Raw genomic sequence first — 144,179 nt, 5'->3', positions numbered from 1 at the left:
GAGAGCACACTACCACTCGTATTAAAATATAGGTCTTCCTGGGGCGCCTGGGTGGCTCAGTCGGTTAAGCGGCCGACTTTGGCTCAGGTCATGATCTCGCGGTCCGTGAGTTCGAGCCCCGCATCGGGCTCTGTGCTGACAGCTCGGAGCCTGGAGCCTGTTTCAGATTCTGTGTCTCCCTCTCTCTGACCCTCCCCCATTCATGCTTTGTCTCTCTCTGTCTCAAAAATAAATAAACGTTTAAAAAAAAAATAAAAATAAAATAAAATAAAATATAGGTCTTCTTTTACATGCATACACTCTCTGAAGGATAGACAAGAAGCGGGAAAAATTACATCCACAGAGGGGAACTGGGTGAATTGGAAGCCAAGGCAGGAAGGAGATCTTCGTAGTTTACACCATGGGGATATAGTCCCCATTCAAAACTATGTAAATTTGAAACCTAAAAAATAGTACACATTAAGAGACCACTTAGGGGCGCCTGGGTGGCTCAGTTGGTTGGGCCGCTGACTTCGGCTCAAGTCACGATCTCGCGGTCCGTGAGTTCGAGCCCCGCGTCGGGCTCTGTGCTGACAGCTCAGAGCCTGGAGCCTGTTTCAGATTCTGTGTCTCCCTCTCTCTGACCCTCCCCCGTACATGCTCTGTCTCTCTCTGTCTCAAAAATAAATAAACGTTAAAAAAAAAAAATTTAAAAAAGACCACTTAAATAAATTTTAAACCTAAAAAATAAGTACCTGATTAATAGAAAGTATTTTACATGTGGCTTTTTTAAATCAATAAAACCATCTGTGAAATTTTTCATTTAAAGAAATACTTGTCACATTCAATGTGAATGTGAATTTCACGTAACTGTGACCAACACTGAAGTTTCAATTTTCTCCTGTAAAAGGAAATACTGCTGTAGTTCAGAGGGGAGAAGTTATTTGTAAAAGGCATAACATTAAAGTAATGAAATTCTAAAACCATTTCGCCCACAGTTTGACAAGGTCTGCAAACCCGAGTTGGGGCCTAGGCTTGCCAGAAGAGCCAGGATGTTTTGGGCCCTCACGCTCTGGGCTGAACTGCGTGGGTGGTTAGGAAGGCCCACTGGAGGAATACTAACTGCTCATCAGATGTCTAAAGGTAAACAAGTTGAGAAAAATTAGGGAGTGAAAAAAAGTAGGGAAGGTGTAGGAACTCTTGAATAGAGGTGAAATGAGACCAGGACCATTTGTACTCAGCTCAACCTTCACAAAGAACTATGCTGTTAGAGGTTAGCCATTTAGCTTCCCAGCGGCACGACACCCATAAGCCACAGGGAGAAATGGGTACAACTGACAGAGGAATTAGGTCCACTGTAAGGTGATGTGTTTAAACGTTCATTTGTTGAATATACACATTTTAGGGGAGCCTGGGTGACTCAGTTGGTTAAGCATCCAACTCTCGATTTCAGCTCAAGTCATAATCTCGGGTTCATGGCTTCGAGACGGATGTCAGACTCCATACTGACAGCACGTGGAGCCTGCTTGGGATTCTCTCTCTCCCTCTCCGTCTCTCCACATGCTCGCACACGTGCTTCCTCTGTCTCTCTCAAAATAAACTAAAAAAAAATGTTTAAACATACATATTTAACATACACCATTGTTTCTGTACTCCTGACTTGGCAGTACAGTTGCTTCGCTTTTGTTATGCTGGGAGTCTCGCAAAATGCAAATCTCTAAGAAGTCCTGGAAAAGATCCTGAGTATGCAGGAGAAGCTAGAAAATACGTTTAGAAAGGAAAAGACAACAGGTGTTGGGTGAGACCTGGGGAAAGTGAGGTCACAGGACTGAAGAAGAGCATATGAGAACAGCAAGGTAGGGAGGTCCGGCATGGGTGAACACAGACAAGGAAGTGCTTTCCCTGCCTGCTGCCCTAAGAGAAATGCACTGGAATGCCTGACTTTTCTTTCATGACCCGATAAAAACTTTCTCCTATTGATATGCCTCTTTTGATATTCATACCATTCACTCTATTTCAAAGGTCAATATAAGCTTAATTTTGCATGTCAACTTGACTGGGCCATGGGGTACCCAGATATTTGATTTAATATTATTCTCTGTAGGTCTGTGAGGGTGTTTCTGGATGACATTAATATCTGAATCTGAGGGGTGCCTGGGTGGCTCAGTTGGTTAAGCATGGGACTTTTGGTTTAGGCTCAGGTCATGATCTCATGGTTCATGAGTTCGAGCCCCACATCCAGCCCTGTGCTGACAGTATGGGCCATGCTTGGGATTCTCTCTCTCTCTCCTTTTCTCTCTGCCCCTCCCCCGCTCATGCCCAGGCCCCCTCAAAATAAATAAATAAACTTTAAAAAAATATATCTGAGGGGCACCTGGGTGGCTCAGTCAGTTAAGCGTCTGACTTCGGCTCAGGTCATGATCTCGTAGCCCTGTGAGATCGAGTCCTGCGTTGAGCCCTGTGAGCTGTTAGCTCAGAGCCTGGAACCTGCTTTGGGTTCTGTGTCTCCCCCCTCTCTCTGCCTCTCCCTTGCTCATGCTCTGTCTCTCTCTCTCAAAAATAAATAAACATTAAAAAAATTAAAAAATATATATATATCTGAATGTGTCGAATGAGTAAAGCAAATTACCCTTCTCAATCTGGGTGGTCCTCAACCAATCACTTGAAGGCCAGGTATAATAAAAGGCTGAGTAAGAAAGAATTCTGCCTTCTTTGAGCTGGGACATTAGCCTTGCCTTCACACCCAAGCTCAGACTGGAAGTTACTGAGAGAAATTTGGCATATCTGACTCCTTATTGCTTCTATTTCCCTTGCCGCTGTGACCCATAACTTAAAAACTACTGATTAGCCCTGCACATAAACATGTTACAGATGAGATTTGCAAAAAGCACTCTCTACCCAAAACCTACCCTGCTCAAGGAGATAAGGAAGTATGTACAGAGACAACTATGCTATGCTTAAGATTTACGGGAATGACACAACCAGATTCCTATACGCAAAGACCAAATGACAGAGGACAAAGTTGCATAACTTTCCTCAGATGTCTACAGACGTCAGTCACCTTTTCATTCCAACCCCCTCCTTCTCCTTCTGCTGACATAAAAGAAGCTTGGATTTCATGCAGAGGGCAGATGGTTCTTTGAGACAACAGTCAGCCATCCCCTCGGTTTGTTAGCTTTCCGAATAAAGTTGCTTCTTCCTTGTCTGTTGGCTCATTGGTTGGTTGTGTGGTGAGCAGAAGAAATCTGGCCTCAGTTATAGTTTCACCATCGGCATTCCTGGTGCACAGACCTTCAGATTCAGACTGGAAGTACACTTGGTCCTGGACATCTCAGCCTCCATAATCAAGTAAATTAATTCCCTATAACAAATAAACACCTATATACTTACCTACAAACATACATACACACACACTTCTTATTTCTGTGTCTCTGGAGAACCTGAGTACAGCTACTTTTCCAGGTGTTAAATTCTATAAAAAGTTCTTAAATAAGTAAATATGTAAAATACTTAGTCTTTAAACTACAAACAGATAGTTTCTGGAAAACTTGGCATCAAATCTGTACTACATCCTGATGAGGGTAAGAGATAGCTTACATCAATGCATGCTGTAAATAGAACATTTGAAAAACTGAAAAATATTATTGAATATTTTAGCATATTTAATTATCAGAAGTGACTAGGGTCTGTTTGGGCAAAGATATGGGGAAGAATATGTGTCCAAGAAGCAATATGAAAGAGCAAGATATTCTCTTTGGGACAGAAATGCGTGACCGCTCACTCATACGGGCGCTGACCCTTGAAAACAACATAATAAATATATTTCTACGTTAAATCTACATAGTCTCTTGAACTTAGTTTTTTAATTTATAAAAATTAAGCTTTTTATTTTGAGATTCTTGTACATCAAAATTCAGTTGTAAGAATACAGGAACTTCTGTACACCCTGTACCCAGGGTCCCCTAAGAGCAACATAGTGCAAAAGTATTGTGCAAAATCACAACCAAGACATTGACCTACACTCAAGATATAGAATATTTTCATCACCAAAAGCATCACTCATGTTGCCCTTTTAAAGCCACACCCAGTTCTCTCCAACCTCCACTGCCTTCTTAACCCCAACCACTACTTTATTTTCCATTTCTCTAATTTTATCATTTCAAGAATGTTGTATAAATGGAATTATGCACTATGTAACTTTGGGGGAATTGGTTCTTTTTCACTTGGCATAATTCTCTGGAGATTCATCCCAGTTTTGTCTCTATCACTAGTTCATTCCTTTTTATTGCCAAGTAATATCCCATCACACAGACACACCACAGGTTATTTAAACATTCACTTGTTGCAGAACATCTAGGTTGCTTCTCGTTTAAGGCTGTTACCAATAAGGTTGCTATAATTATTTGTGTACAGGTTTTCACACGATCAGAATTCTTCCTTTCTCTGGGACAAATGTCCAGGAGTCCAATTGCTCGGTCATATTGTAGTTGCATGTTTAGTTTGTTGTTATTAACAAAATGCAACTTGCTTCCCAGAGTGGCTGTACCATTTTACATTGCCCTCAGCAATGGAGGAGGAATTCAGTTTCCCAGTCTCCTTGAGTCATTTGATACGGTCACTGTTTTCTTTTAGCTGTTCCATTAGGTGTATATTGATAGCTCATTGTGGTCTTAGTTTGCATTTCTCAAATAGTTAGACAGTTGAACACCTTTCCCCTGCTAATTTGCCATCCCCTGCTTATATAGCCTCTTCGATGAAATGTTTCTTTGCATCTTCTGTTAATTTCCATACTGGATTTTTTCAAAGGTTGGCTTTTGAGAGTTTTTAATATATTCCACACATTAATTTTTTGTCAGATATATTTGTAAATACTTTCTCCCAGTCTGTCGTTTTCTTTCTTTTTTTTTAATTTTTTTTAATGTTTATTTATTTTTGAGACAGAGAGAGACAGAGCATGAGCGGGGGAGGGTCAGAGAGAGAGGGAGACACAGAATCTGAAGCAGGCTCCAGGCTCTGAGCTGTCAGCACAGAGCCCGATGCGGGGCTCGAACCCATGAACCGTGAGATCATGACCTGAGCCAAAGTCGGACACCCAACCGACTGAGCCACTCAGGCGCCCCTGTCATTTTCTTTTTAACCTCTTCACAGGGTCTTTCCCAGATCAAACGTTTTATTTTTGAATTTTGATGAAGTAGAATTCATTTTGGGGATTGTGATTTTGCTGCCAAGTTTAAGCACACTTTGCCTAGTTGTAGGTCCCAAAGATTTGCTAGTATTTATTTTTTACCTAAAAGTTTTAGAGTTGTATGGTTTACCTTTAAGTACATACTCCAATTTAGTTAATATTTGTATAAAGTGTAAAAAAGGTTTTGTATAAATAGTGAATTCAAATCTCAATTTTTGGCCTATAGATGTTGACTTGTTCTAGCACCATTTTTTAACAACATTGTCTTTCCTCCGTTGAACTGCTTTTGCACATTTGTCCAAAATTAGTTGTGCATATTTATGTGAATCTATTTCTAGGTTCTAGTCCTCTGTGACTACCCCACAGTCTTGATTACTGCAGCTATATGATGTCTTGAAATCGGCTACACGAATTTCTCTCATTTTATTCTTCTTTTTCAAAATGGTTTTAGCTACTTTAGCTCCTTCACTTTTCCATACATATTCGAAAACAACCTTTTCTCTATCTATAAATAATCTTACTGCAATTTTGATCATTGAGTTAAAACTCATATATCTATTTGGAGAGAATAGACCTTGTCTTGGTATACGAAGTCTGCCAATCTATTAAAATGGTATGTCTCTGCAGTGATCTAGATCTTTGATTTCTTTCATTGGTGTTGTAAGTTTTTAAGACCCAGGTCCCACATGTTTTGTTAGATTTAAGTGGGGTTTTTTTTTTGAGTAGTTTTAAATAATACTGTATTTTTAATTTCAATGTCCATGAGCTCATTATTAGTATATAGAAATGCTATTTATTTGTGTTTGCTGGTCTTCTATCTTGTGGCCGTACTAAACTCACTTATTAGTTCTAGAGGTTTTCTGGAGATTCCTTGGGATTTTTTACACAAACCAACGTGCCATCTGCAAATATGGACAGGTTTACTCCTTTCCAATTTGTATTCCTTTAATTTCCTTTTCTTGCCTTAATGCACAGACTGGACGTTCCAATGTCATGTTTAATAGGGATGGTGAATGTGGACATCTTTGCTTTACTCTTAGAGGGAAAGCATTCAGTGTTTCACCACTAAGAATGACAGTGAGTGGGGCGCCTGGGTGGCTCAGTCGGCTGAAGATCCAACTTCAGCTCAGGTCATGATCTCATGGTTCATGAGGTCGAGCCCCACCTGGGGCTTTGTGTTGACAGCTCAGAGCCTGGAGCCTATTTTGGATTCTGTGTCTCCCTCTCTCTCTGCTCCTCCCCCATTCACGATCTCTCTCTCTCTCTCTCTCTCTAAAATAAAATAAATATTAAAAAAATTTTTTAAATGATGTTAAGTGTAGGTATCTTATAGATTACCTTATCAGGCTAAGGAAGTTCTCCTGAATTTTTTTGAGATTTTTAATCATGAGTATTTGTTAAATTTTGTCCAGTGATTTTTCTGCATCAATGGATAGGATGTGACCTATTTTTTCTTTAGTCTATCAATATAGTGGGTTACATTGATTGATTTTCAGATATTGAAGCAGGCTTGTATACCTGGAATGAAATCCATTTGGTCATGTATCTTTTGCAGATACTGCTTAATTCCATTTCATAGTTTTTGTTAAGCATTTTGGGGTCCATATTCGTGAAGGATATTCATCTGTAGTTTTGTGGTTGTTGTTGTTCTGTCACTGGTTTTAGTATCAGGCTATTTCTAGCTTTATATAAATTGGAAACTTTTTATAAATAAAGTCCTCTTTACTGGAAGACATTGTGTAGAATTGGCATGAATTCTTTTTTAAACATTTAGTGGAATTTTCTTATGAAAATATCTGGGCCTAAAGATTTCTTTTTTGAGAATATGTTAATTACGGATTCAATTTTCTTAATAGTCATAGAACTATTAAAGTTATCTATTTCTCATTGGGTGAGTTGTAGTAGCTTGCTTTTTTAAAAAAAAAAATTGTACACTTCATGTAGTTTGGCGAATTTAGGTCTGTATGTAGTGTTATTGATAGTGTCCTCTTATTGTACTTTTGAGATCTGTAGGATGGATAGTGATACCTCTTGTTCCAGTCCTCCTAATATTGATCATTTGTGTCTTTATTTTTTTGGTCAGTCTTGCTAGAGGTTTGTAAATGCTACTGAACTTTTCTAGGGACCAGCTATTTTATTTGCATTGATTTTCTCTATTGTTTTCTCTTCTCAATACTATTGATTTCTGCTTTATTTCCTTTCTTCTTCCTTTGGGGTTATTTTGCTTTCATTTCATTTCAGTTTCTTGAGGTGGGCATTTATATAACTGATTTAATATTTTTCCTTTAATATAGTCTAATATAAATATTTAGTGCTATAAATTTTCCCTTCAGCATTGCTTCAGCTGTGTCCCAGAAGTTCTGATATATTGCATGTTTATTTTCACTCAGTTTAATATATTTTTTTAAATTTCTCCTAGGACTTCCTCTTTGATACATGGATTATTTAGAAGTATATTATTTCGTTTCTGAGTATTTGGAAATGTTCCTATCTCTCTTTTGTTGACCTCTAGTTCAATACTGTTGTGATTGTGGTCAAGAGAACACATGCTATATGATTTCAATTCGTTAAAAGTTGATTTCATTTTATGGCTCAGGATTTGCTTCATCGTGGTACATGTTCTATGAATACCTAAAAAGAATATGTGTCCTGTTATTATTGGATAGAGTGTTCTATAAATGTCAGTTAGACATTGTTTGATGGTGTTGTTTTTTCCCATATCCTTACTGATCTTTCTAGCTCTAACAATTGGTAAGAAAGGGGGAATAAAGTCTCCAACTATATTTGTGGATTTTTCTATTTTTCTTTTCAGTTCTACCAATTTTTGCTTCATATATTTTCCATCTCTATTGTTTAGTGGATATATATTTAGGATTACTATGTCTTTAGGGTAGATTGACATAACATTATAGAATGTCCCTCTCCAGGGGCTCCTGGGTGGCTAGGTCGGTTAAGCATCTGACTCTTGGTTTTGGCTCAGGTGACAGCTTCACAGTTCATGGGTTTGAGCTCCACATCAGGCTTCATGCTGACCGAGCAGAGCCTGCTTGGGATTCTTTCTCTCTCTTCTTCTTTCTGCCCCTCCCCTACTTGCTCTGTCAAAATAAATAAATAAAACTTTAAAAAAAAGTGCCTCTCTGTATCCTATAATGTTCTTTGCTCTGAAGTCTATCTGATATTAATATAGTCACTCCTGCTTTCCTCTGATGAAAGTTAGCATCATGTGTATTTTTCCGTCCTTTCACTTTCAACCTGCCTATATAATTACATTTTAAGGAGTTTCTTACAGGCTAAATAGTTGGGTCTTGTTTTTTTTCATCCATTCTGCCAATCTCGGTTTTTTAATTGGTATAGAGCTTTTATTTAGTGAGTTTATTAATATGTCAAGGCGTAAGTCTATCATTTTATTTTTCATTTTGTTTGTTCTGTTTTTAATTCTTGGTTTTCCTTTTCTTGCCGTACTAAACTCACTTATTAGTTCTAGAGGTTTTCTGGAGATTCCTTGGGATTTTTTACACAAACCAACGTGCCATCTGCAAATATGGACAGGTTTACTCCTTTCCAATTTGTATTCCTTTAATTTCCTTTTTCATCCATGTCTTACTTGGATGAGTTACTTGAACATTTTTTAATTTTATTTTTATTCATCAATTGTGCTTTTGAATTTATCTCTTTGTACATCATTCTAGTGATTGTTTTAGATATATGTTATCTACATCTAACATCACAGTTTACCAGTCCAAGTGAAGTATAAAAAAAGTTACCTCCCTATAACATTGCTCGCTCTTCCTGTTTATAATGGTCTTAAATATTTCCTCTATGTACACTTAAAAGCACACCGAGGAGTGTTATATTTTTTCCATTCACCATAAAACATAAATTAGAAAACTTAAGAGGAAAATTAAATTCTATTTCCCTATTTTTGTCGCCTCAGAACTGGAACCACCTGGTACCTCTGAAGGCAGGAGCGTGGGCATGGAGAACTGAGTGAAATTTAAGTTTGTCTAATTGGCAATTAGACACCTAGACTCCCAACCCCCACCCTGTAGAACCTTCCACTATTCTCACAGTATCAGTGCTTCCAGGACAGCAGACAGCTAAAGAAAGGGTGAGATATCTATGGGAAACAGGGATAATGAACCAAGTATCCACATAACAGCAGTAATAGTCCATTCCTCATCCCTTTGCAACATCACCTCACACCACTCCACTCAGATGCTGGCAAGCAAGATGATACTCTGAGACTGAAGACTGGAAGATTCCTTTTGTTAGTGAACTATACCTCCCCAACCCCCAAAACATCCTACGTAGACTGGCCCTTTAGTGTTTTTACCACTAAATCCTTATCATCCTCTGGTGAAACCCACACGGTGAGGAAGCACAACCATGCACATAGAACTTCCAACCCGCTTTGTAGAGACTGACTCTTACATGTGAACAATCAAGAATCACCTGGCATTTAAGGAAATCTTAGAAACCGAGGAAGATGGATAGGAACAGGAGAGTTTTGGAAGGATCAGGACAATGCAGTAAGCTGAAAAACAATTGAGAGAGAGAGAAGATATTGCATTCATAAAGAGGATACCAGAAAAAGGAACATTCACAGAATAAGAAAGAGCTCTCGAAAATAAAAAATATAACATATAAAAGATTCAACAATAGATTGGCAGGTAATGTTGAAGATACCCCTTAGAAAACAAAAACAAAAAAAAACAGAAAAACCCTGAAAATAAGAGAAGAAATAAGAAAACAGTAGAACCAAATGAGGAAGTCCCATAATCTAGTAATAAGCGCTCTGAAAAATGAGTTCAGATAAAATGAACAGGAAAGAAATTAATAAACAATAGTAGAGGCTTCAGATTGGAATGGAAGACAGTTCAGCAGTGCTGACTTTGAGGAAAAAATTGAAACTGATTAGTTAGCTATGTGTTAAATTATAGTAAGCATTTTAGAAATCTACAGAGAGTTTCAAAACAAGAACATAGAAAAGTAAGCCACATAAAATTAGGCAATTTTCTGGAGGGGGGAAGGGAAGGGAAGCAAAAATAATATAAAAACAAGGCGGGGGACAAAACATAAGAGACTCTTAAATACAAAGAACAAACTGAAGGTTGCTGGAGGGATTGTGGGTGGGGAGATGGGTTAAATGGGCAAGGGTTAAGGAGGACACTTGTTGGGATGAGCACTGGGTCTTATATGTAGGAGATGAATCACTGGAATCTACTCCTGAAATCATCATTGCACTATACGCTAACTTGTATGTATGTATGTATGTATGTATGTATGTATAAATAAATGAAATGAAATGAAATGAAATGAAATGAAATGAAATGAAATGAAATGAAATATTTTAGGAGGAGGCCATTCCTCCCTGGGTCTCCAGCCTGCCAGCGTACTTTACAGATTTTGCCTTTGCCAGCCTCCATAAAATCATGTGAGCCAATTCCTTAAAATAAACCTCTCTCCTTTTTTATCTATCAATCTGTGTATTTCCATACATCCTACCGGTTCTGTTTCTCTGGAGGACCTAATACTGTAGGGTTTTAAGGATATATTGAGAATGGATGTGAAAACAGAGAGGAAGGAGTCTGAACTACTTGAGTAATATAAGATATGCTCTAAAAGTCCTTAGGAAATGGAAAAACAAAGATAAACTGGTTAGGTGTTTTGCGTGCTTTCTGTACACAGAACTGCATAAAAAGGATGATTAATAGGCATGTTCAAAGATTTAAATTTTCATAGTAACTTAAGAGATGCCATGCTGGTGGTTGTGCTCACATTAACACAACTGCAATTCTTTTTTCACTCAAGCCGAAGACCCAGGAACAAATTGGGAGAGAAGCTGAAATAGTAGAAAGTAGTGAGGAACCAAACTAATTTACTTTCCAATCCCTGGAGATAAAGTCAGGTTCAAATCCTTACTTTGTCTTGAATTTGCTGTACAGTCTTAGAACAGTTAATTCATGAAAACACTGTTCTCATATATATACAAATGGGGATAATTATACTTCTCGTGTGATTATAGAGATAATTAAATAAGAGGATGCATGTGAATATAAAACCCACATCATGTTGGGCAAGAAGTCGTTAACAAGTAATGAATATTTGTTGCTGCCAGGGAGCACTGTAAAGGACACAAAGTCTTAAGTGACTCTTCCTGGCAGGGGACTTCCATAGCTCTCTTATCAGAACAGAGGAAAGGACAAAGGAAAGGAGGAGGGGAGAGGGAGGGAGGGGAGGAGGGAGGGGAGGAGGGAGGGGAGGAAGGAGGGAGGCAGGAGGGAGGGGGAACTCTGATCACCCTGAAATAAAATGACTGTATGTAGAAAGAGAAAGTAGGAAGAGTGTCCAAGTTAGTGGATGCAGAGAGCTTGAGGTTCAGGAGCAACTGAGGAGGAAACGGAGAAAATATTTCTTGCTTTATTTCTCATTTGTCACTGTAGGCATAGTGAGGTTAATTTTTTACTAGGACTTGAACAGCTGGCACCAGAAATCCTCCTAGGGAGAGACGGTCTTTGTTCAGTTAGAAGTCTTGCTTGTATGCTCCTTCCCCCCTTGGCTCGGAGCTTGGTGCCAGCAGGAAACATGATGTGAAGGAAGGGGAGCTGCTCTGCACTGGATGAAGGGAGAGATTTGTTTTCTCCCCTCTGGATGGAATGAGTAAAGGTCAGATTGAAGGAGGAAGGGGAAGCCAGCAATACCTGGGAGAAGCTGAGAGGCATCGGTGAACCCCTTGGGTGGTGGAATGGCCAAAGAAGAAATGCCTGATGTGACTGTGCTCTGTTAGGGTATTTACTTTGCTGTTGTAGACAGCAAGATGGAGTCACTCATGCCAAGCGGTGGCCCCTGTCAAGCAGCGATGCAAACAGCCAAGGACATTGCAGCTAAGACCAGATATGCCCAAAACCAGCCCAGGCTGAAGACACTCAGAACTGACAACCAGCAAAACCAGAGGCCTACAAAAGGCCAAGACTGATTAAACTCTTTTAACTTTTTAAGGGAGAACTTTTGCAGCAAACTATCAGACTCTCCAGATGCTGACCCTGTCAATTGTGACCATATCACAAAAGCAACTGCCACTGAAGGCCCTGCCCAAGTGATCTCTGACCACAACAGACCCTCCACTGCGTGAACATAAGAAGCGGTAAGTGCCAAGAGCTGACCCAGACCAAATAGAGGCCCCATTTCAATCGCACGCTCATGGACCGACTTCATATTTAGTTTGTTAACTTCCTATCCCTGGTTATATCTTGTTGGTTGTGTAACTTTGTATTGAGCTTTGCTTTGTACGACATGTATGAAGCCACTTTATTTATCTATTGATTTATTTTAAATGTTTAAGTTTATTTATTTATTTTGATAGAGAGAGCAAGCAAGCAAACACACAAGCAGGGAAGGAACAGAGAAAGAATCTCAAGCAGGCTCCACACTGTCAGTGCAGAGTATGATGTGGGGCTCGAACTTACCAATCCTGAGATCATGACCTGAGCCAAAATGAAGACTCGGACACTTAATATACCAAGCCACCCGGGCGTCCCTGAAGCCGATTTAAATGCATACTGAAATGTCATTGAGTTTGCAATCCTGAGCCTGCCTTACAATTATGATAACCTTGCTTTGTGATCGAATAAAGCTGACATTATGAAAAGACACAGCCCCTGTGTGCACCTTCATAGTATCCTGGAGACAGTTGCAATGCGAGTTCCCACTGCCATTGTCCCCAACACGGAACTTTTGTAGGAGGTGAGTAAGTTCACGGATGTTACAAGGGGCTTTTTTCGGTACATTGGTTCTTTTATTCTCAGAAACTTAGATTTTGAAGACCCCAGGGCAGAAGGTGTTAGATGGGTCTCCTAAGTCTCAAGGAACCTACTAGTTTTCAAGAACTCACTTTTCCAAACTCATTCTCATTCCTTCTCAATACAACTATTGTCCTAAAACTATTTCTCAGCACATCACCTACCAAATGCACTTTTTTATTGTCAGAGGTATTACCATTGTCCCCTCCCATCTTCTTCTCCCTGTTAAATCTCTTTCTCTTTTTTTTAATGTTTATGTATTATTTTTGAGAGAGACAGACAGAGACAGAGAGAGAGAGAGAGAGAGAGAGAAAGCAGAGAAGGGGCAGAGAGAGAGGAAGACAGAATTGAAGCAGGCTCCAGGCTCTGAGCTGTCAGCACAGAGCCCAGCGCAGGGCTCGAACTCACGCACTGCAAGATCATGACCTGAGCTGAAGTCGGACGCTGAACGGACTGAGCCACGCAGGCGCCCCTCCCTGTTTAATTTCTATACAAGATTCAGTTCAATAGCCTTTCTTCCCTTAAGCCTTCTTGATTAGTCTAACAGAGCTTTTCTCTCCACCTCCATCCCTCACTTGAATGTCTTCATCACTTCTGCGTGTCATTAATTTGCTCATGAATCCTTATCTTTTCATATCCATATACCTCAGTCTCTAGACCACTTCAGAGAAGGGGCAGTAAATTCAGCACAAGTAACCTGTAACAGAGTAACCCATGATGGTTTAATGTTGTAGACTCAAAGCCCAAGTTGTCCAAGTTTCTCAGATTTTCAGCGATATGTTTCCAGTAGAACCGTTCATAAAAATCAAATTGGATTCTCATTTCTTTGAGATTTTATGCCAATTCCATGTCACAATGCTTTGGCTAAGACTCCCAAGTTAACCATCATAATTACAAAGAACAACACATGCTATGTTGGGAGGGTAGGACTTGGTCTCCCCAGTGTGTAGAGCAGATCTGCTCTGTGTACTGCTCAGATAGATGATCAGTGAAGTATCCTTGCAAAGGACTCCCTATTAGTACTAAGTACAGTTTTTTGGGCACAACATGTTTTTGGCTGAGGGTCTTCAATCAACATCTCACGCCTTTAATAACATGGAGAGGTGCAGCAAATTATTTTTTGATCACTCTATAAATACAGAAATAATGGAATTTTGGAGCCACAAAGCTGTTCACAGAAACACTTTGCTTTTTCGTGGTCACTTTCGGTGTCAGATGACACTGTTCAAGAAATCAAGGTAATGATGACATACCATGTTCCCTACGGGACCCATTTTTGCTTCCAGCTTCATTGAGCATTACATTGGCGTAGCATTGCATAGCACTATCTTTGGCTAACTCCAACAACAACCACTGCAGATTACAACTACAGAAATTTAAAAAGAATAATGCCATGAGAATCGAACACAATATGAAATACTCCTCTCACTAAAGCACATAAACTCTTAACCATCAAGTGATACCTTTTTAGAAGTCCATTGTTATAATATACGTATCTTGACTGCAACGATGATCATAAGCAGATAAAAATGATGGCTTTTTGTGTCTCTATCTATCTCAGAATATCTATAAGAAAATGAACAATAGATGGTTGTAGAAAAACATTTAGAAGGGAATGCTCTTGCCAGTTATCCTGGGAGTAATCCCTCCACTGCCAATGACACTATATTGCAACAATGGCATGTCTACAAACGTCTTGACCAGTTATTTTGACTTGTGGGACCATACTTTAAGAAACACTGCTTTGGATCTCAGACAGCAAAGGTCTTATGCTCTCTACAATGAGAAATGGAAATAATGTTGCTGGGTCTGCCCCCTCTCCACCCCAGTATTGTTCCAGACCTGAGTCAATCTGGGCTCTAAGGCAGGTAATCATGTTGAGAGAAAGAGCATGCTGTACTATGTAAGGAAGGACTTCAGTGCTGTATTTTTAGTGATTCAATTGTGTGGATAAGTTTCTCTAACTAAAGAGTTAGCATTTGATGCAAATTGAGGAAGAATGATTGGTTTCCTGGCACTTCAATACATAGGATCATTTTTATTTTTTATTTATTTATTTTAACATTTATTTATTTTTGAGACAGAGAGAGAGCATGAACAGGGGAGGGTCAGAGAAAGAGGGAGACACAGAATCTGAAACAGGCTCCAGGCTCTGAGCTGTCAGCACAGAGCCCGATGCGGGGCTCGAACTCACGGACCGCGAGATCATGACCTGAGCCGAAGTCGGACACTTAACCAACTGAGCCACCCAGGTACCCCCATAGGATCATTTTTAGAATTGGGGCACAGTACTAGCAGCACAAGAAACATCCTTTCTAAGATAGGGTGGCTTGTGTTCCTATTTACTATGGTGTAACAAAAGGCCACGGGCTTTGCAGTTACAGCGTCCTGAGTTTGCATCCTGCTTCTGCCCCTTGAAGGTTCCCACCTTGGGCAAATTAGTCTCCATAAAATCTCTTACGCTGTGTGTGTCTGTGTGTTTTAAGCAATCAAAGAAATCTCATATGGAGACAACAAGGCACAGAAGTAGTGAGTTCTCACCCTCTCTTACTCCCTTTCTCAGTAGCATTTCCTGTCTTGATTAACCGTATGACTGTGTAGTAAGTCACACTAGAAGGTTCAGGGTGGTTTTTAAAACTTCACCCCCTTTTTCACGTGTCTTATCCAATTAGCCACCAAGTCTACCAGCTCTGCTCCTGAAAACCTTACCGACTCCCAACTGCTCTATCGCAGATGTTTATACTTGGTGCATCCTTTATCTAGAATGTCCTTCCCCTTCTACTCCTCTCTAGGAGAGGGATGTCTCATGCTCTCAGAATGTCACAAAGCCTTTGATCATTCAGTGCTGCCCAGACTTCCTGAGGATAACAAGGCAGCTATGTGCCCCACAGTGCTACAGGCAAAACTGTGACGCTGTACAGGTGGATTACTCCCTACAATGGAGTTCCTTCCTCATCTGGACCCTTTCTCTAGGGGTTAACGAGTGACCTTTTAACACAAGCTCTGGTGGAGTGCTGAAGATGGTTGTCATCTTTAATGTGTATCACCAATACCTGCCTCTGCCCTCTTGAGACTCCTAGGGCTGCCCATGTAAAACAGCCTACTCCCATCTCTCCCTGGGGCTAACCTCTTAGGAAAGACAAATGAATCTCCTGGGTCACAGATAAAGCCATGGTTTCAATTTGCGTGCGTAAAGGAGCTTCCCTTGAGTGTAGTTAACAAACGGAATTAAGATACAAAGACCATCTATGCTAATTAGAAATAGACCTAGAAAACAAAAAATCAAGAGACCTTTCCAGAGAAAAAAGATTTCTTTTCAAGAAGGAAAACCTGAATTACCTATTTAAGAATAACTATGTGGAATTTAAGAAACAAAGCAGATGAACAAAGGGGAAGGGAAGGAAAAATAAGATAAAAACAAAGAGGGAGGCAAACCATAAGAGACTCTTAAATACAGAGAACAGACTGAGGGTTGCTGGAAGGGAGGTGGATGAGGGATGGGCTAAATGGGTGATGGGCATTAAGGAGGGCACTTGTTGGGATGAGCATTGGGTGTTACATGTAAGTGATGAGTCACTAAATTCTATTCCTGAAATCATCGTTACATTATATGTTAACTGGCTTGGATTTAAATTAAAAAAAAAAAGAAAATTTTTAAATGAATGAATGAATGAATGAATGAAAAACATTTCAAATGACCTACCTTGGAACATAGCTACTCTATCTCCCTACCTTGGTTTCTCCAAATAGTTTCTGAAAGCTAAACACCACAAATTACATGTTAGGAAACCAATAAACATTTGTTAAACGATTTTCAGAAACCAATCAATTGGTTTTCAAAATTCATATACAGGTAGACCTAGATATAAAAAAGTACAATTACACAAAATATAAAGTGATGATTGGAACGAAATCCAAGAAGAATGTTGTTGCTTTCATCTCGCTGCTGCCCATTCCTGGAACCTAATTGTGAAGTCTTGAATGTCAATGACTGAGAGCACAGTTATAAACCCAGCGGTGGCTAGCTTAAAACTGGCAGGGAGAGAAAAGCGGCATGTGTGGGCCCCAGAGACTGGTCCATCATAAATGGACTTAACAATTATTAAGAGATTTATTCAAACATTTGCCAAATCAAAGACAGCTTCGTGAGGTTACTACAAGAATGTGTCCTGGGACTCTGGTAGAAGCATTGATGCTTCTGTAATATCATGATAAGGATATTATCATGTGTCCTATATTGTGTCCTAGGATTTTCTAGGACACAAATTCCCTACCGCTTTATTATTCTTCCATGGCATTTTTAAAAGGTCATTTATGGTTGGAAATGCTTATGCCAACTAAAGAAATAAGTCCCCTGTAAGAGGGTGAAGTAGGTACAGTTAATCACAAGATTAGAGCTAGAGAAAGAGCAAGGCTAGTCAGACTGTCTAGGCAATAGAGTTCCTTTGCTGGAAACAAAGATTATCGGGAGCTGTTTGATACTGTGTACATCCAAAAGCCATAACTGGCATTGACAGAGCACCTACTCTGTGCCAGGCTAATGCAGAGTTGTGCTACACTCTTTGCAGCCCTGGTCTCATCCGATCCTTACAGCAACCCTATGAAAGAAGCACTAGTTATTACGTTTTACAAATGAAATATTTAAGCCACAGAGAGGTTCAGTAATTTACCCAAGGTTAAAGAGCAAACATGAGGTAGAGAGCTCATGTTGTTAACTGCCACACTATCTGGCCAGTTTACTACGTAATACTGAAATTTGTTTTAGCTCATCAAATTTTGTTTACTTCTCATAAAGTGAAAAAACAAAACAAAATCTTGTTACCTTGTTTAAGGTAACTATCAACTCATTTTTTCTGTCTACTCAACATAAAACTAAAAGATTTAATCAATCCAGATAAGTGAATTAGACCGTGAAAAAGGTACCAGGGCACTCAGAGAAAGGGAAGGTGTTGTCTTCGTGAAAATGAGGTTGTGGAAAAGCCAGCAATGTTCCCAAGGTCTAAAAGTTGTCCCATTAAAAGCAAAAAGAAATCAAAACTGTACAAATGGCTCCAGACTGTATGAATGCAAGACCTAGTTAACATCTTTTTATTTTAAACTCATAAAACTCACAGCAATTTAGATCTACAACCCTCTCCCAAATAGCAACAATACTAAATGTAGAAATAAAATTACTACTAAAAAACTACTAAATGTAGAAATAAAATTAATGCAAAACATTTGCTTCTACTTCCTTCATGTCACATTTTAAGGTAAGAATGAGCACTTTTTTAGTCAAAAATCCCCACCCCCTCTCCCACAGGAAATTATGCCAGCGAGTGGGATACACATGGCTGGCTGGGCAGAGGATCTAGAACACAGTTAGGTAGGACACCGCCTGGTTGATGAGCACACACCTCCCTGAAAGAGGAAGGAGAAAATGCTGAGCCTGGGTTGGGCTGAGAATGGTAAGAAACAACTCCTAAAGCAGCTTCAGAAGCATCCGGAACAGTGTGCCTCATCAGCTAGCCCCTCTGATGATGGGCTGGCGGGGGGCAGGGGGGGAGGGTCAATTTTACCAGGAGAAGGAACAAAACCAAAACCTCAAGTTCCTAGCATTGAAGTCGAAAAACTAGCCCCTCAATTATGCTTCATCCACAAGAATGTATTAAAGGCACGAAAATGTGACAGTCATCAGGTTAGACACTGAATATAGAAAAATGACAACTCTGTTTCCAAGGAGCCTATTTGTAGTCTAGCATGAGACAAACAAGATTTTCAACAGTCCCCAGCTACAGGGAAGGGTGGGGGGCTGCTGAGTTAATCGGGAATAGAAAAGGAGAAGCATGGGTTCATGATATGGAGGAGAAATTGGGCTCTGCCAGCCTTGATAGCTCCTACCTCCACGGAGGACACAGCCTTTGTGTGAAGTGCTGGCACCCACCACACAGGGGTGGGGTGGCAGCGGCAGTAGCCACAGCCACGGCCAGTGGGTTCTCAGGCCTACACTGAGAAGTTCATCAGAAAAAGTCCAGGTAGCTGCATTTCAACAGAAGGAACTTTCCAAGAAACATCTCCTTTATTAACTAGAGAGACATTTGAGGGACCAAAGCACAAAATATCTGTTGACTCATCTTCTGATGGGCCCCCAAGGCCAATGACCTAGGGGAATCATGTCTGTTATGTATGAGTATAAGGCCATTTTTAACAGCAAGTAACTGGTAAGTATTTCTTGAGCTACTATCAGCATGCTAGACCCTGGGCATGCAATGAAGGAGTAAGAAGGCATGGTCCTTGTGGTCACCTGTTGAGATGCTCAGGTGGGGAGGACAGACAGTCAGCTAGCTAGATACCCAAATGAGAAAATATCCTAATTGCAGACTAAGCTGATTTTTCCTAAGAAAAGAGCCTGGTTTTATAAACCATATAAACCACAAATGAGGGGCACCTCGGTGGCTCAGTCGGTTGAGCATCCGACTTTGGCTCAGGTCACGATCTCATGGCTTGTGAGTTCGAGCCCCGCGTCGGGCTCTGGGCTGATAGCTCAGAGCCTGGAGCCTATTTCAGATTCTGTGTCTCCCTTTCTCTGCCCCTCCCCTGTTCGCACTCTGTCTCTCTCAAAAATAAATAAAACATTAAAAAATAAATTAAAAATAAATTTAAAAAACATATAACAAAGGAAACTGGCCTAAGTGGGTTGGTGAGGTGGAGACAGTTTCCCATGTGAAAATCTTTTATACTAATAGAACAGTATGTAACTGAACTGTTAGCGTTGAAAGTTATTGAAGAAATCCATTCACCATAGTAGATGACCTATAGGATTCTAGAAATATGTAGGGAAAAGAAATGTGCTCTGGATTGATTTGTTCAGATTAGCACTGCTAAGCAACCAGCCTCTAACAAGCAATATTTGATGGATCTTATTATTGCAGTTTCATATAGTAGTTGTTAGAAAATCAGCGTTTCTTAACTAGTTCCGCTTCTAACACGCAGGTGTGGCATGCACTGCTTTGTTATTAACAGTTCTCACCAATGCCCAATAAGGAAAGCTAACGTTCTTAAGTTCGTGCCCATGGAGAAATTCCACAAACCACAGCACACGGTAGCTCAAATTGAATGGCTGTACATTCATGAAAGGAATAAAATGAATTTGAAAATGAAAAAGGTATGATCTCCATACTGAACATGTTTTAAAATGTATTTTTAAACATTACGTTTACCATATTTAATCTTTGAGACAAATTAAATTGTGATAACGCTTAAGCAGAAGCAATTATTTTCAAATACTGCTCTGTGAAGAGTAAGGAGCTGTAACCACATTCCTCATAATGATGATGATAGCACATTCAGAGAGACTGAAGAGAGCCGATTTAAATGGAAAGGGAGCCGCTAGTTAGAAAACAAAAATCTGAGTAACAGTTCTGTACTTTAGGTTGTTGCAGTAATGATTACGACTGAAATTCCTTTCAAGGGAACTTAAGTTATAATACTTTTATATTTAGCCTATTTATCTTTTAACTTAACAAAAAATAGAATACGCATTGTTCTAAGGAGATACGAACTTTGAAAGTGAAAAAAATTTAAGAATTCTCAAGTTCTTAAAATATTTCTGTCGAAGTTTTGAAGAGGTTTTCCAAGACAAGCCTGTAACATTTAACATAGTATTGGGGACGCCTGGGTGGCTCAGTTGGTTAAGCATCCGGCTTCAGCTCAGGTCACGATCTTGCGTTAAGTTTGAGCTCTGTGTAGGGCTCTGTGCTGACAGCTCAGAGCCTGGAGCCTGCTTTGGATTCTGTGTCTCCTTCTCTCTCTGCCCCTCCCCCGCTCACACTCTGTCTCTGTCTCTCTCAAAAATAAACATTAAAAAAAAAAATTAAAACAGTATCATTCCTAATTCCCGTTGAATATCCTTAAGCAAGTTGGAGATTTTAAGAAATTCAACCCACCACGGCCAGGAATCTGTGACATAAATAATTTTGAGGTCTGTGCCTACTGAAATTATGTTGTTTATCCTCCTATAAATTAGTATGAAAGGCATCAATACAAAACCTTGATCTTACTGTGTGTGGCTAAGCTTACAAAGACAAAAAAACATCATGAGAGCTTAAATGACATCTCCTAGCGGATATTGTTTTGGCAAAAATAAGAATACTGGGCTCACCTTTGCAGCATGTCAGGAGGCGCCCACAACTCAGAATTTCAGCACATGCTGGGGTACCAGCTCGGCGAGAGTTGCAGACACGCCTTGTGAACATGTTGTCGAAAGCACCGCTACCCCAAGTCTGTTCTTGGCATCAGAAGTCAGAAAGACGAATCCGTGGTCCAAACTACTCAATTAGAATCTCTGTGGTGGGGCCCAGCAATCTCTCCACGTGATTCTTGGTTGCACTCAAGTGCAAGAACTTCTGGTCTAATGGACCCCCACAAGCTGCGTGAAAGGACTTGCTACAGACAAACAGGTGAAGGAGTTTAAGTTCCTCCACTGACAGCAGCATGGACATCACCTGGGAGCTTTTAGAAATGCAGAAACACTTGCCCCAACCCTACAAAATCAAGAATCTGCATTTTAGTTGGCAACCTCCTCTGTTCTCAGGAGGTTTTAATCAGCCCTGCCTGCTCTTAAGCAGTAGCCACGGGGCTCTGGGCTTCTTTCACTCTCTCCTCCATCAGGATCTCCAGTTACCCAACAACTTGCTTAGCCAAGGGTGGACAGGGATGAGGAGTGATTTTTCTAAGCCAATGAGCTTTATTGTATACTCACTGATAAAACTCAATGTGTTACGGATTCCTGTAAATATCAGTATTAAAAAGAAAAGATTTCTGGAGGTGACTATATTTTAAGCCAAAGAATGAATCTCTAATGGTAAGATTCTAGGCACAGCAAGAAACTGTAGAGAAAATAAAGATTTTGTGAAAAGTATAGTTTTGATACGCCACAGATCAGGCCAGAGATGAGCTGAGCTGGTCTCGGTCTTCACTTGGATTCCTTTATATTAAACAGAGAATTCACCCCCAAATGGGACTCCAGTCACCTCTACTAATCAATCACCTAGATTTGTTGCAACTAGACCGCAAGCCCAGTGTTCGCTGTGTTTTAGGCTTGTAACATTCTCGTGGCTCGAGCAGTCCAAGAATTAAACTGAGCACACACCTGGGGTGGGGTGACTTTGCATCAGTAAATAGTATCTGCACCGGTACTTTGCAGCACCCTGAGGAGTCCTGGAATCGCACATTTGCTTCCCCCATCCACCTACCCCATTGCCAAATCTGGAAATCCAGGTTTCCAAATATCACGGTTACAGGATGGAGACGGTGGCCGGGAAATACACACAGTTTAAAAAAACCTTTCTAGGCAATTCTGATACACATGCCCAACTTCTCCAACTGATAATCACTGATCAGCTGTGTAAGTTTTATTATTGCCCATGAATTTGATATATAACTCAGTGGTGGCTACTGTGTTATTACTTGAAATGATCCATATCACAAAAGTGCAAGTTTTTTTTTTCACACATGTGAAGTTATTTTATATCTCAGTTTGATCCACGCATGATTTGATATATAGAAGTTCTGAATCAAAACATTGGTTCACGTATGCAAAATCAATAGCTCTTAGGATTTTTAATTTTGAAAGTTTCTCTAACTTTACTGTAACTCTTTTAATCTTGAAGCTTTTAAAATGAAAACACAGACTTGAGGGGAGCTACAGTTAATAGACACTTCTGCATCAATATTTAGTTAACATTGACAATGCACTCAAAACTAGAGCAAACAGCCTCCTGGGGTTTGGACAATCATTTATTTTCAATTAAAATTCACAGTAAAGTTTGAAAATATGACCCTGTACTGCCAGTTTAAGCTTGGTTTCTGATTTAACTGACATATTTGAAGTAAATAAACCAAACCAAATCTTGAATTTCAATGGTTTACAACGTACCTCACTGATATGAAACAAGCCTTTATGAAATGGAGATTGTGGCCAATTTTTAAAAGATGGACAATAAAGGAGAAATCATTTTTTCTCTTTACTTATTATAAAAACAATATTACCACGTAAAGGGGAAGATTAAACTCACCCACAAATCCACCACCCTAACATCTTCTCTGTGTATTCTTTAAATCTTTATCTACAAACATAATATTTACATAGTTATAATCTGCCTATTTATGCAATTTGGGGAAAATCACTTTAAATACTAATATACAGGATTATATGTAGACTCCTCTTGAAGGATATTATACAGTGGAAAACCTACAATATGCCTCATGATCCCCAAATACCCAAGACGTTAAAACTTGAAAACTAAATTACAACCGCCTTTCTTTCCCTCTCCACTTGAGTACGTGAACTAAGACGACTCTCACATGAGGTGAGTTCATCATCTCTAAAACAGTATATGGAAAATATAGTTGTTATTGTCTTGGTTCAGCACATTGTCTTTGTATCATCCTGCTAAAATCTTAAAATTACATCTCTAACATCCCCATACTAACTTAACCGATAACCACAATGATTCTTTCCTATTTCACTCCTCTTGAACCTGTTTTATAGGCAAGGTAGTTAATACAAACGATAGACGAAGGGGAATCTGCACGTACGTACACTTCCATACCTGAACAGCACTATTTAGGTAGAGTAGGTTCTGTGTTTGCAGAAATACCAGCCTAGGTCCGCGAGACGCCGACTACGTGGTCTTGGGCCATTTTGTCCTCTTGCACTTCAAGTTACTCTACTGGAAAATGTAAAATGAATATTTGCAATCTGTCTCTTTGAGGCTATTATGGCAACATCAGAATACAAGTGAAGAATGCTGCAATCCTCAGACAAAAGGATTCATTTTTTATTAATATTGATTAGGACAAATATAACTTATTACTAACCTATATGCTAAAAGTTCTCTGTATCATTCTCATTGAAAATTAAAAATGAGTTCACCTACCCCGTATGTTTCAAGAATGGATCTAGAAAAGCACGCGGAACCAGTTTCGTGTAGTGACACACTGACATCTAGTGGAGATTTATGGTGCGCCATGGGACACTGCAGAGCCCCAAATAACTTCACAGTGCTGGTGGGACCCGAGAAATGCAAAAGCTCTTCTTTTGGTCTTTATGCAAAGCATCAAGAAAAAATATAAGTGAATTAAAAAATAAAGGTACACTTCTTGTATACTAAGATTTTTGTTGCCAAAGTAAAAACACTGACCGATTCTCAAGAAACTGAAAAGTTTACGGGATGATATGAGGGAGTGGCAAAGATCTGGTTGATGTTGCTGTTGTGAGATATCCCCCAAACCCTCCCTCTGACTCAGTTTAAAAGAGCGAGGATGTGTAACTGTGTATTCACCTGCTCTTTTCCTTCTACAGTGAAAGCAGGGAAGAGCTGGCAAGGAAGGGGAGAAGGTAAATGTGGGGGGAGTAGACTTTCTAGGTTTTTCATGATGTCCCTTGAATTAATTTCTGTACTTCTTTGCGGTGAGCATTTTATTAAATCCAGAGGAAAAGTTCCTTTAAGCAAATACACGTGTAAGCTTTTTGGCACATCACTAAGCATTTATCTAAACACGCTCATCTAAATATACTGCATTTACTTTGCAACAAAAATATAAAATAAAGTGTTTCTATTACCCTGAGCTTTCACAAATACGAAGCACCATCAGCAAATTATGGCTTTGCATTTCAGGTCTGTCCTTTCCAAAGGCTACAGGAAATACATGTTGAGTGGCCTTAGGAGAAAGCCAACTTGGCACCTACATACACTAACATGTATTTAAATTAAGATCACAAATATTCATTGGAAGGTTGTCACAATCACATTATGTCTGCTACAGTACTAGTTACATGTACATGTTGTCCCCTCCTCCCCCTTTAGTGAATGTGGAAAGGACGGTTTCATCTACACCAGCCCATTTCCTTGTTTTCTACAGAGCTCCAACCACTGGATGGGACTTCTTTACACCACTGTTTAAGGGCTTCATTATTCCAATGAACAGGAAAGGTTGAAGAGGAAGAGTTCTGAAAGCTGGAATAATTTTTTTTTTTTTTTTTTTTTAAACTGCTGTGTGCTTAGCCTCTGGTTCTGGGAGACACTTCACCACACCTCTTCTGAAAAGAAAAAAGAAAGAAAGAAAAGAAAGGAAAATGGGTGGAAACATCTTACTGTTGGTCTGGAGGAAATAGCATGGAACTAAAAGAAACCTCCAGGACCAGGAAATGTGTGATTTGTCTCTGGAGAAGAATGTGCATGAGTTTGTTCCCACCACACCCAGAATGCTTTTAAATTCTTTAACTTCTTCACTCTTTCGTGGATGTCTGGGAATCGGAAGAATCATCTAGAAATGATTAGACTAGACCAGATGTGACATGTAAAATCCTAGAAGAATCTTAAGGCAGCTTAAGATTCAATCTTAATTATAATCAAACATTCTTTAGTAAATATGTATCTGTTATTGGTGGTGTTAAATTTAAAAGAAGAAATATACTCACTTATGTCCCTCTTGGCTATTAATAGCAAACTTCCATCTTCAGAGCCCAGAGACAAAAACAAACAAAAAACAACAAAAAAAGATGCGACACAACCTATTAGCACAAGCAAAAACAATGTTCTAATAGTGAAGCTTCATGCTGCACTCAAACATGTAATTATTCATACAATTTGCAATTGTCTTGTTTTGCTGCTTTAAAAAAGTCTTTCCAGATTGCTTTTATGATGCCCAGTATTTTACCACTCATTTTTCCCCATCACTAAATGTTTCTGCATTGTTATTCATTGTCTTTTGTTCAATTATAGAATTAAGAAAATTCAGGCCCAGAGACATTAAAAAAAAAAAAAAAAAAAAAAGGAACACCTACAGAGCAAGACATTAAGAAATTTGAAAGCTTAGTTACTCTACCACAGGGTGGTGGTTAAACTTCTGGCTGCAGAGTTCAGTATCCCTAAGACCCACAGTATGAACTGAAATAATTATTGGGTGTTTTACCCACAAGCAAACTATTGTGATAAATCAGTGACTTCTAATTACACTAACTGGTAATACAACTTTAAAAGTTGTATTTAAAAGTTGTGACCTCCATATCCATTTCTTTCAAGAGAAAGTGTCAAAATGCCAGGCTACAACGCTTGGTAATTAGTTTTCATATATATGTAATACGGATTCCACTTGAGGATCCAGTTTTGTTTTGGAAAACGTGATTTTAAAGACTCCTGGGCAGGACCTCAACTTTGGAGCTAAGGTTTACAATCCCTACTGTGTTGAATAAGCAGAGTCCAGTGATTTTCAGAGAGGTCATCAGTCATTGTGGGGAGGGGGTGTGTGTGTGTCCTAAATCACTCTTCTAGTTCCGTGTTCCCAAACTATGCATACGCCACTCTGTGGTAGACAGGAAGGGGGTCTTCCAGACATCTGCAAAGTGTACATGATAAAGCAGAGGCAACTTACTATATAAGAGATTGGTCCATGGGTATGAGATGTGAAAAGACTGAGAGCTGTGGTCAGGGTAAGTGTACACAACACATTTAATGTCAGAAAAAGAATTCACAGTAACATTATAGACCCAATACTAATATCCCCACCACCAGAATCCACCAGCCTTTATGGTCTTGGCGTCCCAGGAAATGTAGAGAAAACAGAGACAAGTCTGATTTACAGATTCTGAAGAAACTTTTTATTGATCTCTTTATCCTTCCAGCATATGAGAGCAGGCAATACAATATTTTAACCCAAGCTCAGAAGAGTATACCTTTCCCCCAAAGTTTAAAATGGTCTGGACATTTTCTCCGCGGTATAGTAGCACCCTCTTCTAAATCAACCATCATTGTCCTCCATCAACACTGTAACCCATGACCGAGTGCAGAATAGGGTGCTTTGCTATTTTTCTTGAGATCCCCACTGGAGTGTTATCTTGTGAGCTTCTGGCATCCTATATTTAACACCCAGCATTCCCCAAATGATAACTACAGAGTTATGAAAGAGTTATGAAGAGAAAAAGTACATTTCTAGCTAATCACCAAGAAGGCTCTAACAAGCTGCACATCAGAAAGAATACAAAACGATTTCTAATTTTAAGTAACAAAATATAGGGCTTTAGAGATGTTTTTCAATGCAGTCTTCCAGCCAGGCCTTAAATAAGGAAATGCTGTGTTAGTGAGGTGCCTGAGAAGAGGTGTTAACCAGGGGGAATAAACGGAAACCGAGGACAGATGACCAATATGAGACTTAAAAAACCTCTGTTCCTTTAAACTCCCTTCAGCAACATTTGGAAAGCTTCCCTTTTGATCTTAACTAACATTAGCTTAGCTAACAGTTAACTTTAAATCTGCAAAGTTTTATATGCCTGTGTTTAAATGTGGCCAAATACTTGTTAATCTTAGTAGAAACATTATCACTGTAATGAAAATAAAAACAAGTTGGAGCCATATGCCAAACTGATACACGGTGCTTATCCACTGATTATGTACTTACTACACCTGTAATGTCATTTCATGAAGGTGCTTACAGTTAACATGTAAGCTAAAAAAACATTTCCAAATATTCAAATCCAGAAAAAAAAAAAAAGTACAAAGTTGCCCACTCATCACTGAATTATTCTGGACTGAACAGAAGGCTCAATTTCAGCACTGCCAAATGCTCTTAGGCACAGAAGCAATGCACCATCTGTCTTGAAGCACCAAGTATATCAATTCAGATTTCAAATACTGGTGTGCCTTGCGGTGTATCTGAAGCAATCCATTTGCTGATGCTTGAAACCTCACATGGCCAGCAACAAGGTTGCATGCGTCAATACTTTGAACCGCTACTTGGAAAAGAAATTATAAAAATGTCAGAGCATCAAACGAGTTGTGGTCCTAGGAGCAGAAAGCCTTGAAGAGTCAGAGGATTAAGGAAGTGTTCTCAATAAGTCACTATTGCTATTTCTCTGAGAAAATATTTTTAAGTGATAGATGGAACCGCTGCCATTGGCAAGAGCGACCCTGGGATTTCACTACAGAACGAGGGCATCTGAAGCTGCTATTGAAATAGATGCTGCTGGACTGATCACGGGAGCACATGGAGGTCATGATACAAAGCCAGGGTTCTAAGGGGTTTGGACTTTATTCTGTAAACAATGGGCAACCACTCAAACGTGTCTTATGAGCAAGGAGTATCCTGATAAAGAGCTTACTCTGGGAAGATTAATGTGATAGGGGTGTGAAGAAGAGACCAGAGTCCTTTGTATGGACAAGAGGTTAACTTAAAAGGCTCCTATAGATAAGGGATAACTGTGAGGGCCTGAATAAGACAAGGACTAGAACACGTGGCTAAATCTAAGCACTTAGAAATTAAAATTTAAAAAAAAGGAAAAAGAGGCTAGAACTGGAAAGGAGAACAGACCATGAAAACATGTTCTTCAGAAATAAGGGAAAAAGAAAAGGCAATTAGCCTGTAGAGTACATGTGAAATATTCTAAAGGATATGTTATGATGAACTTGAGAAAGAAGAGGCATACCCTATTTCTTTAATTTCAGATCATAAATACAGCTGGGTTTAAATGTACAATAATAATCACAGCAAAGGTAGTGTTCAGCAAGACTCAATCAGGAAAAAAAAAGTTAACTTGTAAGTATTTGTTAACTCTTGACTCTCTAGGCAAAATTAAGTGGTTGCATCGATCATGGATCAGGCCTGACTGGGTTTTCAGAGAAAATAAGCTATGTCCCCTTTCTTATGTATGAACCTTGGGGAGCAGAAAGTCAGGACTGTAGCAGGGAAAGGAAAGCCCACCAGGTGGGGGCCTTGGTCATGGCTCACTGCCCTATGGGTTCTCTGGAAATGAAACCTGCTCTTCAAATTCCCTACTTCCTGGGTAAGGTGGGGCCCAACAGGATGAAGGCCTGCAACTACTCAGGAACTGTTTACTGTGGGACTAGGGTGGAAGTCAGGGTAATGGGGATTGGTGTGACTATGTCTTTCTTTGACCATCACATCCACAAAGCAGACTTGGGGTAAAGAATGCTCAATTTTCTAGACTCATCTGAGTAAGCAAGAAAGGACCTTCAATAAGCCATTTTGCTCTGCCCAATGCAGAAAAGTCTTCTGCCACATCATCTAGAGGTGCTTCCAAAGCTCTCTGTACTTACCTAGGACATCCCTTTTCTCAACTAGACTATGATGAGCTCCCTAAGAGACCTAAATTTCTCCTGTTCCCATTTATAGCAGTTTAGCATTCAATGAATACTTAAAATTCCTCTAGTTAAAGTTGGTATCAAGGTAGATCCTTCAATGACAAGGAAGATCAAAGGAAAGAAAATATTAAGGTGCTTAAGACTGAAACCAACTAACAATTGCTGACCATATTTGGATAAAAAGAGCCATTCCAAATGCTACTGGAGTTAAAACTGCTTAATTATTAACATGTAACTATGAAATTGAAAGCCCACCTAGATAAAAAAAAAATCACTTAATCATACATGTATTCTCCAGGGCACAGAGGAGTCACACAAGCACATTAGCTCTGGTCCTCTCCCAGCTCAGTTTCAGCCAATAACCACCTCCTATTTCATGGAGGTATAAAAGCAACAAGAAAGCTTCCTCCTCCATCTACCCTCCAGCCTGGACCTATCCGCTTGTCCTTTGCCAATTTTCCTGCGAACTATGGATGGGATGACATTTTGCAGTTCCCAGCAAAGGACAACCACTTCCTTTGTGTGTTAGATCCCATTCCCTCCTGCCTACCTAGGAGAATTCAAGAATTTGGTGAAGACCTGGACTGCTGTAAGTGGGGGTACTATTTCCCAAAGAGTTCTCGAGTCTAGTCAGAGAGAAATGTCCAAGGCAAGTGCAGGGAACTTTGGAAACACCCTCAGCAAACAGCATAGTGGATGATCTTCTCCAGGACATTGCCCCTCTGCCCCACTCATTCGTTTCCCCCGGCTTCAATTTTCCCATGAACAGTTTTTCCTATGTTAAAAAAACAAACCCCAAAACTCCCAACTATTCCCTATTTCTCTACTTTACTGCAACATTGGGGTCTCCAATTTCTCTTTCATTACCTGTGGCACCCCCTCCAATTGAGCATTTGCCCTCACCACTCCAATAAAACTGTGCTAGTGAAAGTCACCAATGCCCACCACCCATTGACTGCTAAATAAAATGGGCATTTTTCAGTCCTCAGCTTATTTGACTTAGCAGTTGCCCTGTATCCAGTAGATCACTCCCACCTCCATGATACTCCTCACTTCCTTTCCAGGTACCCACACGTTCCTGGGATTTTCCTTTTCTTTCTTTCTTCTTCCTGCACTTTTGTTGATTCCTCCTCATCTCCTCAGCTTAATGTTTGGAGTGCCCAGACTTCTTTCTTCTCTAGCAGCACTGACTTCCTCAGTGATCTCATACAGTCTCACAGCTGTATCACCTATCCACTCTTGAGTCCCAAATGTACATGCCTGGCACAGAACTATTCCCGAATTCCAGACTGGTGTATCTGCTGCTCTGACACCTCCATATGCATACTGAAGAGGCATTTCAAACTTAACCTGTCAAAGAACAGCTCTCACTTTTCCCCAATCCTGCTCCACCTCCAGATTCCTTGTTTTAGTTGATTCCAACTCCAGCCTTCTTAATTTGCTTAGGTGCCAAATGTTGATTCCTTTTCCACACCACTTAGTTAAATGAATCACTAGCCAATCTTGTTAGCTCTACCTTCGATCAGAATCTGATCACTTCTTACCATGTATTATTAGCACCCACTAATGCTGTTCAGGTAGGAGTCATCACTAGCCCTTACCCTGCTCTCCCCCCTCCTACTCTCCTCCACCAAGGCCCTTCCCTAACAGTAATCAGAGATTCTACTAAAACACATCTTATCTTACCACTTTTTGGCTAAAAAAAAAACAAAAAACCTTCCAATGGCTTCCCATCTTATTTAGAATACTACCCAAACTCCTTACAACGGACTACAAGACCTTACGTGGTCGGTCCAGCTGTCATGGTCCTGACTTGCCTTCCACGCTTTTCCTAGTTGCTTCTTCTTTCTTCTCCACCTTCCCAACTCTTGCGGGCTTTGTGCATGCACTGGGCATGCTCTCAACACAGGGTTTTTCATTTGCTATTCCCTTTGCCTGAAATACTCTTCCACCATGTGGCTTATCCCCATCTTTAGCTCCTGATTCATCTTTTGGATCAGACCTTCTCTGACTACCCATTTTATGACTGCACTGCAACCTTCCCTTTCCCCTGCCCAACAACACCCTCCCTCTTTTACTGCCCTGCTCTCATTTTCTCCATAACACTTACCATCATGGTTTTTGTTTTTAAAACTTTGTTTCCTTGCAATGTCAAGTAAACACCATAAAGACAGGGATTTTCATGTGCTTTGTTCACTGCTAATCCTGAGCACCTAAAACAAATTTAGGAGAGTATACAACTAGTAACTTATTAACTAAGTGAACTGGATCCTTGATTTCTAGGGGCTCATGATCAAGTAAGACAGACCACATACAAACACAAATGAAACGTGTCATTAAAAAGAACATCATCTCACATGTATGTTTAAAAGGACTTTTACCATTTGGGAGCTGAGTGGCCACAGTTCAGCAGACGGCAAAAGTGCTCTGAAAACATGATTAAGGAATCAGAACAGGGGTACTCGACATGTAGCTTTATTCCCTCACTCCCTCGTGTTCTTCATAATTACTCTTCTTCCTCACTTTGTAGATGAAAACATGAAATGCTCATGTAAAGATTTGTCACAACACTCTGATTGTCGGGACATCTCTTGGTGCCCAATACCTCTCCGTAACCCATTTCTCCACAGTTTACCATTTTCCCCTCCTGGTCTGAGGTGGGCCTGGAGCAACAGGCAGCCTGCCTGAGTTCGCTCAGCCGATCCGTGAAATACTCATGTTACGGTGTGCGAGAAGTTGCTGGAATTACATTTCTGGAATTAGGGAGCTTCTACCCAGTCACCTTTCAAGTATATCTATTGATGCAGAAATAACGGGGCAATAAAGAAAAAAACTGAACCCTTTGATTCTTTATTCTATCCCCTTATCTCACAGAAGCTAGAAGTGAGGAAGAAAAAGAAACAAAAAGACAGAGACCGTATTTCAATAACCACCTTTCAATGCTCAAGGACTGCCCCCTCCATACTATATAGTATACTAATTCCTTTCCCCTGAAATATTTCTCTTAACAGAACTTTTCTCAAAGGCTCTAACTTTTCACTTTCCTCTTACAGTCTCCTCAAAGAATACTGTAAGCAGGTATTCCTTTGTATCTTTTTTCTTTTTACCAATAAAAGAGAATAGAAGAAATAGATCAGTTAAGAAGAGAGTTATGGCAATGGAAAATTATGTAAACTTTACAGGACAAAAAGCATTTTGGTATATTTAAGGTCTTTTAAAATTACAAGATTAATTCATTCTCCATTATAAACACGTTATGGGTTATGGCAACAACCCACTGAAACTTCTATTTCAAGTTGACAGGACTATGTCCAACATCTACTACATACTAAGCACTGAATCAGTATAAGGGGGAATTAAAGAAGACATGACTGATTTGCTTCACGTGGTCTTTGGATAACCTTCTGGAAAAGATTTATACCCATAATATTAATTCATCCAGCAAATATATATCATGTTAGATATTAGGCTGAGATAACAAAGAGTATAGCTATTATCTTCCAAAAGCTCGCTATCCAGAAATGTGTATAAGGTGTTAAACTGAATGTAATAAAATGCCAAAATGCATGCTGCAGACACTGGGTACTAAGAGTAGTTTGAAAGACAGTAATTCGTTTAAAAGCATCAAAAAGTATTAAGTATGTTTAATATCATATAGATTGGGTAAAACTTACCGATTATACTAATATTTTCATAACTAAATCAGCAGGGACATCTGTTCAATTTCTCATTCAACAGAAAATGGAAACACATTAGCAAAGATGTGTTCTCCTTTGCTAAGATGAGGCAAAAATCTTATCTGGGCAGGAAAATGATGAACTATTTAAGGATGTGACAAGGTATTCATCTCTGTATGCATCATACTGCCTGAAAGGATCTTCAATCAGTAAACAATCAAAATCTGTAGAATGAACTGGAGGTCAGTTAAGGGGTTGTACAGCATAACCAACCTCCACCTACCCACCCCCCCACCATTGGAAGAAAAAAAAAAAAAGGAAGAAAAAGAAGGATTCTTCCTGAGGAAGGCACCTGGCACTTGGAAATACACACATGCTTGACTTCCTTTTATTATATCTGAGGTCTATGCACATGGGCTCTCTGAAACAGACAGACTAAAAGTATATGATAGTAAAACAGAAAGGCTTCATGAAAGGATGTGGACTTGAGATAAACTTTAGGGATGGAGGACTTAGGGAAGGAAAAAGCCTGCTTTTCATGTTTTGTGCTGGGTAGGTTGGCATAATTGGCTTTAGCTTACTGGATTTCAACAAGGTAACCTATAGCTGTGGAATATTTAAATTGAATTTACACTTGATCATAGCCAAAAGGCCGAGAAGCAATAGATTTAAATTGAATTTAAATTTCTCCAAATATACTCATTGGTAATATCTAGATTTGTTGAACAATTCCGTTCCTATGTCACTGTGCTGCTTGTTTCTGAATATATCCAGGGCTAGGACGCAGAGCTCTGCTGCCTAATCATAGTCGAATCACTCTTTCTCACATACAACCAAATTAATGATAAGTAATGGCAAGGGATGTTTATACTGTCCTGTCCTTGTACCTGTATCTGAGTAATCTATTGCCTTTTTTTTCCCCCAAACTTAGCATCTGAATGGTCTAATATAACTTGAAAGACAGTAATTTATTTAGACATGAAACAAAACTATTTATATACTCTACTCATCTCAATAAGGAATGCTAACTTTCAATAAGTGGAAAATGTAATTATTATAGACTCATTATCTCAGCCTCAAAATAATCTGCAGTGGTTTTATAAAAATAATGTTTTCATATCATGCCATAATTCTGTCTAAAGATCACGATATAAATGTCAAGTGACAATGTGTTAATGTACTGCATTAACATAACACAGCTTAATATACAAAGTCATAGGACTACAACTGAATTAAATTTTACATTATAGTCATTCTTATATTGTTATAAGAATGTACTTGGACAAATTAGTGGGCAACACCTCAAAGTTCTTATTAGAAAGAGTAGCATATACACATGGGTCAATTCAAACCACAAGTGCCTAAAGAATTTTATCCCTGTGACGACTTAAGATTTCCTGCCTTTAAAAAAAAAAAAAAAAAAAAGGCAATGTCTAATGTCTAGACAAATAATACATCTTTGTTATTTTGAAACAGGTAATTATTAAATGTTTGACAGACTTATCAATATAAATTTCCTAATGTGGTTTTTTGTGATGAATGGTTAAAAAAAAAAAAATTAAGATAACATTATTTAGGGGCGGCTGGGTTGCTCAGTTGGTTAAGCGTTCTGATTTCAGCTCAGGTCATGACCCCAGGGTCCTGATATTGACCCTGATTCTCTCTCCCCCTATCACTTCTCAGACTTTTGGCTAAGATCAAGTGAAGATTCTCTCTCCCTCTGCCTCTCCCCCACTCGTGTGTACTCTTTTCAAAAAGGATAACTTTAGCTCGTGTTCCCAATTAAAAAAAATTTTTTTTAATGTTTATTCACTTTTTGAGAGACAGAGCATGAGCATGAGCAGTGAAGGGGCAAAAAGAGAAGTAGACACTGAATCCGAAGCAGCCTCAAACTCACGAACCGCGAGATCATGACCTGAGTTGAAGTCGCACGCTTAACTGACTAAGCCACCCAGGCACCCCTCGTGTTCCCAATTTAAAAAAGGGAAATTAGTAATGTTAAAAGTATTCCTATGACAAATGTCTAAAGTAGAAGATAAAAACATGCCTCATATTCACTGGAATCAATCAATAAAATCTTCTTTTGTAAGGTCACATTTGAAACTTTAAAATAGAGTATTAAAATAAGAATTTGATACAATGCAAATTTTACTTTATCCCATAGAGTCATTTTCAGAAGTTATCAACCTATGTATATCTAATTTTACATATATACATATATATAATCAATATGAGCTGTGATGTTATGCACTGAAACATGGTGAAGAATGGAGACTGTACTTCCTCATCATATTAGCTGTGTAATCTGGGCAAGTTATTTAACCAGTCTATGCATCAGTTTCACTCCGTCAACCAAAGATCACTGGAGTGTCTCCTGTCCTAAAGCTCTTTAGGGGATATTAAAGGAGATAAGATGCATCAGTAACTAAGCGGTGCTGGCCTGCAGTGGTATATACCACATGGCTCCTCTGAGGGCACATGACCATAATCAGAACACTCCAGGCTCAATGGGATGCTCAGTGCCTTGCCTACTCTTGAACACTTACAAAGTGACATTTGGACTTTTACTTGTAAAAACTGTTCTTAATGGATAAGAAAAAAATCTGGGTTCTAAAATATCACAGTTTACGTCTTAGAGCAAAGTTTCACGGGAATAAAACCTACCCTGTTTGTAGTATACATAGATGAATACTTATGTGACTAAAAAGCAGATCTACAGTTTTCCAGAAATAGAAAACAAGGTAAAAAATTCAGAATTTTAAGGGAACTTGATAGGAAGAAACCAAACGATAATTGTTATTTTTCAGTCCATTGGAAATTGTAGCCTGTTTCCTGAAAGAGAAAGCAGAACAAGTGTAACAATGTTACAGGATTAGAACTACTGAGTTTGAAGAAATAATCAAATTCAACTTGTTCATAGATGAACAAAATAAAACTCAAAAGAAGTTGGGAGTGTTTTATTCAAGGCCACAAAGGTAGCTTGTGAAAGAGCCACAAATATTTTTAGGGAACCAGTTCCCTCTTCTGTCCCCAGTGAGTATGGGGTAGAGCGTACAAATAGCAAAATAGGTTGGTGGGAGTAATCAGGGTGCTAACAAATAACGAAGTCCAATGACAGCATCCCAAACATCCTAATATTCAGTATGATGAAAGCCTTTCTAGCATCAAGACAGAAGTTCATTACTCTAGGATGCAGAATGTACATTACTGGAAGAGGGGAAAAAATAGCCTTCTGCAACACACCTACACAGAAAACCTTACAGCTTACATAAAAGGTCCCCAGCTCTCATCACATTGACTTGAACTCCATTATAGATTATTACCACCTAAAATAGTCAAGGCTCAGAGGTTTTCATAGATCCAAGCCTGAATCCTTCAAAACACTACCTATTTGCTTAGTGTTCCTTTGTAATATGGAGATATTTGGGGGGGGTTAGTGAAAAATAGGCATATACATGTACTTTTATTTTTATACTAATTTAAGACTTCTGTTGACCAGTACTCAAGTAGGAGGTCCACTATTCTTAGTAAGGGTGTATGCAACTATAAATGTTTTACTTTATGATCCTGAAGCAATGTATTTTTATGCTAATAACTCCATTCTGTAAGTTTTAAAATGGTACTCTAAGAGAGAGGCTCCATATTTAGGACTGGAAAAGACATCTGCTCCATATTGCACAACCTTGGCTACAAGACCAGAAAATTACCTCAACAACTATTGTAGTAAAAAAAAAAATAAAAAAAATAAAAAAGGCACATTTATAGTATTTACCAAACTTGAATACTGCAAAGTAATTAACTCCTATAAGAAATCTAACATTTAATAATTGTAACCAAAAACAAGGAATTTATATGATCTGTAAAACCCTTAAAATTGGTTTTGTTTTGTTTTTTCCAATTGAGAAATAATGCCGCATCTGCACACTAATCCAGAGTTCTAGTCCACGTTCAGGGCAGACAATGGTTTCTATGTTCAACTCTGCCTCTAGCTCTATCTGCTGGCTAAGTGCCACAAAAAGAATGGTAACGCACACCATACACCACAAAAAAGCTAGACAGGATTGGAAGTAAAGTAAAAAATACACAGACACAGAAGCAGTATCAGATTAAAGTTATTTGACAATATTGTCCAATGGTGGATGTTCATCACCAATTTGGAAACAAAATGTTCTATAAGATAATACCAGATTCCTGAGGCAGGATTTCATATTATCTTGTGCTCAAATATGGTCTTATCAAAGTAGAGCTTCATGTGTTTTGAGATCAATGGTTTAAAACCCAGTGCTGCATCTTTAAGCTCATTATATTCTCTCATCGGTACTTAAAGGGAAAAAAAAACTCTACACATTTAACAAGATTTCAAATGTTTTCAATTTAACAATTCATTTATTTGTACTGGTCCTTAGTAGTCAATCTTCATATCCGCATTTTTATTTCATCAACAATCATCTCAGACACACCTTCTAACAAGATTGACTTAAAATATTACGACAGGAAACTATGCCTTCAGGAGCATGTTTATTGTGTTTGAGATGATACATCAGGTGCTCTCTGAGCTACAAAGGGTAAAAGGAAATCCTCTCATTACAAACTGACAAAGGTAAAAGGTAAAACATTTTTCACAACAGCATGAACCACATACTCAGAAATAGATCTGGGTTTAATACAAATGACGTAATTCCTAGTCATCTACGGCTACTTTTATAACTTCATACAGATAATGAATTAGGCTAAAATGCACTATAATATTTGGTAGACTTCAGGACCAGTATCCTTAGTACATCACAAAATACATTTTGATATCCCAAAGAAGCAAGACTTGCAAGTAGGCGTTTTAAACATAACTAATCTACAGCTACAAAGTTCTACTCTTGATAGCATTTACCTTTTTGGGGAGGCTCCCAGTCTCCAAAGGATAAAAGCAGAGAGTAGAATCAGTATAACATATACACAGAAGTCCGTATTGTAAAGGCTATAAAGATTTGCAGCACAGTGAGAAGAGGCCCTCTGCTCCTTCACACTGCATACAAATTATGTGAATTATGTGGCGTATCTCTTGGTCCACTGTCTGGCTATCCTGTCATGTTCTGCTCTGTTGGTCAAATACTGAGTGGCTATGCTTCCAACCAGAGGATCCGCTGAAAAAGTAGAAAGAACATTAAAAGATATATTATGTGGAGTCTTAATGTCACAGTTTTAAGAGTCGATTAAATCGAAACACTAATTTTCAAGGCAGCACCTCGACAGATATATAATGGCTAAATTTTCAAAATTAAAATACTTAACATCACATAATCAGCTGTATATTTTAATATTCAATTTTAAAAAGCCCTTTTAACTAAAAACAATGCATGTTAAGTTAATAAATTTGATTTTAAATGTATGCCTTTAATAAAATATAAAAACTATTTTTCACTCTTGGCATTTTATTCAGTAATGCTAAGATGATTATATTTCTACCTTCTTATGGATATTTAAAAATGAAATTTATAGGGACGCCTGGGTGTCAGTTAAGCATCCAACTTCAGCTCAGGTCATGATCTCGTGGTTCGTAAATTCAAGCCCTGCATCAGGCTCTGTGCTGACAGCTTGAAACGTGGAGCCTGCTTTGGATTCTGTGTCTCCCTCTCTTTCTGCCCTTCCCCCACTCACTCACTCCCTCTCTCTCAAAAAATAAACATTAAAAAAATTTTTTTTCAATGCAATTCTTAAATAAAAACTCAAATCTTATAACACAGTGCTACTCAGAATGTTTCCTTCATTCTGCAATAGTAGGATTCAAATCCTTATCCTTATCTCCATTTAAAAACTTGTCATTTTGTTTTAAACAGAATTCTAAACTAAAAACTGAATCTGAGCTGTAAATTTCTACTCTGAATTTGTTTTTCAAAAAGGTAAATATGTACACACAGCATAATATCTGAAGTGCACCAAAAGAAAGCCAGTGAAAAGTAAAGCCCTCTTCCCTCCCGACTCCCAATTACTCAAGAAGCTTCTCTACCTAGCAAACGATGTCACCTGCTAACAGCATCTCTATCCAGGGACAGTATGCACACGTACACGCATTTAGAACAGGACTGTTATGCATACGTACTTTTCTTCGGTGCCTTGCTCTTCCACTTAATATATCTTAGAAAGCTTTCTCTATCAACTCATTTAGAGCTGCCTCACTCTTTTCAATCCTGTTTTTCTACCTTTGGCAGATGTATAACTGTTGGGTTTCAGACAACAGTAAAAGCCTTTGGTGATTAGCCCAATATTTAGAAAGAGTAATTCTACTTCTTTAAAAATGACCACTTAGTTAGACAGATAACATATGCAAGGTCTCAGGATTAAACGTCACTTTCTCAAGTCAACTACACATGTTAATGCATGGCAATTATGCATTTCCTTTTTTTTTTTTTTAATGTTTATTTATTTTTGAGACAGAGAAAGACAGAGCATGAACGGGGAGGGTCAGAGAGAGAGGGAGACACAGAATCTGAAGCAGGCTCCAGGATCTGAGTTGTCAGCACAGAGCCCGACGTGGGGCTCAAACTCACAGACCGTGAGATCATAACCTGAGCCGAAGTGGGACGCTCAATGGACTGAGCCACCCAGGCGCCCCTATGCATTTCTTAAAAATGTTATGGATTATATATTAATGACTTTGCATTTCTATAATCATAATCCTAGTCCAACTATCTCATCAACTATCATTTTAATATCCACTATTACTACACCTAAAACAACCAACTGTAAGCCAAGAAGGGAGAACAAGAAGCTCTTCATTACTCATTGGTAGCTTTTAAAGCACATGGCAGCATGGAAGGAGCAATGAAAGGATGCACAGGTGTCCGAGTCATTATTTTACTCCTGGCAAATATGATCTGTAGAGCTACATTAATTCAGAAAAAGTCCATCAAGGACAGAAAGAAAGTAACTATAGGTAGCACGCCATTAATAAACTCAAGAAAGTTATTGTGAAACTTCTGGTCTATCTAACTGAAATGGCATTGATCATTTCCTTGCAAAATGCTTTAGGCTGATCTTTCCACCAGTAGCACTTACTTTCTCAACTCAGTTAAGGTAACCAAGAAAACACGTTGGTTTTTGTAGCCTCACTGTATGTGTTAATAAAGATTTGCTTACCAGGGTTGCAATCTGTCAAAAGCGAACAAATCGACAGCAAAACCTTTGAAATAGTCAAAGCAGGACTCCAGTTGTCTTTAAGGATGTCCAGACAGATGACTCCCTGACTGTTGATGTTGCAGTGATAGATTCTGGTGCGGAAAGTAACCTAAGGACAGTTCCATTAAAAACAAAGAAAATGAATGCTTTATCACCAACTAAAACTCTCACCAACAAAAGTGAAGGGTAACACAGATACTAAATAGAAAATAATTTGACTGAAGAGCTAATTAAACACTAGGTGGAAGTAATATCAAAAGTAAATGGTTTCTATTTATTTAATTCAGTTGAAAGACATTTCTTTTACCCAGTAGAGCAGGAACTTTCTTGATTTCACACCAAAGTGAGTAGCTGATTTGGATGGTTTTCTCTAAATGAATGATACAATAATTATAGGTACCTATGACCATATATGTACCATATACACATACATGTACACACGTGCACATACAGCCCTCTGTTTAAACATGGCAAGTGAGAAGTGTTTTACTGCCAAAGGAAAGGAGGAACTGGTGAAGAATTTTTTTTCACCATAAGACAAAAGTTAAATCAGTTTCTTAGTAGAAAAGATCAGTATCAACTCTGCTAATATCCTGTCATGTATCAGAAAATACTGGACAAAGATTTAAAGGAAGGCTGATGAAATCACCAGTCTATTTTTCAGCTTTTCATTTCTCCAGCTAGTTCAATGTCTTATTAGACTAAGAGAATAAAATAAAACAAGCAAGGTACTTAAGGTACTGAATAAAGGAAACTAATATATCTCTGAGATATATGAAAAAAGAGACTAAATCATAGGAATAAATACTGGCAAGTTTCAAAAACAGTCACAAACATTAACAGGGTGGTTAATTCTTAATTTGGAGTTGCAGAGAAAAACAAAACAAAACAAAACAGTTCCTGATGTCTTAGAACTCGCAGCGTACTATGATCACCCACATGGAGTCTAGAAAGAAAATATTAAAAGCCCTCAAAAGTGTATTTCTGATAATGGTGCATAATTAATTAAAAACAAGAAAGACAGCAGTGGTCTAGTAAGGGAGAAGGAAGAGACTGTACTTCTAGAACCTGTCTAATAAAGTACACATACTAGTTATATGGATCTTAAAATGTGGGCTAGTTGAAGTGGGCTAAAAATGTACAATACATACCAGATCGGATTTCAAAGACAGTACCAAAAAGAGAATGTAAAACATCGCATTAACAATATTCTTACATTGATTTCATGTTCAAATGACAGTATCTTTGGTATACTGGGTTAAATGTTATTAAGATTAATTTCACTCTCTCTTTTTTTTTTTTTTTTTTTTAATTTTGGAGAGAGTGGGCGTGAGCAGGGAAGAGGGGCAGAGGGAGGGAGAGAGTATCTTAAGCAGGCTCCACAATGAGCATGGCTCAGCAGGGCCCAATCCCAGGACCCCAGGACCCCGGGACCCTGGGACTATGACCTGAGCCAAAACAAAGAGTCAGATGCTCAATCAACTGAGCAACCCAGGCGTCCCTCTATCTTTTTTAATGCAGCTTGTCGAGTATTTAAAACTACACATGTAGCTTGCATTGTATTTCTATCAGACAGTTCTGTTCTAGAATATGGGAATAATATGTTTAGATCATTGACAGCTGACTACTCAATAGATATGTGTAGTTTACAAACATGATGCAATAAATAACTTTGAATCCTTTCAGCTATTAATAATCAATGAACAGAAGATAATTAAACTTGTACTATTTCATAGAAGTTCAGTACTTTATCTGAACTTCAAAAATAATCAGAACTGTATAGAAATAATTGTACCTAACACCAAGATAAGAGCAGAGGTATTATTTCTTTTTCACTTGTCCAACTACAGATCCGAATAATGCTTCATAATACTGTGTAAGATATCTCAGGCAAGAAAAATGAATCAACATGGAAAGGTTAGAAAATTAAAATACTGAGACTTCAGCAAAAAAAAGTAACATGCTAAAATAAAACATAACCACTATATTAACCAAAACAATTGATAAATCATATACAGAACTATAGTTTGAAACCTGTTAGAAAAAGAAAAATAGAACTCCTTTCCTTTCCCTGATATACAAATATAGTTTTGTAGAAAATAAACCTTGCAAACTTTTTTCTGCTAATTTTGCTACCATATAAAAACCAATTTCAAGAAAAATGAGGCATGTAGAAGTATCACTATTTACAAATACAGCCATGAGCTATTTTGCTAAGGTTTTGTTTTCTGTAATACAGAAAACGTAACCACTGAATGCAAATTGAGCAGTTAATGATATACCAGCATTTAACATGTATCATTCTGAATGTGAATACAATTTGTAGTATTATTAACATGGGGGCTTTGTTCCTTTATTTGATCTAGCAAGACATACTCTACATACTTGGGAACATTAAATAAGACAATCATTTACAGATCTTAAATTCAGATGAGACAGTATAGTATTCAAAACACTGGTAATTCCAGTAGACAGCAAATAACCTCTAGGTGATAGGGAACCTTGGTGTCTGTACTTTGAGGTAGATATCACTAGGTGGAACTGTTGTTACATTATTAGATAATGGAGAAATAACCCTGGGTTTAAAAAAAAAAATCCTTAATTTTTACTCTCTCTCTTCTCCCACCCTCACCAAGCATGCATGTGCACACAAGCATTAAATTGCTACATGTGTTTTAAATAGTGTAGGGGACATAAGAAACTATGTTGAAAAGAAAAACATTTCATCATAGTTAAAGGCCTGATAACAATATACTTTTCCCTGACATGTCAGAAGTCTCTGTAACTAGACCATAATTATGTTCAGGCTTAATATTGGCAGTTTTCACCTGCTGGCTTGACCATTTTATAATGAGAAGAGGAGGAAACCATTCAGGTAACTTATATTTAAGACTTGAAAAATAATTGCCAAGGCACAACTCAACCCTTGTGTTACCCATCTAAATTCATACTGAGAGACAACTAAGGCTTAAGCCACCCAGCCCACCCTCATTCTCATTATTACATCCTATCTACAGAGGGCACAAAGCAAGCTTTTTGAGTAATCGTTTCCTTCTTCTTTGCTGCGGTTTTCTAGTTTTGCTGTGAAGAGATGGTATTGAGCACAAAATTCAACTTACTTAATTCTTATTTCTGCAAGTTGTCAAACAGCTTTACTTTTAATCCCGACAGGTATCTCCAGGAAGCTTCATAGGATATTTTCCCTTATAACATAAATCTAAAATTTATCTCCTTTATTGGTGTGCAAAGTGGCATATTTTTATTTACAATTAACAAACTCTTTCTGCTGACTATAAAGTTATCTGTATAAGGCAGAAAGCAATTTCTGTCAGTTTCAAAATTCTTGGTTATAAGAGAGTTTCCATATCAATTCATGAAAAGCAATGCCATGAAAATGATTACATCAGTACATATTTAACCTCTAGAATTTTAGAGAAGGCTGAAGATTAAAGAATGGACTTGTAGGTTCTTACCTTTGGTGGCTTAAATGGATAATCGGATGAAAAAGTGATATCCAGAAAAAACACACCACCTTCATATACAGAACCTGGTGGACCAAGTATAGTCGATCTCCATTCATAAATGTTATCTCCTTTAGGCCCAGCACTATTTAAAAGAAATTAAAAATCAATGTGTATATCTATAAGCAATAAATGTTAACATCTTAAACCAATTAAGTATTAAAGGTAAATTAGCAACCTAGAGCAATAAGCGATAAATATGAAAAGTAAAAGAACTAAGTCCCAATGTGTGTATACATGTATGTATAAACTTATTTGCAAACATTTCAAATTTCCAGAAAAACTGCAAAACCAAAGAACACCTGTATAACTTAACCCAGAAACTACCTGTTAGCATTGTGCCCCACTAGCTTTTTCATCTTCTCCCTCCCTCCCACACCCTCTCTCTTTCCCTCTCTCTGTATGTATGTATGTGCACATACACACTGACACCCAAGGCTTTTTTTTCTGAGCTATTTGAGAGTAAGCTGAATGCATCTGGCCCTTTCCCCATAAATACTTAAGTTTTCACATTTCCTATCCTCCAATATAATCAGAGTACAGCCACAATTTCTGTAAATTAAAAAAAAAAACAAAACACTTTAACCAATTACCTGCAAAATAATGTTGTCAACTGACCCAACAATAATGACTTTTAAAAAAATTTAATTCTCGTCCAGATACAGAATCTACTCTTAAGATCATCTATGGCCTGTGTCTTTAGTTTCCTTTAAGATGGAACTTTTTGGCCTTGACTTTTATAACATTAACATTTTTGTTAGTGAATACAGTCATCCTCCTTCCCCATCATCTCCTACTTCTTTCAATAGCATGCTCATCTTTTTGGAGTTATCTCATGTTTCATGGTTAGATGCAGACAGGGCATTCCTGGCCACAACAGTGCAGAAGTGATGTGTTCTCAGAGTACCAAGGTATTCATTCACCTGTCCCTAACCGGTGTTGTTAATTTTCATTACCTGGCTCAAGCGATATCTGATTTTCCTACTGCTTACTTACTATCTTTTTCCTACAATAAGCAACCTTTGCTCTTCAACCAAATTTCTCCCCTACATTTAACATCCATTTGTGATTCTTGACTGAACTAAACTTTACTATGATGGTGATAAAAATCATAATTTTCCAACTTTAACATTTACTCTACATTTACCAGCTGGCCCTTGATTCCTCTCTTCTCCCGTTTGTATGAATGTGTGTATTATTCACATGGTCTCATGGATTCTCTCTTTTTTTTTCTTAATGATTTATATAATTCATTACTGCCTTTAATTGTTTTGATGCTCAAATTATCCCAAATTTGGCTAGTGGGTGCCCCTTCAAAATGGCCCCTCTATTCTTGTGAGAAGTTGCTGTATTTTTATAAATACTTCCTTACTTTCACGGCATAACACGGCACAACAACTGTTCCAGGATCCCAGGCTTGGAATCAGCCATTTCCTCAAGGAGCCCTGGTTCCTTTTAGTCCCACATTTAGGGAATGTTAAAAAAGCAAAGTCTGAATGCTCGATGCTACTAATTCCCAGGTACACTGCATTATGCTCAACAACATCATTTCATTTATAAAATACAAACAAGAAAGATAATTCAAATAAAATCTAAACTCACAATTATTTGCTGGTAAGGCATACCCAATATTCCTTAAATTCTCTTCAAATTTACCTTACAGACTTCCATTTTTCCCTAACCTTTACATCATAAATTATCTTGACTTTGTGAACTAATGTACATCTAGAGCGTTTCTTCTTTTATTTTTTTTTTAATTTTTTTTTTTAACGTTTATTTATTTTTGAGACAGAGAGAGGACAGAGTATGAACAGGGGAGGGTCAGAGAGAGGGAGACACAGAATCCGAAGCAGGCTCCAGGCTCTGAGCTGTCAGCACAGAGCCCGACGCGGGGCTCGAACTCACGGACCGCGAGATCATGACCTGAGCCAAAGTCGGCCGCTTAACCGACTGAGCCACCCAGGCGCCCCGAGCATTTCTTCTTTTAAACTGACCTATTAGTTTACAAATGATCTGCATGTTTGATTTAAAATAAGGGTAAACCAGCATTGATAAATCAACCACTTGATAATCAACCTATTGTATTAATTATAATAGGACTTTCAGGTATAGTCAAAATAACTGTGTATTATTAATTCTGTAAAACAAACTGAACTGTAAACATCAGGTAAGTGATGCTATCAAATCAAACCTATGCTCTAAAAAATAGTCCATACAGAAAGGATGTAGAAAACTTGATGGTATAATCAAAATATTTGCAGCATGCTTTAAAAACCTATATTTAAGGCAGATGCATGAACAATAAAATCTCACTATTTTGGCCCATTTAGGGAAAAATATTTTTTAACATAAATACTGTTTTATACGTCTTCAGTGTACACAGCAACTGAAACTAATTACAGTAATGGCTCACTGTCCTGTCATCATTTGAGAATCAAGTATATTCCCTAAGTGAATTTTCATTGTAACTAAAAACATAATATTGAGCACTAATTTTGTAAACAAACAAAAAAGGGTTTAACCTGATTCAACAGCATTTCCTTTTCCAAGTTAATTTTTCCCTTGGTGGCTTAAGGTAATCATCATAAAATGAAATTATAGTGTCAGAAACTTTTATGGTAGAGCTGCTTCACTAAAATGATTCTAAACTATACATGTCACACACTGGTAATGTTAATAATAGTAGTAGTCATAATAATAATAATAATAATAATAATAATAACAACATTAGTTAAGATTTACTCCATCCATATTGCAAGCCAGGCATTGTTCAAAGCATCACGGCATAACTCATTTAATTCTCCTTACAAATCTATGAAGTAGGTACTATTAGTACATTACTATTTTTAGATGAGAAACAAAGGTTCTGAGAGTTAAACAACTTTCCATATGTCCCACAGTCACAAAATGACTCAGAAAGAACTTGGACAAAGTCTGTGAACTAGTCTGTATTGTCTTCAACAATGTGCTGTATTATATTTCTAATTTAATTTCCGGTCAAATTTTGCTAATATCTATTTGTGTAAGAACCCAAAGGGAGCTGTTATCCAAAAAACTAAAAAACAAAAACAATAATAAAAAAACAAACCATAATACAAAGTTCCTCAGTAATATTTCTTAGTTATTAGTAGAACTATGTTATGCTTCAGAGAATACAAAGAAGTTGGAGTGGGGTTACTATACTTTTTAATGAATCACAGAATTTCAGACTGAAAAGAATCTGGTTGCAGCCAATCCCATCTCTTTATACTTGAAAAAACCAAGACACAGAAAGTAAATGGTACATCTTAAACCCCCTCTGCCAGTTGGCAGTAAGAGCTGTGATTCCTACACCAAACTCGTATTGGTTCTTAAATTTGCTTTCTTCTCACTTATACTGTTTTGTCCCAGGGCAAAGGAAATGTTTATTACAGCAGAATATTAAATGTGACTTCCCTTGTTGTCTTAGAGAAGACTGGGCAAGGCCAAAGCTTATGGTAGTATGATTCCTTTAATGCTCCAAGAATACTGAACCTAAGGCAAGCAATGGCTAAAATCCAGCCCTAGTGCTGGCTGCCTTATTTGGAATAAGGACACCCTTTGCCTTCTTAGAAGGTGCCACCTGCAAATCAAGACATTCTTAGTGGGGGTCGGGGGGAGGAAGGTGTTGGATACAAGAACTGGCTCCACCCAAATTCAAGCAAAGTATTTTTTACAGGCTGCCTTCTGGTCTGCCACTGAGGCTTCACAGCTGAGGAGAAAATGAGTGATAAATGCTGACAATCTCAAGACAGGTGCTATTCATACCTTTTCATTAGTTAGTTTCATTCCCTCTGTTTTACACAAGGGTAACATTCCAGTAGTTCCACATGCCATTCTAGATCATTTGTGTTTCCCTCTCTGGGGAATGATGTTCACAAGAATATCACGATAACATTTCCCCAATCTTTATTAAAAAATAAACCTCTATTACTCTACCCCTCCCAGCTCCCATCTCAAAGATCTCTTAACAGGCTTTATACTCCTTATCACTACACTGAAACAGCACTTATCAAAGGTCACCAGTGACCTCATCACTAGACCTAATGCTCATTTCTCAATACTCATCTTATTTGACTGCCCCAGCAACATGTTGACACATTCGATCACTTTTTTCTACTGGATATAAACTTCTGTTTTGTTACTAGAATAACATACTGGTCTTCCTCCTAACTCTCCTGGTCCTTTCTTCTCAACTACTAGTGCTATTCCTTATCTCCCTAATCTATAAATAGAGTCAGTCCTTCAGAACTCAGTTCCTGGACCTCTTGTCTTTTCTTCTCATATCTATCCTTTTGTTGATCTCATGCAATTTTATGGCTTCCAAAAGCACCAGTAGGCTCTTAATTTCCAAATCTGTATCTCCAGCCTATGTTTTTATGCTGAATTTCAGAACTACACATTGAAATGTTTACTAAACAGTCTTTATAATATTTTGAATCTAATAATTTTGAAAACTGCCTCATATTTAACATGTCCCAAAATGAGTTCATGTTCTAACTCCTCCTACAATCCTCCCTATTTCAGTTAAATGCCAACTCCATTCTTCTAGTTCCTCATGGCGAAAGCAAAGACCTCTTCTTTAACAACACTTTACCTCGTATCCAGTGTATCAGCAAATTCTATTGATTTTATCTTCAAACAAACCCAAAATTCTACCTGACCCTGATTCAAAATACCAGAATCCCCTCCTGGCTAGTTACAATAGCCTCTCTGCTTCCACCTATGGCCCTACTCCCACCATGGTAGTCTATTTGCAAAAGACAAGCCGGCAAGGCAACAGGCAGAAAGTAAGTCAGATCATGTAATTCTAGTCAAAACTTTCCAAAGGCTTACCACCCTCCTGTTCTGTGTTAAGATCAAAGCCTTCTGACCTACAAGGCACAGTATAATTTGCTGCCACCATTATCACCATCATCCTTCTTATCTGTTTCTCTCTTCCCTGTTCAACTGGCTCTAACAACCTGTTTCTCCAACACACAATGTACAGTTCCACCTCAGGGCTTCTGCACAGATGTATCTCTGCCTAGAATGTTCTTCTTCAAGATGGCAACATGGTTTGGATTCATCACTTTCTGCAGGTCCTGATTGCAAAGTCACCTTCTCAGTGAGGCCTTTCCTGGCCACTCTATCTAAAAATGTCATACATCATCTCCACATATTTTATTATTCCTATTTTCTTCTCCATATAATTTATCACTCTCTAACATATAGTTTACTTATTTATCTTACTGTCTCTCTCACCAGAATGTAAGCTCCATGAGGTTATAAGATGTAGACTAGGCTTCTTTCAGTGGATGGTACTTTTATGCCTTAAAAGTTATAAGTATTTTGGCAACTCAAAGTGACTGAAGAGCTATGGGATCTGCCCAAGGTGAGAAGGGAGATCTCAGAGAGAAAGTTTAATAGCAGGGGGAAGGAGAAGGAGGAGAATGAAGGGAAAGGGAATGTTTTCTTACTTTACCTCCCTCCGTAAAGAAAGGTTCATTTATTTTACTTCACTGATACAGCAAAGTAAAATTTATTCCAGTTCTGAGTCAAATTACGAGAAAACAGAAACAAAATTGTTCACTGACACCTCACTATGCACAAATACCAAAAAAACAACAGAAAAGACTGTTAAATTCCATAATGAGAGCTCAATTTTTTGTTTAAATGTTATTACGAAAATGAGAAGTACCTTTATTCTATTGCTTTTTTTCCCCCTACATACATCCATCCCTCCTTTTAAATACCGTATTTCCCATAAGCTAGTATACGTTCTACACAAAACAACAAGAGTAAAAAGCATGGAGAAAGTTTAGATTGAGTGACAAACTTAGCCTAAAATTTTTGTTACTAGCTGCTCTTACTGTTAACAAGTGATATAATTTTAACCATTAGCAGCATGAGGACAGATATCTCAGCAAAATTCATTTTCTCACTGCTTGAATATTAATTCAACAATTACTGTTACTGCAAGGGTCATTAACACTGTCTTTTTCCAGCACTGGAATAATTCCCAATACAATGTTTCAAATGCTCAATTTAATAATAGACTCATTTTACAAAAATGCATTTTTTAACACAATGCTTCCCACACACACAACCTTTTAACCCCTACCAAACTAAATGCCAAGATTCCATATGCTTTCTATCCCGAAGGCAGGAAGTTCTACCTTGAGCTGAACTAAATTCAAAGAGAAAAGGACATAACAATGACTTAAGCCAAGACTTGACAGAACTATGAAAACTGTGGTGTAACGGTGAAATGTTCCATTTTAAATAATTAAAATGCTAAAATGAACATTTCTATGTGTGCAGGATGCATTTAAAATGAAAAAAAAAAATCTTACTAATACAAAGTTTCTACTGAAGCATGGGTTACATAATGAAAGACCTTGAATTAAAGATGCCATATTGGCATAACTTCAATAGGACTTATCCACCCTCACTGAAATCTATTAAAAATATAAATAAAACTAAAAAGGAACTAAATACAAGGAGAGATACTCTATGTTCATGCATAAGAAGACTCAAATGTCAAGATGTCAGTTCTTCCCAATTTGACCTATGTGGTCAATCCAATCCTACTCAAAATCCCCCTAAGTTATTTTGTGGATATCCACAAACCGATTTATAAAGTTTATATATGGAGAGGCAACAGAATAGCTGACACAATCCTGAAAGAGAACCATGTCAGACACTACCCAACTTCAAGACTTACTATAAAAGCAACAGTAATCAAGTCAATGTGGTATTGACAAAAGAACAGAAAAACAGATCAATAGAAGAGAAAAGAGAGCCCAGAAATAGACCCACATAGAGTCAAGTGACCTCTGACAAAGGAAATAGAATGGAGCTAAGATAAAGACAGTCTCCTCAAAAAAATGGTGCTAGAACAACTGGACATCCACAGGTAAAAAAATAAAATAAAATTTAGACACAGACCTTATATCCTTCACAAACATTAACTCAAAATGGATCAAAGAATTACTCTAAAATGCAAAACTATAAAAACTCCTAGAAAATAACATGGGAAAAAACCTTGGTGATGACTTTAGGTATGGCAATATCTTTTTAGAGACAACAGCAAAGGCACAATCCATGAAAGAAATAACTGAAAGTTGGACTTCATTAAAATTAAAACCTTCTGCACTGCAAAAGACAATGTCAAGAGAATGAAAAGAGAAGCCAAAAACTGGGGGAAAAATATATGCTAAAGACACATCTGATAAAAAGACCGTTATCCAAGATATACAAAGAACTCCTAAAACTCAACAATAAAAAAATGAACAACACAATTAAAAAATGGGCAAAAGACCTCCACAGACCCTTCACCAAAGCAGATATACAGATGGCAAATGAATTTATGAAAAGATGTTCAATATCATATGTTGTTATGGACTGAATGTTTGTGTATCCTCAAAAGTCAGGTTGAAATCCTAACCTTCAGTGTTGGTATTAGGAGGGAGGCTATCAAGAAGTTATTAGGTTATGAGCATGTGCCCTTCTTAAATGAAATTAGAACCCCAGAGCGCCCTTGCCCCTTATGCTATGGAAGGACACAACAAGAAGACGCTATCTATGCATCTGGAAGCAGGTACTCACCAGACACCAAATTTTGGACTTCCCAGCCTCCAGAACGTTAAGAAATAAATTTCTGTTGCTTATAATCCACCCAGTCTAGGAGCACCTGGGTGACTCAGTCAGTTAGGCATCTGACTCTTGATTTCGGCTCAGGTCGAAATTTTACAGTTTGTGACATGGATCTCCGTGTTGGGCTCTGCACTGAGCATGGAGTCTGCTTGGGATTGTCTCTCCCTCTCCCTCTGCCCCTACCCTGCTCTCTCTTTCAAAATAAATAACTTAAAAAAAAAAGCCACCTAATCTATGGTGTTAGATACATGTCATTAGAGAACTGCAAATTAAACCAACAATGAGGTAACACTATACACCTATTAGAATGGCCCAAATCTAAAACACTGACAACAATATATTCCTAGCAAGGATGTGGAACAACAGGAACTCTCATTCACTGATGGTAGAAATGCAAAATGGTACAGCCATTTTGGCAGACAGTTTGACAGTTTCTGAAAAACTAAACATATTCTTACTATACAATCCAGCAATTGTGTTCCTTGGTGTTTAATGAATTGAAAACTTAGGTCCACACAAACACTTGCACACAGATGTTTACAGTAGCTTTATTCATAACGACCCAACAAGGTGAATGGATAAACTGTGGTTCATCCAGATGATGGAGTATCATCCAAGGCTCCAAAGAAATGAACTATCAAGCCATAAAAAGACATGAAGAAAACTTAAATGCATATTACTAAGTGGAAGAAGCCAATGTGAAAACGACGTAATGTATGATTGCCAACTATATGACACCCTGGAAAAGGCAAAACTATAAAGACAGTAAAAAGATCAGTGCTTGCTAGGGCTTAGTGGGGAGGGAAGGATGAACAGGCAGAGAAGAGATCTTTAGGACAATATAACTATGATACCATGATACTACAATGGTCATTACACATTTGTCAAAACCCATAGAACGAAGAACACCAAGAAGTGAAACCTAACACAAACTATCAACTTTGATTAATGATGCAGCAAACATAGGTTCATCAACTGTAAGAAACATGTCACTGTGGAACGGTAGTGGGGAGGCTGTGCATGTGGGGACAGTGGGTATATGGGAACTCTGTACTTTCTGCTCAATTCTGCTATGAAACTGAAACTGCTAGTAAAAATAGTTTATTTTTTAAATGTTTGTTTATTGATTTTGAGAGAGATCAGGGGTGGGGCAGAGAGAGGGAAAGAGAATTCTAAGCAGGCTCTGCATGATCAACACAAAGACAGATGCGGGGTGCCATCTCATGACTGCAAGATCATGACCTAAGCTGAAACAAAAAGTCGGACGTTTGGAGAGCCTGGGTGGCCCAGTTGGTTACCTGTCCGACTTCGGGTCAGGTCATGATCTCGCGGTTTGTGAGTCAGAGCCCCACATCGGGCTCTGTGCTGACACAGTGAGGAACCTGCTTGGGATTCTCTCCCCGCCCCCCCCCCCCCTTTCCCTCGCAGGCTCTCTCTCAAAACTAAAGACAATTTAAAGAAAAAAAAGAGACGTTTAACTGACTGAGCCACACAGGAACCCCTAAAAATAAAGTTTATTAATTTAAAAAATACACATAAAGCTTAGATGAAGTAGATGTTTCTATATTAAAGCAAGAAGTAGAAAGTATTTAAGTGTTGGTCTATTAAAAAGTTTCCAACCTACAAAGGGATGCTTTCCAAAATTTTGTTTTAAAATCAGGTACTTAGGAACTTGAACACATTTTAACTGTGGTAATATAAATGGTGGTTTCAATGTTGGCTCACAAAAGTCAATTTAAACCACTTCCCCCATAACTTTTGAAGGCCACCAAGAATACCTATCCTCCACTACAAACTGCTAATTCAAACACCCATCATCCTTTTTCCCCCTCCCAGGTACTCTATTACCTTTCAGCTGCAGGAAGGGAAACAAAGATAATCTTAAATTATCAATGAGGAGTTCACTTTAACAAGATTATCAATAGTGGTCAGGGCTTTGGAGTATCTCTAGCATGAAGAAGAAATTTAACTACATTAAAGTACCTCAAATACTAAATGGACATGTGTGAACTAGACTGGAAATCGAAGCAACCTTTGTATTGGGAAAACATGTGCTGTGATAGCAGCTTCAGCAACAACAGCAACTACCCGCACTGACTGAACACTTGTATGCTGCCAGGAGTCACTATGTTAAATGCTATGTATCTCATTTATTCCTCACAGTAATACTATGAGATAGACACTGTAACTATCCCAGCTTCAAAAATGAGAAAGCCAAGGCTCAGAGCAGTTAAGAAGCTTCCCCTGAAGTCTCTGGGTTCGTAGGAAGGCAGACACAGCAAGTATATCTAGAGAACAAATGCAAGCTTAACCACATCTATTTCTTTCCAAACTTCGGGCAATTTGTTTTAAGTCAACAGGTGCTATTCCTGAGTGCTCTGGAAATAGCCCTATTTCTCTAGGTTGAGCGTAATTAGAAGTTCACAACATACTAGGGAGAGATACAAAACAATGGAAGAGGGGAGATGGCTTAGGAAACAATACAAGGAAATAATTCTACTAACTAAAAAGACTGGTCTAGCTTTCTGCTAAGCAGTTCACCATTATCTTATTATCTTCCTATCCTCTCCCCCAGAATGACCTCTTTCCAGTAAACATAAGACCTGTGAAGTCTGGTGAAAAATGATGGTACTTACTGCTTATTAACCCATACTGTGCCTTGTTGAGCATATGAATTCACTTTGAATCTGAAAAATGTCTCTGAGATTTTACAATATCAAATTACAGTACTTTGTATACTTTCTACAGAAGATTCAATGGAGAAAATAGAAATAAATTCATTCATTCACTAAAGATTTAAGTGTCTACTATTTTGTGCTGAGCACCTACACTGGAAACTAAAGACACAATGGCCAGTGCCTTCATGGAGATTACCATCTAGCTGGGGATAAAGATATTAATCAAATAAACGCGCGCACGCACACACACACACACACACACACACACACACAAATAAAATAGAAAATTTGCTACAAAGGAGAGTTATACCTTGCTCAGTGTCAGGGGAATGTGACCTAGTTAGGAAGATCAGGGAAGTCTCACAAAGGAAGCAATGCTTGAGATAATATTTGAAACACCTAATGGTGTTTACTAGAAGGCAAAAGGGAAGAGCTGGGGAAGACTGAATAGCAAATGCAAATGCCCTGAGGCAGTAAGGAGCAAGGTTGCGTAGCAGGGACTAGAAATAAACCCAAGATGGTTAGAAACAAAGAGAACAGGGGAGAGTGCAATAAAAGATGAACTAAAGAGGGAAGTAGTAAAAATGTCCATGCAGGACCTTGTCAGGCTATATGAAAGGTATTTGGCTTTATCCTAAAAGCAACAGAAAGCCAATAAACATTTTAAGCATGGGAGCGGGTCATACTAATATTCACATTTTGGAAAACTTCCTCAGATTGCTGTGTGGAGAATAGTCTGGAAGAGGGCCAGAGGGGCTGTGGGTGGACTACTGTGGTAATCCAGGTGAAGATGGCAGGCTGGACTAAATCAGTACTAGATACAAACAGAAAAGGATGGATTTGAGGGGGGATTTCGGAGTTAAAAATCAACTGAAGTTATGTTTTTGAAATATGGGACATGAGAAGGGGATATCAAGAATAGCTCATAGTTTTTTGGAGGGTACAACTGAGATGGATATAGATACCATTTACTAAGATAGGGACCCTGGAAACAAAGCTCATTTTGGACATACTGGGATTAAGACATCTTAAAGATATACAAGAAATAGCTATCTCAAGGAGATATATGTATCTAAGACTCAGAGGTAAGGCCTGGGCTGTACATACACATTTATGAAACCTTGGTATTTAGGTGGGAATTCAGGTCTTGCAGGTAGGGTGGACCAAACTGAGATAAGGGACACATGAGATGAGATCATGTGTCACAAAAGGCAGACCTGTAGTAAATGTATATAAGAGAAGGAGAAAGAAAGTAAATGGAAGCAAAGCAAAGGAGAGATTAATTACCTGAAGAGATGTAAGAACAAACTGGGTTTGAAAAAGGATATCAAAAGGTAAGGAAGACTTCATCTGGTAAGGACAGGATGTGGGGATCATACCAACTCACAGTGAGGAAAATAAAAAAGTAATCTAGAAATATCTCCAAGATATAGGTTAAATTAAAAAAAAAAAAAAAAGAAGGTGCAGAGCATAGGTATAAACTACAAAAGCCTTCTGCCATGTGTATGCTGGCAATAAGAACAGACTCCTAGAAAGATGCACAAAATGCTAATAGTGGTTTCCTCTAAGAAGGATCTGATGCTGTGGAATAAAAAGGAACCTACTTTTCATTGTATATTCTTTTCTATTCTTAATTATTTACTTGTTCAAAAAGCATTTAATTTAAAAAAATAAGGGGAAAAATCCCAGTGAGTTTTGTATCACTGAACATCTAAACCAAAAAGGATTTTAAATATGCAGAGTGAATTTATATGATAGGTTTTGTTATCCTCACACTTAAAACTGGAGAATTGTGGTGCCAGAGATCCCCTAATCCTGAAATAACATAGATTTATTAAAAAAAATTTTTGTTTTATGTTTATTTATTCTGTGTGAGAGAGAGAGAGAGAGAGAGAGAGAGAGAGAAACACGTAAGTGTGAGCAGGAGAGGGGCAGAGAAAGTGAGAGACACACAATCTGAAGCAGGCTCCAGACTCTGAGCTGTCAGCACAGAGCCCGACGTGGGACTCGAACCCACGAAATGCAAAATTATGACCTGGGCTGAAGGTGGACACTTAACCGACTGAGCCACGCAGGCGCCCCTGAAATAACATAGATTTAATAAGAGCTTTTAGATATCTTAGCTAGTATTACTTACACTTTCTCAAGTACCTTCCTTCTTTGTACATTGTAAAATTAAGGGCTCATCCAAAACTTAAGCTACTTTGCCAATATACTGTGAATTCGCATCACAATCAATCACATTTGATTGGATCATCTCATTTTTATTTTCCACCTTATACTTTAAGACAGACTATGACTGGGTAAGATACAACTAACAAGATGATAAATGTGCCAAGCTCTAGTCTAGTTTACTGTGAAGTTTAAACGCAGACTCTAAACGTACCTGTTTGTTCACTAGTTTTTCTCTATGTTTTTGCTTTGACACTTGATATGAAGGCCAGGTATGCAAATGCATACTTCTACCAGGAAATGTTTGTGTTGTGAGCTGCATCTTTGTTCAAAACTTATGTCCACACAGAATCCCTAACCTGAAAAAGACTTTCAAAATTCAATAAAGCTTATTTTCCTACTTATGTTCGGCTTTACATAAGATCTTTTTCCTCAGTGGATAATGTAATTATAAAGCTTAAGAATACAGGTAGTGCACATAGATATAAAACAGTGAGGTATTCCCAAAACTCAGTGTTAATGATTCATTCTTGTAACACTTACGGAGTACCCATTATGTGTTGGGCACGGACAGGTACTAAAAACAGAGTGATGAACAGAACAGATATGACATCTGCCTCATAGAGAATATGCAAATAGTGAACAAACAACATAAAATTATCAATATGAAATAACACCAGAAAAATGCAAAGTCACTTATGTAAGCAAAGTATCTACCAAAAAGAGTACAAGGAAACAGTACTTAACATATTGATCCTTTGGGTTTTTTGTCCTAACACATCTAAGGCATGGGCTATACTCCCATCAGTTAACACTGGTTCACTCAAGTAGTAAGGGGAAAAGGAAGGAATAAGGTGGAGAAATCTTCCAGGTGATTTTAATAAGCAACCCCTTAAGAGCTACTAAGTTCACCAATGGCATTACCACATCTAAAACCATGGATCACAACTCTGGCTGCGCACAGAGCTTTAAAAATTACTGATTCCTAGGCCCTACCTAGGAGGTTCTGATTTAATCAACACAGCTGTAATCCAAGCTTAGAGAAGTTTAAAAACTTACCAGGTGATATAATGTGCAGCTGAGATTCAAAACAACTGGGGGAAAGAGATCTGATACGCAGGAAGAATGGGAAATGAAAGCATGGAAACATAAGAACATATTCCAATTCTCAGGTATGATATAACTATCTGGGCTCTGTAACTGTTACTCCTACTGGGCAGACAGATGTAAGAGACTTTAACAATTTTTGCCAAACTCATTACAGTTTTTGGATTATAGTGAATTTACTAAGGTAATGCTACTCTGGTGGGCTCAGCCAGGTACATGCCAACCTCCCTGGACAACTTCCCTAATCACCACACCTTAAAAAGCTGCAGTGATAACCAGGAGAACGCAACTTTTTTCCAAACATTGGTCATATAAGGGAAGGTCTCAAAAATATTCTTACTCATATAATGCACAAGTAGTTTTGCCTATGATATATTTGCCATTAAAAAGTAAGATCCTTGCTCTTTCTGCTCTATGCTGTCTCGCCATTTCCCTTTCGGCTTATAAAGCAGAAGCAGACTTAAAAGCATAAACACGAAGCAAAGCTATCAAAATAGGTAAAATCTTATTTCAAAATCCTACTTAAAAATATCTATTAAATTCTCTCTCATTACATTCAACATTTAGAAATTTCTACATAATGGGAAAATATATTATTAATGATATACAATATATAATTATTAAGTCTACAACATTCACCAGTAACATCACTAGTTACTATAGGATCGTTGTGCTATAAAATACTTTTAAAACAGAACTGAACAATTTGAGACCTGTACTTGCCATACAAGGACTTTAGTAATACCTTATCACCTAAAAAAGCAAAGATTCACTAGGAAGATCAAGACCACATTAATCTAGGGGAGCCTGGGTGGCTCAGTCAGTTAAGCGTTTAACTTCAGCTCAGGTCATGATCTCATGGCTTGGCTCATGAGTTCAAGCCCCATACTGTCCTCTGTGCTGACAGCTCGGAGCCTGGAGCCTGGAGCCTGCTTCGGATTCTGTGTCTCCCTCTCTCTGCCCCTCCCTCTCTCTTTCTCGAAAATTAAACATTAAAGTATTTTTTAAGAAAAGAATACATTAATCTATGTGACACAGAATAGTTTTATTGGTATAATAGTGGAATACTGAGACTGGGTCAGAAATTTGGTATTACAAAAGCGGCCGCTACCCAATAAGCAAAAAACAAATACTCTTTAGTATATGCCTTACAGAAAATTTAACCTGCTACTAATGTAAATCCACATTGTCTATCATCTCCAGCATTCCCTCTCACCTTGAAAGATTCTTTTCTCTACTTCCATCCCACATTATCTGGGCTTTCCCTGAATGCAGTTCAGCCTTTGGCTTCCTACTTTTTGCTATATGTAATGCCACAGATACCATCACCCATCCTATGTATATTTATTGCTTAGACATATCCTCTTTCATAGTTTCTGAATCTTCAATTGTAGCATTATAGATTTGCATTTATCATTCTGCTTCCTCAAGTACTAGACACTGTACTTGTCTGTCCTATTGTCACCTGAAACTCAACGAAGTTAAAAAAATTTTCAAAACAAACCTGGGCCTTCTAAAGTCCAAAAATTATATAGCACTTGACAAAAGTGCAGGAGGGACAGTCATGCTTATCCACAACTGGTGGGAGGAGAAAGGAGTACAACTTCCCTAAAAACTATCCTAAGAGAATGAACACAGATGTGGATGAAGATTTTTGCATAAGGAGGCTGAAAGCAATATAACAGTAGTGAGACTCAAAATAACTTCAATGTCCAACAAAAAGGTATTAGGTTAAATCATTTGTGGTTTTCAAAGAACAATGATAACTAATAATCAAGTGTTGAAGGTTATTTAGTGGCATGGAAAAATACGATAGATTAAGGTGAGAAAGGTCACAAAACTGTATACCAGTAGTAACCTAACTATGTAAAATATGTATATGAATAAAAACATTAACAGTGGTTATATCTACAGTAAACTCATAGCTGATTGTGTACTGTTTTGCCTTTGTGTCTTAGCAAATATTCTATAATAATTATACTTTTATAATCAGAGAAAATGTTTGTTTTTTGTAACGGCACTTTATCACCATCTATGTAGGCATAAAACTAACTGTATCCGAAGGTCATGGAAGTCCTTTAGAATCCTTGCAAAAATTCCTCAAGTCTCTGCTCAAACCATTTCTTCTCCCTCCCTAATCACTCCTACTTCCTTCAATACTCTTTACCTGAATTCATTAATAAACAGAAGGCCTTCTGTAATGCTAAAAGGGACTCCTCCTTCTTTTTGAACTTATCCAGTACACACTGCTATTTGGCTTTTTGGTTAGGGCACACTGACAGAAGACCAACTAGAAGAAGTGCACAGCAGCTTGAGGTCAAGGCAAAAAACAAGAAACGTGTAAACAACCCCTGAAGGCACAGAATAGTAACATGTTTCAAAATAACAGCCTTGTGTTAATAGGAAAAGACTGAGTGATGTCCAGCACATAATCTGTTTCCTCAGCATATATTCTGTAAAACTTAAAAAGTGCTTAAAATGAACATGTTAGACCAAAAGACAGGACAACTAAATTCAATGTGGTATCCTCGCATGGACCCTGGAATCAAAAAAAAAGGATATTTGTGAAAAACTGATAAAATATGAATAAAGCCTGGAGTTTACTTACTAGTAAACTAATGTTAATTTTCTAATTATCTAATATTAACCCAATATTAATTTCTAATTACTAACATTACTTAGTTTTGACCAATGTAGCAGAAGGCTTCATAAATACTCCTCATTTGCAACTGCTTTCTACTGCCTAAGGGACAGTCACCAGTACAGTACTAAGGCAACAGTAGTGCAAAGGAAAGCCGGTATGACCCTCCACTCTGTGGTGGTAGGGATGAAGTCTCCGCCTGGCACACCACGGCTCCCATGGACCACAATGCCTCAGGTCCAAGGCTTGGTTTCCATTCAGTTCACGGAATGAAAGCATCAGCCATTACCGTATTAAGAATCTTTGTATTTCCCAGCATTCACAGAAAACTCTGGCATCCATTTTTAACAAATAGTATGGAGCTATACTGACCATTTATATAAAAAATATTTCACACTAAGCTTCTATTTCCTGTTCAATGCTCCTATAAGGAGAGGTAAAGGTTTTGTCTCACATTTGACACCCTGTATGAGGACCAAAACCTACTCGAAGGGTAAAAAACAGACAAAAAATGCCACTGAATCTTCATTGTACTTCTTTAGAGAAAAGGAAATGTGCTGAAGCATCAGAAGGAACCGCCAAGAGCCTACTTATGAAAATTCAAGTCTTCCGCTCCCCTAAGGTAAAGAGTATTTCATTTACTGCACAGTCCAACTCTTCTGATCAACTTAACAATATGACAGTAAGGAGAATGGTTTTATAAAAATCCCAGGAAATGTTTTCTTAAATGACATTTAAACTATGATTATTTTGAATAATAGCTGCTGAAGTGATTTCCTTTGTCATCAGACTAAACAGTTTTTCTAGTATTTTTTTAAGCTGCGATCCACCTAAAAGCTCTAGTGAGATTACCTATCCTCATCCTTTGTATCACACCTTACGCTAAACACAGATTACATTTTATTCTAACCTTAAAAGTTTAGATGTTACAACATTTATGTATGTCCCAAAGCAGCTAGTATAATGCTTTCCACATAACACTCAGTGGATGCTTGCTGAACAGATGTCAAACGTTATAAAAGGCATCATGGCACAAAATTCTTTATAAAAATTGTTTTGTCCTATCCACCAATTTTTTACTTTATGTACACCAGAAGCCAGGTACTGTAGACTGGGGTAAGGATAAATAAGATGCCACCTAAGTTTACAGATATGAAAATGGTTAAATGCAATGGAGTATAACAGGTGCAGAACTAGAGACAGTTCAATGACCCATGGAAGGAGAAGAGGATGTATCAATTGTGTTCAACTGGGTAGAACAGGAAGCTGTATGCATGCCTAAATATACTGCATGCCATTTTCCCAGTAAAAGGAGAAAAAAAGTTTTTCCCAACTTAAGTGTATCAATTTTTGTAATGCCAAGAAAACTGTCATATGGCCACTTAAATTATTTACTAGTTTAGCAACAGATATTTTAAATCACCCAATATAATAATAAATTAACTTGCAAATAATGCTTTCTTCCACTGTTTCATTAAAATTTTATTCAACTCCTTGGGGTGCCTGGGTGGCTCAGTTGGTTAAGCATCTCTTGGTTTTGGCTCAGGTCATAATCTCACAGTCATGAGTTCGAGCCCTGTGTCAGGCTCTGTGCTGTCACTGTGGAGTCTGCTTGAGATTCTCTCTCTCCCTCTCTTTGCCCCTCCCCTGCTCTTTCTCTCAAAATTAATAAATACTAAAAAGTTACTTTTATTCAACTCCTTGACGTTAGTGTTATGATCGTCACTAGAAGGTTTTCTAGAGTACATTATCTTCACTTCTAAGTTACTGAGATGCAGCACTTTTGATTCTGCACTTGATGCTGTTAAATTTTATCAGCCAAAAGTAGTTTGTAAATGTTAAGACCAATGTTTTTTCATTCAGCCTAAAAGGGTGTTCATTATATGCTCAATATAACCATTTATTATACTCTTGTTTTAATCAGCTTGGCTGAGGTATAATTTATTTATAATAAAATTCACCATTTTGAAGTAAACAATTTGATGAGTTTTGACAAATGTATACAATCTTATAACATCGCCACAATCTCGATAGGAAACATTTCTACTACCTCAGAAGAGTTCTGTGGTGTTCCTTCTCAGTTAATCTCTTCTGCCCACCCCTTGGCTCCTAGGAACTACTGATCTACTTTCTGCCATTTCAGTTTTGTCTTTTTCTAGAACGTCCTATCACTGGTAGCATGCAGCATGTAGAATTCTGTAACTGAGTTCATTCATTTAGCATAATCCCTTTATACTCATCCATGTTGTGGTGTGTATCAGCAGTTCATACACTCACACAGATACATCACAATTTATTTATTCGTTCAACAAACTAGTAGACACTGGACTGTTTTCAGCTTTGGGCAATTAGGACCACACAACTGTTATAAATATTCAAGTACATCTCTGTGGAAGTATGCTTTCATTTCTCTTAAGTAAAAGCCCGTAAGTGATATTACTGAGTGTATTAGCTTCCTAAGGCTACTACAACAAAGTATCACAATACGGGTGGCTTAAAACAACAGAAATGTACTCCCTTACAATTGTGTGGGCAAGAAGTGTTTCAAGGTGTAGGTAGAGCCACACTGTCTTGAAGTCTCTAGTACTAAATCTGGTCTTTCCTCGTCTCCTGGTCCTGTCAGTAATCCTTGGCAGCCCTTGGTTTACAACTGCATAATTCTAACCACTACCTTCCATCATCATATGGCATTCTCCCTTTTTGTCTTTATGTGGCCATCTCTCCCTTCTTTGTCTCCTGTGGCTCTCTCCTCTTATGAACACAAGTCACACTAGATTAAGAACTCCCTACTCCAATATAAGCTTCTCTTCAGCTGCAATGATCCTACTTTTTTTTTTTTTTTTTGAGAGAGAGAGAAGATGGAGTGGCTCGCATTTGGGAGAGGGATGGGGGGGGGAGAGGAGAGGGAGGGAGGGAGGGAGAGGGAGGGAGAGAGAGGGAGAGAGAGAGAGAGAGAGAGAGAGAGAGAGAGAGGGAGAGAGAGAGAGAGAGAGGGAGAGAGGGAGAGAGGGAGAGGGAGAGAGGGAGAGGGAGGGAGGGAGGGAGGGAGGGAGGGAGGGAGGGAGGGAGGGAGAGAGAGAGAGAGAGAGAGAGAGAGAGAGAGAGAGAGAGAGAGAAATATGAATTTCTTAAGCCAGCTCCACAGCTCAGCTGGAGCCCAATGTGGGGCTTGAGCTCAAGGCCGTGAGATCATGACCTGAGTTGAAATCAAGAGTCAGATGCTTAACTGAGCCACCCAGGTGTCCCCATTGGTCACATTCTGAGGTACTTAAGGGTAGGACTTAAATATACACTTTTGAGGAACACAATTCAATTCACCGTACTGGGTCATATGGCAACTGTGTGTTGATAACAACAAAATGCAAACCTATTATTCAAAGTGACTGTAACATTTTGCCTTGTACCTCAACAGCAATGTAGGTCAGCTCCACATCCTTCCCAACATTTGGTGTGATCTGTTCTTGTTTTAAAGTCCATGTGTCGTTGTATCTCACTGTGGTTTTAATTTGCATTTCCTTCACAACTAATGATGTTAAGCATCACTGTAATTTATAAAGCTTTGTAGGTGACACTCCTATTCAATCTTTTGCCCATTTTGAATTTGCTTTTCTCACAATTAAGATGTAAGAGTTCTTTGAGTGTTCTAGATACAAGTCTTTTAACAGATACAGGTTTTGCAAATATTTTGTCTATAACTTGACTTTTAATTTTCTCGACAAAATCATTTTGATGAAGTCCAACTTACCCATTTTCTTTTATTTCATGCTTTTTGTGTCCTAAGAAATCTTTGCTTAATCTAAGGACATAAAAACTGTTTTATTCTTGAAGTTTTATCACATTAAACTTTTACATCTAGACCTATTACCCATCTTGCATTAATTTTTATGTATGATGAGTGGCAAAGGTCAAAGCTTGTTATTTTACAAATAGGTATTCAGTTATTCTAGCATCATCTGTTGAAATCTTTCCCCACAAGAATATTTTGGCACTTTTGTGAAAAGTCAGCAGATCAGTTATGTGTAGATTTATTTGGGGACTCTCTATTCTGTTCCACTGATCTACGTTTATCCATCTGCCAATACCATACTACTGTGATTCCTGTAGCTTTATATGGCATGTGTCAGAATCAGGTAGTGTGAATCCCCTCATTTTTTCCACTTCCAAAAATCAGAATGTCCAAAATGATGCCAGACACAATCCAGTCCCTCCATTCTATCCATTTCAATTTACAAAATGTGACATTTCAAAGATATCATCCAAAAAAATGACAATTATGTCTCTGCTGTTTAATGAATATACTATGTTAATATCAGCTACAACACCGGAGGCTTACTTTATCACATACCAAGAGTTCAATTTCATATAAAATCAATCTTGAACTCTACGACAGCTGACTACTGAAAGATCAAAAGAATTCATTACCAGCTTATATGGCTATTATGTAAGCCTCCTCCTGCCCCCATGTCCCCAGTGCAAGAACCCTGAAAATGTACGGAGATTTGTATTAGCAATAACAATTATCTAAAACTTAATTCATACTCTTTAAAAACATATAAAAAATTCAATAAAATGACAACTGTTGCATATAAAGAAAAATAAGTCATTATAAGGACTGTATAATGACTAAAATACCTCAGAAAAAGAGATAATATATATAGATCACTATATATACTCTTAAATTATCTCTTAAATTTTATATACTCTTAAATTATCTGTATCTATCTACATACCTACCTGCATACATTTCCATGTACATATTGCATTATACAAATCACAGAATAGGTACCTTAGGAATTTTTTACTTATAGGTTTCACTAAAAACTACTGAAAATGGTGTTGTTCCTTAAAGAGAATACATACAAATACTGAAACAAAACAGTTTTCTGTAATATACACAAATTAAAAATTATGAATACTAATTCTAAAGTACTTAAGTTACTTAGCTTATGAATGGTTTTTATATTATAGATATTATGTAATTTTTCCAAATGAGATTTTGCCATTTACCTAAATAGAATTTATCTATTAGTCAGTTAAGTATCCAACTCTTGATTTTGGCCCAGGTCATGATCTCACACTTTGTGGGATCGAGCCCCACATCAGGCTCTGCACTGTCAGTGAAAAGCCTGCTTGGGATTCTCTCTGACCCTCTCCACTTGTGCTTTCTCAAAATGAACTTAAAAAAATAAATAAATAACCCAGAATTTATCTACCTAAAATTATCTAAATACTAGCACTTTTCTTTTTTCTCTACATTTCATAAATTGTAAGTATCAAAATTTCTTCTGTGAAAATGTTATCACATATCCTTTAAATGTGTTTAGAAAAATCTCCATGACAATGACAAAATTGTGTTTAGGTTCAAATTCTGATTTTTTTCTATTACTCAAAGCATTTCACCTGTTGAAAGCCATATTTTGTTCTTCTCAATACCTCTTATGAAACATCAATACAAACAGAATTGAAGTACAATGGAGTGTATATACTATAACTTGAGTGGGGCATAAAATAATATTATGACATGCTAGTTCCAGGAAGTTTCAGATAGAGTTTGATAAGCCTAAAATTATGCTTGCCCATAAATTTCAATGGTTCTGAATTATAGTTGGGATAAGGAAGTAAATTTAAAAATTTTATGTTTTCAATCTCATTTTCTTTGTAGGTTCAAATTATAATGATACACTTAAAACTTTCTTTTATTTTTCAGACTGAATTTTTCTTGAGAAAAATATTAGCTTTAAAAAAACGCTTTTCAGTTAAAAAAATGTATACAAATGAGAAAGTGCTAAGATACAAAGAACATATTCAAAAGCACAGCATGTTTCACTCTGATATTTTTTTGAAACTTCATTATTTTATCTACATCATCTACACTAGAGAGATTCCCTATTACAGGAGCCATTTGAATAAATTAGCCAAAAGGTTTTTCTGTAGTCTATTTATATGCAAGAATAATATACATTTTTATAAGATAGCAGAAGCTGACTCTCCAGAAAAATAAATGTTACCACTTAAATATTAATGTTGAATATGTGTTATTTCACGCAATTGCTACCAGATGAATAAGTAAGGCCAAGTTCTGTTTTCCTTTTCTTTTAAAATAATGATGTTCACTTTAGCTTTCATCAGATACTACTTCAACACAAAGCTTCATATTGTCAGAGACATCTCCTAAGGAAAGCTGGGCATAGAATGCGCTCCAAGTAGCACTGGAAGCTTCTGCTTCCTCAAAAGAATAAAAACCTCAGAAGAGTGATCATCAGCAGTTTTTGGTTTCCAGGTCTGGCTAATGGGGTACCCGCCTAATACAGGTTGCCCAAAGCAGAAAATAACTTCTGGACGATAAGAACAGGTTACATGGCATTTCCAAGTCGGCTTTTGCTTTAGACAGAAACAACAGCATTTAAAAACTCATTAGTCTGGAACCATTTAAATCAGGGAAGAAGCTGACCAAGTTAAACTGTTCCGTAGTCCTGTATTATAGGAGAAGGCACTAACCTATTAACTTAGGACTCCTTTCAGTAGGCATGGTAAAATTTCAAAAGAACTATAATAAAACTGAAATAGTGTATATCTTCCAAAATGGATATAGAAAAAAAATGTAAAAAAACCTAATAAACAAGTAAAAAGTCTTCAATAAATTTACAAAGGGAGAAAGAAAAAGGGGAGGAAGTAGTAAGACAGGGACAGAAAAAGAAAAACAGGAAGCACTAAGTAGATGGCAGAAACATACCCTACAACACAATAAATATAAACAGATCACTTTTCAGAGATTGTCAAACTGAATTCACAGGCATACACACACTTACATATACATACAGTAATATGGTATTTTTAAAAGACAAAAAAACAAAAGCTATGAAGATAAATGTTTCAATTTATTGAGGCGTATCATTTAAAAAAATTTTTTTTAATGTTTATTCAATTTTGAAAGACAGAGAGCAAGCAGGTGTGGGGCAGAGAGAGAGGGAGACACAGAATCCGAAGCAGACTCCAGGCTCTGAGCTGTTAGCAAAGAGCTTGACGCAGGGCTCGAACTCATGAACCGTGAGATACTGACCTGAGCCGAAGTCAGACACCTAACCGACTGAGCCACCCAGGCGCCCGTGAGGCATATCATTTTTAACTTGCTTTTACCTAATAAAATATTGTCAAGATACACCGCTAACAGGAAAGATGAGACAAATGCATACCTTCCTATACTTCTTGTTTTGTTTTTGATAAGTCAAGCAGGGAAAATAAATGAAAATATAGAGTATCTGCACCACACAATTAATGCAGACATACAGAACTTTCTATAATGGAGACATATAGAACCTTACACCTAACAATTAGAGAAGACACATTTTTCCCAAAGTACTGAAAATACTTACAAAATCTAACCATGTGTTAAGCCAAAAAGCAAATTTCATCAAACATTTAAAATCACAGTATCAGAGGAACCAGTAATTACAGGTAAAGTTACAGTGTGGGGGCTTAAAGTAAAAAAGCTGAAGATCAGCAAGCTAAACACCCTACAACTACAAAAAGAACTACAGTATAAAGCTACAATAAATAAGAAAGGAAGTTACAAAGGTAAAAGTATAAATTAGTGAAACAGAACACAAACACAAAACACACAATCAACAAAAACACAAAATGAAAACCTTATGCACAGCGAAGGAAACAATCAGGAAAACTAGAAGGCAACGGACAGAATGGGAAAAGATATTTGCAAACGACATATCAGATAAAGGGTTAGTATCCAAAATCTATAAAGAACTTACCAAACTTTTTTTTTTTTTTTTTTTTTTTGGCTAAAACTCATAAAATAGATAAAGCTAATACTGAATAAGAGACGGCACAAAACAACAGACATGCATAAATCTTAGACAAATGATCCTACTCTTAGAAAAATGTAAGTTACCAAAAGGAAGCTACTATGAGAATACTGCTATAATCAATGAAGTAATTGATTGGTAGTAATCCTCTACCTTTTTCTCCACCACAAACCACCACAAACGCAAAACTTCCAGTTCCAAGTATTATTTTACAGAGTTCTAACAAATTTTAACAGATCATTCAAATTTCCAAAAAACTCTTCTGAGGCCAATATAACTTTGATATTTAAAAAGGCTTTAAAAAGACTTAAAAGCTAATCTCATTAATGAACACCGATGCAAAACTCCTAATAACAGACCATATACAAGAGTGTTTTGATTAAAAAGGAAAATATACCATAACCAAACTGTGATGTAAGTTATTTTGCCATCATAAAAATATACAAATTTAATTTCTCATATTAACAGATTAAAGGAAAACCATGATTATTTCTTGATAGCAGATAAACATTTGAAAAATTTAATAACCAATAAATATTTTACATAGGAACACCACTAACAAAAAAAAATATTTTCTTAGAAAATTAGAAAAAAAGGGGGACAGGACTTTCATTAACTTATATAAAGACTCACAAGAAACCTCACATTCAAAGATGAAAATTTGTATCATTCTTTTTTAAAATCTGGAACAAGACAGGAGGCACACCTATGACCTTGTAGACCTGAAAAGTACAGTAAGAAAAAGAACAGAATGGAAAAGGGTTTCAGAAAATAAGGAAAACGGTCATTCAGATATAACAGGATTGTCTACACAGAAAGCTCAAAAAGTACATAAGCAAATTATTGGATCTGATAAGACTGTAAGTAAGGGTGCTAGATATAGATACAAAGACAACAGAAAAAAAAAATCAACTTAATTTCTATATAGCAGGACAGGAACTGAAATTTTTAGATGATGTAATTTATAATACCATCAAAAGTATTAAACACCTAGCAATAAATCTAACAGAAATGCAGTATTTATAGAGAACAAATTGTAACTGTAATCAAAGAAATCCTAAATTAGTGTGTTATGTTCATGTACAGTGAAGAGTCAACATTTTTAAAAATTTTACTTCTCCCTAATTTGATAAACATATTTAATAAATTTTCAATCAAAACTGCAAAAAGAAATTTTCAAGGAGTTGATAAAATGATTCTCAAATTATATGCATGAGTTAAGCAGTTCTTGGTAGAGATGTGGATTCTTGCCCTACCAGGCATGAAGACTCATGAGAACTATGGTAATTAACACAGTATAATGTAGTATTTGTGCAGGGACAGACAACTTGATCAATAAAACAGAAGAGCTCAACATAGAAGCACACATGTGGCACAAAAACAGACACACAGATCAATGGAATAGAATAGAGAACCCAGAAATGGACCCATAAACCTATGGCCAACTAACTTTTGACAAAGCAGGAAAGAATATCCAATGGAATAAAGACAGTTTCTTCAACAAGTGGTGCTGGGAAAACTGGACAGCGACATGCAGAAAAATGAACCTGGACCACTTTCACCATATACAAAAATAAACGGGATGAAAGACCTAAAACAAGACAGGAAGCCATCAAAATCCTTGAGGAGAAAGCAGGCAAAAACCTCTTTGACCTCAGCCACAACAACTTCTTACTCAACACGTCTCCGGAGGCAAGGGAAACAAAAGCAAAAATGAATTACTGGGACCTCATCAAAATAAAAAAGCTCTGCACAGCAAAGGAAACAATCAGCAAAACTAAAAGGCAACCGACGGAATAGGAAAAGATACTTGCAAACGACATTATCAGATAAAGGGTTAGTATCCAAAATCTATAAAGAAATTAACCAAACTCAACACCAAAAAAAAGAAATAATCCAGTGAAGAAATGGGACAAAAGACATGAATAGACACTTCTCCAAAGAAGATATCTAGATGCCTAACAGACACGTGAAAAAATGCTCCACATCACTCATCATCAGGGAAATACAAATCAAAACCACACACCTGTGATACCACACCTCACACCTGTCAGAATGGCTAACATTAACAACTCAGGCAATGACAGATGTTGGCGAGGATGGGGAGAAAGAGGAACCCTTTTGCACTGCTGGTGGGAATGCAAACTGGTGCAGCCACTCTGGAAAACAGTATGGAGGTTCCTCAAAAAATTAAAAATAGAACTACCCTACGACCCAGCAGTTGCACTACTAGGTATTTACCCAAGGGATACAGGGATGCTGTTTCGAAGGGTCACATGCATGCCAATGTTTATAGCAGCACTACTGACAATAGCCTATATAGACAGACACAGACACAGACACAGACACACACACACACACACACACACACACACACTCACAAATACAATGGAGTATTTCTCGGCAATCAAAAAGAATGAAATCTGCTGTTTGCAACTACGTGCGAGGAACTACAGGGTATTATGCTAAGTGAAATTAGTCAGAGAAAAACAAGTATCATATGACTTCACTCATATGAGGACTTTAAGATACAAAACAGATGAACATAAGGGGTAGGAAGCAAAAATAATGTAAAAACAAGGAGGGGGACAAAATGTAAGAGACTCTTAAATATAGAGAACAAACAGAGGGTTGCTGGAGTGGGGGCGGAAGGGCTAAATGGAGGGGCATTAAGGAATCTACTCCTGAAATCACTGTTGCATTATATGCTAACTAACTTGGTTGTAAGTTAAAAAATAAATAAATTATTAAAAATTAAAAGAGGGAAAAAATAAAATAAATGAAAATAAAAAACAATTTTAAAAAGTAACACACATATACAGAACCATGAAATGACACAGGTGGCACTGCAGACACTGGAAAGAGAATTCAATAAACAGTATTAGAATACTAGAACAGTCACTCAGATGGAGAAATACAATTGGACCACTAACTTACACTGTCCAAAGAATCAATTCTTGACAGATATAAAATAATATCCTCAAGTCCTTAGAGCAGGTAAACAGTTCTTAACCATGACATTTAAAAAGGGGTTAACTAAAAAAATAAAATAAAATAAAACAAAAAAAAAGGACTAACTATACAAGAGACTGGCAGAAACAAAGTTCATTACACAGAAATAAAAGTTGGAATGGAAGATAAACATAAAAAATGTTCAACCTCATTATCACCCAGGAAAATGCAAAATTAAGCTATGACAAGATACCCTTTTTACACACATGAATTAGGAAAAAGTCAAAAGCTCTGAAAATTGTCAGTGTTAAAAAGCATACAGAGCAAAGGGAATTACTACACTCTGCTGATGGGATCGCACAATGGTGCATCATCTACTTAGCATTAGCTTGTATGGATGAACATAATACATACTCTGTGCCCCTCCCCCACGCACCCCCATTCCACTCCTAGATATACAACTAAAGAATCTACTCACATATACTGGAACACATGTTAAATAATCTTCACATTAAAATTCCTCATGACAAAATATTGAACACCCAATATTCCCTACTACAGTAGACTATATCACGGTATATTCACATAATAAAATGGTATACAGCAGTGAAATTTACTGAACTATATATCTACATACCATGACTCAAACCATGAAACAAGATTTAAGAAAAAAGGGAGTTTCTCCTCAAGGTAGCAATGTAGGAGGATCCTGAACTCCCCTCCTCCCATGGGCACACTGAAACTACAGCTACATATGGACCAGTTCTCTCTGAAACAAACCTAAAATCTAGCGGAGTTACGCCTATACATTGGGTGAACAAGAAAAAACCCACAATGAAATGGGTAGAAGAGGCTAAGACATGATCTTGCTATTGCTACCCCCCTGGTATGGAAATTCACATCAGGAGAAACCTCACAACTGAGTTTCTCCCTGAGAAACAAAGGGCTGCTTCTCCCTTAAGATCAAAGGTTTGAACCCCACATCTGGCACCACAACATTTAAAACCTGCACCTAAGAGGGGCACCTGGGTGGCTCAGTCGGTTAAGCGTCCGACTTCAGCTCAGGTCATGATCTCACAGACCGTGAGTTCGAGCCCCACGTCAGACTCTGGGCTGATGGCTCAGAGCCTGGAGCCTGCTTCCGATTCTGTGTCTCCCTCTCTGTCTGCCCCTCCCCCGTTCATGCTCTGTCTCTCTCTGTCTCAAAAATAAAAAACATAAAAAAAAAAAAAAAAAAAAATTTTAAAACCTGCACCTAAGAGATGGGCCCACAAAACATCAGCTCTGAAAGCCAACAGGACATATATCCACAATACCCCCAAGGTTACTGCAAACTAAGAATCAGGTCTTAAGAGGCTCACACATATTCATGGAGGCTACACCACAGGACCCAGAGAAGCAGCTGATTGAAATACCCAGTCTTTCCATGAAAGAGGCCTAAGTGCTTATATTGAAAGCTTCTAAGGGGCAGGCATCTAATTTAACACCTATCTACCAAAATATTCTCCAAAAAACTGCAAAGGCCAGTGGGCACCATCTTCACTTTCTCCCTTTACCTCACTCCAGGTCATGGTATCTCCTAGAAAGGAGCTTACGCACATGTCTGGTACCCCCTTGACAGCCCAGCTATGATGGCCAGCAGGGCTTGTGTTGACAGGTTCAACAGATGTCAGTAAACAAACAAGTTCTTATTTGGCTATCACCACAGAGCTCAGTATAGAGAGAGCAGAGAGAACATCTATCTCCCAGTGGTTCATGAAAAGAGGTATAACTGCATACTTTAAAAGATACTACCTAAAAGCCCAGCTTCTAATCAACCTGAATCCATGTGCTGGCTGAGATCCTCCCCCTTGGAACACTGACAAATGTTAACACACCCTGAATTACTGAAAGCAACTAAGAACAAAGCAGGCTGAATGGACAATCAGAAGATTTGAAAGACAACTAAGAGCTGGGGCAAGGTTTAACAATGGGGTTCATCTAAACTAGGCCATTCCTTTAAAACTGGGGGGGGGGGGGGGGGGGGGGCGGTAGCTGTTTTATCTAATGCATAAAAACCAACCCAGAAAGTCAAGGAGAATAAAGAAACAGAGGAATATCTTCCAAATGAGGGAAGATAAAAACCTTAGAAAGAGACCTTAATGAAACAGAAGTGATAAAAAGTTCAAAACAGCAGTCATAAAGATACTCACTGAGGTCAAGAGAACAATACATAAGACAGTGAGGCTTCCAAGGGAGAATATACAAGAAAATGCCAAACAGAGGTTGAGTGTCCAACTCTGGATTTGGGCTCAGGCAATGATCCCAGGGTTATGGCATCAAGCCCTATGTTGGGCTCTGTGCTGACCATGGAGCCTGCTTGGGATTCTCTCTCTCTTTCAAATAAAAAAACAAGAAAGGAAAATACCAAACAAATCATACAGCTCAAGAATATAGTAACTGAACTGAAAATTACAATGGTGGGTATTCAGCTGACCTTAGGATCAGCCACCTTAAAGACAAAGCAGTAGGACTCATCCAATCAGAGCAACCACAACCGTTTAAAAAAAAAAAAAAAAGACAAAGAAAGAAAAAAGAGTGGAGATAGCTTGAGGAACTTATTGGACAACATCAAGTGTACTAACATTTGCATTATGGAGTCTCAGAAAGAGAAGAGAGAAATACAGAGGCTGAAAACTTTTGTGAAGAAATAAAGACTGAAAACCTCACTAACCTGGAGAAGGAAACAGATATCCAGATCCAGGAAGCCCAAAAAGGTCCAAATAAGATGACTCCAAAAAGACCCACATCAAGACACATCATAATTAAAAGGTCAAAAGTAAAAGACAAAGAGAAAATCTTAAAAGCAGTCTGAGAAAAACAGTTTGTAACATACAAGGATAGGTAACCCCTAGGACCATAAGTGGATTTTTTAGCAGATATTTTGCAGGCCACAAGGGACTGGAAAGATATAATTCAAAGTGCTCACAGAAAAAAAGAAAAGAAAAAAGAGCCAAACAAGAATACTCTACCAGAAAAACTGTCTTCAGAATTCAATAAGAGAGTTTTCCAGACATGTCAAAGCTAAAGGAGTCATCACCACTAGACTGGCCTTACAAAAAAACGTTACAGGGACTTCTTTTTTAACCTGAAACTAGAGGGTGCTAATTAGTAACAGAAACACATATGAAAGTAAAAATCTTTCCTGTAAAGCAAATATAAAATGAAATTCAGAAAATTCCACTGTTGTAAAGGTGGTCAGTTGATCATTTGGGAATCTAGTTTGAAGGTTTAAAAGATAAAAGTAGTGGCAAGTATAATACTTTGTTAATGGATACACAAGACAAAAAGGTGTTAAGTAGTGGTAACATAAACATAAAACATGGGGAAAGAGAGTAAAAATGTAGACACTTAGAATGAGTTCATTCAAAGTTAAGTTGCTATTAAAATGAACTGTTAGAGAAGTCATTTAATGTAAGCTTCATGGTAACCACACAGCATATCACTACAGGAAATAAATCACAGGAGGCGAGCAAGAGAAGAACAAAGGAATTTACAAAACATCCAGAAAACAATTAACAAAATGGCAGTAAGTCCAAACCTATCAATAATTACTTTAAATGTATATGGACCGAATTCTCCAATCAAAAAGCAAAGACTTTTTGCACTAAAAAACCCACAGCTCCCTATACATTCACTCTCAAGATTCACTTTAAATATAATGACAGAGACTGAAAGTAAAAGGATGGAAAAAGAATCCATGCAAATGGAAAGCAATCAGACAAAATAGACTTTAAAGACAAAGAATGCACTAAGAGACAAAGGTCATTAGATGATAAAAGAAAACCCAACAAGAAGATACAACATTTGTAAATATTTATAAACCAAACATAAGCAGCTAAATATGTAAAGCAAATATTAACAGGTACAAAGGGAGAAATAGACAGAAATAAAACAACAGTAGAGGACTTTAATACTCCCTTTTAATCAATGGGCAGTTCATCCAGACCAAAAATCAACAAGGAAACAGCAGCCTTAAAGGACAGATTAGACCAGATGGGCTTAGACATACACAGAACATTTCATCCAAAAGCAACAAAATATATCTTTTCAAGCACACATGGAACATTTCTAAGATAAATCATGTTAGGCCATAAAACCACTCTTAATAAACTTAAGACTGAAATCCTATCAAGCATCTTTTCCAACTACAATGACACCAGAAATCAATTATAAAAAGAAATATGTGAAGATTAAACAATATGCTACTGAACAACCACTGGGTCAAAGAATAAATTTTTAAAAATTTAAAAATACCTTGACACAAATAAAAATGAAAATACAATATACCAAAGCTTATGGAATGCAGCAACACCAGTTCTAAGAAAGAGGTTCATAGCAATAAGTGCCTACATTAAGAAGAAAGAGGTCAGGGGCACCTGGGTGGCTCAGTCGGTTAAGCGTCTGACTTCAGCTCAGGTCATGATCTCACAGCTTGTGAGTTCGAGCCCTGTGATGGGCTCTGTGCTGACAGCTCGGAGCCTCGAGCCTGCTTCCGATTCTGTGTCTCCCCCTCTCTCTGCCCCTCCCCTGCTCACGCTCTGTGTCTGTCTCTCAATAATAAATAAATGTTAAAAAAAAAAAAAAAAAAACTTAAAAAAAAAAAAAAGAAAGAGGTCAATTAAACAAAGCTAACTATACCTCAAAAAACTAGAAAAAGAACAAACTAAACCAAAAGTTGAAGGAAGAAAATAACAATGATCAGAGCAAAAATAAATGACACAGAAGTTAAAAGATAAAGCAAAAGTCACTGAAACTAAGAGCTGGTTTTTTGAAAAGATAAAAAATAGACAAACCATTAGCCAGACTCACCAAGAAAAAGTGAGAAGACTCAAAGTTAGAAATGAAACAGCAGATATAACAATGGATGCCAGAGAAACACAAAGGATCATGGGCTAATATTAACAATTATGCACCAACAGACTGGACAAAAAGAAGAAGTGCATAAATATCTAGAAACACACAACCTACCCAAGATGTAATCATGAAGAAATAAAAAATGTGAACAGACCAATTACCAGTGAATTAGTAATCAAAACCTCCCAACAAACACAAGTCCAGGACCAGATGACTTCACTGGTGAATTGTACCAAACATTTAAGAAGAATTCATACCAATCCTTATCAAATTCTTCCAAAAAATAGAAGAGATGGTAACACTTCCAAAGTCATTTTATAAGATCAGCATACTCTGATATCAAAACCAGACAAGGACACTACGATAAAAGAAAATTACAGGCCAATAACCCTGATAAATATAGATGTAAAAATCCTCAACAAAACATGAAGAAATCAAATTCAACAATACATTAAAAGAATCACATACCATGATCACATTAGACTTATTGCAAGAATGCAAGGATGGTTCGATCAGTCAATGTTATACACTACATTAACAAAATGAAGGATAAAAATCATTATCACCTCGGGGCGCCTGGGTGGCTCGGTTGGTTAACCATCTGACTACTGGGCTGACTGTTGGGTTTCAGCTCAGGTAATGAGCTCACAGTTGGTGAGTTTGAGCCCCACATCAGGCTCTGTGCTATTAGCTCTGCTTCAGATTCTGTGGTCTCTCTGACCCTCCCCCACTTGCGCTCTGACTCACTCTCTCTCTGGAAAAAATAAACACTAAAATTTAAAAAAAAAAATCATTATCATCTCAATGGTTGAAGAAAAAGAATCTGATAAAATTCAACATCCATTTATGATTAAAAACTCTCAAGAAAGTGGGTATAGAGATTGTACCTCAACATAATAAAGCCAATAATCTCAAGCACATCATACTCAATGAAGAAAAGGTTAAAACTTTTCCTTTATGATAATAAGATGGTAACTACTCCCACCACTTTTATTTGATACAGAATTGAAAATTCTAGCTAGAACAATTAGGCAAGATTAAGACATAAAAGGGATCCAAACCAGAAAGGAAGAAGTTAAATTGCCTCTGTGCAGATGGCATGATATCATATAAATACAACCCAAAAGATTACACCAAAACACTGTTAGAACTAGTAAGTAAATTCATTTGCGGGATACAAAAAAAAATCAAATACACAAAAGTCAGTTGAGTTTCTATACACTAACAATGATGTAGCAGAGAAATGAAGAAAATAATTCCCATTTACAATTGCCATCAAAAAGAGTATCTAGGAATAAATTTAACCAGGAGGGTGAAAGACCTTTAAAATAAAAACATTAAGATGCGATGAAAGAAATAGAACAAATAGAAAGATAATCCATGCTCATGGATTACAAGACTCAAAATTATGAAAATGTCCAAACTGCCCAAAGCAATCCTCAGAGTCAGTGCAATCTCTATCAAAATTCCAATGACATTTTTCACAGAAACAAAACAATTCCAAAGTTTGTATGGAGTAACTTCAAAAGACTCCAAATAGCCAAACCAATCTTGAGAAAAAAGATTAAAGCTGGAGGCATCACACTTCCTAACTGTGAACTTTATTACAAAGCTATAGTGATCAAAACAGTACAGTATTGGCATAAAAATACACACATGAAATGAACAGAACAGAACAGAGTCTAGAAATAAACCCATCCATGTTTAGTCAATTGATTTACAACACAGGAGGCAAGAATACACAGTGGGAAAAGGACAGTCTCTTCAATAAATGGTGCTTGGGGAAACTGGACAAACACTTGCAGAAGAGTGAAACCATACCGTTATCTCACACAATATACAAAAATCAACTCAAATGGATAAAGACAAGAAGGTAAGACCAGAGACCATAAAACTCCTAAAAGAAAACATACACAGTTAAGTTCCTTGACATCAGTCACCAATAGCAAAAGCAATGATAGAAAAAAATAAACAAGTGGGACTAAATCAAATTTAAAAGCTTCTACCCAGCAAAGGAAACCATCAGCAAAATGAAAAGGCAAACCACTGAATGGGAGAAAATATCTGCAAATCACCTATCTAATGAAGAAGTCAATATTCAAAATATATAAAGAATTCATACAACTCAAAAGCAAAAGAACTATCTGATTAAAAATGGGCAGAGGATCTGAATTCAGTTTCCCAAAGACAGATGGCCAACAGGTACATGTAAAGAAACTCAATATACTAATCAGGAAAAAGCAAATCAAAACAACAGTGAGGGAGTACCTTACACCTGTTAGAATGGTTATTATCAAAAAGACAAAAAATAACAAGTGTTGGGGTTGTGGAGAAAAGAGAATCCTTGTGCACCATTGGAGGAAATATAAATTGTTGCATCCACTACAGAAAATAGTACAGAACTTACTCAAAAAAATAAAAATACAACTCCCATATGATCCAGCAATTCTACTTCTGGGTATTTATCTGAAGGAAACGAAAACACTAACTTCAGTAGATATATCCAATCTCATGTTCATTGCAGCATTACTTACAACAGCCAAAACATGGAAGCAAACGAAGTGTCCACTGATGGATGAATAAAGAAAATGTGGTTTATATATGGAAGGGAATATTAATCACCAATAAAAAAGAATGAAATCTTATTCTGTGCAACAACATGGATGGCCTGTCAGGGCATTACACTAAGTAAAATAAGACAGACACAGAAGGACAAATAGCATATGATCTCACTTACATGTAGCATCTTAAAACCAAAACACCAAATTCATAAATATACAAGTGTATAAATATAGAGAAGACACTGGTGGTTTCCAGAGACAAGGGGAACAGGGAATGATCTAAATGGGTGAAGGTGGTCAACAGGTACAAACGTCCAGTTGCAAAACAAGTAAGCCCTGGGTATGTAATACACAGCATGGTGACTACAGTTAACAATACTATATTTCAAATTGAACGTTGCTGAGACTTAAAGGTTTTCATCAGAAAAAAAGATGTTTGATTATCAATTATCAATGTTAACTAGATTTACTGTGGTGTCATTTTGTAATATGTACATATATCAAATCATTTTTATAAACCTGACTAATATGTTATATATCAACATATCTCATTAAAAAACCTTTTAAAAAAACAATGATAAAGATAAGAAGATTGCAGAAAGTCTACTTCAATCCCATGAATCATGAGATGATGACCTGAGCCAAAATCAAGACTCAGATGCTTAACCAACTGAGCCACCCAGGTGCCCAAGAACCTGTATTTTTAAAAGAGTAAAGGAAGTAATTTTTAAAGCTCTCATCTGGATGAGGGGAAGCACAGGACTGGATAAAGATGAACATTATAGATAGATTCAATGATTTGTTCTGGTTCAAAAGTGAAGAAGTTATCAATGTTTATTATTATGTTCATAACCTGTGACACTTATTCTTTTCTATACATTATGTGCTGCATAAATACTTAAAAGTGTACTGACACACAAAATAAAAGAGTATACTCTTTCTGTAGAATGAAATGACTAAGAAAGTAAAGCTATAGTGATGCTGGAGTGAAAGATAGAAAATAAAAGTCAGCTGAACTACATTCAGCTTCAACAGCGTATTTAAAAATAGTAATAGGAACTGGGGCTTTTCTGTCAATCTACAAGACTTGTAAAAGATACAATATTCTCTAGTACTCCTGCTTCTCATAATTATATGAGTTTTTTTTCCTCAGACCTTCAAATAAAAAAAAATTTCTAGCCTCAGTGATATATGAGCAACAAAAACTTTTTAAAGTCTACAAACAAATGAATTCTTGTATTTTTTTTTTTTAAGTTAGAGTTCAGAATTAAATGACTTGACATCTAGGAATTCCTGGTGAAATCTTCTCATTTAATAGGTCAAATAGCTCTCCTTTCAAATTTATTTGGCATTTTTAATTATGGTTAACCATGCCTCTCAATTTTAAACAAGAGGTTTGGCTGATCATGATAGTTACTAGTATCTTATCCAGAAAAACCAAAAGCAGGGCATTAGGACTATAAAACTTGTCCACACTTTTTGTTACAATCGATCTTTCATTTTAAGATCTAATTTATACATACATGCACACACACAAATTATTTGCTACCAATCTGAAATTCATATACATTGCAAAATATATAACCTTTAACTTTAAAAGTTACAGATAACATTTTATTATTTTTTTAAAGTGTATTCATTTATTTTGAGAGAGAGTGCACATGTGGGTGGGGGAGGGGCGGAGAGAGGGAAGGAGAGAATCCTAGACAGGCTGTGTGCTGTCAGTGCAGAGCAGAGCCTGATGTGCAGCAGGATCCCACAAAGGATGAGATCATGACCTGAGCCAAAATCAAGAACTGGATGTTCAACTGACTGAGCCACCCAGGTGCCCCACAGATACTGATTACAAAAAAAATTTCCAAATAAATATTTAACAGACATATTAAGAACATTCCTAAATGAAGTGTAAATTAGAAAGACTAGATAAAATTAGAAGTTTGAATATTGTGCAAAATTCTCATTCACAAATCTTACAAATAAATAATTAGCTTCATGGACAGAGACTGATTAGTAAAATTCAAATTGAAACATTTAAAATAACAATTGCCTGGGTAACTGGTTATCAATTTTACCTACCCAGTAACCATAAAAATTCTACAAAATGCCATATGGTCAACAGACTCAAATTAGACATGGATTTCAATCAATATCAAACTAATAGAAGTTTACGGACAATATATGTACAATACATCAGTAATGCCATTACCACAGGTTTAATTAAACACAGTCAACAGTGCTTGACGCAAAAGACATATGTGTCTCAACTACAAAGAGGCCAGAGACAAACATTTACATTAATGGCATTATTGCAACTTGAAGAACACTAATTAATCCCATCTAGTCCTCATTAGATGCAGCTTTTCCATCCTCTTGTTTCTCCATGGAGGGCATTTCCATGGATTATCAAAAAATGGCTGAAAGATCTAATAACTGACTGACAGAAAACACACACACACCCCTCTTCCCTACCTTCGAACAAAAGACATACAGAAATCAGCAGAAATCCAAATGCTCCATGACAGAGTATAGTTGTCTTTTCAGGGAAATTAACTGAAGCAGTTACCTATGGTTTATTCAGTGTCTTCTTAAAATTAAAAAAAAAAAAAAAAAAAAAAAAATTTCAGATTACCAAAAAAAATGCCGAAACAATTTTTTTAATGCTTATTTATTTTTGAGAGGGAGGGGGGTGCGGGGGGGAGTGAGCAGGGGAGGAGCAGAGAGAGAGGGAGACAGAATCCAAAGCAGATTCCAGGCTCTGAGCTGTCAGCACAGAGCCCAATGGAGAGCTCGAACTCACAGACTGCAAGGTCATGACCTAGGCCAAGTCGGACACTTAACTAAGCCACCCAAGCACCCACCAGAACAATTTATAGAATATGTACTTTATATCTGGAATACTCAAAAACTTGTTTTTCTGTTTCCATGAAAATGTCTACAAATATTAGCCTCAAATCATTATATTCCAAATATCTGACTAATCTTTCAAAGGGTTTGAGTTTGCTTTTTCAGTTTTTCCTGATGTTTTAATTAGAACTATTTATGTATTCATTATCCCAACACACTTGATCTTACAAGATCTTCAGTTGTCTCTTCAGTTCTTTTTTTGAACAATAGTAAGTTATTTATTTACTTTGAGAGAGAGAGAGAGAGAGAGAGCGAGCAGGAGAGGGGCAGAGAGTGTGAAAGACAGTGTGAATCCCGAGCAGGCTTGCACTGTCAGTGCAAAGCTGGACATGGGGCTCAATCACATGAACCGTGAGGTGATGACCTGAGCTGAAACCGAGTCAGACGCTTAACCTACTGAGCCACCCAGGCGCCCCAAGTCTCTTCAGTTCTATCACCATTTTATTAACTATTCTATGGACTCTTTAAATGAAATAAAATTGCTTCTTGGTATTATTCAAATTTTAACATTTTTGTGAACGCTAAAAATAATCTGTACACATTTCAGACAAAATGTTGAGTGCAAGTTTATGTGAAAATTTCCATAAATCCATTTCCTGCTCCTTTGAAAACTGTTTCCATATAAAACTGAACTTAGAGTGTCTTAAAAACAAAAAAGAGGGGCGCCTGGGTGGCGCAGTCGGTTAAGCGTCCGACTTCAGCCAGGTCACGATCTCGCGGTCCGTGAGTTCGAGCCCCGCGTCAGGCTCTGGGCTGATGGCTCGGAGCCTGGAGCCTGTTTCCGATTCTGTGTCTCCCTCTCTCTCTGCCCCTCCCCCGTTCATGCTCTGTCTCTCTCTGTCCCAAATATAAATAAAAAACGTTGAAAAAAAATTAAAAAAAAAAAAAAAAAAAAAAAAAAGAAAGGGCTATACATTGACATTAGACTTGTTCTCGCAGAAGTTAAGGTGTGAATTTAAATTTTTTTTTCTTTTTTATTAACTCTAACAGATTGTCAATAAAATGCATCTCTACTGCTAATGTATGTAGATGTGATTCTCAAATATTAATAGCCAATAATAGGATTCAAATCCAGAATTAATTTAATATAATGACCATGTATTTCCATAATTTCTGAGACAAGTTCAATAACACGGCATGGTAGTCGCTTAAATCCAGAAAGTGATGTGGTATTTAACAACCATAATTAACAGTACCTCTAAGATAACTGTTCAAAAAGTGTACCATAAGACGCATACATTCCAGGCAATTATACCTGTTTTCACAATAAATCAGGTAGAAAAATATTCAAGTTATTTTGCCTAACAAGGCTAAACACATTTTAACACCAAATACCAAGGAAAAAAATAGTTAACATCTTCAATGACAAAATCAACATAATGACACCATGAAGTCTATTCATTTGTAAATAAAATGCTGGTAATAAAAATGAAAACATGTTCAGAAAACAAACTCACTTCACTGACTATATGTTATTAAGAACAGGATTTCTGCTCTATTTAGGAGAGTGTCTAGGCTAGTGAATATGGTGAGGAATTCAAGTACCTTGGGCAAAGTGGTCTGGTTGTGTACCTCTAAACAGTGTTGTCCCTAAAAATTATTTGCTATTTTTTATTCTCCAAGATTACTTCCACATTCGGTCCCAAGAACCCTGACCATGTGTGAATGACTGAAGCCACATAAAATGGTTATGCAGGATTCTAAAACTCTAGTTAATAAAACTATTTTTTCTAAATTGGCTATCCTGCCAATGGGAATATGAGAATTATTCTGCTACTGTTCTACTTCTATTGATAGAGCTAATGTGAAATAATATTATATTATCACAAAAACCTATTTTTGAAATTGTATTTGAATTACTACATACAGGTGATCACTGTAAAATTTTTAGTTTTGTGGTAGGTTTTTAACATTTTCATAATAAAATGCTGAGAGAAAAACAGATTTCTAGAACACTGACTCATATCTACCCAGCAGCATGTTGCAATTACTCTTTACAAAATCATTATATATAAAATATAAAGTTTGAAAATAAATTGAAAAAAATGCAAAGTGTAATTTATAGTTCTATAATTCTATTTTACTGTAGCTTTACCTATCTTGGTTACTGCTCATTCACTCCATGATGACTGAAACTCAGTTTCTAAAATACTAAATATTAAATCTTCTTTTTTGAACACTTTTCTGTATTATTTTTCATAGAAGACAAGTGGATGACAGGATGGCAGGATGGAAGGATAGTCTCACTTTTTCCCTAAACGAAGTCTTAATCCATAATTCACTTTAAGAACCAATCTTATATATACACTGTCAACCATTTTCTGAGAACAAGTCAGTCAAAAGACTAATCTTAGAAGAAGATAGAAGAAGATATTAAAACAAGTATGTTTTGGGGAATGAAAGCTGGTACAGCCATTCTGGAAAACAGTATGGAGGTTCCTCAAAAAACTAAAAATAGAACGACCCTACAACCCAGCAATTGCACTACTAGGTATTTATCCAAGGGACACAGGTGTGCTGTTTCGAAGAAACATATGCACGCCCATGTTTATAGCAGCACTATCAACAATACTCAAAATATGGAAAGAGCCCAAATGTCCATCGATGGGTGAATAGATAAAGAAGATGTGGTGTTGTGTGTGTGTGTGTGTGTGTGTGTGTGTGTACATACACACACAATATAGTGTGTGTATATGTATTCATATGTATGCATACATACACACACGTATGTATACATATGTATGCATACATACACACACACTACATAGTATTACTCAGCAATCAAAAAGAATGAAATCTTGCCATTTGCAACTACGTGGATGGAACTGAAAGGTATTATGCTAAGTGAAATTAGAGAAAGACAAAAATCATATGACTTCACTCATATGAGGACTTTAAGAGACAAAACAGATGAACATAAGGGAGCGGAAGCAAAAATAATATAAAAAGAGGGAGGGAGACAAAACAGAAGAGACTCATAAATATGGAGAACTGAGGGTTACTGGATGGGTTGTGGGAGGGGGGATGGGCTAAATGGGTAAGGGGCACTAAGGAATCTACTCCTGAAATCATTGTTGCACTATATGCTAACTAATTTGGATGTAAATTTAAAAAAATAAAAAATAAAATAAGTTAAAAAATAAAAAATAAATAAATAAAACAAAGAGAGGATTAGGACTTTGCTTTTGTAAATAGGCACAAACACCAAAATTGAAAACTTCTTCAAAAGATACTATTAAGAGAATGAAAAATAGCCCACAGAATGGGAGAAAATATTTGCAAATTATATGTCTGATAAGGGACTTGTATCCAGAACATATAAATAACTCCTACAACTCAACAATAAAAAGACAACCTAATTTAAAAAAATAAATAAAACAAGTATGTTTTAAAAAAAATCCTTTGGGGGGTGCCTGGGTGGCTCAGTCGGTTGAACATCTAACTTTTGATTTCGGCTCAGGTCATGATCTCAACGGTTTGTGAGATCAAACCCCATGTCAGGCTCTGCACTGGCAACACAGGGAGCCTGCTTGGGATTTTCTCCTCTCTCCCTTCCCCTCCCTGACCTGTGCTCTTTCTCTTTCAAAATAAATACATATGGGGCACCTGGGTGGCTCAGTCGGTTGAGCATCCAACTTCAGCTCAGGTCATGATCTCACTGTCTGAGTTCAGACCCCACGATGGGCTCTGTGCTGACAGCTCAGAGCCTGGAGCCTGCTTAGGATTCTGTGTCTCCTGCTCTCTCTCTCTCTCTCTGCCCCTCCCCGGCTTGCCCTCTGTCCCTCTCTCTCTCTCAAAAATAAACATCAAAAAAATTTTTTTTAGAAAAAAAGAAATAAATTGAAGCACAAAGAACTTAATAGACCTAAATGCACACATCAAGTAAGAGATAATACTAACATACAGCCCATGTTCTTAACCCCTTTACTATACTGAATGTCCCTGATTTTTACATCCAGAAATACCTGGAGGTTGGGAGAGTGGGGTTACTTAAAGAGCATGACTATAACTGAGTAAAGTAGTGTAAGGCATGCTGCATGCTCACTACAATGATCAAAGTCCTCTGTCTTCCTTCTCATACCATACAGTAATTCATGATTAAGTTCCAGATTCCTCATCATCAAAGAAAAGGGCAAGGCATTAAATTGTTCATTACAAATATCACTGATAATAGAGATTTTGTTGCTACACTGAGAAATCGGAAGACAAGGAGGATGTACTATTTACCATAAACATAAATTTAGGAAATTAAGATAAAAATTATCTGAATCCAACCATAACAACTTAATAACTTAACTCATCATTCTTTCACTGTTCCGTATATAGTTGATCCTCATTCATTCATGGATTTTGAAATTGAATTCACCGACTCCCCAAAATGTATTTATATACTCCAAATAAACACTAGCGGTGTTTTTTTCGGTCATTCAAGGCATATGTAGAGTGGCAGAAAACTTGAGTCCCAGCTGAGGTAGAATAAGGCAATACTCTGCCTTCTTGTTTCAGCTCTCATACTGTAAGCTGGTATTCTTTTCAAGGTCTACTCAGTACCACATTTTCGCATTTTTGTGCTTTTCACTGTTTGAAATGGCCCCTAAGCACAGTGCTGAAGTGCTGCCTAGTGTACCTACGTGGAAGAAAGCTCTGGTGCACCTTAAGAGAAAATACACATGGTTCTATCAATAGGCTTCATTGAGGCATGAGTTATATAGTGCTACTGGCCGTGGGTTCAATATTAATGAATTAATAATATGTATTAAATATGGTGTCTTTAAACAAAAACATAGGGTGCCTGGATGGCTTGGCTGGTTGAGCGTCCTACTCTTGATTTTGGCAGAGGCCATGATTTCATGGGTCATGAGATTGAGCCCACATTAGGCTCCACGCTTAAAATTCTCTCTCTCCCTCTTGTTGTCACTGTCTCTAAACAAAACAAAACAAAACAAAACAAAACAAAACAAAACAAAACAACCTTAAAAAAAAAAGAGAGAGAGAGAAAAAACCCAGGAATATACGTCATATACTGACATGTTAATGAAATGTAACCAGAGGCTCACAGGAACCTAACCCTGTATTTTTTCTAGGAGGGATGGTTCAGTGTTCACCAATTCAATGTTCATGGCAACATAACCACTGCAAATAATGATGATCAAATGGATCTCCTTTTGTAACCATCTGATAAATCTTCCTGAAATGAAAAGAGCTAGCAAAATTAATCTTATTTTCAAGTCTTACCGAAATGCTTAAATTTCCCAACTATCAGATAACAAACATTCTTTTTAAAAAAGGTGGTCCATGGGGCGCCTGGGTGGCTCAGTTGGTTGAGCGTCCGGCTTCGGCTCAGGTCATGATCTCACAGTTTGTGGGTTCGAGCCCCACATTGGGCTCTGTGCTGACAGCTTAGAGCCTGGAACCTGCTTCAAATTCTGTGTCTCCCTCTCTGTTCCTCCCCCGCTCATGCTCTGTCTCTCTCTCTCTCTCTCTCTCTCTCCTTCAAAAATAAAATACATTTAAAAAATAAAACATTTAAAATAAAAATAAAAACATTTAAAAAAACTAAAAAAAAAAAAAGGTGGTCCATGATTCCTAGACTTAAAGTATTACCATAACAAACGTTAATTGAAAGCTTTCAATACACATTCCCACTTAAGTTCTAATGTCATTGTTAATGCTATATTACCCCATCTGTACTGCGTCCTAATGATTTCCAAAATGATACACACATTATCTTATCTTTGTAAAAGTTGTAAGTGAGGTAAGGTAGCTTTTACTCTTAATAAAACAACTGATCAAAAGAGAAAAATTGGTGGTTTCACATACAAGCAACACTAATGTCATGGATTCTCAGGACTGTTACTCTGAATCTGAAGATGCACTTGGAAATCATTTAAGTAAAAAAATTTCAAAAACATTTTCCAACCTACATATGGTTCCTGAAAAAGATGAAATATAAACCAATAGAAATAATTAGTCTAAAAGAATATTAAGGAATCTATCAGTTCAAATATCACTAATCACTTTACTCAATTCCATGACCACAGATATTAATACATTACATACACAACTAGTTTCAGAGAGAGCACAGCCCTGCCCATACCTTGCTTTTGAGAACTTTGGGCCCCCAGAACCGTGAGACAATAAATTTATGTTTAAACCCATCCAGTTTGGGGTATGTTGTTCAGGAGCCCAAAGAAAGTAATACATCAACTTCCCAAAAAAAACAAAAGAAAACAACAACAACAAAAAAAACCCCAACACCTAATAGCAATTAAGTAGACCAAAAAAAATTACTGGTGCGTTATGCCCTGCAATGAAAATGAGTTTTGCTATAATTACAAATGAAGTTCCCAACTCCTCGGAGTTCTGTGGTTGCCATTGTTTCTTCAAAATGCAAAATTAAAATAAAATCTATGCTGTGTTTTCTGAAGTAACAACCTGAAACAATAAGTTAAGAATGCCACTGCACACTGTATTTTCAAAGTTTGAAAGTTTATACTGGTAGGAGGGAAAGAGATTAATGCAAAGTTAATATGCTTCTGAGTGACATTTATGGGCAGAAAATTTTGAGCACTGGCTGAACATGCTCCATGATTTAATGTCTGTCAACTAAGAATTTCACAGACCCATATTCTCATCAATTTTAGAGCAGCAAGGGAACTTCAGAATTTTAGTTTCCAACTTCCTCATTTTATAATGAAAAATCCGAGACCAGGAAACCTAGATCTCTTCTGCTTCTAGCCTAGACAACTGATTCAGGAAAATAATTCTCCCCTATACAAAAGCCATGAGCTCTTCTAGATCCTCCAGATACTGAGGGAAAACAAACAAACAGACAAACACTATGATCATTTATTGAAATATTACCACTGTATCAAATCAAAGATGAAGAATCCTGGTTGAATGACAAACAAGAATGAGAAAACCTAAACTAACTCCTGGGATTAAAATAACTTCCTTATTCAAGCTCTTCAGAACCTGCTTATATTAAAAGGTCTAGTAAAATAATGAACATTAGAAACTGAAACAAAGGGTGCCGGGGTGGGTCAACTAGTTAAGTGGACTAAGGCTCAGGTTCATGAGTTCGAGTCCCACATCAGGCTCTCTGTTGTCAGTACAGAGCCCTCTTTGGATCTGCTGTCCCCCTCTCTGCCTCTCACACATACACACTCTCTCTCTCTCTCTCACTCTCTCTCAAAAAAAAAAGAAAAAGAAAAGAAAAAGAAAATGAAAGAAAGGAGAAAGAAAGAAAGAGAAAGAAAGAAAAAGGGAGAAAGGGAGAAATTGAAACAAAATGTAAAGGTGTCAGCAATAAGAAAGGCACACAGTTTTAACTACCTACACTTTTTGGGTCCTTAGGCCCAAAAGCTAATAATGAATTAAACATCTACATTGAAATACATGTATATACACACATATATGTACACATGTATATAAATACACAACACTCCTGTAGATGTACAGTACACACTACATCTTCCTATAGGTCAAATATATTATGTATACAGATGAACACATTTTTTAAATGCTTATTTTTGAGAGACAGGAATAGACAGAGCACGAGCAGGGGAGGGACGGAGAAAGGAAGACAGAGAATCCAAAGCAGGCTCCAGGCTCTGAGCTGTCAGCACAAAACCCAACGTAGGGCTTGAACTCACGAACCATGAAATCCTGACCTGAGGCAAAGTTGGATGCTTAACCAACCGAGTCACCCAGGTGCCTATACAGATGAAAATATTAACCACATTTGTAAACATGGGTGCTTACATGTGATATGTATTTATGTATGTATGCATATACAACGCCAGAATACATTCTTCCCAGAGAGGCAGAATCTTTAAATATAAACGGTATTCTTCATATTTTAGTGTCATAAAGTACTACTGTAATATAATCTTTTTATTAGTTATTCAAGAATAGCCATTTTAGAAAATATGGCCAATGAAATACCAAAAGCAAAGCAAAAGGAAGTCCAATAGGCACCAATGAACCCAAAGCACAGTCAACTTGGCAGTCTCCTTACACAGAACTAGGTAAAAATAAAAGGACAGAAACAAAAACTAAGGTGAACTTCCATGTAGAAAGAGAAGGCAGAAAGTCAATACTGTAGAAAGAAAATGGAGAAAAAAGTAAACCAAACTGAGAGGGAACTGGAAGATGACTGTTGACAACATGAGAGGGGGGATTCCTGTGACCCAGAAAACCTGAAGCAGTGGGACACTCAGTGTCTCAGGTCAGTCACTCTCTTTATAGAGGCAGACTATCCCCCCTCCCCCTGCTCCTATCCTCTGATTATGAAAGCCTCCCTTTTTAGCTGGGAGTTGAAAACCAAGGCAAGCTACAGGAAAGTATTATTAAATTAAAGAAAGTTTTAAGCCTTTTTTTTACTTAGCACTGTTTATAAATAAAAACATGTTAACACAAGAGACTAGGAACCTCTACACAAAACCGGTCAAGGGAGAAAGCCAGAGCTACAAGGGACAGATGAATCAACTCTACAAGTAACCATATTTACCAAAAGGGTGGTGTACATATGACTACCACATTGAAAAAAGATGATTTCAGACAGTATACAAATGGTCTTCTGAAGAAAATTTCCTAGAACTGTACTACTCATGGTCCAGTCTTAGGAGAAAAACAGTTGGTTTAATACTGGAGAGAATCATACTTGGTTCTCCACCCCTGTGCTCCCAACTCAGCCTCTAGGGTCCCAACCTCAGATGTACCCACACCTAAGCTTTCATTTTGGAACCTCTCCAACTGGCCCTGCCCTTCCCTTCCCTGTCCCACTGATCCCCCCCGGGGCCTCAGCCTTCACCTGAGCAGTCCTTCGATCTCTGGAGAGCTCTGGCCACCGCCTAGCTTTAATCTGAGCTCCCAGCCCAATGTTTCTTCCCTACTTCCCAATCCCTGTGTCCCCTCTTCAGGCTCTACCATCCTTCCCTCTCCCAGAAAGTGTTCCATCCCCTCCGTTCCAGATTCTGATAATCCAGGTGCCACTCCTGGCCCAACTCTGTCTCCTACACCCCACCCCACCACCACCCCATCGCCGTACCCCGCCCACCGCACTCTTTTAAATCAAATGCAGGTGCTCCTGACTCTATTCCCATCTTCTTGTATGTGATACAGTTCTCAAATGGGATCCAAATTGCCAGTCCCAAACCTGCTTCTCTGAAACGTTCTGACATTTCCAGGCTCTGGCCTCCAACTCAGAGAGATTTTTCTCTCTCCAGTCCCTTGGTCCTTCCTATCTTTCAAATAACTTTTTCTTCTTTATTTTTTTCTAGGGAAGGAAGGAGAGCTCCTTCCCTTTTCAGTCTTTCATACCAGTTGTTTAGTTTTATCAGGCAGTTTCCTTCTGAAATAAATTTAAGTAAAATATATATAAAGAAAAATACCAAATAACAGTAATAGTGACACATTGATAAGACAACAGTTGTTAAAATGGTACAAAATGCATGAAGTTTGTGACACACTACTGCCATATCAAAACCACCAGTCTGGGGGTCAACAGCCTTGAGTTCTAGCTTTATCACTTGTCAACTCACCCAGCTTCATCTGTAAAATGGAGCTGACATGGGCAGCCTCATGGGGCGCTTGTAAGGATTAAATGAGAAAGTACTAAGAAAATGACACTGCCTGTCACACAGTTGCTGCTTATTAATAAAGCTGAGTTTTGTCATAGCTCTGACTGAGAAGGTAAAGGTTTGTGCAGCTAAACGAGTAGCAAATTTAGGATTAAAATTCAGTCCTTCGAACACGAAACACGTTACAGTGTTCACTACCACTCATTTCAAAGCCTGCATATGAATGCCAGTGACAGCATGTAGATATTTTATCTTCCTACGAATTTCTGTAACTTGATAAAACTAGATTAACTGGACAAATTTTAATCTTCACTGGCAATTACTCCAATCTAGTTTTCATAGCTCTAACATGCTCCCTGGTATTTTACAACATTCTCCACAGGGCAAGAAGAGGACCCAACTTCTACTTTGGGCTCTTACAGTATAGTTAGCTGCAATCTCTGTGAATCTTATCTCTAATAAGTGGGCAAGGACCAAGTGACTGCTTACTGATTATACCCATTTCAGACTACTTTGCATTCTTTTAAGTAATTGCCAATTTTTTGTTACCATTCACTTTTGACGGAATCTGTAGCATCTGTTTTTTAAATGTCTATTATTTCTTGGGGACTTTCTAAGCCAATTAGCTTGTTTTTACCAATTCTTAACTGTTGAAATGATAAATGCAAAGTAAAACATAGTCTTGCCTTTATCATTTAATGGAAATTGTTCATTTTTCCAAGAATGTGGACATTGTCTTTTAACACTGCCACAAGCTTGTTTCTACAAGATTACACTTTACCATTTGTTTCACCACTTTTTTGTTTTGTTTTGTTTTAAATAAAATCCTTTAGGGGCACCTGGGTGGCTCAGTGGGTTGAGCGTCTGACTTTAACTCAGGTCATGATCTCGCGGTTTGTAAGTCTGAACCTCACATGAGGCTCTGTGCTGACAGATCGGAGCCTGGAGCCTGCTTTGGATTCTGTGTCTCTCTCTCTCTGCCTCTCCCCTGCTTGCTCTCTCTCAAGAATAAATAAACATTAAAAAAATTAAAAAATAATAATAGTAACATAATGTTTTACATTTGTACATCTTTATTGCAAAAATCCATCAAGTACTATCTATTCCTGATCTTTTTCAACAAATACTGCAGTTATTGACAAATGCTCCAGATTTACTGGAACCAAAAAAAAAAAAAAAAACAAAAAAAACCCAAGAATTTAGTTTGGGAAGAACACATACAAGCTTACAAACTACATGATAAAGTGAAGCTAGGTAAAAATCTGATTTTGAAAACTGCCTAATGTAGCCACAGGTAGGAGTGGCTTTAAATATTGGGCCATAAACACCTTATTCCAATTTTTAAGTATCCTTCTGCATGCCCCTTTAAACTAAATTGACAAGATATATACAGTTCTGCCGTCATCTTTCTCTCTCTATTGATCCTTAAAAAGGTGTCGAGCCCCTTCCATTTTAAAAAGGGATAAATTGCATATAAAAAAAAATCTCTTTACTTCATATTCCTCTACAGCTACTGGCCTCGGTCCCTCTCCTCCCACACTGACTAAACTTCTTAAGAGCTGCCTCACCAGGCATCTCCACTGCCTCTCTTTCCACTCATTTTTCACGCTACTCCCATTTGTCTTTACCACCAACTCTTCAAAAACATTTTTGCTAAAGTCACCTCCAAGAAGCCAAATCCATCGAGCAACTCACTTGACTTTGATACACCCTTGAAACACTGTCTTCCTTAGGTTTCCTTGACTTCTATCCTTCTGGTTTTTCCTCCTACCTCTCAGGCCATTCTGTCACTCTTACTGCTGATGTAGCCTCCTCCAATCAACCATTAGAAGATGTTATTCCTCAGAGCTCTTTTCTAAAATTTATCTTCTCTGTCTACATTCACCTAAGTGAACTTTACTGATACCTCTACATCTAAAATTGCCATCTATATACCCAACTTTTTGAAACAATTATTTGCAGCCCAGACTGCCAGACTAGCAACATTCCATTTTCAGTCAATGTCTCTCATGTAACTCAAACTCAATTCATTCAAAAACGAACTTAGAATCTTCCCCCTAACTTAGCCCACCACAACCACAACCACAATCACTGAAAACATAAACAAAACAAAACCTCTTTCCCCACTTTGGCCTTTATTCAGGCTTCCCTATCCCAAATACAGCACTACCTTCCCCTGACTGCTTGTGTCAGACCCGCGGGAGCCATACCTAACATACCTCCTTCACCATCTCCTTCACCATCCACATCTTTCCAATCACAATCTTTCCAATCCAATCTTCTGCCACATCTCTCACAGGTATCTGCTTCTTTCCATCCCCACTGCCACCACCATCATCTTTTCCTGAACTACTGGAAGCATATTAACGGGTCTGCCAGCACCTCCTCTTGCTATCTTCCGCAGCAGATTATATTTTTCAAAAATGACCACATCAATAGTTGTGGTGCAAAGGTTTCCTAGAACCTTGTCCCTATTAAGAGGCATGGTCCATCTCTCCTCTCTGGAATTTGGGTGGGACTTTGGAATGAACTTGATGAAGAGAATACAGCAGAAGTGATGCTGTATGACTTCCAAGACTAGATCGCAAATGACAATCAGGCTTCCGTTTAGTTCTCTCTCTTACTCTCTCTCAGAATGCTTGCCTCAGTGCTTACTCTGGAGGCAGTTAGTTCTATATTATGAGGACATTTAAGCAGCCTATGAAGAGGCCTATGTGGCGAAAAAATAAGGCCTCCTGCCAACAGACAGTGAGGAACTGAGACCTCCTGCCAATAGCTATGTGAGTGAGCCATTGAGAAAATGGATTCTCTAATCTAATCAAGTCTGTGGATAACTACAGCCTGCTGATACCATGACTGCAACTTGATGGAAGATCTTGAACCACAACCACTCAGCTAATCCTCTCCCAAATTCTGGACTCATAGAAAGTGTAAGATAATGATGTTTCCTATTTTAGCCTGCTACGTTGTGGGGTAACTAATTAAGTAGCAGTAGATAACTAATACAACCCCTATGGTACACTATCATAACACTTAGTGTTTTTTCTTTGTTACATTTAACATCTTTGCAATTAAAAAAAAAAAATTAACGCGTATGTCTTCCTAAATAAAGAAGAGAATGTGCAAAGAGACAAAGCCTCACTTGTTCAATGTTACATGTCTGACACCAAGTAATGACAGCAAGTTTTGTCTGATGCATAGTAGGGACTTCAGAAATATTCAATGAAAAATGTCAACATTTACCAACATCTCTAAATTCATAACTACAAATGTGTTATAAGGATTAAACTTTAGTTTAATGTGTGATGCATCAAATGGCTTAATACCTCAATTTAAAACATAGGGGTTTACTTACAAATAAATAACATAGAAATAGAAGTGGAGGGGGGGGATGTGTGTAAAACAAAATATTCGTATATATAAAACATACTGCACTCATTTTACTAGTTATATCTTCCAAACTGGCTTCAGGCATAACAAAGAGATTACTTTGTGGCATTAAGTGTTAAATCTCTGATAATGTGTGGGTGTCACATAAATGACTTAGAATCAATTACACACACAAACATGAATCCATGAAAATGTGTGTACAGTGCATGTGTGTATATACACATACACACAGACACACACAAACCCCTTGACCATATGTTCGTTTTTTAAGGGCTAGCAAGGTACCTAACACACACCTAGGACATAATGTAAATCATAAGACAATACTGATTCCAATGACAACTGTAACTAACAACCATCTTGATTTTTAATCAACTGAATAAAACAAAATAGAATACCTAAGTTATATTAGGTATTTACAGCAGACACTATTATATATAACAGATTTGCTAAAACTAATCTAACTGGTGTTGCTAACAGCACTGCTGCATAAAAAAGGAATATGCATATTATTCAAAAATGTCATGCTTGGCAGGGGGTAAAACAAATCTGTAGCCAGTGACCAATCACATTGCATTTTCTCAAAAGAAAATAATTAATTTTTCCACCTCCCACCTAGTAACTGAGTTCTCTACCTAACAGTGAAGCAAAACAGAGCTGCCCTTCCACATAAAATGATAGTTTAGTTCTGAAAACACTGAAGTGACAGGAAAACATGATAGAGTCTATGGAGTCCACTTTGCCTACCAAACCATACTCAGCGAATTTAAAAACAAATAAAAATAATTGTCCATAAAGTGTAATTAAATAATCAGAAAAAATGTTGGTCAATCTTTATCATATGTTCTTCCTAAAAGCAGTTAAAAGGAGGACATATGGTATGTTCATTTCAAAAGCTAAAATAAGAACAATAAATAATGGTATGATCCAATTTTTATAACACTACTTACCAGAGGATCTCAGTGATTAAACTGTTATAGCTCACACAATGCTGACATTAAGATGAAAGTTGAAAAATGGAAGAACATTAAGTGGCAACTAATATAGTTATAAATGACACTTCTATATCATGGTTCCTTTGCAGTCCTTGGGTTATCTTTCTAAAAGAAAATTTTGTTTGAGGAGAACTAGAAATAACACTGGACTGGAGCCTAGAGATCTGGACTTTTGTTCTGGCTCTGATCAAAAATGAGTCAGGATCTTGTGGCCAAGTCACTAAATCACTCTTTGATTTTACTAACAAAGTGAGGGGCTTATAGTGGATAAGTCCATAATGGCCCTACCTGTCATTTGATGTGCAGCTAAAGCCAGTAGTAAGTCTTCAGTAGGAAATTTTAACTCACAACACTAACAAGGAAATGAGTAGGTTCATTTTTGCAGAGGTGCTCCAAACATACATAAAAGTCTGAGACATTATTTGAATATTGCCAATAAGCACATCCATGTAAGAGTAAAATAAAAAAAAAAAAAAAAAAAAAAAAGGATGCAACAGAAACTGCCAGCAGGAGGTATATATATTCAATACTATAAAACATCGTACTTTTTTTTTATCAAAAAGGATTTTTTTTTCCTAACATCAAAGACTGTTTTATTCTGAAGTCCCACTAGAAAACACTGTTTATCCAAACACAGAAAAGAGAAAGTATAATATGATATTGAGAAAAACTCTACTAGTCACTGTTTCCCTTCTATATCTAACTGTAAAACCAACTTCACATATAACTTCTGAGTCCTTTTTTGGCAGCTACAAAACAATTGCCAAAATGTAACTAAAACAGTGCCAATCCTACTAGAATTTTTACACCAGAGCAAGGAGAATTTCCAATCTCATAGAAATATTAAAAACTTGCATAGTTTCTGCAAATAATCTGCTTTCCTATTAACAAAAAGCACACAGAAAGATTAAGGCACATAGGCAAAACTGAAATATATCACTATCCCTTTGACTTCTACAGCTAAGAAAATCAACCACTAGTCTTATTTTAAAAAGGAATCAACTAAAAGCAACTACCTCGAAAAATAACCCTTCAATATTATAAATGATAGAACAAATCAGAAATAGTAGTACAGTAACATGTTAACAACCAGTTCTAACACACCTGAAATTGTACCTTCTACTTACTGTTTTCTTTGAATGAACACAAGAACTATATAGGGAAGCAGAACTAAAAAGAATACAGCCTACCTACCACAAATCGGTATCTTCTAATTATTATACCAGAGATACAGTAGACATAATTCTTTGGCAGGCTTTCATCTTATTCTGTTTCTAGTTCATAAAACGTTACCATGATCTAGCTAGGGTTTAAAAACAAAAATGGATGGGGCTGGAATCACATTACAACCACGTATCTGGCTAGAACAGAATAGAAAACAGTAACCACATGTACAAGATCAAAATGCAAGTACATGAGAGGACAACTAAAGAGTAAACAAATGTAGTAAACTGGAATAGTTTATCAAGAAAAATAATTGATTGTACTTTTATGATAAAAAAAAGGCTTATAAAGTAGCTAAGCACCAATGTGCTTCAATACCACCTTGCAATTCTAGATATTAACAAATTCTTAAAAAGAATGCTCTGTACACTTCTTGGAGAGATTAGTATTAGCATGTACTTTAGAGTACAGGAGCCATATGAAATTTTCACAATCAACACTTTAGTAGAAGAAAATAAACACTGAAGGAAGAAAATTATATTTGTTCACTGACTCCAAACAGTTCTATACACTACAAATACAATATGATAATTTAATAATTCATAGATAGCTTTACAGATAAGTAATAAAAAAGATCATTTACTTTTCAGTTACTTGTTTTGTAATGTGCCCAATCTGTCAATATCAAAAATATTACATGCCTAGAAAAAACATCACACTAAGCATTAAATTAACAATTACTGAAGAAACTCACGGATTAAATAGGATATTCTTTCAAAAGGAGCCGGTAGGTGACACAGTGTCAGAGTTGGCTTACAGAAATAACTACTTCCTTTGCCTTTTTACCATTTTACACAAATCGTATAAAAATGCTGATTTTGAATAACCATCTTTAGCATTACTATAGTATCTAGTGCATCAAGACCCAATCTTATTCCATTAAAAATTATAGCCTAGGCTGATGAGGAAAGAAAAACACGAGACTGACAGACTTTGTCAAAGACTACCAGGGTGAAACACGATCATAATCTAACAATTATTTCAAATAATTATTTCAAGCTCTCAAGAAATTAAACCATCACCTCTCAGTAACTGATGTCTGCTTGTAAGAGCTGACCTGCCTTAAGCATGCCCACTGCTCCCTGACCCACTTAAAGTGTGCCCTTTTTCCCAGCCCAAAGCCACTGAGGAATTCCCTTCCCTCTCCACTACCCTCCTTTACCCCCATACACTGTTGTCAGAGCCAGGTCCACCTCTCACTGCTAGAACCCAGAGCTGCCTGTAGAACTGCCCTCAACGGCTTGGAACTGGGAAACCTTTCCTGACACAATCAGGGCTGTAATATATATACCCTTGGACCTCAGCTGGAACAAAGAATGCATTTTTCTACCAGAAGTCAATTTCTATGCATGCAAACAAAATGTCTGTGGCCACTTTAACAACTTGCTAGACCAGTGCAATGTAGCAGTTAAACACATAAACTCGGGAATCTGAGTTCAAATCTTGGTTCCACCTTTTACCAATTACATGATACTAGGCAATTACCTTAATTCTCTGTGCCTCAGTTTTCTCATCTCAAAGTGAAAAGAACTTTCCTAACATTCCTGCTATAGACTTGGAACAATGCCTGGCACATAGTAATTATTCAATAAATATTAGCAGAATCATTTGCAAAGCATCCAGCCAAACCTCAGGTAGAAAAATAAAACCCTTATGCAAAATAACTGCCTGTTTGGCATAGCAGTCACATTCGTTTATACTGTAGAGACCCCATGATGTCACAACCAGTAATATTATCACTAAAGCCAAAGCTTTAATGGATTACCTCGGTATTTGTCAAGTCCTACTTTAAAAAGCCAGACTACAGACTATTCAGAATACAAAATACTGTATTTGTATGGTTTTACTTTCAGTGTATGCTTGGGGTATAAGCACAAAATAACTTTTTCATTCCTGTAAGGAGTTTGGATAAAAGTTCAAGACTCCATTCACAATATGGCAGCCATTAGCCACATGTGGCTATTAAACGTTTAAGTGAGTAAAATTAAATTACAAGGTCAGTTTCTGAATCATACTAGTGACATCTAAAGCGCTCACTCCCCACATGTGGCAGATATCAAACTTTGCTATCACTGTACAAACTTCTTTTGGACAATGCTGGTGTAGACCAAGCCCTGAAGCGCTACCACCTGCTCTACCGGCCTCCATTCCTGCTCCTGCCTACCACTGAGTGGTGGCGCAAAGAATAGGTTGATGCAGTGCTGCTCCTGAAGAAGGAGTAAAGTTGGAGACCAAAACTGATCCAATGGAAGGTCCAGTGGCCTACCTAATTCTAGCTCCAATTTCCATCTCCTCACTAGAGAACAATGTTCTACACCTATCAGCCCAGGTGTTTCCAAGCACAAAGGAAAAAGAGATGATCAATTTTTATTTCGTTCAGTTTTACTTAGTTCCACTTCCTCTTCTTTTCCCAGTTCAGTCTATTTGCTTTATAAAACAAAACAGAAGTACTAATCAGGTTTGTTTACCAATGGAGAGCTAACAGCTGGAATTGACTAAGCAGTTGTGTGGGAAACAGGTCGGCCATGTTTCTCCCCATGCCATACCACCCACTGTCCAGATGAAGGAAAAGGGCAAGGAAGTAAGCTGCTCCCATTTGACTCAAGAACTCTGAAAAACTGAAGGATCACTTCATTTTCTCATCTTACTGAAAGGGGTGGTGGGCATATAGGATCTGATTTAATCAAATTATAATTCCACAGTTTGATATCACCACAAACTGCAGGAAAAGATAGGATTGCCAAATCTGGGTCAAGAGAGTTAGAACAATTCTGAAACACTGAGGGATGAAAAGAGACCTGAGACTACCTGACTCAAAATATTACATGCTCAGAGATGCCACAAGCTAAGTTAGTTCATTGTTTCATAATACTTTCCTATGTATTATCTTTAGAAAGGAGACTAAATATAAAATACTCTAAACTCTGCATAGCTTTTAAAAGTAATTTTATTCTGAAATTTAGAAATGTTTAAGTACTTTCCGTAGTACTTTCTTCAAAGATTATGATCTTTCCTCAAAGATTATTCTTTCAAAAATCAGTCTCCTATGAAGTGTTACAGCGTCCCCAAAGGGTTTCTAATTAGTATTATTTGTGAAATACAAATGTTTGGAGGTTGGGTTGCCTTATGATGAAAAGACCCAGAGAGGGCTGCCCGATTTAGCAAATAAAAATACAGGATGATCTCCCTGAATCACTTCTTATAACTGGACACAAATCTATAATTATCTCAAAATAAAAACTTTAATTCAAGGAAAACATAGAATAACTGGCTAAATTTGAAATTTAAGATAAACAAGGAATATTTAGTATAAGTATATCCTGTGTATATTTGGGACATACTTATACTAACAAGTTGTTATTTACTTGAAATTCAGATTAAATTAGGTATACTGTATTTTACCTGCCCTTTCTAGACCCAAAGGTATTAGCCTTCATGGAACCTGCAAAGGCAGAGTGGAAGCTGATAAAATCTGAAATCACAATCAATATGTATATAGTAAATACAGATACTACAGAGAGGTGTGCTTTTAAAACAAGTGAAAACATGCCTCTGAGCAAACCCTAAGTCTTTGAATCTAATGCCAGTTCAAGAGAATCTTGTTAGAGAAATTTTTTCTACATTAGTTGTGCTCAATTCTAGCTCCCACTCCAGCTCCCACTCTGTTAATTTCATCCTGTTGACATAAATCCCAAATAGTGTCACAGACTTGTGCCTCTCTACCCTCTTCAGTTCAGGCTTGAGCTCAGAGTGAAGGACTCTGGAAATGTCTCCTGATTTTATTCCTAAAGAAGAACTAGGCTTAGACCCTCTCCATTCCAGCTATGCCAGACACCTACCCCTCAGCCCATCCATTGGATATTTAGATCAAGAGCTCTTGGTTTAGTTGTAACTATATACACAGGCCGAAATTTTGGCCACAGGCTCTTCTAAAAACCTGTCAGACACAGTTCAAGACATCTAGTTCAGGTTTAACCAACAAGCAAACTTGTTTTGGTAAAGTCATTCCCAAAACCTAATGAATTCAATTCTCTATACAGGCATACCTCATTTTATTATGCTTTGCTTTATTGTACTTCACTTTACTGTGCTTCACAGATGCTGTGTGTTTTGTGTGTGTGTGTGTGTTTTTTTTTTTTTTTTTTTTACAAACTGAAGGTTTGTAGCAACCCTGCTTCAAGCAAGTCTATCAGTGCCATTTTTCCAACAGCCATTTCCTTACTTTGTGTCTTTGTGCCACAGTTTGATAATTCTTGCAATATTTCAGACTTTTTCATTATTATTATATTTATTATAGTAATGTGTAATCAGAGATCTTTGATGTTACTACTGTAATTGTTCTGGGATCCCATGAACTGCAACCATAATATGAGGAACTTAATAAATGTTGTGTGTTCTAACTGCTCCACTGACCAGCTGTTCCCCTGTCTCTCTCCCACTCCTCCAGACTCCCTATTTCCTGAGACACAACAATATTGAAATTAGGCCAATTAATAATCTTACAATGGTCTCTAAGTGTTAAGTGAAAGGAAGAGTCACAGGTCTCTCACTACTCCAGTAAACACACTAATGATAAGAAAGCGAAACAGCCTTATTGCTGATATGGAGAAAGATTTAGTGGTCTGGACAGAAGATCAAACCAGCCACAACATTCCCTTAAGTCAAAGCTTAATTCAGAGCAAAGCCCTAACACTCTTCAATTCTATGAAGGCTGAGAGAGGTGGGAAGCTGCAGAAGAAAAACTGGAAGCTAGCAGAGGTCGGCTCGTGAGGTTTAAGGAAAGAAGCTGTCTCTGTAACATAAAAGTGGAAAATTAATCACCAAGTCTTGATGTAGAAGCTGCAGCCTGTTACCCAGAAGACGCAGCTAAGATAATTAATGAAAATGAGATCTAGCTAAAATAATTAATGACAGTGGCTACATGAAAGAACAGATTTTCAACGTTGTACGAAACAACCTTTTATTGGAAAAAGATGTGATCTAGGACTTTCATAGCTGGAGAGGAGAAGTCAATGCCTGGCTTCAAAATGTCAAAGGACAGACTGACTCTCTTGTTAGGAGCTAATGCAGCTAGCAACCTTAAGGTGAAGCCATTGCTCATTTATCATTCTGAAAATCCTAGAACCCTTAAGAATTATGCTAAATATATTCTGTCTGTGGCCTGGTAAATGAAACATCAAAGCCTAGATAACAGTACATCTGTTTGTAACATGGCTTACTTACTAAATATTTTAAACCCACTGTTGAGACCTACTGCTCAGAAAAAAAAAGATTCCTTCTTTTTTTTTTTTTTTAATTTTTTTTTTGTTAACGTTTTATTTATTTTTGAGACAGAGACAGACAGAGCATGAACGGGGGAGGGTCAGAGTGAGGGAGACACAGAATCTGAAACAGGCTCCAGGCTCTGAGCTGTCAGCACAGAGCCTGACGCAGGGCTCGAACTCACGGACCGCGAGATCATGACCCGAGCCGAAGTCGGCCGCTTAACCGACTGAGCCACCCAGGCGCCCCAAAAAAGATTCCTTTCAAAATACTTCTGCTCACTGACAATACATGTAGTCACTCCAGAGTTCTGATGGATATGTACAATGAGATTAATATTGTTTTCATGCCTGCTAACACAATATCCACTCTGCAGCCCATGGGTCAAGGAGTCATTTCAACTTCCAGGTCTTACTATTTAAGAAATACATTTTGGAATGCTATAGCTGCCATAAATAGTGATTCCTCTGATAGATATGGTCAAAGTAACTTGGAAACCTCCTGGAGAGGGCTGACCATTGTAGAGGTCATCAAGAACATTTGTGATTCATGGGAAGAGGTCAAAATATCAACATTAGCAGGAGTTTGGAAGTTGATTCCAACCCTCATGGATGACTCTGAAGGGTTTCAAGATTTCATTGAAGGAAGTAACTGCAGATGTGCTAAAAACAGCAAAAGAAGAAGTGGAGCCCGAAGATGTGACTGAATTGCTGCAATCTCATGATAAAACTTTAATGGATAAAATGCTGCTTCCTATGGATGAGCAAAGAGAGTGGTTTCTTAAGATGGAATCTATTCCTGGTGAAGATGATGTGAAGACTGCTGAAATGACAGCAAAGGATTTAGAATATTACATGAACTTAGTTGATAAAGTAGATGCTGGGTTTGAGAAAATGGACTCCAACTTTGAAAGAGGTTCTACTGTGGTACAATGCTATCAAATCAAACAGCATCACATACCACACAGAAATCACTTGTGAAAGAGTCGATCAATGCAGCAAACTTCACTGTTGTCTTATTTTAAGAAACTACAATGGGGGCACCTGGGTAGCTTAGTTGGTTAAGCATCCAACTCCTGATTTTGGCTCAGGTCATGATCTCATGGTTCATGAAGCCCCAAGTCGGGCTCCACCCTGGGTGTGGAGCCTGCTTGAGATTCTCTCTCTTTCTCCCTCTGCCCCACCCCTGCACACATGCTCTCTCTAAAAAAAGAAAGAAAGAAGAAAAAAAAAGAAACTACCATGGCTACCCCTACCCTCATCAACCACCATCCTGATCAGTCAGTAACCATGAACATGGAGGCAAGACCCTCCACCAGCAAAAAAATTAGGACTCTCTGAAAGTTTAGATGATGATCAGCGTTCATAACCCATAAAGTATTTTTAAATTAAGGTATGACATTTTTAATACAGTGCTATTGTACACTTAAGAGATTGCAGAATAGTGCAAACAGAACTTTTATACACACTGGGAAACCAAGAAATTCATTTGACTCACTTTATTGTGATATTTACTTTATTACAATAGTCTGGAACCAAATCCCCAAAATCTCAGAGGTATTGCCTATAAGCATCTTTGCTGCTCCACAACTCAAATATATTTATAAGAACATCTAAGACACAGATATCCACAGATTGAAACTATAAAAATAAATCTGTTAAATTGAGAGAAATAGACATTTATATAACCACAACAAGTTCTTCAATAGTTCTTATACCAGGAAGCTATAAATCAGGGGAATCAAATTCAAATGCTCTAAAGTGCCAAGCAAGTAATGTAAATTAGTTAAGTAAGCCAGCGTACTGGGAAAAGTGAGGACTACAGTGAAACAGAAAATGCCTGCCACCCCAAAAGAGATGCATATTGCATTTGCTACTCAGCTCTATTCACTTGACTTGTAACCCATTCCACACTTGCAGCCCTTCTCATAACCTATATATGGAGTTATACAGGTGGAGTTAATGTGACAGAGTCTCGGGGCCAGAGCAGTCACCTAGGCATGAACCATATGTACATAACATTTCACTCCACTCCACTCACCCCATTGTGACTGATTCAATGATGAATCCAATTAGTGTTAATGAGATGCAATTAGAGTTGTGATGAAAACACTGGAGCCAGGACTCACACTATTTCACACTGCATATGAGCCTGAAGGATGTAACTGGGTGATACCAGCAGTTACCTTGTGACTCCAACAAGAAAATCTGTCTCATAATGGAGTCAACCAAATGGAAGAGGTAAGTCAGATGCCGGGGACATGCTTAAAGGCCAATTCTATCTTGAACTTTTCAGTAATGGGAAACAACTTATTCAGTTGTGCCATTATTCAGTTATACCTACAAACAGGTTTTTCTTAAGCCAGTTTGGTTTGAGTTTTCTACTACTGCAACCAAATGAGTCTTGATACAGGCATTCAAAGTCAATCTTTAAAAATAACACACACAAACACACAGTGCTGAGTTTGGCTTACAGGCTGCCAATATGCAAGTATATGCAAATATAAGCCTTTGGGTTTTATTTAAAATTCTTTCAAAACATTTTCTATACAGTAAGATATAGACTACCTTAAGGTGTAACATACAAACACTAGCCTTCAAAGCTACAGTTGGCAAAAGGCCAAGAAGCAAAGGCGGTGGTTGTCACTTACTACATAATATATATTACTTTTTTTCACAACAGACTATAATGCCTTCACCTCTTTAAAAAGAAACAAGCCCTAAGTATGTGCATTCAACACAAACATAAAATGACAAGTATTCCTTGTCACAGAGTACCGTCTAAACCAATTATCCTTACTCTTTCACCCCTACCCACACACACCTGATGCCATCAGAACATCTAAGGCAGTGTGATGAACAGCATGACCTCTGGGATCAGACACACTTGAGTTTGAATCTTGTTGCCATCATTAATTAGTATGTCTTTAGACAAGCTGCATAAGATTTGAGATTAATAAATCTCAAAGATTTATTCTTATTTTTTTTAATGTTTTTTTATTTTTGAGAAAGAAAGAGAGAGAGCACGAGCAGGGGAGAGGCAGAGAGAGAGGGAGACACAGAATCCAAAGCAGGCTCCATCCAGGCTCCGAGCTGAGCACAGAGCCCAACGCGGGGCTAGACCTCACGAACCGTGAGATCATGACCTGAGCCGAAGTCTGACGCTTAACCGACTGAGCCACCCAGGCGCCCCTATTCTGATTTCTAAAAAGATGGTAATAATATCTCCCTGAGAGAAGTGAAAATAATACCTGTAAATTACCTAACAAAGTACCTAACATAGTAAGTAATAGCTATTGTTTCAAATGGGCATGCACACCTGCAACTAGGTGACACTTGTCATAATTCATGTAAAAAGTAAATGGCAATAAAAATGTAGAAGACCAGAAGTCTTGGAAAATACAGTCTGGTTTTATCATGCACTATGTGCAAACAAATAAATTTTGTTTTAGAAAGTTTTTTAACATTAAAATTTAGTGTTCAAAAACAACAATTGCCTTATGGCATTAGAGTAGTGAATAAAAATCACAACCGGGGCGCCTGGGTGGCGCAGTCGGTTAAGCGTCCGACTTCAGCCAGGTCACGATCTCGCGGTCCGTGAGTTCGAGCCCCGCGTCAGGCTCTGGGCTGATGGCTCGGAGCCTGGAGCCTGTTTCCGATTCTGTGTCTCCCTCTCTCTCTGCCCCTCCCCCGTTCATGCTCTGTCTCTCTCTGTCCCAAAAATAAATAAAAAAAAAAAAAAAAAAAAAAAAAAAAAAAATCACAACCGAAAAATGGAACTAACGCTATCTTATTTATAGTTTATATCAAATAAAGTCCAACTATAATGAGATTAAGTCAACTTTAAATCCTGAGACAATGTCATCCCTCCTAGAAGTTCTTAGAAAGACATAAATAATTAGAATTAAAGTTATTTACAAAGTACTTCTATAAATGTCCAGAGAACATCACATCTGTTCTTTAAAGGTTGTCTGAAACATGAGTACTGCTAAAGGCAAGATTATCTACAACAAGATCAAACATTTATAAATATGTTAGCTCATGTTTGCTTAGAAGGTCTTAATATAAAAAAGTCATACTCATAACAAATGACATTTCAGCTTAGAAAACCAATGAAGCCAATGAAAAAAGAACAGAGAGACTCCCATTCAATCATGCATATACTACCATAAGATACCAATAATGAAGAATCATGGGCAGAGAGATTTGGGTTTCAAAACAAAATCCTCTGGAAAACAGCTTGCATTTCTGTACTGACTGCTGAACTTTTGGACCTTTCACATCTACCTGCAGCCAAAAAGGGTTATTAATCTTCCTTTTATAAACAGGGGTGTGCCCCAGTTCTTGAAATCTATGTACAGTAACAAGAGGTAAAAGGGAGTAAAAGACAAGTTTATCCATAATATGTGGATGGACACAGGACAAACAATTCTAAATACAGGCTATCCGATACAGTAGCCACTAGTTACCTGTGGCTATTAGGAAACACTTCCAGAGTGACTAGTGTAAACTGAAATACACCACGTGTAAAATGTACACCAGATTTCAAAGATATTGTACCAAAAAAAGTTAAAATAGTTCCTTAATAATTTTATCTTGGTTATATGCTGAAATAATAATTTTGGATATACGAGTTAATGAAAATATATTAAAATTAACTTCACATATTTCTTAATTTTTAATATGGTTACTAGAAAATAAAAAAAAATTATATACGTGGCTTATATTATGTTTTTATTAGACAGCACTGTTTTAAGTCATGGCACCTAAACTTAACAGAAAATTTTCTTCATTTGTAGTTGTCTCTAAACTCGTTTTTAACACAAAGAAATGTACGTGCCACTTTATATAATCTATGTTTCCTGCCCCTGTTCCACACATTTTCATACAACCTGTCAGGATGCCTTCCTAACAGCAGCAAACGATATGAAATAAATGTTAATTAATATGATATAGATTACTCTTGAAAACAGATCAGAAAACATTATGCTGTTACTAATGTACTAGTGGTTTTTATCATGTAGCCAACAACTGATACACATTTTCATTAAAAGAAATTCATGGAAACATCCATTCCAAGAGGTAGTTAGAGAACCCAACCATTAAGTCAACCCAATTCCTAAAATTCCATCTACCAGCTAGGTGTGGAAGGCCACATATACTTCCAGCTAATGCCAACTGGGTTTCTACTGTATTGCCTGTTATGATATTTAAACCCTGGAATCTCCATGTGCAGCAGCTAGAAAAGTACAAACAACTTCCTTGTAAACTTCCAATATTGAAACATAGAGACATGGACAAACATCACAGTTTTATTCTTTAGTAACTAAATATCTCATAGCGAGGAGAGCATCATCTTACTGAAAGATTACAAAAATAAAACTGTCAAATCTCCTCATCCCCATCTGAAAATATATTAACAGATTTGAAGTTGAAGTGCATCCAGATCATCCCCCTCCCCCCCCCCCCCCCCCCCCCCCCCCCCCCCCCCCCCCCCCCCGCTAATCATCTATTTGTCAATTAGTTACCCAAGTCTGTTTTATCACAACTCAAGCTGCAGGCTAATCCATTACTTCTAAATCTCAACTCCTCTTTCAATACCCTGCAAAGACTTCTCATGGCCCTTACATATCAGGATCCTTCAGGCATGATCTCTACTTTTTTTTCTACTTTTCTGCCTATTCTTTCCATTGTGTTTGAGGTGCTCTTTCAACCCACCCCTTCTCCAAATCCTCTTTTTTATTATATTTCTACTTCTTGTTCCCTTACACATTCAGAGCTGGCAGGTGGACTTCCAGGACTCAAAGCAAAATATAATTTTATTTTTCTTTTCCCCAGCTATTTAAGAAGCTCTTTAAATTCTACTTTCAACATGCAAGCTCTCAATTTTCTGGAGGCTATACAGTTAATTCTCTCCCACATATCTTTCTTGGAAAAGTGTCATCTTTTACTTTGTTTCTTTGTACTAATTGACATCAAATGTAATAATTTGTTTATAAAACTCCAGAGCTTAGAAAGAACTCCGTGGTCCCCTAAACTTCCTGTAATATCACGCGTAAATATTTTTCTGAATAGCTGCTTCACAGCTTTCAATAGGTTTTTGAAGTAGTCCAAGTAGTGCAACCCCTCCAATGTCGCTTCCAGTTTTTGCCTCTTTTAGAGCTTCTGTGAATTCCTATCTTTCACCTGATCGTTACGAATGGTATCTTTATCATAGACATGAGCTCCTTGTAATACCTATTCTTTACAATGCTGATGCAAGTATTTTTCCTGTGTGTTTAAAGTTTTGTTCTTTTTCACAGCACAAGAACTCTTACTTTACGTATTAGAATTTCAATCATGTCCTTAATTTTGCTTATGGATTCAAAACTAAAGTTAACCTTTGGGGTCTAATCATGACCACCACACTGCACAACTCCAAGGGTATGACTTAGACTCTGTGCTGTGGTGTGTTGAACAGAATACAGTATAAATGACACCCCCTGGAGTTGCATAATGCGGATGTTCTGGAACAACCAACAATATATATGCCCGGTTTCCAAAGTTTTCCAACAGTTTGACTTTTTACAATATACTTAAGATTTTCATCCACCTGGAGCATATATTATATTGAAAAGTTGTGATCAACAATTTTTTAAAACATTATTTGCTTATTCCAATTTCACTTAATAAGTAATCTTAACTCCATGTTTTGGAAAGTTACTTTAACAGAGTATTTTTAAAGGTATTTGTTTAATACACTAAGTCTCAATCTGAACTTCTATTCAACAGAACTTTAAAAGATACATAACGCCAGGAACTGTACTAAATGCTGACAATAAAAAATGTAAAAGATGGTTACAGAACACAAAAATCTTAGTCTTACCACAGAAGTCAATGACTAGAGTGTGTCATTTTTTTTAATTTGGTCCCACTCATCGTTGCTACGTGTGGACTAGAAATATTTTTTAAATCTTTGTACATAACTGGGGCGCCTGGGTGGCTCAGTCAGTCGAGCATCTGACTTCAGCTCGGGTCACGATCTCAAGGTTCATGAGTTTGAGCCCCACGTCGGGCTCTGTGCTGACAGCTCAGAGCCTGGAGCCTGCTTCTGATTCTGTGTCTCCCTCTCTCTCTGCCCCTCCCCTGTGCTCTGTCCTTGTGTCAAAAATAAACAAACATTAAAAAAAAAAAATTAAAAAAAAAATCTTTGTACATAATTGACTCTAAATATCTCATTTTTCAAAGTCCTTTCATAAACATGCTGGTTTACTTTTCCATGTAACAACTGCCATTTACCATTACATGCAACATACACCAGGTACGTAATATCTAATACTAAAAAACAGATGAAATAGGATTATTACCCACATTGACAAGAGTTCTCTTAATTCTTTATTTAATTTCTATTAAATAACTTGCTCAAAATCTCAGTTACATTGTGGAGCTGGGACTTGAACTTGTATCTGTCTAAGTCACTTGGAGTTCCTGGATATACTAAAAAGGACAAGGGCGCCTGGGAGGCAGTCAGTTGGAGCCCTGGATCGGGCTCTGTACCGGCTCTACATGCTGGGCTGGCCTTGCGGACCCTGCTTGGGATTCTCTGGTCTTTCTCACTCTCTGCCCCTCCTCCGCTCACGCTCTCCGTCTGTCTGTCTCTCTCTCTCTCTCTCAAAAAAAAAAGTTCTACAATATAAAGGACATTTTGCGTGGGGAGTGGGTAGAGGTTCTACCTGTCTCCGCCTTCTCAGTATTTATACCTGTTCTTTTTCAAACTTTACATTATAGTCAGTTATTACAAAACTATAATGGGGGCATCCTTGGCTTTACTCCCCCCAAATTAAAAGAACTGTTCACAAGTATTTTCAATAAGCAGAAATTGGCTTTTTGCTAAAGGGAAGGAAGCATAATTTATTATTTTAAGGGAGAATACCTTTCTACTTCAATGTTTAAACTGGGAGTCAGTTAGAATATACCAAATAATGCACAGTACCACAAGTCATCAGGGAAACAAAATCCAAACCGCAATGAGATCCCACTTCACAACCACTAGGATGCGTATAGTCAAAAAACCAGAAGAGGTGTCTGACAGAATGTAAAGATATTGGAACCCTTCTACACTGTTGGTGGGAAACTAAAATGCTACAGCAGTTTGGCAGTTTCTCAAAAACTTAAACAGAGGCTTACATGGCAATTCCACTCCTAGAAATATACCCAAAGAACTGAAAACAGGTATTCAAACAAATGCTTGTAGACAAATGTTCGCGGCAGCACCATTCACAGTAGCCAAATGGTGGAAATGACCCAAATGTCCATAACTGATGAACGGATAAAATATACCAAATGCTTTTATTTTGTATTCTAAATTTCAAAATGTTCAATAATTTTTCTTCTGCAGCCTATTGTAGTAATATGTCACAGGACTGGAAGCCACCACTCTGCACAGTCTTGTAACAAGCTCTGTTTGTTTGAGGAGTATAGCCTAATAAATGAATTCTACTTGTCTTCACTGTTGGTCTTAGATGAAATTGGACAATGGTCATTTTGGTAGTGTTGGGTCGTGCTTGAGGATTTAGATTATACCTGCCTCAAAACTGGCTTAAGGTAGTTTTTCATGTTTTCCTATGCTCTAGAATAAAAGATAAGAAAATGTCTACGACTTTAAAACATCTTATCCATAAATCTATAGAGAAAAGTATTTAACAAAAGTATAAAGAATTTTTTAAAGTCACTTTACAAATAAACTAATTCATGTTTTCAAATGACTCATCTTCTGTTAATTACCTGAAGATACTGCTGTTGAAGTATTTTATTTTCTTGTTTTTTAAACAGAACCATATGAGTGAGATTTAGAGATATCTCTGGAGTTATTAGCTCAGTCATCTTCTTCCAAAGTTGCATCTTACTAAGTTCTGATTTACTTCTGCTTTCAGCTGTTTGCACTAAAATTTCACGTCCTCAAGTCATTAGTTACACACACACACACACACACACACACACACACACACACACACACAGAGTCTTAATGTTTAGCAGACTCCTCTACATACACTTTTGCCAATACTTTGGTATTATGACACCGGCATTTGAAGTATAGGGGATCTTAAGAAAATAGCTAGCCATTAAAATTAATTAAGAAATGCACATTTAAAATGTGCACATTCTTAAAATGCACATTCTCAGGCCACCCTTGGAACTACTAAATCAAAGTCTCTGCTCTGAATAATTGATGACAAGAATCTTTCTTCACCAAGCCAAACCAGAACAATGCCCTTGCCCAAGTATAGCATGACCCAATAATTTAGCATACTGACTTGGGGCATTACTGAAAGTGAAAAGAAATGCTATTAATAGTTCACCAAGAAAACAGATATAAGCCAGGATGTATGGTCAAAACAGGGTTCCCATAGTGTTCCAAACTTTGAGAATTTGGCTAGTTTCAGAACCACTTTCAACCAACAAGTTCATTAAAATTATTCTAAGATGTAATGCAAGAATATTACACTAAGAGCTGAAAATACACAGAAACCTGAGACCCATACTCAGGTCTGGTGCCCAGTTGGAAAGAAAGGGCAAATGACAACAGGTAGGAAGTAGCAGAGAATAAATAATAATACGTAGGCCTCTTAAAAGAGAGGCTTCACAAAATGCAGGACTTGAAATGGGCCTTCAAGGATCACTACTGCTCAGAGGATGAAAGCCAATCGAGGGGATGAGAGAAGATAAATAAAGATTGAAGAACCTAGAAAACCCATGTCATGCCCAGAAGGTGGGAAACAGACCCACTGTCACTAGAGCACAGGGCTTTTATACAAAACAGAAGATAAAAATAAAGTGAGGAGCCAAATGCAGAAAAGGTTGATGGACAATCCCGGAGATTTCTGAGGAAATTCTGTAATCAAAAGGCCCTCTGACACAATGTGGCATGAGTACCCAGGGGAGATAAGAAGAGATTAAAAAGATACACTCGTGAAAAAAGAATAATACCACATGTAGGTGGAAATACTACACACTTAAAAAAGAGTAATTAGGAGAAGAAAGATTTCAGAAACAACAGAAAAGAAGTTGAAAAGTAAAGAGACATAGCAACGTGTGTACTGAAAACAACAACAAAGAAATTACAAATAAGTCTTATGAAGAAAACACTGACAGCTAAGATTACCAGAGGACATTTCTGAAATAAAACAGAAGAGGAAAAGCCAGATTACAAAACGATGAAAGAAACACAAAACAGAAAAGTGTAAAAGTGGCTGCATACACGGCTCAATAAAGATGAATGAGAGGCCAGAGAGTAGGTAATACAGAGAAAAGATGACAGAATTAAACAGGCTTTTAGATAATCTCTGAAAAACAGGAAAGATTAATAGAAAGAGATTAGAAATAAAAGAAACTGAAACATTCAGTTTGAGGCAATAGGCTAGCAGAAAAAATCCCATCAGGTAAGCAGGTTTTCCTGTAAATAAAATAAAATTCACTGAACAATAAAAACACCAAAAGAATATTCAAAGAGACAAATATGTATTTGCAAGAGAGTGTGTTAATACATATGTTAAACTCAGGCACAAAGTTCAAATTTAGTATGAGAGTTCAGAGTTCCGGGGAGCTGTGAAAAGAAAAAGGGTAGAGGAAGAAAACTTCTACTATTTTTTACATAGAAGACAATTCCGGACTGAGCCACCCAGGTGCTCCTAGACCAGTAATTTGTAACTAGAAGTGATTAACCCCTTCCCCCCTCCTTAAGACATTTGGAAACGGGAGAAGGTGGTTTCTGGTGGCCATAACCCTAGAAGGGGCCCCACTAGCATTTAGTCAGCAGAATCCAAGGATGCTCAATGTCTTCCAAGGAAAAGCACAACCCAGCCCAAAATGCCAAGGGGGTCCCTGAGGAGAAACACTGTGAGTAGACAAGGAAGGCTGCTTATCCTGCATATTTTAGATTACAACAGGGTCGATTTTTAAATTCATTTCTTGTGATAAACTAATTTGATTCTAATAAAGGTCCTTGCATTCCAGCTTGATTTATTTTAATTCAGAACTTAAAAACAGACCTGTTGTTCTAATAAGGGTATTTCAGTCATTCTAACGTTAAGACTTACTAATTACCCATTAACAAATGATAAAGTGTGGCTAAGAGAATGTCACCATGTTTAACAATAGCTAAAATACGCATTCCATTTTTTTGTTGTTTTTTTAAAATTTTTTTTAACGTTGATTTATTTTTGAGACAGAGAGAGACAGACCATGAACGGGGGAGGGTCAGAGAGTGGGAGACACAGAATCCGAAACAGGCTCCAGGCTCTGAGCTGTCAGCACAGAGCCAGACGCGGGACTCAAACTCACGGACCTCGAGATCATGACCTGAGCCGAAGTGGATGCTTAACTGAATGAGCCACCCAGGCGCCCCTGCATTCCGCTTTTGAAATAATATCTAGGGCAATGGTTAAGTTGAATCTATTTGCATTATTTTTTACCACCAAATATGTCCATGCAATTTTTATACACCCAAAGTTTCCTAAGGCACAGCAATTTAAGCTTAAGTTTACTTAAAATTAAGACAGTGTATAAGGATTATAATGGCAATATACAGAAGTATTGCAATGATCTGGAACACAATAAATAATGAGTTCACAATGATTCTGAAAAGGATACTAGGGACACCAACTATTATTTTGAAAAAAACACTAAAAATAAACTAGTAAACGTAAACAAGGGAAAAAATTAAGCATTTACTCTACGTTCACTAGGTAACTTACCCCATTGGGTAAACAAAGAAATGATGTGGTAAGTTTCTCTTCAGAGATTTATTCCAATGGCTGCTAATATCACAACAAGAAAATCAGATCTTACAAACCTCCTGACAGAAAAGCACACTTATGAGGCAACTGTGTCAAAAAAATAAGAAAGAAAGAAAGAAAGAAAGAAAGAAAGAAAGAAAGAAAGAAAGATCAAACTTGAATTGGATCAAGCCTCTTAACCTAACTCAAGACCTGAAGTTAGAGCAAATACTGAACCCAAAGAAAGCTTTAAACTACACCATACAAATTCAGTAAGTAAAATCCAGACTCTCAGAAACCCCACCCAGTTCTTTCATTAAATTGCAAAAATAAGAGAATGAGAATTAAGTGAAAAGAGTCCCTATCTTTCAAAAATGCACAGTGCAATACTTGTCTTTTAAAAATGCATATGAAATGATGTCTGAGATTTGCTTCAATGTAATATGGGAGGGTAAAATGAATGGGATTATAGATGAAACAAGACTGGCCAAGGGTTGGGAACTACTGAAAACTGGGTGAAGGCTAGCTACATCGGGATTCATCACACCAGGGTGTTTACTTTCTTATGTGCTTAAAATTGTCCATAATGAAAAGTTAATTAAAAAACAAAACAAAAAAAAAAAACAAACAAAAACTAAGAAACCTCTGCAGGAAGGGAAAGCAATCATTTGCAATATGTTTATTCTAGGGTTTAAAAAATAAGAAAATGAATGCTTGGCATAGTCCTCTAACGGATACTGGGATAATAAGCATCTGGGAAGATAGAAATATCTTTTAAAATTGTAAACAGACACTGGTGTAAATAAAATAAAGAAAATGTAAAGGTATACTAATTAAAACTGTCACTCAATTCCACATGGAACACATGCATCTAAGTTCATGTTCAAACCCATCAAATGCCAGATTTTTCCTCACTGTGATAGCAGGTAAATTTACTACGAGCATATATATCACAAATCCAACAAATATTACCAATACCCTTAGAAACAAGTGTGTAACAAAAATAAAACCATAAAGCCAAGGCCTTATGGTGCCCTCTATATTTTGTTGTTGCTACTGTTTAAATTGAGAAGACTACAGAAAGCAATAGGAAGCCGTAAAAAATATGTAGCCACAATCTTCCAAGATCGATTCTCTTGGGGACCCTGAATAAATGGATTCTTGACCTACTAAAATTTAATGTGAAAAAATGATCCATTTGTAAAGGACCTATAAGATTGTAAATGGCAAAACGAACTACAAATAACCACTCTCAGAAAGGGAATGTATGTTGTTTATAAAAAGTGAGAGGCATGGATGTAAAGGGAGGATCATCATGATGATTTATAAGTAAAGGAAAATAAAATAAAAAGGTAACAAAATTCATGTTTCCCTAGGCCTTTCATTCAGACCAAAACATGTGGAGCTATACTCCCAAAAGCAATTTCAGACAAGAGATGTCTTTATTTTTCCCCAGACAAGCTAGAAGTTAAACAGAATGACAAAGTGTATTTGCTCTGGGACAGTGAAGCAGCGAAGAAACTTTGGAATGCTATAACTGGTCCAAATGCCTCCAAAGCAGGCAGGCTAAACCACAGACAATGAACACGGAAATACTGCAATTCCCTTCAGTTTTGTTTGTTGCAAATAACCATTAAATTAAAATAATTACTATATACACCGAGGATCAAGAGGGGACTGAAACTTTTTTAAATGTAATGATCCTAGAAATTTTGCCTTACTGCTATTATTTTTTAGGTTAATCATATCCTATGACCACCACATCCAAAACAGGTGTTATAAATAAGGTTATGCTGTTTATCCATATATATAAAACCAATGAAGTGTCAACAGAGAGAAATATGTCAAAACTTCAGAATTTAACTTTAATACTGCCTTTAGACAAAATGCAAGACACAGAATGATACATGAAACTCATTAGTTTCATTAATCTAAAATGAACTATATAAACCTAGCAGGGCACCCTGAGAACATCAGGTCTATTTTATTTTACTAATTGGACCGGCTCCTTTTCTAAAAAGACTCATAAGGGAAAAGCAAATCCCCATACTATCTGGGAAAAATTTCTGTATAAATTCACAAATTTAGGAAAAACAGTGATTAAATGAACTATAAAAAGACAAAATTAAGAGGAATCTAATATGAAGCCAAAGTTGTTAAAAAGTGAGATCTAGTGCCAGTATTAAAAAATAGTAAGTGCACATGCTGCTGAGAAATCAGTATTAAAATTCTCCTAAAATCCTATATGATTCAGACTTTTCTCCATAAAGCCAGAAATTCTTATCTGCAGAGGGATATTTTTCCAACTTCAAAGCAATTCATAAACATGGACTGCTTCACAATACCCTAGAGAAAAAAGGAGAGGTAGATTTGAAGATATTCCTTTGCTCACAGGAAAGCCATACACAAAGAACTACATGGTAGAGAACAAAGATTTGCATTTTCCGTTATGATCATACTCAGTCCCTGACCTTCTTTCTTACAGGGGAAGAGAATAGGGCAGGAGAGATGACAACTGGGGGAATGCTCCCTGAAAAGAAACTGCTTAAATGATTCAAAAAAAAAAAAAAAAAAAAAAAAAGGGGGTAAGAAGAGTCTAGTACCCCAAAGCCAAAGAAGGAAACTTTTTTTTTTTAATGTTTGTTTATTTTGAAAGAGAGTGAACATGTAAGCAGGGAAGGGAGGAGAGAGAATCCCAAGCCAGGTTCTGGCTCCATGTTGTCAGAGAAGAGCCCGATGCCAGGCTCAATATCATGAACCACGGGATCATGACCTGAGCAGAAATCAAGAGTCAGATGCTTAACCAACTGAGCCACTCAGGCTCCCCAAGGAAATTCTTTTCTTCTCCAACTCATCATCTGAACCTTATTTGCCAGGTTCTAAACCCTACATGAAGTGTATTCTTGGATCCTTCAAGAAACTATGAATAAATGGGACACACTTCAACTAAGCATGCACCTACAGACCCACAATCAACTCGAATGTTTTTACCACATTTCTCAAGCAGCACTGTACAAAAGCAAAAGTGCTTACTTTTATATCAAAAAGTAAACCCAGATTTTTGCCCTGCATCTATTATATATATGCACTACATATGTGACATGTAGCAAGTTTCTCAACCATTCTAAGATTCAGTTTTGAAATCTTAACAAGAATGATTCTTTATAGGCTTCTTTTGGGAATTGAACAAGTTATTGTATTAGTAGGCACTATGCTATGGAATCCAGGACAGTGTCAGGCTGGATGCCCAATTATCTCCTCTCTTGAAGTGAGAATGAAAGCCATCTATTCTTGGAAGTATACATCCTTTGTGGCAGAAAAATTGATTTCTCATTGAATATCCATATGCTCCCCCCACATTTTCCAGCCCCCTTGCAGTTAGTTGAGGCCATGTGATTAATTCATGTCTTCCTTCCAGACCAGAGCACTTAAAAGCTGGCACATGACCCTCTAGCTCTTTGCCCGGACACATGTTTCAAATGACAGAGCCACAAGATGCAAGCAGCACAAATCAGGAGTCCACACATGGAAGAGCTACCCAGGAGAGCTCCTGAACCTACAGTGGACTTCATATGAGCAAGAGAAATAAACCTTTATATGTTTATGGTTATAAGCCGCCTAGGTTCGTGAACAAAGCAAAATTTAATATATCCTCTTATAGTCCAATTATACTCAAATGCTGCAGGACAAAATGCATACATAAAAAAGGCAAGTTCTCTGTTTAATATTAAAGGACATCTTGTTTTCAGTATAATTTTATATATTTAGAAAAAAGGAAAGGATTAAAAGATAATATTTAATAATAAACTGGAAAAGGAATCCAACATACACAAACAACTTAAAAAGAACTGATATTTATAGTTTCACCTTAAGGGGAAAGAATTCTAAAAATCAAGAGTCTAAATTTTTTTCTAGTTAAGCATACAAGTTATACAACATAAACAACAAAAAGCAATTATCCAAAAATAAAAAGTGAAAAACTAAAAACAACTATTAGGAAACAGGTAAGGAAAAGCAGACCAACTTTAAAACACTTTTTCACTGTAACTGGCTGTAGTCAATAGTCATTGTAATAGAGGTAGCATAGGACCACACAAGCTTGCCCACAATTCTGAAATCCCAAAGCCCTAAAAATCAAAGACTTTTAAAATAAGTTTGGAGAAAAATAATTTAGCAGCAACACCAAACATGAACTAACCTGAAACTATTTGTAGTTTCTACTTATCCCATTTAGTATAAATATTCATACATTTTTGGTGTAGAAATATGATGTGTTTGAAGATCCCACTGGGGATGTTACATAAGATACAGCAAACACATCATCATATTCCCTTTCTAAAATCTAAAATTTTCTGTACTCTGAAACACATCTGGCCCCAAGGGTTGGAAATAAAAGAATGTGGACTTAGAACAACAATAGAAGTGAATATTCTCTGTACTGTCTTAATGATGAAAATAAAAACCAAATCAAGAGCATGGCTTTCTAACCTGTTTGTAATTCAATGTAGAACTGTATTTTGATGATTTTCCAAAGGTGTTTCTCCTTGATGCATTGTACTTCAATATTTCTGGTAGAACACAGATACAACAGCCTAAAGCTAGATCATGCAGGGGTATAATTAACTGGTAGAAGACAGAAAAGAAATAAAAATACCGCCGAAAGCATTTCTGGCCTCAACAGACCATAATTTAGCAGGTGTTCAAGGTAGCCATTCCTGTGGTTTCACATAAAAAAACACACACATGTCAAAAAATATACAATAAATGTAAACCACAGTACAGGAGGAGCAGAGGTAGAGCCATCAGCTCTAAGGAAGGTGCAGGACAATGTACTAAGCAGTCATTATTAATAAGACAAGAAAATGGTAAAAAGCAAACTATGCAACAACTCAGGAGGCAAGGTATCAGAATAAATGTCTACAGCAGGATTGCTCAACCTGAGCACTACTGACTTTTAGTCCAGATGATTCTTTGCTGTAGAGGGGTTGTTCTACACACTGTAGGACATTTAGCAGCATCTGTGACCTCTACTCACAAAGTATCAGTAGCAACTCCCTCTTCCCCCAGTTGTGAAAGCAAAAGTCTCCAGGCACTGCCAACTCTTCTTTAGGCTTTTTTTTTTGGAGGGGGGCAGAGGACTGGCAGGGAGGAGTAGGGAGGCAAAATTTACCCCTAATTGAGAATCAAGGATCCAGAAGCAGAAGAAAGATTTGAAGTTTAAAGAGTTTCTTCTTCTAGAGGTGCCTGGGTGGCTCAGTCAGTTAAGCATTCGACTTCAGCTCAGGTCATGATCTCAAGGTTCACAAGTTCAAGTCCCGTGTGTGGCTCTAGGCTGACAGCTCAGAGCCTGGAGCCTGCTTCAGATTCTGTCTCCCTCTCTCTCTGTCCTTCCCCCACTCACGCTCTGTCTTTCTCTGTCTCTTAAAAATGAATAAATAATAAAAAAAAAAAAACTTAAAAAAGGTTTCTTCTTCCAGATTCTAATAAAATGCCAAATACACTTCCCTGTCAAAAGAAGAAAAAAAAAATCCTATTTCTCTAGATCTGTTAAGTGGTTTTATCGTATGTTTTTAATCTCAGTTTTGTAGGGACGATGAGAATGGCAGGATCAAACTCCCCATTCTCAATCTGAATGCCCCTGCACTCTAAACAAGAAAGAGTTGCTGATTTTCCCATAGCTAAACATATCCATCTGTTGTTACAGCAACTCTTTCAAGGAGGGAATGAGATACCAATTGGTTAGCTATAGAAAGAGACAACAATTGGCAGTAAACGTCCACACTGTTTTCACCTACTTTCTAACTATATTATCTGCTTTGAACATTGTATGTCCCTAATAAAAATGTGACCTTTTGGGGGAAGAATAGTGTTTTCAATCACGTCATTCTTTTGGAAAAAGTTTTTAGTCACAACAGCACTGGGTCTACCTGCTGCACTGACATATAAGAGAGAAAAAATTAGGCTTACTATGATTATCAATTTCCTTTTATAAAAGAAGCAGTAGCTAAATGCCTTTGAATGATATTAAAAATTCTAACTATGAAAAAAAGTAAAGAGTATGTGGGATTTTTAATTGATTTTCTCCAAAGTCACTATTTTGCCTGAAAGTTCTACTCCTGGTAGTCTGACAGATTTCGATTATCTATTAATTTAACAAATCTTCACATGCAAAACACTGTGTAAAGCAAGAGTTACAGAAACGTGTAAGACCATCCTCCTTTCAAAGGAACACTTACTCTTACAGAAGGTAGACAAGCAAATAATCACAGTATATAGCATTAACATACTATAGTATTTCACCTATGCTGGTTAGTATGGGCTTCAAGAAACATAAAACATCACTTAAAATTATCAGTAATGCCCAAGTCTCCAAAAAATCCTCATGATTTTTGAGAAACTTAACTAATAAATAATATCCACAGTGGGGTGGATAATAATGACCCCAGTGGGGTGGTAAGGAAAACACCTTCAATCAGAGTAGCTGTGTATTTATCTGTTTTAGAAATCAAGCTTCCAAATAAGATTTAACTTTTATTAAAAAAAAAAAAAAAGGGAGTTCTAGGATTGTTTTTGAAGAGTTGAAAATAAAAGGAATTAACTGGATAAATGGGATACAACTTTGTTTTATAAAATAGGGAATCTTTACCTAGCACACACTAAAATCAACAATAACAAAAATCAAATGTATAAGTAAACAAGAAAAAAAGCTATCTATATGTGGGGGCTTTAAAATCAAGTGGTGTGTAAGCAAACAACTAAGCTATAGATATCACGTGTTATTTTTATTATTACCTGCCTTCATATACCAATTACAAAAAGCTTCCAAAGCCACAGACAAGGAAAAAAAATTGCTGTTTAGGTAACTGGTAAACTACATCAATTCAGAATCTAATTTTCCAAATATTGATATAATTTCATTCTCACTTCAACTGTAAATTTTAATAACAATATTTAAAAGAGAAAAAATAACTAACATCCTTATTTTAAAATTTTTCATTACAATTTACTACAGAGACAGAGCATTCTCTATGAATTATCATTAACTTTATGCATATTCCTTTAAATGGGATACACTATTTCCTCATCTTTGCCCAGTATTCTTAGGTTTTCTTTTTTACTTAAGTTCCAAGGAACTCCTTTTAGTTATATACATATAAAATTTTGCTTATGTGTTCTCAAATAAATAGCTGTTAAATTGATTAAAATAAAATTACTCCTATAGTAGGATGTTGATGCACTGGAAAGAATGCTAGCCAAGAATGAGGGCATGTGGCTAAACTGCCTCTTTCCCTTTAATCATTCTGTGGCCACTTTACTGACCCAATTTACACCATTACCAAACTTTAAAACATATTAACATTTAATCCTCACAATAAACCTATGGGAGGGGGGATTATTTTAATCTCTGTTTTACATTTAAGAAAACTGAAAGAGAGGGGCGCCTGCGCAGCTCACAGTCAGTTAAGCGGCCGACTTCGGCTCAGGTCATGATCTCACCACAGCTTTCGAGTCCCACATTGGGCTCTGTGCTGACAGCTCAGAGCCTGGAGCCTGCTTCAATTCTGTGTCTTCCTCTCTCTCTGCCCTTACCCTGCTTGTGCTGTCTCTCATTAATGAATAAATGTTAAAAAAATTTTTTTAAAGAAAAAAAGAAAACTGAAAGACAGAAATACATCCTAACTGATCTAAGATAACACAGCTAATAAGAGGCAGAGCAGGGACCGGACCCAAACCAATGCTTTAGAAACCTTAATATACAAACAATTCCCCTGGGAATCCTGCTGAAATTCAGTTTTTGGCTCAGTACTTCTGCAGTGGGGGAGGCAAGATTCTGCATTTCTGACAATCTTACCTGTGATGCAGACACTACTGATCAGAAGATTCACCCTATGGGTGGCAAAGTTCTAAGCTACCCTAGAAAATGGTGGCAAGTGGTGGCAACCCTCAAAAGGAGGTAGAGTTCACCCACCATTAGACAATGTAAGGCACAAGAGTAAATCAGGGGTTGCCAACTTCTGGTTTAGAACTTAACTGCTTCTTTTATTAATTTTGTTTTTAAAAGAAGGATGTTAGCAAAATTACAAGTACTATAGTACTTTTCAGGTTTTGCAAGTGAACACATTATAATAAATACTTGCTACTATTACACCTCCCTCCAAATAAGGCTTTTCCCACATCTAAAAACTATTACAAATGGCCCTGATATCTACCTTTAACACAGATTCAATCTGAACATATTAAAGAATATTTTAAGAGCATACATTTGTGCTTTCTCATAAATGGAAAGAATTAGAGGTGGAGTTAAAAATCCAGCAACTTCCTAAACTTCTGCCACTTGTAAAAGGGGTTACTGTGATCAGACAAGGGCACTCCCTGGGAAACAGATGGAACATAAACGTCTTAAGAGCACACTACTCAACAATTCTAGTTAATCACTTTCTCCAAAAACAGGAAAATGCCCAAACACAACCTCCCTCCGTTCTCACTGACGTATCAACTATGTATACCATAATCTAGAATATAGTATGCAAACAATATAAACTAAAGCCACTATATAAATATTATATCCCTATGTTTTGAATGCTCTGGCCTAGGGCACTCCAACACCTAAAAACCGAAATGCCATCAAATCATTGGAAATAACATTTTATCAAACTTTTATACCATTAGGAAAAGAAATATCGTTACTATCGAAATATATTCAAATATGTTTAAAGCCACACACTTAATTCGACAGTTAAGTCTATCCTAAGATCACCTATGGTGTACACATGTTAGACACAGCTATATACTAAGGGAATATATAACATAACAAAAAAAATATTTTATAAATAAAACACAGGAAGGGAGGAAGGGATCTAAGAGAAATCTTAGTCTCATTGGAGTAATTTTGGTTTTGCTGAGTTTTCTTGTATTTCAATCAACTTTTTCCTGAATGTACACAAATATACTTTACATTTCTTCCCTGAGGAAAAATTAAATCCGTCAAATACTGACAAGCTTGTAAAAATTATTTTTGAAACCATAATGGAATTCTGATTAATTAACTACACATGAAAGTCCAACATCAAAGTCAGAAAAGTATTAGGTTTCATAGATTTCAGGCAATATGAATTCACACATTTTAGAATTTAATATAGAATCCCACTTTTAACTATAACAGAAATTAATAAATTTAACCTGTACAATCACTATAAAGCTAAAATTCTCACCCATGCACCTGTGAAGTACAAGAACACCACAATCTGTCACATATCAGACGTGAAGATACAAATACAATACAAATTCAGACTTAGCTGTCAAAATCCTGAAATGCCTCCACTAAACACTCAATATTTCAAATTCCTGCTCAAGGACAGGACTAGATCATATTCCACCCCCCAAAAAGCTGAAGACACTTAAAATAAAAGACACAAAAGGATCTATTTTGCACATCGGCCACCTGAACAAGAACGTCCCCAAACTAGTAAGACACAACTTCTGCCAGTTCCCAGTTACGACTCATCATTTTCTGTTTGCTTTCTCTTTAGTCACACAGCCACAAATAAACTCATATATTAAATAACTAGAGAACTGAAATATATAATTTGCATACTTTACAACCATCCCAAGTTGTGACAAGGGAAAGCGTGGATGATGTATTCCAGGTTATTGTTTGCAAGCCCACACGTTTGTTCGCTATTTCACTGATCACTAAAGGTGAAGCATTTCATGGAAACATATGGTATATAGAGAGAAAAATAAACGAGTTAAACTTTCTGCCTCCTAGAAACATTCTACTTCCTCTAAAATAATCCTCAGTGACCTTGTGGAACCATTCCCGGGTTAAACATGTAAAGCATACTTCTTCAGCAACTGCAACATTACACTACTGCTCCAAGGGCATTCAACACATTCTCTACTGGGTTCTCTAGACTTAGGCACGAATGCTAGTTTGTGAAACCTTTAAAAATGTTTGACATTACATGCAATTTTAAAACATTTAAGAGTTCTGAATTGATAGATCTTTGTATCTTTTATAATGAGAAATATTAGAACACCCTCTGCAAGTTAAGTAATTCTTCAGAGAGCAAATTTAACTTGACCTCGCTAAATGGCTACAGATTTGACAAACCACTGAGAAAGGTGGAAGGATTTATTTATTCTCTAAAGCAGCACTGTTCCATAGAAATATAATGCATGCCACATACATAATTTTAAATTTTCTAACCACATTAAAATGGTAAAAAAGTAAAATTTTAAAACATTCCATAAAACTTATCATATCCAACATATTATCATTTAAGCACGTAACAGATACTTTTAAAACCCAGTAAGGTATTTTACATTCTCTTCTTCATACAAAGTTTTCCAAAATTCGATGTGTGTTTTACACTTACAGCACATCTCATGTTGGACAACAATTAAAGCGGTCACTAGCCACAAGTGGCTAGTGGCTGCATTACTGGACAGCACAGCTCTTAATACTTTGAGATCTGACGTACCACTACCTGTTTAAAATTAGTTTACATTCATGTTTACCTTTTGAGCTGACATAGCTGATTACAAATATGAGCAAAACTGTTAATTCACTGAATAAATCAGAAGATCATCTTATCTAAGGATCTGGTTAATACACACAAGAGGCAACTGAATTATACCAAATTATATCTCAAGTAGACTTCGGAGATAGGTCAGATCATCTCAAGTGAACACAACTTGTAACAAAAATATAGGTAAGACAAGAAAACATTTTCATATCAGACCATAACACTGCCTGATTTCTAGCTGCCACTCTCACCCTGGAGCACATATCTCTATGCAAATTATCTACACAACTGTCCTTTCTAACTCTGATATATTTTGGAAGCCATATAGTCACTGGTGAAAAACAAAGCACTAGGTAAGACAAACTGAAAAAACGTTTAACGAAAAAAATTATCAACCAGTCACTTTTAATGCACCATATGCCAACTGACAATCTTAAATTATCCTACAGGAGTTTCACTGAAATGAGTTCTTCCTACAAATTCCAATTCATATACTGCTTTTCACACATGTATTTCAAGGACCAAAATTACCAAGAATTTTCCCAAGTAATTAAGACATTCGGTTAAAATGTAAATAATTCCAACAATGCATTCTCCAGAAAATAACTAGAAGCATTAGCTTAGCACATAAAATTTGTCCTTAAGGCACATTACTGAATAAATCAAACAGAAACTATACCCTTGTTTACTGCATTTACATTTTGTAACACCACATTCAGCAATTTCTAAATTTGGAAGGTCAGTTCAGATTGCACACAAGCAGTAACTTTAAAGCTTAGCAAAATTTTCGAAGTTTCTGCAATATAGTTCTGAATAAACACTCTACAGCAATGTTACAACAGAACAAAATCAGCACCATTCACACTAATCTCAGTAAGAAGCACAAAATCAGTATATTCATAAATTCCAAATGTATGATACATGCTAAAGAGTATTTTCCCCCAAACTTGTTTAATTCACCTTAGACAATTTTTGTTTCATGCACTTGCAAAGCTGAGAAGAAGCAAACGTAGCTTCTTCTGCAGCACACATATCCCAAGCCGATACATTAATCTCTTGTTATTTTTGCACATTTTGAAATCAAAACAAAATTTGTTTCTTACCTGCAGTTAGGAGGAGGATCGAGAGTTATTTCAGCTAGCTCCTTCTGAATTCTGTTAGTGAAATGAGAACAGACAAAAAGGATTTGAGATAGTCTACAGAATAACCGGGGAATTACACTGCCCTCTACCACCATGCAGTTAAATGCAAGGCTCGCTTTGCCTTCAGTAATGCTAACATGGCTGCTTCCTCTTTGTTCTCAGAGGCATAACCCAAATCCCTTAACAGAAACTTTGCAGCTTTTTTTCTCACTTGCTACTGTAAATAAGTATGACATTCACACCAGATCTTAGAAATAGTCCTCTACTAGTACTCAATAAAGGCTATAAAATCTATTTTAAAACACTTTTTACCAAAGAAATTCTCTTTTCAAGCTTATATGCAAATGAGACAAGAAGGGAGGAGGGAAAGCACTAGAATTTTTGACAATGACTTTAAGTCACTTTTACAGAGGTAAGAATTAGCAAGCTATTACATGAGCACAGTAACAGTTTTGACAATATTTTGTGTCAAAAAAAAGTTTAAAATTTACAAACATCTTGACCAGTGAAAAACTTCTAAAGGACTCTGACCTTACTTAACCAATTCTGTTTTCCCTAATCTTAAGTACAGCACTAAAATTGAATACATTTGGGGGAAAAGAAATAATAAGATATATAGCCTGGAGTTAAGAGGAGGGGGAAAACAGTTCTCTGATTTTATTCAAATGTAAAATGCTTTCAAAACTTAAGATGTGTATTATATGTCCCTCAACAGGATTACAGCAAATTGAGGATTCTAAATTATTTAAAAGACTGCTATTATTTAATAAAATATTCTCAAGTTATTAATACTTGATTATTGATATAGCAGAGGTGAAAACCCACAGAAAAATAAGAGTTCTTCTAAATCACTTAGAGAACTCAATATTTGAACAGGTTTTATACTTCTTTTTCCTTTCGTTGTGATCAATAAAAATCAACAAAACGTCAATACTGGCTAATGCTACAAACATTTATGACGTATAACTAATAGAATGCATGGATATTCCCCTCCCTATTGCTACCAATGGAGCCCCACTGACATAATCTTTTTTTTGCCATCAAAGATAATATAAACCAACAGGAAACAAATGACCTTTCAAATATACCCAACAAAATGTTTCTTCTGCTGTTGAGTAATAACATGTCAAGCATATCCACAAGTTTTAGAGTGAAGAGTCACCAGCACAATGAAAGTTTTCAATAGCCAACTGCCACCCAAAATTGTAAATGGCTATGTTTCAGTTTTATTTACACTCACAATAATATAGAGGCATAACCATAAGTTAACTACAAAAAGTAATAACCTGGGATGCAATGACTTAGTCACATTTGTAAAACTGAAAGCAAATTGGGAGCACAATTTTAAATCTGCTCTCAAATGTTGTTAAGGCCTTGAATTTACATATTTTCTAGCAACCATAATTATTTCTAATCATTAAGTTTCATGAAGAGAGGCGCTGCTGATCTCTAGAAGTGTCAATTTCAATGAAGAAGAGTATGACTCATAAAAAAGAACATCCTCAATGTACCAGCTAATTTGGGCTCACCAAATTTTCCTTGCCAACTCCTCAAACAATCTGTCAAAACGCTGGTCCAATCTCTACTCAAGGACACTTCTTTACTGAAGTTACCAAAGTAGAGAGTAAGTTTGCTGAAAAGTACAATTACAATTCTAGGGAGGTGGCTTATATGCCACCTAAAGAATGACAACTCATTTGAGTGCAAATAAAAGTGATCACGAAGTAAGTATTTTTGAACTGCTGCTACAGATGTAAAACCAACAAAAGCGTCCAACCATTTGGAAGACAACCTGATAATGTGCTTAATCCTTTTACACATTACCTTTTAGCACTAGTGGATAACTTAGCAGTGGTTTTGCTAGAGAGTTTGGTGTTTTTCTTCTGCTGGGTGGCAGAAGGTTTTCTTTCTTCTTGTTCTTCAGGCTCTGGAGCGGCTGGGTCTCGCTGGTCCGCATCTGAACTACCACTGCTGGTGCTGGGGCTCTCATCATCGGACCTTTGCCTATCACTGGACATCTTGGTGAAGTTATTTCTTGGAAAACTTTTAAAGAGAAAAGGAGGAGAGAAGGGAAATGTTAAGTCCAAGAAATAGACCAGGAGCATTTTCTTCTCTCAATATTCACCTAAAATTGTCATTTTAATATAAACACTTCAAAGTGCTCACACTTATCTCATCACACAGCAAGGTTACAGGGGAGGTGATGTGTCTCACAACGCCAGCGTTCAAGGATTTACCGAACTCAAGTTAGAAAACCCACTCACATTTTTTTCCATCCCTTGGACAATCTATCAATTGTCTACTTTCTCAGAAGGCATGAAGCAGATTTGCCAGGGAACTTAGGCAACGAGCATTAATAACATATGACACACTGTAAATAACAGATCTCGCTGAAAAATGTTAAAAAGTCACTAATAACGTCTAAATATTTACACACTGACATTGGTCAAAGCTACCAAATTCCCTTTCCGAGAGGAAAACATACCCTGTTAATCGCCCATATGCTTATTTAAGGTGGCGATTCCTTCTCTGTGCACGTAAGCCTTTAAATACAACACTTAGGAATTTAAAAATCAACTAACAAGCTGCTCTAGCCGTTTCCACGGCCAGCAGCGAAGATTCATCCGGCCAAGACCGAGCTGCCACCCTGGGAAAAGCAGAATCCAAACTGCACCTTCTGCAAAGCTCCCAATGCCATCAAGGTTCCTCGCTCAATTTTTACATCACGCACCGACATTTTGTCCAAAATAACGAAAAAAAAAAATCAGAGGCAAAACAAACAAACAAAGCCCCAAGAAGTGCAACAAATTTCCGCGCCCGCGGAGGCGAGCCGCGGCCGGCGGCGGCGGCCACGCAGCTCCGCGGCCCTTTGTGGGGAGGGCCGCGCGGGGGCCGCGGGCAGCGCTCGCCGCGCCGGGCGCCAAGTGATGCGAGCAGCCCGGCCGGCCCCGCCGCGGCTCGCGGACACCGGCGGCGCGGGCGCCCGGCGCGAACAAAGCTGCCCGCCCCCGCCCCCTCCCCCACCGCCGCCGCCGCCGCCCCGGCCGCCCCCCACGCGGCCCCCCGGCCCCGCCGCCTTACCTCGGCCGCCCGCCCGGCCCGCTCGCACGCCGCTACGGTGTGGGGGAGGGAGAGAGAAAAAAACCCTTCCTTAAGGAAATGGAGGCAGCTGGGGGGGGGGAAAGGGGGGGGGAGGGAAAAAAAGAAGCCGAGGAGGCTCTGGCCGGGGAGTGTGGAACATTGAAAGTCGGAGGGGGTTGTGCAGTGCCGGGCTCCGGCCGGAGGGTGGCGCCGCCCAGCGCCTTCGGAAAAAAGGGGGGGGGGGTAGGAGCTCGGCTGGGCGAGGGCGCGAGCTCCCGGCGAGGCGGAGGGGACGCGGGAGACCCCCGCGCGCTGTGGCCTCGCGCCGCCGCCGCCCGGCTCGGCTCCTCCCGGCCGCGCAGTCAGCAAGTTCCGAGGCGAGCGCGGGGGGGGGGGAGGGGCGGGCGCGGCGGCGGCGCGCGTGCTCGCTGCTTGCCTGGCGGAGGGACGCGCGCCCCCGACGCCCGGCGGGCGCGAGCTCTTCCTGCGCGCTCCCGCGCGCTCTCTCCGCGCCTCCCTTCACCCGGGGGGCGCACGCGTCCGCCCGCGCGCGGCCAGGACAAAGAGCGCGGCGGGGACCCAGCGGGCTGGCCCCTGCCGCCCTTGGCCGTGGAGCCCGTGCCGGAGAGGGCGGGGGCGCGGGCGCCGTCTCGCGGGGCCGCTGTGCCGCGGGGTGGCTTCCGGCCTGAGCCCGCCTCCGGAGCGAGGCTGCCCATTGGGCTACCCGCCCCGCAGGCTGGGGCCGGGGTGCCTTAGGGGCAGGCAGGCTGAGGTCATCCCCAGGACTGGCCACATCCCCTCTGCCTGCGCTGGGACCGGCGTGGACCTCGAGGCCCCTACGCTTGGAGAAGGGCCCTGGACGCGTGGTCGGGAGTCCCCCTCTGCCCTGGAAGCCTGGAAACTAATGGGTGTCGTTGACAAGGCTAGGCACGCCCGCGGAGGAAAACTGCCTCTTGCCCCCTGGGAGCCAAAGGGGCAAGATGAGGTCTAGGGCATTGAAGGAGGAAAAAAGGATTTAGAGATTAGGGGACCAATCTCTGCTTCTCTTTGGCCCTCAGCCTACCAAAGGCAACAATCCTTCGGATTGCTTTAAAAATTTTAAAATCCAAAATCCATTATTTTAAATGTCCTGCTCCAGATTTTTTAAAGTGAAGAAAGGGAGTTGGGGGGGGGGGGGCGGGGGCTCAAACCTGACTTTCCTGCGGGGCTATTCTGATGTGCATGCTAGACAACAGTTCTGGAAAAAGAATCCCTGGATGATACTGGGTCAGAACATCCACACAAAAAAACTTCAGATGGGGATAATGAAGGTTAGTTTTGTTCTACCATTCTCTTTTACAGTGTCCAGGTGGACGCTGCAGTTTTTGCCCCAGGCATAAGGTAGCCAGAAGTACAAAAACTTCCTGTTTGCAGCCCAGATCTCCTCCAGCTACTGAGAAGTTGCTCCAGTGATGGAGCCCCAGAGGAATTTGTGGATTTCTCTCCCACAAGTGTCCAGGGGCAGGGGTGCTGGGAGAATGTGGAGTTCACAGAGGGGGTGAGAATGGCAGTCATAACAGATGAACCAGACTAAAAAGAAAAAAAAGGAAATAAAAAAAGACTAAATGAGCCAACATATTTACTTATTTTTCCTCCAAACAGAAAAGTTTTGGTAAAGGGTTGCTTACAACTCTGAAGAGTAAGTTACATTTCTGTAATTTTCTAAACACAGAGCCATTCAGTGAGCTTTATGGAGAGCTGTGCCACTAGGTGCTGGACACAAAATCCACTCATTCAAATGCTGTGTGAGACTAAAGCCAGTTCTCTCTGTTCTGTGCCAGAAGCTCCCAGTCCAGAAAGGGAACAGATCATTAAAGTTCCCAGGTTGATAAGGAAGAAGGATACTCTGGTCAGAATGAACAGCATGTCTCAAGAAATGATAAAAAGTATGGTGTGTGTGTTGACAAGCATTTTGATTTGAGTGGATCAAAGGGTGCTTGTGGAAAGAGCTTGTTAGTGTAAATATAGACAGAAGGTACCCCCCAACTTTTATACTGATGCTACAGGACAAGCCAGCCAATTTGGAGTTTGGGCTTTGTTTGGAATGGGGAGCTATGAAAGAAAAGATATTTGGGGACGCCTGGGTGGCCCAGTCGTTAAGCGTCCGACTTTGGCTCAGATCTCAGGTCACGATCTCCTGGTTTGTGAGTCCCCAGTCCCATGTCGGGCTCTGTGCTAACAGCTCAGAGCCTGGAGCCTGCTTTGGGTCCTGTGTCTCCCTCTCTCTCTCTCTGCCCCTCCTCCATTCTTTCGCGCGCTCTCTCTCTCTCTCTCTCAAAAATAAACGTTTAAAAAAATTTTTTTAAAGAAAGAAAAACTGTTTGTAAAAGTGGATTCTTTTAGAAAATATGTATCACAGAAATAGCCTGAAGGTCCAAAGGCCCATTGCTGATAGGATTTGGGTGGAGCTAAGAGATTGGGAGATAAAGATATTTAGTTGTGTTTTGGTGGCATCTATTTGGGGCTGAAAAGCTAGAGAACTGGATTCTAATCTCATTCTACCAGGTTTATGTGACCTCTGGTAAGTTACCTGTTCTAACGTAATTTTTCTCATGTAAAAGAAGCTTGTAGTTTGCAAAGTTTCTTAGTACTCTCTTGCTTAACAACTCCATGGTTCTGGGGCACCTGGGTGGCTCAGGCCGTTAAGTGTCTGACTCTTGATTTCTGCTTAGGCCATGGCCTCACAGTTGGTGGGTTTGAGCCCTGCAGGGGGCTCTGCGCTAACCATGCAGAGCATTCTTGGGATTCTCTCTCTCTCTCTCAAAAAATAAATAAACTTTAAAAAAAATTTTGTTTTGAATTCCATGATTCCTCAATGTGTTTGAAGTCATGAAGTTCCACTCCACTTTCACTCAACAGAATATGGTACTTAGGAACTACCAGATACTGGGAAATTGGAATGAAACATGGGCACTGCTCTTATGGAGCCCAGTACGTAGTGGGAGAGTCGGAAATGTAGTCTATGGAGCCCATTAAAGGAGTTAACAGAATTAGTAGAGTGTTACTATCAATTAATGGGTAATGGAATTATTAATTCAGCCTGGGGTTATAAATCTTGGGTGGGTCAAAAGAGGTAACAGTGAACTGGGCCTGAAGGAATGAATGGATGATAATATAGATAATGCTCTGGGCAAAGTAACTGGGACGTAATAGATGTTCAATAAGTATTATTTACCATATTGTTAAAGTCACCATAAAGAGAATGAATGGCTCCTTAACGTTACGGAGAGTAGTGGTCTGCCCCCAAACTATTAGGTACCCAGTTGCCTTTATTCACCAGACTAAATGACTAAACGTGTCATTCAAGTGATTCTTTCCAGCTCACAGTTCTGCAAGGTAAGATAGCAACTTGTAAATTATGAATTGTTTCTAACATACAGTTCTTCCTCACAAGACACCTTTGTTTGTAATTATTTTATCTGCTTCTTGTATTTGCCATGTCTACCCTTGAAATTAGGGATCGTGTTTTATAGGCACTCCTGAGGGCATATAAATTTGACCTAATGCAAATTATTCCATAAAGTATGTAATAAAAATTGCCCCATATGACCCCTCAAAACAGTACCATGAAGCAGACACCAGCTACTACAAGAGGATTGTTTCCTCTCAGTCTGCTGTTTTTCTCTTGTTGGTATGGGGCCCTGCCAACTTCTTACTCACAACCCTGAGAGAGGTAGAGGTAAGAAGATACCAAATCCAATGGCAACAGATATTGCCATAATAACCTTCTCTTTTTGTGACCAAAAGGGACCTGGCATTATAAGGGCACAAAAGGCAGGCCCCAGAATCCTTTAGTTTAGGAGATGCTCTCTCTTGAACCTTTCCGTGAGCCTCAGTGTTATATGTGTACATAAGTATATGTGTGTGTAACTAAGAATTTTACAGGAATATATCATTTGCATCACCTAAGCAGTTTCTGAATTGATGACTTGTATAAGCTTTGGTGAGGCTAACTGATCTTTTTCAATCACACAGCACGGCCAGCAGTGTACCTCACAACATAATGGAGATAGGATAAAACTAAATTCATTTTGTTGTGTTCAGAATGCTTTTGTTCGTTTCTTTCCACTCCATATCCCTTCATTTCACCCCTTTCTTTTTCTCAGGCTGTTTCAGAGCCTACCCAGGTACTTGTATCCTTTTGTCCTCTGACTATAATTTTTTTTTTTTCTTTCTATCCATACAAATGGATTGGTTTACAGGGAAGTCATTTCTTGGCCCAGACTTAGTTTCAGAAGCCATGTTTGTTTGCCATTGTGAGTCTCAGTGGCTCTGGCCCTCCAGGATCCAATACTCTGCTTGACATCTGTGCGCTCTGTCCATTGCATCATGGATGGAAAGCCTGCGGTGTGCTAGACCCGAGGTTGGGCCCTGGAAATGGAAAGGTGTTTACACCTTCCTTGGACTCCAAGGACTTCAGGGCCCAAAACCTCAGTGATCATTTCCTGCTTTTCTCCTTTGAGAGAACTCTGACAGAGGGTAAATGCCAAAAAGGCTCATGTCTTTATTCCCTAAAGAGCTCATACACATGAAAATAAAATATAAGCATGTTAAATAGAACCAAAGCATGATCCGAAAAATTTTCAAAGAACTACATTTATTTAACCTTATTAAAAAAACAAACTCAAATCTTGCTAGTTATCAAAAAGGGAAAATTAAAAAATAATCAACAAAAACAATTTTAGTGATATAATCAATTGCAAATTGGTAAAAAAATAAAAATTTAAAAAAGTTCCCTTTGTCCATTTCCAGTGGTAATGAAAGTTAGTACTAACCTTTTGAAAAGCAATCTGGAAGTTTGTGTCAAGAACCTTATATGTGTTCATATCCTTTAACCAACTTGCTCCATTTGAAGAAATGTATCTTAAGGAAACATTGTAAATGTGGAAAAAATAACATTAAAAAATTGGAAAAGTCCAATTCTAGGAAAATGATTACTTAAACTGATTCGCATGACATAATGAAATTTGCAGTTATTAAAATAAGATATATGAAGAGTATGCAAAATACAAAAATAAATTATGCTACAATGTTAATGAGGGCAGGAGTTGTCTATTTTGTGAGGTCAGAGCCTGACTCGATGCCTATTAAGGTATCTGGGACAAAGTAAGTGCATAATAAATACCTATCAAATACATTTGTACCACATCTTTACAACTAGCAAGGCAAAACTATCTGAAAGAAATACTCTGCAAAAGGTTAACTGTGATTATATTTTAGAGTAACTATGAATAACTTTTTTCATTCTATATTATTTTTCTAATTATTTGTAAATAAGCAGGTACTACTTTCATAATAAAAAAAAGATATGAATAATTGTGGATGCATATATTTGGTGAAAATCCTGTTTGAACAGTTTTTTTAATATTTTTATGAACAGTTTTTTAAATTGTTATTTATAAGCAAAAAGAAATGAAAATTCAAGCAGACTGTTTTACAATTTGTCAAAATTTTCATACATGCACCAAGTTGAAACAACAAAATAGACACAATAGTTTGCACTATAAGGTTATATAAATCACATTTATAAATCACATTTATAAATAATGTGATTAATATAATCACATATAATTCTGTATAGGCTTATAAAATTATCAACTCAGTATAGACAGTTAAAGAACATGTTAGAAATTCGAAGTTATTCATAACAATACGTTGCCTTAAAAACACACCAAAAAAGCCACTAAGAAATGTCTATTAAAGTGAGGCACTACATTCTTGTCCACAAAATTTGCAAATCTAGAAATTCTATGATGTCAAATACCTGTGAGAATATTATGAGAAGAGCACTTTCCTATATTGTTGGTGGCATTGTAAATTGATACAACCTTTTTTTGGAAAGCAATTTGGCAATGTATTTCAAGAGTCATAAAAATGTTCATACCCTTTAACCTAGTAATTCTACTTCTGGGAATCTATCCTAAGGAAATAATCCAAAATATTAAAAAATGCCATATGCCTGACAATGTTTATCCCAGTGTAATTTATACTATATAAAAATGGAAACCACTCAAACTGTCCAACGTAAGGCTATGCTTTAGTAAATTATGGTCCATTCACTCAATGGAATATACATGAATATAAAATAGTGAGCACTGTATCATTTTTAGCATCATATCCTTTTCGTGCTAATCCTTTTCTATGAGATCAGCTCATGTCCTGGTTAGTTAATAAGACTAACAAAAGATGTTGTGCATCAACTTTTTAACTGATGTTTTTGCTTAACATTATGTCACTTAAATTTTTCTGAGATGCTTTACAGTATCTCAAGTGTAAAATCAATTTAAGTGTATGCTTTATGCTTCAGAAAACAAAATGTGCAATATGATTGTCTGGAAAATGTATAAAAGAGATTTGGAAGAAATATGCAAACAATCATTTTGGGTTTAAGGGCCTGTTTACTTGTGATTCTGGCTACTTTTTTTTATATTATACAAGTGGTTATCCATTTGGAAGAGATTCAGTAAGAAATGATATGCTTTAATGTGGGGCTGCAAAAAAATGGTTTAATTTGACATGATAAATAAGTTTACATTTTAGTTGAATGCCTTTATAACTAAAGAAGAAAAATAATGTATTTTATTTTTTTGTTAACTTTTTTTTTTAATGTTTATTTTTTGAAACAGAGAGACAGCATGAGCAGGGGAGGAGCAGAGAGAGGGAGACAGAATCTGAAGCAGCCTCCAGGCTCTGAGCTGTCAGCACAAAGCCCCACGTGGGGCTCAAACTCATGAACTGCAAGATTATGACCTGAGCAAAGTCGGATGCTTAACCGACTGAGCCACCCAGGTGCCCCGAAAAAAAATGTATTTTAAATGGGGATATTAACTAAATATGTTGTGAGTTTTCCTCGGTTTTTTGGGTCCAAATTCTAGAAGTTTGTCATCATTTATAGACGATCTCAAAGGTATACCTAGTAAAATGTCGGAGTGCATATTTTAACTTCGCTGGATTATAATGTCTCAAGATAACTCGGATAAAATAAACATCACAGAATGATATGAGTGGGTTAAAAAAAAGTGTTAATTTTTAGTAAGAATATATACTCAGTGTTTGGTGGAGGTAAGAAGCACAACCAACTTGGACTCAGAAATACTATATGATTTCCCTGAAGTCTTAAATGTAGCTCTTGACAGAACTGGAGATAGAACTTTGGAATTTTTTCCCTATTCCACTATACTGTCATATCCACCAGAACATATAGTCCAGTTTCCCTAGTCACCAGCTCCTGTAGAGATGTCAAAAAGATGTCATCAGAAAGTTCTTTTAAGTGTAACACCCTTTTCTCTCTCTTGTTCATAAGCGTGAGAATGATCTTCTCTGACACAATGATACAATATTGGTAATCCTATTATAATCACTCCTAATACCCTATATGTTTTCTATAATACTTATCACATTTTATAAATAAATATTTATTTGTGTGATTGTTTCTTTAATATGTTTCTCTCCCTGAATGAGAGCAGGGACCATATCTGGTTTTTATGTCCCATACAGTGCCTAGCATATAATATTTAGTAAATAATTCCTGAGTGAATGAATAATTGAATGAATGGATGAATGGGCAACATATCTTCACACTCAAAATCAATGGAAGGGAATGTGATAGAATAACAACAACAACAAGGAACAGAAATTTTTACAGTGTCTAATATACTTAGGATCTGATTTTTAGGAAAAGTAGTATAGGCCGACCACACAGGAATGCAAAAGTATTTAGACAAATTAAAAGACACTAGGATCATACATTCAAATAAATTAAGGGTGTTTGGCATGTGACCCTAACCTCTGAAATACATGTCAGGAGAAAAATGACCACATTTTCTCACCAAACTTCTTACAGAACCATGGTCAGAGAAGGAGTACTGGCTTATACAGTAGGGCAGTAAAATTTTTCTTCCTGTTTATGAAATGTCTACATAGAAGAGATCAAGTCATATGTTCTATAAAGCTAAATTTTAGCAATAAAGATTAAAATCAATCAACCTCAATCTCAGACCCATTGGCAGAGATATTTAAAAGGACTGATGGAAAAATAAAACTGTTACAGATTTGGTCCAACTTTCTCTAGCTCTTAATCAGAACATCGTGGTCATTGACCCCGAAACCTGGCATCTTGGGTTTTAGTTCTGATTACATTGCTTCAGCCTTCTAGATGCCAGTTTCCTCATCAGCAAAATGAAAGAGTCCAGAGATTCTTTCCAATTCTGGAATCTGTATGATTTACGTGATTGTATAAATAAGTCCTGTTGAACAAACTAAATTAACTAACATAGCTGGTAGTGCTTTTTAAAACACTAACAGTGCTTAATGGCAAGACTTGTGCCAGCAGTGATTTAAGGCCATATGTATCCACGCGAATTGATTAACTGCTAAAATTCAATTTGGCTTTTAAAAATTTGAACGTCTTTCTTAAATAAAGGCTACAGTAACCAGCCACCCTACTCCACATCCACCCCAGGACATCCCCCAGTTACTTTGGCTATATGAATATATATGCATCCAAAGCAACTATTAATTTCACTGGGAAAATATATACCTGAAATTCTAGTTGTTTAAAATTTTGTACAGAAAATAATCAAAGTTATTTTTATGTATCTATTTTTTAATGTTTATTTATTTATTTTGAGAAACACGTGGGTGTGTGCACAGGGGAGGAGCAGATAGAGAGAAGAGAGAAAAGCCCAAGCAGGCTCCATGCTGTTAGCGCAAAGCCCAGTGTAGAGCTCAACCCCACCAACTGTGAGATCATAACCTGACCCAAAATCAAGAGCCAGACCCTTAACTGACTGAACCACCCAGTCACGCTTAATCAATGTTATTTTTAATATGGTTGTTTACATCAGGTGAGATTCCCACTTCCTGGTCAGATTCATTCTAAAATTAATTTTCTTTTGCCCCTAGAAAAATTTTAAGAAGTCCATAACTTACCAATCGCCATTTTTACCACACTCACAAAAACCCCCACAAAACTGAACTTAGCAGATACAATCTTTTGCATATCTGAAACTTTACTCATCTAACAAATGGAACATATGCCTTTTAAAGGACAAAGCACAGTGCTAGAAGTTACATGCCAAACAAGATAGGACACCATCTCTGCTATAAAGTTTATAATCTAGCACGATAGTTTAAGAGGGAGGGCTTCAAAATCCAAGAGCAGAAGTTTCTTGCCTAAAAAATAACAGGAGAATGTCATTCACCTACTTTTCATGTGATAAGCAACGCCTTAGAATTGTGCTTTTACTGCCTTCAAATACATTACCAGAAGCCAGAGGATGTAAAGGAGGGATTTATATGCTTACTCAACAAACAAACATTTCGAACCTGTTGAACAAATAAGAAAACGGTATTTTTGAATGTGGATAGCATGCCCTTCACCACAGACACACTCACACTCTCTCTCTCTCTCTCTCTCTCTCTCTCTCTCTCTCTCTCTCACACACACACACACACACACACACACACACACACACACACACGAAGCAGGCTCTGAAGAAGTAGGCACTGGTTGAGTACATGAAAAACAAGTTCTATCTTAGGGTAATTACATGGTGAAAAAAACAACAGTTTTATTAATTTTTGCAATGTAGTAAGTTATTCTTTTGTTTTGTTTTGTTTAATTTTGTTTTGTTTTGTTTTGTTTTGTTTTGTTTTGTGAGACTATAACTCAGAGTTCAACCTTCCAGCTAAGGTACTTCAGGTATTGGTCTCTTTCACTGACTCCCTCCCATCACAGCTGTATCCTCAGTGTCTAGCACTCTGTTGGAGTTCACTAAAAATTTGTTGAATGATAAACACTTCTATAATACTTACTGTCTTTTATGCTGTATTTTATATACATTGACTGATTTAATATTCCCAATAGCCCCAATGAGGCAGGTACTGTTATCATATATTAAAGTTGCAGATGGAGAAACTAAGGCACGGAGAGATTAAAGCAACTTGCCCAAAGTCATATGACTACTAAACGATGGACCCTGGCCAGGACCCCCACGCTCTTGACCGTTATGCTCTGCTACTTCTAAATAACTAAATGGCATTCCAAGTGACAGGATGGGAGGGAGGAGAAGGAATCAATAGCATCATCATTGCCCCCATAATCAGAAAGGTAAGAATTGGGGCCTCTGGGACAGGCTGGAGACGTTGATCGCCGGTGAAGAATGGAGAAGTGCTATGATTTTAGGATACCAAGGGGGTTACTTTTGGACAATCTATGGATAGTGGAGTTGACAGAGGCTGCCCAGTGAGAAAGAGACTTGTAAGAAGCTCCTATAAAAATCAGAAATTATTTGTGGTCCTTCCGGGCAATTTTTCTTCTGACAATCTCTCTCCTTCTAGTTCATCCTCCTTCTTCATGCCGTACCCTTTCTTTTCCGTACCCGTCTCTTTCTTCTACTATCCCTTTTAGGCTGTTCTAATGTTGGCTGAAATTTTAAATTATTGTATTTATTAAATGAAATGTATATATCATCCCACTCTGTCTCTGAACTTCTGTGAAAACCACTGAAGTTATTTCAAAATTATTCCTTATTAGTGCAGTAAATGCAGGCCAATGACTCTTAATAGAAGAAAAGTCTCCCAAAGTAGACTAATTCTTAAAAAGCAAGAGATCATGAAAATAAATCTTGGCACTCCATCAATTCAATATTAGAAGAGATTGCCAAATCTTAAGTACAAAGCATCTCATGTTGAAATTTAACGTTTTCTTTTAAGTTAAAAAGTATCTCAAAATTTAGATTTAAGAACATTTTAACTTTAATTAGACTCATCACTTTTAGAACAGGAGAAAGAGTTCTCTTGGGCCTAACATCAGGAAAGGAATTGTTTATAGAACACTGAAATTTCTCAGTTTCTGAAAAAAAAACCCACTAAAACACTGATAAACGATATTTGTACATTTAACTATGTGCATGTATGAAAATAATAGTGAGTCATTAAGAGGAGTTGTCTAGAGAAAATTCTCACCATCACCAGGCAATTTCTGCCTACTCTGGTACAGTGTATGGATTAATGACTTAATCTGAACATACTTAGTCTAATAAGTAAAACAGCGCAAATACAAACATACATATATTGTGCATGTGTGCACAGATAGTTAATTTGCCAAAAGAGGAAACACTTGTTTGTTAAAGGCTAAAAATAAGGATTAACATCGCAGCATTCACAACCACATAACTTAATAAACTACATAACTTAGGTGCTGCAAACATGGACAAAGTAAAAACCGGTATCGGGGACTGACATCAGGAGCATATGCATAGACTCCACCTTGCCTAAGCTAAGTAGCTACAATGTGTTTTGGCATATAATATGTGCGATGTAAAATCCAAACAAAGGAGATCCCATTTTAAAGAGATTGATTTGGGGTGAGGGAAGGGGATGTGATATTCATCTCCGTAGAGCTTCTTAAAACTGATTTACTGCAGTGGCTTGTGGAAGTAACAGATGTTTATTTGAATGAATATTCATTCGCTGACATCAAATCCCAGTAGATGACACTTTCCTCTTAAGAGGTCATATTTTCCTCTTACGGAGTGTTTGCTATTGCGGTTGCCAATTGTCTATTTAGAAGACATAACACTAAGGAGCGATGTAAAGTGGAGTATTGATGTATAATGATGTAGAGTCTGAACCCAAGGTAAATATGCTAATTAGAAACAGTGATAACGCCAGGTATAAACATCATAGTGACTTACCTTATCCTTCTTGACAGCATCATGATAGCTTCTAATCAGCCAATCATGAATTTTCTTTTAAATTACCTCATTAGTACATTGCTTGAGTTGTAAAAACATTTATTTAAGAAAGAACATTACCATGAAGTGAGGTGACTTTAAATCACCATAGAAACCAAATAGAGAACTTTATTGTGAAGAAGCTTTAAAAAAAATCATAAAATTCTGTGTGAATGGAAATTATTATTATTTGGGGCCTAGCCGCATCTCTACCGCTTGCTGTACAAAATCTTGCTTTTCCCCGTGTGTGTTTTTAGAGAAAACAGCAATATCAGAAGTACACATAACCTATTAGAATTGTTTGTTTCATAAATTTATGCATTGCGGCCAGTTTATTGTACCTAAATTTACTTTGTCTCTGTAAAGGATTATTTTGGCAGAAGTTTTATTAGTGTGTCAAATTGTCTTTTAAGGATATTGTCCAGGATTACTGCCCAAGATGGTAAGTTATAATTTTTAAATCTTATTACTATACACTCCCACTCCCCTCCCCCAAGACAGTAGTACCATCGAATTTCCTGGTGCTACCATTCAAACACAAATTTGTTATAGAATTCCAGAAACAAATAAGATAATTTTAGGAGCAGAGTTACAATGAGGTAATGATCTGGTTGTATTTCTTGGTCCATAAAGTGCCTACAGTATTTAGCAACATGACTAAGTCTCAATTATCTATGATGTTAGGAACAGATATAATATATACTGCAAAATCTGTAACTAATTCAAAATTATCACTATAAGCCGTTAGAGTCAGCCTTCTTTCTCACACTCACAGATGTGTTTTCTATTATCTAACCCTTTTATTAGTGATTCTCACCTTAGGCTGCACATTAGAATCATCTTGTGATGGTTGGGAGCTGTTAAAAATCCTGATGCACAGGGGCACTTGGGTGGTTCAGTCGATTAAGCGTTCAACTTTGGTTTAGGTCATGACTTCGAGGTTCACAAATTTAAGCCCGCGCATCCGGCTTTGCACTGACAGCTCAGAGCCTGGAGACAGCTTCAGATCCTGTGTCTCCCTCTCTCTCTCTGTCCCTCCCCCACTTATGCTTGTGCACTCTCTCTGTCTCTCTCTCTCTCAAAATAAAAACATAAATAAATATATATTTTTTTAAATCCTGATGCACAGGTCACACACCTGATTAATTAAATCATATGCTCCGGGAGTGAGATCCAGACATCCGTAGTTTTTTAAAGGTCTCCTGGACGATTCCAATATAAGCTCAAGGTCGAGAACTTCTTAGTGGTAGGGATGCTGAAAATTGGTGAAATGGAGAAAGAAGAAGAAAAGAACCTCTACTTACTAAATTAAAAAGTAAAAGTGATTGTTCAAACTGCTTTACACCAATGATATGTAGGAACAGATTAGGCTATTTTTTTTTTCAGATTACTTCAAAAATCGTATCTTCAGTTCCATTTATTTATTTACTTTTAACAGTTATTTATTTTTCAGAGACAGAGACAGAGTGTGAGCAGGGGAGGGGCAGAGAGAAAGGGAGACACAGAATCTGAAGCAGGCTCCAGGCTCTGAGCTGTCAGCATAGAGCCTGACATCGGACTTGAACTCACGAACTGGGAGATCATGACCTGAGCCAAAGTCGGATGCTTAACCAACTAAGCCACCCAGGCACCCTTCACTTCCATTTATTATGTGAGAGGTACATTTCTAGATTTTAGAAGTGTTGATCTATTTATTAAGATTGAAATATACCAGTAATGTTTCCCCTCTATCTCAATGTATAATAATTATTCCTAATTTGTGTCTTTTCCAAAGAAGCAGTTTTAAATACTTACCAAAAATACTTTACTAATTAAAAAACTATACAATATACATACATTGTATAGTCATGATGCAATGATGAAAATGAATATTTTTTAAATGGTAGTTGGAGTTAGCAGTGATGTCCTTAGGAAGTGGATTTTAGCCATTCTCAATTTAGGGGAAAAAACAATAAATCTGTATTTTGTGATGTTACTCCTTGAAGTTTAATTATTTTCATAACGTATGTTTTCTTGAGTTATCTTAAAAGAATTATCCTACAAGGAGGATGAATCACAGTAGAGACAGAAAAATTCCCCCAACTTTAATGTAATGTCAGTAAGTTGCAAGCAGTGATTTATTTGCCTAGAAACAATATAATTAATATTGAAGGCAGTATAGTACAGTGATCGGATTCAAATAAACCAGGGTTCAAAACCCAGCTCTGCCCCTCCTGGCCATATTTCCTAGAACATATCATTCACCTAGTCCAGGACTCAATTTGCTCTCCTATAAAAGGGGCATATTTATATCTTCTGTGCAAGGTTGTTAGTCCTGGGAAATTAAATGGGGGAATGTTGACAGAGCCCATAGCATAATACCCAGTACATGGTAAGCCCTGAATAAATGGTAGTTATTTTTCAATTATTCAAGCAGGTTTTTTGAAGGCCTGTTTTTTCCCCTGAGTAATGCTAGTATGCTAGTTTTTAAATATATGCTATTTTTTTAAAGTACCCACCACAGACTTGACATTCATGAAGGTTACAGGAAATCTTTGCATATTCTTAAATTTAGATGTAGAGTGGCAGGGAGAGTGTGAGTTGCTGCATGGGTGCATTCCCAGCTCTGTGACTCGAGTGCATAACCCACCACGCTCATTCACAAACTGAGGTACTGGGTCTGTGACCAAACAGGAAACGTGCAATATATGTCTCAGCAAAGCCAAAATCATTTCCCATCACAGACTATCTCAGTTACTACTGAAGAGTGGAATCAAGAATGTTAAATCATCATAGTATAGGATCTCCTGATTCTATATATATTGCATTTCATTGATTCTAATGTGCACGTTTTAACATCTCTGAAATCAAAATGTACCATCCAATCAATGATGTCTTAAATCACTCTCAGCCAGGAAGCACTTCTGATGTGGCTGGCATTGCCTGTGACTACATGAGCTTGGCCATAGCTCTTCATATTGTCGTGATGCATAATAAATATCCAAGGCCAAGTACATTTAAGAAAATTCTTTAAATAACTATCAAGTAAAAATTCTAAGTGATAAAAAATAGTGTCATAGTTTAACTGGCAGTACTGGCATAAAATAATAATGCATTTTAGAATCTAAACTTTAATTTGATATAATATTCTGTGTAATAATCTGTGGTGGTTTTTGTACAGCAATTTGCCAAATATGCTTCAAAGACCTTCACAATGTGCATATAACCAACAATTTCACTGCTGATAATTCATCCTAAATAAATAATCAAAATCAAACCACATGAATACTTCTCTCTCAGTTGCTGTTTAGGCTAAATTTGTTAATCTGATAGAATAATGGCCCCCAAATCCCACACAAAAACAGAGGTCCGTATCCTAATCTTAGGAACCTATGAATATTAAGGTCACATGACAAAGGAAAATTAAGGTTGTGGATGTATAAGGTAGCTAATCAGTGGATCTTAAAATAGGGAGAGTATCCTGGATTATCTAGGTGGGCCCAATGTAATCACAAGGATCATTAAAAGTGAAAGAGCGAGGCAGAAGAAAAGGGTCTGAAAAGGAAACATAAGGAAGAGGTTGGAATAACAAGACATGGTATGAGACTCAATCTGCTGTTAGTGACTTTGAGGATGGAGGAAAGAGGTACAAATCAAGGAATGCAGGAGGCCTCTGGAACCAGGCAAAGGCAAAGGCGAGGGGATGCTTTCTCCCCCAGAGCCTGTAGAGGAGGATGATATCTAAGCATACCTTGATGTTAGCCCAACAAGATCCAGGTCAGACTTCTAACCTACAGAACAAGAAGATAATAAATGTTTGTTGGTGTAAATCACTACATTTGTGGCAATTTATTATATCAGCAATAAGTAACTAATATGGTTGATAAGGTAGAAACATTTTTATGATTGATTATCTGCATTAGGTAAATAGTTACTAGTCTTGTAAATTTAATAGACCAGTAAAAGTTCCAAAACTTGTTAGGGCCAATTCCCAGTGTTTAATTTTGCTGCCTTATTCTAAACTTAACTGCTTAGAATTATAACATGACATCAGCATATTGTCACATAGCTTTACAAAAGAATAATAAGATAAATATAACATATAGGAGCAAATATTTAAATGAATTTAATTTAGAAAAAACATTCTCTTCCTCACTTGATCCAAGGACCAATAAAAATATTCCATAGCAGCACTATTCTAAGGATCAAACATTTGCAAACCTCTGTATTAGCTGTGTTTTGTTGATTTCAGTGTGAAGGTCTTAGAGTCCTCTAAAAAGAGGGAGATTGGCATAACGACAAACAACAAAATCGCATTTGTGTGGGCTCCACTCTCATGACCTACTCACCTCTTGAAGGCCCTACTACTATTAACACCAGACTCGGGGTCAGGATTTCAACATGTGAATTATAAAATATGTATGAAAATAACCCAGTTAAAAATGGGCAAAGGATGTGAATAGACATGTCTTAAAAGAAGACATACAAATGGCCAACGGGTACGTGAAAAGAAGCTCAACATTGCTAGTCATCAGGGAAATGCAAATCAAAACCACAATGAGATATCATCTCACACCTGTTAAAATGGCTATTCTCAAAAAGACAAA

At 37.5% G+C, this 144,179-nt stretch overlaps 1 protein-coding gene across 4 annotated transcripts; it reads right to left on the bottom strand.

Moving 5' to 3' along the window:
• Nucleotides 1–37,278: 37,278 nt before the first annotated feature.
• On the bottom strand, nt 37,279–128,390 carry UBE2E3 (ubiquitin conjugating enzyme E2 E3). 4 transcript variants are annotated; one of them, XM_042949296.1, is made up of 6 exons: nt 128,253–128,390; nt 126,560–126,778; nt 124,697–124,747; nt 43,423–43,555; nt 39,911–40,058; nt 37,279–37,917 (listed from the first exon to the last, which is right to left on the bottom strand). In XM_042949296.1, the coding sequence occupies exons 2-6, from the start codon at nt 126,751–126,753 to the stop codon at nt 37,820–37,822; spliced, it is 624 nt and encodes a 207-aa protein (XP_042805230.1). In that variant the 5' UTR covers nt 126,754–126,778; nt 128,253–128,390; the 3' UTR covers nt 37,279–37,819. The 4 variants fall into 4 exon arrangements, with proteins under 4 accessions (XP_042805230.1, XP_042805228.1, XP_042805229.1 ...); XM_042949294.1 differs by lacking the exon at nt 128,253–128,390 and adding an exon at nt 127,817–128,185; XM_042949295.1 differs by lacking the exon at nt 128,253–128,390 and adding an exon at nt 127,410–127,581.
• Nucleotides 128,391–144,179: the final 15,789 nt, after the last annotated feature.

The sequence above is a fragment of the Panthera leo genome, chromosome C1 (genome assembly GCF_018350215.1).
Source record: "Panthera leo isolate Ple1 chromosome C1, P.leo_Ple1_pat1.1, whole genome shotgun sequence".
Classification (NCBI taxonomy): Eukaryota; Metazoa; Chordata; class Mammalia; order Carnivora; family Felidae; genus Panthera; species Panthera leo.
This window is presented reverse-complemented; position numbering and strand designations above follow the sequence as displayed.

Coding starts and splice junctions, on each gene's coding strand:
- UBE2E3 (XM_042949296.1), bottom strand. CDS start 126,753: ATGTCCAGTGATAGGCAAAGGTCCGATGATGAGAGCCCCAGCACCAGC. Junction 124,748..126,559: donor TTATCCACTAGTGCTAAAAG/GTAATGTGTAAA, acceptor TTTCACTAACAG/AATTCAGAAGGAGCTAGCTG. Junction 40,059..43,422: donor ATCCATTTAAGCCACCAAAG/GTAAGAACCTAC, acceptor AACTGTCCTTAG/GTTACTTTCCGCACCAGAAT.